Source organism: Thunnus thynnus, chromosome 6 (assembly GCF_963924715.1).
Source record: "Thunnus thynnus chromosome 6, fThuThy2.1, whole genome shotgun sequence".
NCBI lineage: Eukaryota > Metazoa > Chordata > Actinopteri > Scombriformes > Scombridae > Thunnus > Thunnus thynnus.
In genome coordinates, this window is record NC_089522.1 from 16,060,271 (window position 1) to 16,202,540 (window position 142,270).

The 142,270-nt window shown below is 41.5% G+C and overlaps 4 protein-coding genes across 9 annotated transcripts; 3 read left to right on the top strand and 1 right to left on the bottom strand.

The window, feature by feature from the left end:
• Positions 1-2,370: 2,370 nt before the first annotated feature.
• Positions 2,371-19,622, top strand: atf7a (activating transcription factor 7a). Of its 2 annotated transcripts, none has more exons than XM_067592103.1 (12): positions 2,371-2,452; positions 7,791-7,862; positions 11,050-11,146; positions 11,394-11,515; positions 11,944-12,108; positions 12,354-12,502; positions 12,986-13,079; positions 13,186-13,305; positions 15,024-15,170; positions 15,460-15,648; positions 16,165-16,270; positions 16,425-19,622. In XM_067592103.1, exons 1-12 carry the CDS (start codon positions 2,378-2,380, stop codon positions 16,655-16,657), a joined length of 1,569 nt encoding a protein of 522 aa, XP_067448204.1. In that variant the 5' UTR covers positions 2,371-2,377; the 3' UTR covers positions 16,658-19,622. The 2 variants fall into 2 exon arrangements, with proteins under 2 accessions (XP_067448204.1, XP_067448205.1); XM_067592104.1 differs by having other exon boundaries at positions 11,394-11,506.
• A 2,738-nt stretch (positions 19,623-22,360) lies between these two features.
• On the top strand, positions 22,361-67,002 carry dip2ba (disco-interacting protein 2 homolog Ba). Its single transcript, XM_067592106.1, has 38 exons — positions 22,361-22,636; positions 45,749-45,820; positions 47,171-47,326; positions 47,464-47,589; positions 47,829-48,065; positions 48,167-48,295; positions 49,163-49,282; positions 49,746-49,943; positions 50,079-50,170; positions 50,250-50,360; positions 50,892-51,015; positions 51,341-51,450; positions 51,680-51,782; positions 51,872-51,936; positions 52,035-52,128; positions 52,365-52,484; positions 52,627-52,741; positions 53,454-53,593; positions 53,769-53,905; positions 54,384-54,464; positions 54,577-54,704; positions 54,912-55,026; positions 55,710-55,911; positions 56,032-56,144; positions 57,932-58,012; positions 58,203-58,326; positions 58,445-58,566; positions 59,226-59,337; positions 59,872-59,981; positions 60,116-60,246; positions 60,398-60,566; positions 61,119-61,289; positions 61,558-61,619; positions 61,763-61,820; positions 61,940-62,014; positions 62,223-62,397; positions 62,530-62,653; positions 62,784-67,002. Exons 1-38 carry the CDS (start codon positions 22,552-22,554, stop codon positions 63,034-63,036), a joined length of 4,740 nt encoding a protein of 1,579 aa, XP_067448207.1. The 5' UTR covers positions 22,361-22,551; the 3' UTR covers positions 63,037-67,002.
• Positions 67,003-68,379: 1,377 nt separating this feature from the next.
• Positions 68,380-74,540, bottom strand: LOC137185262 (transmembrane protease serine 11D). Its single transcript, XM_067593609.1, is given in 6 exon segments — positions 68,380-69,386; positions 70,528-70,563; positions 70,565-70,804; positions 71,801-71,960; positions 71,963-71,983; positions 74,477-74,540. Coding segments are annotated over 6 exon segments (786 nt in total). The 3' UTR covers positions 68,380-69,121.
• A 710-nt stretch (positions 74,541-75,250) lies between these two features.
• Positions 75,251-121,629, top strand: scn8aa (sodium channel, voltage gated, type VIII, alpha subunit a). Of its 5 annotated transcripts, none has more exons than XM_067592107.1 (27): positions 75,251-75,516; positions 79,393-79,726; positions 84,641-84,758; positions 86,282-86,372; positions 87,430-87,558; positions 88,442-88,533; positions 91,951-92,172; positions 92,451-92,514; positions 92,671-92,812; positions 94,925-95,131; positions 95,222-95,503; positions 96,846-97,127; positions 98,756-98,891; positions 99,129-99,367; positions 100,696-100,869; positions 101,080-101,436; positions 101,592-102,065; positions 102,712-102,829; positions 103,474-103,628; positions 104,187-104,360; positions 108,985-109,107; positions 114,556-114,840; positions 115,217-115,270; positions 115,408-115,545; positions 115,647-115,751; positions 115,893-116,163; positions 116,331-121,629. In XM_067592107.1, exons 2-27 carry the CDS (start codon positions 79,448-79,450, stop codon positions 117,488-117,490), a joined length of 5,871 nt encoding a protein of 1,956 aa, XP_067448208.1. In that variant the 5' UTR covers positions 75,251-75,516; positions 79,393-79,447; the 3' UTR covers positions 117,491-121,629. The 5 variants fall into 5 exon arrangements, with proteins under 5 accessions (XP_067448208.1, XP_067448209.1, XP_067448210.1 ...); XM_067592108.1 differs by lacking the exon at positions 75,251-75,516 and adding an exon at positions 75,632-76,065; XM_067592109.1 differs by lacking the exon at positions 75,251-75,516 and adding an exon at positions 75,632-76,008.
• Positions 121,630-142,270: the final 20,641 nt, after the last annotated feature.

The following is a 142,270-nucleotide window of genomic DNA, read 5'->3' on the forward strand; positions in this document are numbered from 1 at the left end:
ATGCACAACAGCAGGACCCTGAAACTGAAGCAGCTAAATGGAATTCAGGCATTATTAATTTGATTATTTATACCTGTGCTTTTCCTGCTGTGACATGTCAAAATGTGTTGTGTGAAAAAGGCCTAATACGTGTTCTCTAATACTTTATGATTGAGTCTCCCTGTTTTGATTATCAAACCAGCTGACAAGGTGCAACACATTTGATATTCAAAGCTTACATACAGCTGTAAGATTCATCATGGCAATGTCTGTGTCAGAATAATAGGAACACATACTGCTCTGTCACTGAAAACATGCTTGAATTTAAAATCCTTTAGTAATAGCACATTATATCCTGGATCAAAACATATATACAAAAGCATGAATGTTAATTTAGTGAAGAAAAGGCTCCATTATTACATTTAACTGTGTGAAATGTCCCTCTGGTTAGTGATTAGGATTGAATACAGCTGCGATCTCTTAGTGTAATTAAAGTCTTACTGGATTCATTAGACTGAAGCACAGTCATTACAATGAGAGGGCTGGAGGGGCTCAAATATGAGAAACAGCATCATAAGTTTTCAGTTAGGACTGTTACTCAGACCTCTATCCAAACAATGTCAAATTCTGGAGCAAAAATGTAGTGTGGGCCCCTAATGAAGTTTTGATACAAGAGCTGACATAATACAACGGGAATTTTATATTTATTTTAATACTGAGAAAAATATCTAATCTTCCAGAGAAGAACTAAGGCAAAACATTAAGACTGCCAAGAAATCGCAGATTGCATCTGTCAGTCCGTCTCTTGACAGGAAGACAAAAGTTAACTTTAGCACATTCAGTTCTCAAATTATCCATCGGGGGTCTCTCTAGCCTTGTCTCTGAATCATTGGCTCGTAAAACAGCCTCCAAATGAGATGTTCAATATAATTTGTATATTCAAGGAAGATTGTAATGTAACAGTTTCTGTATATTACATCAGCAGGCCTTATCTTTAATAGTTTATGCATTTTTAAACATATACTGAATTTCCATAATCTCATCAGTGGTGGAAGTACTCAGATCATCTAGTTAGGATAAAAATACTAATACAACAATGTAAAATTAGTAATTTACAAGTAAAAATCCTGCATTTAAAATCCTACTTAAGTAAGAATACAGATGCATTATCACAAAAATGTATTTTATGTCTCAAGTGTAAAAGTACCTGGTTCTGTGGACGAATTCCCCAATGACTGCTATAATATTATATATTACAGTATTCATTTTTTAATACTGGTACATCAATGCAAAAGATGATTAATTTTGAAAATAAGGAAAATGTTCTGCTACAAAATTTGTCATTTTTTAAAAAAACTTTTCTGTTATCTCTAATATTGGAAAGTTTTACTCATTTATTTTGGGTGTTGAACAGTTATTCAAATAATACCACCTGCTAGGTTTAGAGAGGAAATCTCTCTTTGAAGAGAGAAGTGCTAACAACTCATGCAGTGACATCTGAAACTTGACAAGGGGCCCCAAATAGATATTGCTTTTTTGTAAGAGGTCTCAAGTCAAAAAAAGTTGGGAACCAGCCATTTAATCTTCAATATTGCATTGTATGTTTTTATGTAAAATGTTAATCTGAAAAGTAAAAAGTAACTGTCAAATAAATGTGTATGATAAAAAGTACAATAGTTCTACTGAAATGTGATGGAGTAGGAGTCAAAAAGTACAAAAAGCCATTCTACTTGAAGGCCATTACCGCTATTCCATAATTGAATAAAGCATATAATTTGGTATTTTGTATTTTTATGGTATGTGTTATGTCCATTGGAGTCACTTTAGTTTTGCCGTCATACACTCATGTACTTTTATGTGTGTATGGATCCCTTGTTTTTTAGTACTGAAGTTCTTGTATTGCCCACATGTTGTAGATAATATGGTCCAAAAATAGGAATATATAGTGTGCGTGTATATATATATATATATATAATTTGTATGTAAGTATGACTGAGCCAGTGGTTTGTAAATTTAAAGAAAATTGTCAAAACCAACCGTTTTTATCATTCTGTATCACTTAAATTCTTACTAAGAATGACTAAAAAGCTGTTTACATAATAATTGCTTCCTCCATAGTGATTAGATATAACGTTAGATATGGTTAAAAACTTCTGAAGTGAATGAGAAAGGAGTCTTTTTGACAGGTCTACCACACTTCAAATGACCTTTTTTTCATCCAGTTTCTAGGCTGAGAGGGGAAATATTTTCTTGTATGTGCCTGTATGTCCAAAAAATATGAATCACCACAGGAAACTTGTTAAAAATGGGTCCCAAAACCAGCCAAGCATTTGCCCTCAACGTCCGGGTACATATTTAAACCAACGTCTGGCTACGAGAGTTGACGTGAACTCTCGCGATGACTCGACGTCGAGGGGAGTGTCAAATTCCAAGAGAGAGGAGAGGAGAGGGAGCCAGAGAGAGGGGCGCAAGGGTAAGTTTGTAAACACTTTATTACCCTTTAAAGTCACCATAGATATGTCCTCTACATTAAACTACGACAAAGTAGCGTCCAGCGCGACAGTTTTCATTGTTTGTTACGATTAAAACTGCACGTCTGTGTAATTGTCAAACTGTTGTGGCAGTTACAACGTTTCATTCGGATTCACTGTCTCGCTTTGAACTCAAGTGTAAGTCTGCTAACCAGTCAACTGCTAGCTCCTCTCTTGCTTTTGTGAATTTTTGACTGTCTGTAATGCCTTTAAAATATACCAGTTCAACTTCAACTCGGACTTCATTAAATTAACGTTAATGTTTGTTTGTTGTCATCGCGGAAACTGGTTGTAGCGCTGTTATTACTCATTTTGAATGTGCGTTCGGCCTGTTGTTAACGCTAGCCACACAGAGCTAGCCATTAGTTTTATCGTGGACACAAACGTTAATTTCGGGGTTTTAACCAATAAGATTCTGTTCTCCGATGTTATTGACAGCGTCCAAAGCTTCGCATGCGTTAGATGTTGTTGACTGACGTGCTTATAGCCAATTGCTGAAAAGAATAGGCGGTCTTGTTACGGGAAAAGGCAGGGCTTTAAGTGCGCCCGTACGTAGCCAGAAGGTAATGGAGGCTAAAAAAGACAAACTTTTCAAGCCAGTCAGCGTTGTCTGGAAGAGGGAACTAAAATGTGCAGGACTGTGGGATTTCAGGTTTATTATTAACCTCTCCTTCATGCCCGAAACTCCACAAAAAAATAACCGCCCGTCTGTTTTTTTGGCGGTAGACTTTGCTATGAAGTACTTTGTTGATCCCCGTGGGGAAATTGATCCTCCGCATTTGACCCATCCTGTACACACACACACACACACACACACACACACAAGGAGATGGACTATGGTGTCTATCTGGGTTTGCAAGAAGAGCCTAAAAAGAACTCAAATCTCAAGTAATAATGATATCCATAGTATTGCAATCTGAGCTGTTAAACGCCCCAGGATCCACATCCCCATGCATGTCAACACCTTCATTGGGAATGTAGGTCATGTTTTTGGCAGAGTTGTACCAACTTCCATCACATAGAGAAGTGTTAACACCAGAAAATACTGCAGCCCGTTTTTGTACAATCAAACATCTCGACCCTCTCTCAGTAGTGACGTATGTGTATGTTTTGAAATTATGTGCACCATAAACGTTCTTTGATACAACTTAAACATCATCACATTAACACATCTGGTGTTTAAATCTAATATTTCAAAATTATATGTTGAGCATGCATGCTTTTATGGATACAATTTTGCCTGAGGCTGAGATGTCAGTGATACAAAATGCTCTATTTATGCTTAATGCTATAGGGCATAAATTATTTACCAACTTTGTTTCAGTACCAGAGGCTGGGCAGGCTCTAATTTTGATGAGAGAAAAAAACATCAAGTGACATGATCTTTTTATTTTGACTTTGTAGTTACTGAACTAAAACCTTACGGCCAGTGCTGATAAAAGTTCCTGAATCAAATCGTCACAGTGTTTCTGATTTAATTTTAGATAAATGCCCGGGGTCCATCCTGCATTGTCCTGCACTGTGTGCTAGCTCGGCATGGATTTAGCTTTTAGACCTTGTTAGTTATGCAGACATGGATATAGGATTTCATTTGTTCCATTTACCAAATCTCGGGTTCACTTTGCTTACATAAATACATATTGGCTGTTGCACACACCCAGTTACAGCCTGGATCTCCTGTCTCTAAAGCGCATAACTCACATTTACAAGACCTCACCTGTGATCTAGTAAATACCCATGACCCCTCACTTAACCAATCGCTGACTTTTTCTTTATTTCTTTTTCTTTCTTTCTTTCACTATTTCCTCATTACCTCCCCCTCCTTTACTTTTTTTCTTTTTGTGGGGTCTCCCCTACCCTCTGGCAATTCAAGCCTCGGATTCCAGCGTCATGGCTGCAGCGTGAGCTATTAATACAGTTTGTTTAGTCAGTTTCCTAGCAAGCTGCATCAAACACTGGATGGCTGTGGCTGATTATAGCTGGGACTCGTTCCCCTACACCTGCTGAGTCGGAGAAATCCAAGTTAACGGTGGGACTTTGGCAGCAGCTCAATGAGGGGGACAGGATTTAGGGAACTTTGAGTGCTTCCAACATGTCACCTTGGATGAAAGGAGGCAAAAATAGGTGGACTTTGTATCCAAACCTGTGATGAATATTAGCGATGTGTCTCAGGACTAATGTAACTAGCAGATTGATTTATTGTCTCACACAGAGTTGAGGCTGCATGAAGCAGAGCGTTTTACAGGACGCCGTAAAACTCACACTGTCGATTCATTAATTATGCTCAGGGTTTATTCTCAATGAGACACATATGACAAAGTAATAAACATTCTGTACAGGCATGTGAATCTAGCAGAGGATTTCAGATAGGACTGCAGTTTTAGAAGATACCCTTCCAGATAGATTGTCTTACCACAAAGCCACGCAATAGATGCCAAAGAAAGGACCACAGAACGTGGTTAAGATATTGGTTGGTGCAGCTATGAAAACAAATGGTATTTTTCCACCCCTGTCATCTGGAATTTATGGTGGACTTCCCACAAAATCAAATCCCCACATTTCATGTCGGTGCCAGCCAGCCAAGTTAATGTCTAGCATGTCTTTAGTAAGATGTAAACTCTTGAAATCTGTTCCCCACTCCTCACGCCAGATGTGTCCATTTCCCCACACAGTCCACACCCTCGGTATAACGAGCTAGTCGGAGTATCTCGTTTGCAGACACATCTCTGCACAAATAGACTCACTGGATTGGAAGCACTTTGTGAGGGCCCTGGCACTGACCTGTTGCTTTTCTCCAGAGCACGGGAGGTCTGCTAGAAATCAGACTGCTCTGCTTCATCGGTCCTTTTGATCTGTGCAGACAGGGACGACGCTTTTGCTTGCAAACAGGACGCAGGCCCCTTTCCTCATAAAGACATGGAGCTGAGAGACACAACGGTTAGGCCTGTTGCAGGCCCAGCGTCATGGGAGAGCGTCATATTCCAGCGCAAGGCTTCAGTAATCATGTGTTGGCTCAGAGGCAGCTGTCCTCGGCAGAGGGAGAGATGGAGGGAGGAAGGAGGAAAATATACTGACTTCACATTGGGAAAGCTTTCAGACATTTATGCCTCGCCAACATAATGAATAATCTGTCCCACTCAATAATGTTAGGCTACATGCTCCAGCCATGTAGTAGGTACAATAGAGGTTAATGTGGTCAGTAACACAGTAATATTACAATATTAAATATTTTTAACTAATGTTGCCTTCCAGTTTGTGGGAAAGCCATAGATATTATGTTGGATTAATCCATCAGCCGCTTTTTGAAATGAACATGATAAAACAAGCATTACAAACAAGTCAAAACAACACAGAAGTAAAGAAGGTTGTCATGTCAAATTATCGTAGCCAAAGTAAAATTTTAGGAAGTGGATCGCTAAGACATCAAAGGCAAACATTTTGAAAGGCTACTACTAAACCATTAAGGCCAGACTCCATCCCTCCTCATGTATTTTAGCTGAACCTTATTGAGTCTTGCAGTTGTAGTTGCTTTTGTTTATTGAACGGTACATACTTGTATACATAGCAAGGGCCTTTGATGCATGTTAGTAGTTTCTGTACTGTACTGTCAGTGGGACAGCATTGTGTAATTGCTGCCAAACGTCACTTAGCGCCAGCCGAGAGTGCTAAAACATTTATGTCCCCCGTCTCTCGTCCATTGCCATCGCCACCCCTCCAAATCCCTAATTTAAATTTAATGACCAAGTTATTTTTTTCTAAACTTCCCAGTTTGTCTTAACGTGGAGTGTTGCCCAGCTGTGCAGAGCAGTGCAGGGTGGGGTGTTTGGTGGAGTTGGGGATAGGGTTGGGGTGGGAGGGCAGCCGTCCTCTGTGGAGACAGCTGACAGAATCAGTAAGCCTCCCACAGCTTTAGCTTATGTCACTGTAGCTTCAGGCACAACAGGAGGAGAAACCAAACAGAAGCATGTGCATGTTTAACTCTTGACAATAGCATGTACTCAGGAAGAGAGGGATCTCGTATTTAGTTTGTAGTTTGGAGGAAAGCCTTGGAAGCGTTTCCAGTGCATACAAATGCCCAACAATGTCCCTCTATTTTTACAGTAACACCAAATATTTATGCTATGTTAATAGCACTTTAATAAGATTCCTTTTATGTTATTACAGCATAGAGCTGGACGATAAACTCAGTTTTTTTGATTCCTGAAATTATGAATATTCTGCTGACCTAAATTTAGTTGCAGTTGCAGTTTTTTAGTGAAGAGATTGTGTGAAGTCCATAACTTTAACTGAGAATGGATACAACAACAACCAACCAGTTAGCCCAAATTCCACTGAAAATCTCTACTATCTGAAATTGGTGATACTGTAATTACTGGGGTCAAGTATATCAGAAGTGTGACAACATGAAAAAAGGAATCGAATTATATACTGATGTATTACTCCATTATAAAAATAATATTTTTGGGTAACTGTGACAATTTATTGTGGCATTGATTTTAGATCTTATTGTCCAGCTCTAACATATCAGTAGCATTTTCATGTAATTCTCCTCAGCAAGCAGCCAGCAAACACTTACAGATACTTACTGCCATTAAAATGTCATGATATATGAAATTAAAAGTATCACAACATTGTTGGTATTCACGTATTGAGTAAAAAACTAGTATTTCAGTATTTCCCACTTCCAATCAGCGGTGTCTATTGGATTTCTCCACCAGTCACGTGTGTCTTCACACTGAAAAAGCAAGCAAGCAAGTTAGCTGGAATTAACTAGCACTAAAAGTGTGCTGTGGAGTCACTCAGAGCGTTGATGGAGATTACAAAAACAGAGATTGCGCACAGTGAAACAGTTGGAACAGAACGGGGGAGCGACTGAATGTGGGGTACATGAAGGGAAAAGGTTGGGAGGTGCTGGAGAGGTGAGCAGAGGGAGTGGTAAAGACAGAAGGAGGGATTGGAAGTGAGGGAAAATCAGACAGAAGGAGAGAGAGAGAGGGAGATATCTTTGTGTAAACGGTAGCTGTTGTCCTCTCTGGAAACGGCTCCTCATTGGCCAACCAGGAGCCCCCCTGTGTGAAGGAAGTATCACCAGGGAAACTTCGTCTCGCTGCCTCTGTGCGTGTTTTCCTCCTTGCCAGGGTTATTTTTAAATAGCATTCAGCTTCCTGCTCAGACTAGAGACTACAAGCCACAGCATCCCTGTTGTGTTGTTTTCAGGATTCGCCAGCTGACAAATCCAGAAAAACTGCAGCAATGTTCTCCTCTTCTCCTCTCCCACAGTTACATTGCATGCTTTTTGCAAAAATGGGGGACGACCGACCTTTTGTGTGCAATGCTCCTGGCTGTGGACAGGTAAGTCCCCTCCTTCCTTGTCCTGGGTTTCAAGTGTGTGCATGTGTGTGGTGTGGAGTAGTTTTACCCTTGTGTAAGTAGTGTACAACAGTCAACTGTAACTACTTATGAATGAATGTGTTTTCCTTCTAAAAGAAAATGGAGTATAGCTTCATATATACAATGAGCAAACTTGTTAATCCTTAAAAAGACTCGGGGCTGACAGCACATGTCTTCTCATTGCCAGCATAAGCGAACTTGCTGTGATTTATGCAGCTCTCTCAATGATCATCACACTAACAGCATTTTCGCTAACATGCTGTCTCCTGAGACAATGCTGTCTCCTTTAGCAATGACTCACTGGAAGCTCCAGTGAGTAATCAGAGCACAGTTATTGTTTCAACCTGTCACTGTTGACTTCTAGCGCCTGCAGACACAGGTTTGAGCCACAGCAGTGACTCAGCTGAGTGCCAATAGTGTGCTCACATGCCAGTAACGTGGTGCATTGTCGGGGCTTGGCCTGATATCACAGCAAATTATGAGAAGTGCGTTCTTGAACTCACGATTATTCAACACAGGAAACATCATGTACGAGGCTGCTTTCAGTTGGGTGTGATATCCCAGAGCTAGTGTTGGATTATGTCTCCTGGGGTCTGGAGGGAGAACATGTTTATGTGGTTAAGGAACATTTGTGATTCATAAGCCCACTTCCATCCTCTGATCAGGAGTGATCTGTTGTACACGGGGGTTTGCGGTTTGAACAGCAGGCATGAAAAGCAGCTAAACGTGTGTGTGTCAGATAAATAAATGATGATTGGTTGTTTTTTTGTTTTCTTCTCAGAACATTATGGACACCAGGGGACCCCTTTCCCTGATAGAAAACAAAAAACATTTAACCTCCCCTTTGACATGTTTCTGTGATATATGTACTCTGCATATTTCATTTGTACACATCATTATTAATTTAGTTGACAGCTAAAGCAACAAAATCACATGAAAGCTTCTTAAGGCAAAGTTGACGGTTGATGACAGTGTTGGGTCTACAGCTGTGGCAATCTGACCAGCTTTGTTTGATTGTTAAACTGTTGTATAAACAGGTCTGAGATCATAGTGGGGTGTGATGGGGCTAGTTGTTTGGATGTAGGTTTGTGATATAACAACACAATCTGAGTTATCTGCACATTATTAAGATTGGCTAAAACCTTACTTTGAGGAATATGGACATGTTTTTCTTGTTTAATTTGACAAAAGAATCCCAGACGTCCCAAATGTTAAGGCAAGCGTTCATTATTATTATTTTTTACACTTGGTAACGGCAAAACAAGCTTAAAACACAACATTGACATTAGCAATGTTAGCAAACACTCACCTGTTTACACAGCCAGCAGACACGAAGCAACATTAGCATTAATTTGGATTTGTGCTGAGCAGGTAGTGAACTTGTTGGTTTAGCAGAGATTTTTTTTTTTGCTGAAAACAGCTACCTGCAGCTGGAGATTGGGATCAGGTTGATGAGAGAGGTGAGACAGTAGAGCTGTGGGGCCATAAAATCCAAAACAATGAGTTGAAAGATGCTAAAACACTCCACGGAGCTGTGGGGAACTGCGGAGTTAAGAGATAATTCACTGAAGGTTTGTCACTACGAGCGAGCCCTTTCACATTACACACAGTCATTTGATCCATTGGAAATGTAAAAATATCAGCCGGTGCAGCTTTAAATGTTGCGTAAACACAAGCAGCTGAACGAGGAATTTCCTTAGATTAAATACAGTCAGAAATTTTAAATATTTTTATTTGAACGAGGAACTATCTGATCAAAGAATAAGCAAATTAAACTGCAGAAGTAACCGGGCATTTGACTTTCAAACTTTTGGCCCTCGATAGTTTGTGCTATGGACACATTTAAGTTTGTACCATAAAAGTATTGAGATTCAATTCCCAGTCTTACATATAAAGCCAGCTTGTAACATCATACAAATTGTTATGTTCTGCTGGCCAGAACATCCTTTATGTTAGTTTGCTTTATGTCCAAATGCCGTTTTACTGCTGCCCTTTACAAGCAACAGTTGTCTACCAGGAAAGTCTGAATCATGCCCATAATAGAACGAGGATGATTGACTCCTGGCTTTGCTCAGGGTTTTCCTTTTACCGAGTTAACAACAACAACAGCAGCAGCACCCCATTATACGATGCCTAGTATTTACTGTGTGGGGAGGGGTAATCCTAGCTGCTAGTATCTCATACAGGGAGATTAGTGGGAGATAGTTTCCTCCGCAAGACCCAGCCGCCTTGTTCAGAGGAAAGAGACAAATGAGACATGTAGTTGTATTGGTGATGTTGCCTGGTACGGCTAAAAATAAGCTCCCTGACACTTGACTGTGTTTCCACTTCACTCTCTCACGACTGAACTCGCAACTGCAACGCGGCACCCTAAAATAGGCTCCAGCGAATGGTGAATAGGCTGGTGCCACAGCCAAGATTATTCCTCCTACGTCTCTGACTGATTCACCTCGCCACTTCTCCAAAGACGAAGTGCTGTGTGTCGGAGGATGGCTGTTGGTGCTGTCTTCTAAAGGTCTGATTTGCCAGACCTCCCGTAGCTTCTATTGTGGATATGTGATAGGAAGTAAAAGAACGTAGGCTTTTTACTGAGACACAGTTTCCAACATCCACATGTTTTAAATGGCAACTTGTTCTCTCCTGTAAAAACACCTTACAGTTGCATCTGTTTTATCAACTTATTTGCTTTCTGTATTTTTCCATGCCAGTAGTTTTTACACTTCTTCAATTTATTTAGGCTACATTTATAATTTCTCATTTCTCATTCCCTTTATATTTGTGCTGTAAAAATCACTTCAGGTCTCATCCATAGTAGCTTCATAATCTCTACATAATTCTAGTTGTGTAAAGACATATGAGCTCTTGCCCTGCAGCTGTAATAGGCCCATACAGGGCTTTTAAGACACGAGGAATTGTACACCACAGATACAGTTTTCTTGTGGTTTGTCACATAATGGTACAGCAAAGGCTGCATGTGTTGAGCCATATCTCCAAAAGATTATCAGTCTCTGATTATTGCAACATGATATCTGGGTTAAGGTACTACAAGCTATTTCTTCAGGTCACCAGGACAAGTAGACAATTTACCTCTAGGCAAATTCATATATAATGTACTTATCTTTCCTCTTTTCTTGTTCACTTGTTCCAGAGGTTTACAAATGAGGACCACTTGGCCGTACACAAACACAAGCATGAGATGACACTGAAATTTGGACCAGCCAGGACTGATTCTGTCATTATTGCAGGTACCGTTTGTCTAAGAGGCAAATGTCCAGCTTTACTTTACCTCTTTTATTAAATATCCTCTCCCAGTGTTATGATGGAGACTGTTTAGCATACCTCAGCGTCAGAACGCTCCCACACTATTAGTACTCATGAAAAGCAGCTCCAAACACACATTTATGACATGGGTTTCTATATTCAATGCTAAGTGTGAACAGAGCGTGAAAGCGTTACTTTGAATAGTTATCTGTGTTCGTTCCCTTTTGCCAGACCAGACACCTACTCCCACCCGCTTCCTAAAGAACTGCGAGGAGGTTGGTCTGTTCAACGAGCTGGCCAGCTCCTTCGAACAAGACGATGATGACAAGAGAGCAAAGAACTCTGTAAGACAGGTTCGGGGTTGTTGATTTTGTCAGTGTTTTTATCTGTGGGTTTGTGTATCTGCATGAACTACTATGTACAGAAACCAAGGGAATTTTTTGCAGCCTCCCATGAAGTAAAAATTACCTTTTTTACTTCCTTCTTTCTTGCCTTAAGTGTTGATGTAGTCAGAAATTACTCCTTGCAGAAACTCCGGCTTTGTGCATGCCGTCTGTCATTAGAGAAACTATTGCAACAGTTTAAGATGGTTTTATTGAAATGGTTTAGTGTGTTTTATTGTGCTAGAAATAGAGTTTCATGATAAATACTTGCATGATAAATACTCACTTCCTTTTTTTTTGTACTGCAGTCAATGACAATGTTATCTTTGATACCTTAAGTAGTATGACTGTGAAACTTACTCTTTTTATCTCTCTCTCACTGCTTCTGTCCTTTTCAGCTCCCTGCTCCCAACTCTGTGGCTTTAGACATGAGCCTGCAGACGCCATCAGATGTGAAGGTGAAAAAGGAGGCACCTGTGGAGGTGGACTCCTCACCACCAGACAGCCCTGACTCCTTCTCTGATCAGTCAGACAGCTACATAGAGCCTCTGGTGAAAGCAAAGGTAGGAGAGAAACGGGAGGAAGTGTGTGGGGGGGTTTACATTAGTGAATAGAGAAAAGGGTGGGACCTTAAATGGTGTAGAAATGATATGGCTTATGATACGTGTCATCATGACTTTTACGGTATTACATAAAAGCATTTAGGGGAAGTAAATCATATCTTTTTTTGCCTCAAAGATGTTTTGTCTTCATTTTGAATCATTTTAATCTGTGTTTTACTTAACTTACCACACCGTTTATCTCCTAGGACACACCACCCAGGAGTTCGGCCCCCACGCCGACTATTGTGCGTCCAGGTTCCCTCCCACTACACTTGGGATTTGATGCCCTTCAGCCCACGATGCCGTCACCCACCTCTGTCATCACACAGGCACCGCCTTCCAATCGTACTCTGGGGTGAGTTAAGTTCAGGCAACATCCCTCTACTGACTTCTGCCGACCTTTTCATCTTGACTGACCTCTTACATTTCCCCTTGAGTAACTTTAAAGCTGTCAAGAGTTTGAAAAAACACATTTTCGTCACTCACAGTATATATTCTGTATCTGCTGGCTCTAAGTTTTTTGTGGCTGCACAAATTTAAATATGCTAGATGTTTTGTGCATCTTTTAAACATTTCACTGTCATTCAACTGACATATTTTCTATCTATAAAAACCTTGTGTTCTTGATTTAGATTTGATATAGATTCCTATCGATTTAAGCAGTTTTTGTCTGCTCAGCTTGGATTAGTAATGATGGATGTAATAATGGACTTTGTGGGTTGAAGTGGATAATGTTTTCCTAGATGGTGATAGGTGCTTTGTTACGGAAACCCAGTCTAAAGTTGTCATTTATACAAACATGAATGAACCTCCTGTTCCTTTGTGTCTGCCTGTCTAGTTCGCCAACCAGCCACTACCCCATGATGGTGCTTCCCTCTGGCCAGGCGGTGCCTGTGCTCCCTGGTCCCGTACAGATGCCCTCTGTCATTAATGTAAGGCATACCAACAGTCTAAATATGTTGTATTTGACTTTTATAGCTGCAAAGTTGATTTAAGCTGTTAGTAAATGCATATTTGTGTATCTCATCTGTTCTCCAGCTGGCCCGACCCATGTGCATGGTACCCAACATTCCTGGGATCCCTGGTCCTCCTCTGGGAGGCAGCAGCAGCGGCTCTAACTCCCCTTCTGGCTACAGCATCCACTCAGAGGCCAAGATGGTCAGCACTAGATTAGCTCGCTATTTTTATCTCTTTATCTGTTCTTTTTGTTTCCATCTTCACCCTCCAGCCTTCTTCTGCACTGGCTTAGTTTGTTCATCATATGACTTTTTACTGCAGTTACTTGATGTTGTTTATTTAACCCTTTCAACACAACTACACAAACTTAACTGAATTTTTGATACTGCAATGCACAGAGCTCTACGTAAGGATTCTACCTTTCAACTGCATTTCCAATGAAACCGAGTACGTGTAGTAATTGTTTTTAGTAGTACAACATACACTAAGTGTCCACTTTAGTGCGTCAATTTAAACAAACAGCTTGCTAGTTGAGTAAGAAGTAGAAGATCATTGTCAGCAAAGGCTTGGAGTGTTTTGCTGGTTTGGGAATGTTTTCTGGGCACAGGCATAAACATGGCTCTCTAAGTACTAAAAGGTCATCATCAGAATGCTGTTGGCTACTTAAATGTGCTTTTTACCAGTTCTGTGCCTTTAGGGCCACAATCCCCCAAAGCAACATCATCTGAAAATCGTTCCAGGAACACGTAATTCTTTTTAACATCATCTGCAAAGCCTCCAGAGCTCAACCCACTACATAAGGGTTAAGAGAGAACAGGATGTCAGGCACATTATTGCACTGCTGACAACAAGCTAGAACTGTGTGACACAGCATGAGCAAAGGTCTCTGCAACACCTTTTTAAATTGATACCTTAGAAGAATTTGTGTGGGATTAGATTTGTTCGATAATAATTGAACAAAATCTCCCAAGAATCAAACAAAATAAATTAAATTGAAAATTAAAAAAAAAAAGAACCACAAAGGCAAAACTTACTAAGAAACTATACAAGACATTTGATTATAATATCTTCCACTTTTCTTTCATTGATCGGAATTTCCCCTTTGCTGTCACTTGTTTCAGTTTCACTGCTGAATTTTTCAGTTTCATACCACTTGTTGCTCGTCCAGACCACTGACCTGTCACATAATTTGAAACAGAGAGACCTTCTAAAAGTTACCTGCCAATGGGGATGCAGCCCTGTAACACAAGAGCTTTGTGTCAGACCTGAAAAATTCAGCAGTGAAAGAAAAGTAGAGAATATTATAATCAAATGTCTTGAATAGTTTTATTGTCAATTCTGCCTTTGAGGTCATTTTTTGGTTTCAAATTATTTTTATTCACTTCCAATTTATGTTTTTGTTTGATTCTTGGTTCAATTATTATGAAACAAATCTAATCCAATAAATTTAAGCTTTTCCTGAGGCAAAGTGTAGTACAACCTGGTAATGATTTCAATTCATCGTGAAAACTTCAGAGACCAAGAAGCAAACATGTTGTCAAACACAGTTATTGCACGTAAAATATGTCTGTCTGCAGAAGAACACCACAGCACAAACATTTGTCACTAGAAATGAATCTACTTTCATCACATAACACATCTGCTGCATAAGTGTGATTAACAACTTACTTCAGGCCAAGTTATTTTTGCTGACACTGTAAATGAGTTGATGTCAACATAAGCCGACTTGTTAGTACAGTGTCTAGAAGTCTTCCTGTGATGTTTAAATGATAGGAAATACATAAAAAATGAAGTGCTGTTCCTGTTGAGTCTACAGCTTCTTTAATGCTTAAACCACACTGGTTATACTGTTGGTTTGGCTGTGTATTCTAATCCCTGTGCTTGTTATTGATACTGATCATTTGATTATTCTCCTGTAGCGTCTGAAGGCTGCGCTGTCCCAGCAGAGCCCAGGACAAAGCATGGGTGTCATGGCCATGGGCAGCAGCCCCATGGTACCTCAGAAGGCAGAGCAGAGCCAGCTGCTTGTCCAACATCCAGATGCTCCATCACCTGCACAACCTCAGGTACGCTGTGTTGTTTATATGCAGAGACATGACAGTAACATGACTATCAAGTCTGAGAAAAACTGAGAAATTGTAACTGAACTTAGCTCTGTTTTTAAGGACATGTGTCCTGTTTTCGTTACAGAAAATTGGGGCTGTACATCTTGTAGTGAGATGACTAGGATGTGCTCTGACTAAAATAATGAAACTATGACTCAAACTTCCCTTTTCTTTCTCATCTTTCTTCCGCTCCCCTCCCTTGTCTGTCTGTCTGTTTCCTTTTTACCCTTTGCCCTGGCTCTCCCACTAGGTATCTCCAGCACAGCCTACAGGTGGGCGTCGGCGGCGAACAGCAGACGATGACCCAGATGAGCGAAGGCAGCGCTTCCTCGAGAGGAATCGGGCCGCGGCGTCACGCTGCAGACAGAAACGCAAACTTTGGGTCAACTCCCTAGAGAAGAAGGCTGAGGAGCTCAGCACCATGAACGTCTCACTGTCGGTGAGTGGGCTTGAAATTGGTGGGCAGGGATGAAATGTGGCCTGTGGTGGCCCAAGTTAGTGTGTGCATAGTCACATGGACTGCGCTCAGCTGACAAGCTTCCAACTAGTAGTGGAAGTTTGAGAGGTATATTCCGCGTGGGCAAAATCAGATTAAGGGATGTTTTACACTTTTACTAATGTGTGAGGTTACAAGACGTGTAACCTTGGAACCTATTACAACTTTTTTCACATCTTTATTGTGTTATTTGGTGGTTTCAGGTCATTTTTACGCTGTTTGCCCAGTTCTCCACTGCTGGAATTACTGTAGTTAAAACCAGACTGTTTACCCCTGTAGAGCATTTCTTAGCTGAAAAACATTAAAATTCCAGTGAGGGGAAAAAGTTTAGAAGGTCTCTCTGTTTCGAATTATGTGACCCAGCATTAGTTGTGATTTTTCTTTTGCGGTAAACTGCATGATATGAATTTTCTATGAATTGTTAAAAGTATTGATCGGCCTGATTTTCCCTCCCGTCAGAATGAAGTGTCTCTGTTGAGGAATGAGGTGGCTCATTTGAAGCAGCTGCTGCTGGCCCATAAGGACTGTCCCGTGACCACCCTACAGAAGAAGAATGCCTACTTAGGTGAGCCTTTCAGAATTATGCCATGTTACTCACTACATTTGAATTGCTAAACAACAAAGATAATGTCTGTAGTTTTTCAGCAAAGCATGGAGTATATTCATGGTTGCCAGTTTAAGTATAAATCTGTACTTGTGTCATCTTTTTTTCCACGTAGTTGCAGAAGAGAGCATGAAAGACACCTCCGAGCCTACAGGTTCCCCTGCCCCGGTGATCCAGCACAGCTCTTTGGCGCACAGCCCCTCCACAGGGCAAAACGGCCTGAGCTCAAGGGCAGCAGCTGAGGCCATGGCTATGTCTGTGCTGGCAGGAATGGGCCAGCAGCAGAGGGCTGAGAGTGGATCCTCTCACATTATCATGGCTGCACAGTCTCAATCTGCTGCCAGATGATGAGCGATGCCACCACGGCTCAGACTTGGCTCACACTCGTCACCCAGGGGTAAAGAAGAGCAGCGAATCCCCCCACCCCCACCCCCACCGCCCCTCCACCCTGTTCCACTTCCCCAATCTAGAAGTCCAGATTTGTTATCTTCTCCTTCCCTCTTCCCTATGCTCCTCTGCTCTCTCTGACCCCCCCGGTGGAGCCATCATGCTGTGGCCTGGAGCTCAGCAGCAGCCTTCTGGGAATGGACTGAGACTTTTGAGAGAGCTTCCTGTTCACTTTGCCATAGACTACAGGGGCTGGACTCCAACCTCCCCACCCTCGTTGCCCCCCCCCCCCCACCCCCTCCACCCCGTGCCTCCCCACTCATCTCTCCTCACCCTCAGTCAAAATGACTCTTCACTGGACTGTAGGGCTGCGTCGCTCTGAGTGTACTGCCGTAACGAACTTCCCACGTGGACATGTAACACACACACACACACACGCACAGTTTCAAAGATACAGGTGTTGCATAAACATTCACGATCAAATCAGATACCAAACAACACACAGGGCTTTACACTGTTTTCAGCAGGGAATAGTGCCTTGTGCTCCTTCGACTTTTTAGCCATGCACACGCCCACACACGTCATCACAGCATACGTCCCTATACATACTTGGCTCCAAAGATGCAGTAGTTGTCTAGACTTCAGTGACTCAGATCTCAAATATTCACTCAAACCTTTTGTAAGCGGTTCCACCTTAAGGTGATCTCAACATGGACCCAAAACCCCTTACCTCATTTACACCCCTTTAAGATAAAATTTATAAACTGTGTGTGATTGGCTCTGTGTGTATGTATTTATGTACATCAGAACATAGCAGATTGCCTACTCCTGATCTGATACGTTAATAGCTAGATTGTTAGCATGTGACTTTTTTCTATTAGGGTGTTATGTCCTTGATACAGTATGTGCAGCTATATTTTTTTTTTAGTTAATTGGCACATCCTCCCAGATTAGTACACAGAACCAAAATATGTTAGATTGTCCAAGACAGTATAGCATCCTAAAATCTGTTTGTTTGAGCAATAATTTTTTCTGATCTGAAGGGAATTCAACTTCTCTGCTCCTTCTCATGTTTCCTCAAAAACACAGCAAAAGTTTTTTTTGCTGTTTATTGGTTTTCTAAGTGGATACCTTTTTCCATTTTGTATGAAACTATTCTAGTGACTGTGTTTCTCTGTGTGGGCTCTGGACTTACTGTAACTGTTAATTTCACACTTCTCAGGATGGTTGCACATCCTTGCTGCTCGTTGGAAGTGCGATGAATCCCTTATGCTCTTTACCAAACCTAAACTAAGCCATAATAACAACAACAACAACAATGACAACAACAAAAAAAAAAAACAGATCTCTGAATGTCCAAAGTCCACCTGGTACTTGTCCTCGGGCAGGAAGTAAATAGCCTGACTGTTATCTTGTGGTTCAGAGGTCACAGTGACACAATCTACAGTATTATCACTGCTTATTACTTGCACTTACGTACAGTTTCACACACAATGTCTGATGATTATGCCTTAATATCACGTTGGTGCCTCCGACATCCCCACTTAAATATACACAGATTTGCTCATGAAAAACAATATATCCTCTGAAAAATGTGTTTGCCTTGATTTGTTCATTTAATCAAAATGAAAAGTTAACCAACAAGGAACAAAAGATTTAATAACTTGTCGACTAAAAGGCATTTTAAATTCATGGTTAATTTAACCATCAGTCTGTCTTCAGTGACATAAAATGAATGAATCCTTGTCTGTCATCTGGTGGAGAGACACAGCAAAGACATCTTCACTGATAAAAGCCTTGAGGGAGGAAAAAGTTCAGACTTCTTGTGACGGTTTCTAAAAGGCTCCAGTTCTTCAGAAATCCCGCCAAGATATTTTATCATTATATTATTTACATAAACACCTAAACAAGCAGTTTGCTTTTCTTGTTTTTCCTTCATATATTTCTGTCCCTCTTTTGGCTGGTATGGTCATATATTTGCAAGATGTGATATTGTAAAAACAAGATATCTGTCCATTATCATAAGGGCATGTCTTTATGCACTAAAATATTGCAAGTTTATTGTTGCTTTGTATTTTTTGTTCATTTCAAGTTTTTGCGGTTCTCATGTCCTCTCGGCCTTTTTCGGAGATATTAAATCCTTTTTTAAAAAAAAAAAAACATTATTTTTTTCTTATCTGTACTGTATACATGAATGGGAATTTGCTCAGCAACTTTAATACCTTTCACCTCTGACTGAACCTCTTGTCCTCAATGGCGACCCCGGCATTTTGTTGTACTTTGAAGCTGGCGCTATATTTGTCTGGCAGTCCCTTATAGACGATTGTTCATATGGAATGAAAATTCAAACTATATTTAGCTTTCATGTAATTCATGTCATTGGCACCTTTTCTGTCATTTGTTTTCTTTTGTTGTGTGCTATTTTCAGCACTATACAACTTTTGTCATAACGCTTCTGATTGTACTGATGAATATAGAAACTAATTTCTTTAACAAGTGGATTTATTTTTTGTTTGTTTTCTCTACAGAAAAAAAATATGATCAGTCCTTTTACAAAAAAAGAGATTTTGTCCCCTTTGTCATATCTTCTAAGATGAATTTGGCCACGTCTTTCGACTTTCCCTGTCTAACTTATTTTTATAATTGGTCAAATAACAATCGTCATAACAGAGTTGGCATATTAATATTACTTAGAATTGTTGTGGTAAAAGCAATTTAATGAAAAATGCAACAATGTGAAAGTTGCACATAGTATATGAATGGTTTTTCACACTCCCATTGTTGGACTGATGATTTCAAAAATTGTCCTTGTATTGTACATATCTGTACTATATGAATATATTTACTTTTCCATGCATGTCCAAGTGGAATACTATGAACACTTACAGTGCTGCAGTTTTAATTAAAGAAACTACATCTTAATGAACTTTACCGTTTTTTGCGTGTTTTCAGCTTTGATACAAACAGATGTTTTCTCTTCATGGACTATGAAGTTCACATAAGTGGAGATTGAAGTTAAAAAAAGAGCTTGTTAAAAATGTGGTTTGATAAAACTTTCAATCAAATTTCCTGAAATCAAATATGATTGAATGTGTGTAAAGATGTCTTATAATACTGTATATCCTCTGTGTTCATATACTGTATGTGCCCTCCTCACTGCAGCTCCACTGATAAGATTGTATTGTTATTAATTACTTTGTAGAAAGTACTCTGGTTCCAGTTCTAGCTGTTTTATGTACTTTAAAAGTACATCCTAAACTTTTTTTTAATGTTGCTTAAAGTGTGGCCGTAGCTACCATTGAGCACACTGAAGAAAAAGGAAAATTTGAAACAGCACTGAGGCCTTAATGTAGGGAAATGTACTTTACTGAGCAGTAAACTTCATAAAAAAGTAACAACCAAAGTAATTATAGAATTTAAATACCTTCTGTTCACACTTTCTGCCGGGGTGAGGGGTGTGTTTGGGTGGTTTAGACTCATGACCTCAGTATTTCTAAAATCCTGGCTGCAGCCCTACTTTGAAGTTGATGTTTTCTGCACAGCACTCAAGTACTTTCAGAAAGGCAAAAATGACACAGTAGCCTACAATTATACTGTTATGTGGAGTTTGCTTTGAATCTCCTTCTCCTTGAAAGACAGTGTCAGTCTTTTCTTATAAGGAAAACATGCTCATAATGTTTTAGAAGTGGCCCTTAATTGCAGAGGGAGTGGTTGTCGGGGTATATTTATTTTATAATGGTGAAAGTCAGGATGCCACATTTGCTCTTTGAAGGTGACCGTTAGGAACTAAGTCAGAGAAGCTGCACATTACCAGTTTTCAGCACAAGTAGTTTTACATGAACTTGTGTTTAATTTAAATCAAGTACTTCAGTTAAAGTAGCATCAGGGCCCGATTAATTCACTATTGTCACTATAGGGCAACAATGAGCCTTTATTGCTGTAACACCCCATTCATCCGAGACTGTGCATCCTAAACTGTACGTAGCAGCATGTTGCATCAGTTACAGGTTATGTAACAGTTCGCTTGAGCCAAAACGATTAGTCAATTAAACGATTTGTTGACAGAAAATTATCCTGTAACTATTTTGATAATTGATTGATCCTTTAGGTCCTAAACAGAAATGCCAAACATTTACTGGTTGCAGCTTCTCAAATGTGGGGATTTGCTGGTTTTCTCCGTTTTATATCAATGTCAACCAAATTGTAGGGATTTTTTGGACAAAATAAGACATTTGAAGACAGCACCTTGGTCATTGTAGACTTGTGATGGGCATTTTTTACAACTTTCTGACATTCTATTGACCAAATGAGTAATCGATTATTCTAGGAAATAACTGGCAGATTAATTGATCTTATATTTTGCTCACAACTCCAGAAAACAACTAGTAAGCTCATTCCTATTACTGGAATATCACCATGTCCCTGTTTAAAAGCGTTTCAATTTGTTTGTAGTCTCTTAAGTGAACTCAAAATTATTTGGATGTGTGCAGTTAAACAAATTCCTAATAGAGAAGAGAAAAGAAGAAAAAACAAAGTCCTGATACACAAATCTGTTTTCAGTTTGTGGACTTTTTCTCTAATCTTTGATGTGAGAAGTTTAGAGGGAAAAATCAGTATTTGGTGGAGCTGTTAACAATTCATAGACATCTGAAATGTGACCCTGACTACACACTGCTTTATGTAAGACGTCAAAAGCCACAAAGGTTGGAAACCACTGGATTCATCTTTAACATTGTGTTGTATTTTAAAAGCTTGTATTATCGATGGTATCAAATCTTCATCTGAAAAGTAACTAAAGCTGTCAAATAAATGTAGTGGAGTAGAAAATGGAGTAGAAAATACAATATGAAATCTAGTGGAGTGGAAGTATAAAGTAGCATCAAATACTCAAATACTCAAGTAAAGTACATGACTGATATATTATTATATGACATTAGATTAAGCAGCATGTTACTGTTGTAGCTGCTGGAGGTGGAACTACTTTGAACTACTTAATAGAACCACTTTGAGGGGCCTTGAGTAAATGTAGTCTCCACCTCTAGTTTTAAGTAAGATATTCTGACTTTCTGTGGCTATTATCTACAAAATAAGGCTTTAGGTGAAAGTGAAATCCTTATTAATACTCTCAGTGTGTCACATAATGAAATTGAACTTTTTCTTAACTGGGATCCTCTGGAAGTCTAATGTGTGTTTGTGTTTTCCTGAAAAAATGACATGATGAAATGAAAGTACATCACCTTGGTACAGTGGTTCTCAAACTTTTTCATATCAAGGAGCCCTAAACTGACACAATTTAGACCACTGACCCCCATTTGATAAGATTTTTGCTTTTAGATGTTTTATTACAGAAAGTGTATGAAACCCATGACCAAAACAGTCATACATTCTGTCATTGTGTTACTTATGGATGAAATTATAGTGAAAATAAATTATTCCCCTTTTTGCTGTGGACCTCCTGGACCCCCTCCAGGACCCCACTTTGAGAACCTGGTAATAACATAGTGTACCTGTTTAGTACTACCCTGCAGTAATAGTGAGGAAGAGATGTGTTTTTGCGTGTGAAACGCCAGGGGGAGCAACAGTTTATGGTTTCAGCGTGTTTTCTCGGGATGCGGTGAATTAACCGTACAGGCGAGGTAACTGCGGTCACGTGACCACACGGTTCGCCGTTGGTGAGTTTTTTTTCTCCCTCATTATGGCGGAGGGGCCAGCCGTGCGGATGGACCGTCTCTCCCACTCTGATGCTTGTTTTGTGTCTTGAGGGAGGGCGTCTTGTTTTTATTTTTTTTCTACACTCTCCCACGACGGCCCGGTGTTTTTTCAGCTAGACTGCGCTCGTGTTTATCGGCGGAGTCATGGCAGACCGCGGCGTGGATTTGTCCGCCCTGCCAAAAGAGGTTAGAGACCAGTTGGCGGAGTTGGATCTGGAGCTGTCTGAAGGTAAAGGAGGGGAGAAGGGAAGAGGGGGGTGATGCTACAGCAGATTTTCAAGCTAGCTTTGTGTAGGCTAATCGATTACACCAGTAGTTTTCCTCCTTTTTCTACCCTCCGCTTGTAATGAATTGAATGTGGGTACACGCCACTTAGCTTATATCGTGCTAACACAGGATGCGAGCAGACGAGCTAGCAGTGCATGACAAGCAGCAAGAGAAAGGCTTTCATCCATCTCCCCCCGTGTTGCCTTTATTATCTATCTCACAGCAGACAGTGGCTCATTTTAAAGAAAAACCTCGATGTAAAGACATGTTTCTGGGCGTCTGAATGTCAGAGCCATGGCTGTGTGTGACAGACAGGGATGGCCAGAGGCAAGGTCCATCTGGCTATCAGGGCTTGACCCCTTTTTTCCTGTCATCTTGCTTATACTTATTCACATGGTGGGAATTCAGATTCATCTGTGACCACATGGCCTTCCAGTTGGACACCATTCAAGCATTTTACATGGTGTCTGTACTCTGGTTTCAGTTGGAAAAAATAAGGTTTTATTGTATTGAAACTGAGTCATGGTGACAAGTGTTGACGTTAATGTCAAAGGGCCTACAGTCATCATCTGCTCTCATGTCATATGAAGATACAGTCTGTTGTGAATGTCTGTTACTGATTACCAAAGTGTGACTAGTGGCGTTCATTTGAGAGACCAGCAAGATGTGAACAGAGCCTCTTACACCTGTGTAAACCTGTTATTACTGGGAATTATAGGTTTACCTGCCTACCTGCCCCGCTCTCCTTGTATTACAATACACTCAGTCTAGTGATGGACAAATTGTGTGTGAGATCTGTGTCAGACTTGTGCATTTAGCCAATGTGGATGCTCGTAGACATGGATGATGGACTTGTCTATTTATTGTACTTTACACATGTGTGAAGCATTCATTCATCCATCCGACACATAGTACAAATCAACCCCATCCCCCAAGCAGCTGTCCTGCTCTACACCCACTGACACACACTGTCACATCCCTGACAGTATCCCCCCCTTCCCCTGCTTCATGGCACCTGGGCCATATTCCTCCAGCTGAGGAGACTGAAGCCAATTGTCCCGGCGTAGTGACCGGTCTGTGTCGATCTAACTATACTGACTGACATTTGGTTATTTTAGGTGCTGTGATAGTATTGATAGGGATTTTTTGCAAGAGTCTTAGTACAAATGCTGTTAAAGCCTCTCACTCATGCCTGTAATAATGTCTTAAAAAGGAATATGGGACTATAAAAGACCTTGACTCTATGGTTGTGTATTTGACGATTATATGACATACTCCGATGAAATATACAAATATATGTTTACAAGCTTATTACTGTTAGCTGTAAGTATATTGGAGTGAAACCGCTGATGCCTTTTACGGCTCATATCTGCCAATATGGAAAGTAAACTGATATGTTATTTGTGCATCTGCAGGTATTTTAAGAGCTCACTAACCTCTACAGTTAAAGTGTTATTCTGGTGGTAAACCAGTGTTTAGTATGTTTGTCTGGTCTATTAAAGAGTTATACTGGTGGAGCTGAAGGTTTTAGCCAATTAATTACATCGGGTGTACTTTGACATCACAGGCCGACCATCTATATCGTGAGTTATTTAACGGGTGGCTGATATGACGATATATGTATTGTCAGGGATAGACGGAGGTCTAACTGTGATTTTGCCACACTGTTCATACTGTGGAAACAATCTCGTTACCAAGGTGTATTGTGGGCAATGTTACACATCAATGATTAGGACTGTTTTATGGCTGAATTTCATTCTTACATGATTTTGCATCAATATGTTGAAGTACTTTGATATGTCACATATGTAATTTGACATCCATTTACGATTTATTGATTGATTGTAGAGGGACTGTATTACATCACAATCTGTATTGATATATTGTGATATAAAATTACATATATAGTCAGCGATACTGGATATCACCCATCTTAGGCCTTTTCATTATGAAGTGCACTTTTTACATTCCCATCAGACATTTATTTTGCTTCACATCAGAAGTCAAAACTTGCTGTAATTAATACAGTTGACTGGTTGTCAGACAACATTATGAGTGTGGTGCTTTTTTGATTGCAGCTTTCAAGTATTGAGTGTGATAGAAAAATGTCTTAATCAGCCATAAGAGCAAAATATTTGGATGTTTGCACTATTTTAGGTTCATGCGCATCAAAGCCAGCTAGTCCCTGTATGACTGCATGCGGCATGTCACTACCTTGTAGGCTATTTTTCTTGAGTCCATACCAGCCCTCCTCTGAAGCAAGTGGAAATGCCTGTTCCTGCGTTGCTCGGATAAGAACACAGGCCTGCCAAATGGCCTCTTAAAAAACAACCCAGTTCTGCTAGCCCCCTGTGACCATGGGGACACAATGAGGACCATTCAGCTGGTCTGAGCCGCCGTGGCCAGGAGCTCTGCTGCCATTTAGGCCATTCAGCTGAACTCGGTCTTTGTGTGCACGTTGGAATGAGCTGCCTCCATAGGAAGAGAAGGGAGGGGCTGGTGATTGGTCATACTTGAGAAGATGACGTGTAGTGTGTACTACTGCTGGGAGTGGTTGACCCCCTCTCAACCTGCCATCTCTCAGCTGGGCCAGGGGTAAAAGGTCACATCCGGTTCTCCACTGTAACTAGCCTACCTGGTAAACATTCCTCACCATCCGTCAAGCAAGTTATACAGAGGCATAATGTTGCTGACACAAGCAAAATTTTTGTTTTTTGTCTGTGAAATAGTAGCTGCTGGTCCAGGCTAAGGAAAACACAACATGAGATGATTACCATTTCCTCTTACTCAAAAGTTTCTAAACACTTTTTCATGTGTTTTCATGCTTGTTTGCACAGTATGTTGATACATTCTTACAGCCTATTTGCATCTCTGATCATTGTGTGGCCATCATGAGAGCCCAGATTATTGCCAGTTACTTCCTTTCTAGGCCAGTCATCCAGTTAACCAGCCAGCTAGCATTCAGATGCAACAGAAGCAGGCTGGGCTCATTTGTATATTAAGAGACTGCCCTCAGCAGAGCATGACAGCACTAATATGGACCCAGTCTGTATCAGCCGTCCATCCTCCTCCTGACCCTAGCCATCAGTGACAGCGTGCAGGACAAAGCCTGATGTATCCTTGAGGACATATCTCTTCTGTCTCTGTATTATTTATGAATGAGATAAGCAGTGAGCTGTTGCTTTTGTTAGTAGTCAGACAAAGCGCTTATTTTGAGACGGATTACAGACGTGTGATACACTTCCTCAAGCTCACATGGTGAAGAGCTGTGCTTTTAAGGTGGAGGTCTGCAAAAAAGAGGAATAAGGGCCGCTCACAGTGATTGTAAGACAGAAATCTCTACCAAACTTCAAATGATTTCACAGCTTTCAACTCTTGCAGGTCTGATACTACACGCTTTAACAGCTTTACCAAATGTTAGTGTACTTCTCCTGCATGAGTAATATGGTCAAAATTAATGTTGCTACAATAATCACAGCATTATATAATCATCATGCATCTTCTTAAAGATGATTTATATGGTATTTTTTGCTTTTGACGGTCTAGAGAGACAGGAAACAAGGGGAGGGATAGAGAGGGTAGTGACATGCAGCAAATGTCCCAAGCCAAATCGAACCGGGAACACGACAATTACAGAGTACTTGACTATTTCCCGTCACACTATTTACAGAAAGGTTCAAAATGACAAGTCAAAAAGCCAAACTCATGTTTATCCTGTTGAGTCAAATGGTTTTCGAGTGTTTTTCTAAAACCCAAATGCTATAATTTTCTCAAAAAATGTATGGTTTTAGATCTCATGCTGTGACACTTTTGGTAAAATTAAAATTATTATTCATTCAGACAAGATAACCACAATACCCAAAATGTGGGGTGATCTACTTGCAATTTGGAACCTTCCTCTTCAATTTCTTACCACATTTGGGTGAGCTTTAAGCAATCTAAAGTGTTAACATATCAAGCCATTTTTTTCTGTTTGGATATTTTGGTAGTATACGCTACATTAGTGTAGCTCAGAATACAGAGACCACAAATCATCTTCCTCATAGCTTCAGGGCCAAGGCCTTAGGCCCAAGCAGATGGTTGGGTACTTTTGGCACAGGTCTTTTTTAATGTGTGTTTGTGTGTATACAGTATGTTTGAACATGCAAATGTGTGTATGTGACATAATACTGTCTCTGTGAACGGTTAATGATGGCTGCGGTCCCTTTCCCTCCTCTAGGCTGAATTATTCACATGCTCCCATTAAATACCATGACACCCTCACAGAGAGGTGTGTGTGGGTGTGTGTGTGGTTGGTGTGCGTGACTTCGAGATGCCCTACAGGTAAAAGTTTAGGCATGTATAGAAGACTGACAACCTGACTTTGTTGACTCAGTGCTAGGAGATATATTGACATCCCACTCATCAGCCCTCAAGACCTGCACATGTCTTCTACAGCAGAAGAAGCTCAACTCGTTGAGCGAGCTCACATGTGATGTCAGGTACTGTAGCACTGCACAATTAGGCTGAAATCAACAATATTAGTAAGAATATTTTTCCCCAATATATATCAATCTGTTTTAAAGTTTTGTTGGAATCAATAAAATAGACAACAGGATTTTGTGAAATGATATCACAATATGATCATTATTAACCAACCGAAACCTGATATGTAATCATTGAATTATTGCCAAGCCCCTATATGAGGACTTTGGTTTTACTAGGGTGTGGAAATCTGATATGACACATGGAAACCATGAAATAGTGGAATATTTTAGTGAGTAGAGTGACCACAATAAAGGACAGTGGTTGATGTGCCTGTGCTAACAAGCATCCTCTCTTCTGAAGTACCCTTAAGCAGGACTCCGCCACTGAAATGTGCTATTCTGTGTCTGACTCTGTGTTCTGATCTTCATGTGGAGGAAAGCAAGTTAATGGAAAACTTCCCCACAGTCTAGGAATAAAATTTCACATTACATTAAACATTAACGTTCACCCACTAATGTGATATGAAGCCTACTTATGTATGTCAAGTTAAACTAACAGCGTTTAAACATATGACATGTTTACAGACAAGGCAAGCCTGTATCCTGTCTCGTAGACCCATGACTCACTGTAATTAGGTGTGTCCTCTTCTCCAGGGCACATCCATCCACCACAAAGTAAAAGAACCTGTTTCAGGCTCCTGTCTCACTGTGCTGTTTACTGAGTTGATAGGTGTGATGCAAACTGTGACTCATCATAAGGGAAGAGTGAATGGGGATTTTATGATATCAGATCCTTTCTCGCAGACTGCACAACACCCACCCGCCTCCATTCACCGCTTGACCAACCTGTAATCTCAACCGAGCTGAAAGCAACAGTGATGCGCCTCTCTGACGTTGCATTGTGCAACCTCCCCACTCAGTGTTTTTGTGGCCTGCAGTCATTTAGTCAGGGGCCCAGGCTGTGACACACCAGACAATGTTGACTGATGTGCGCTCTGATTTACACCTCACAGGCTAAATGATGAATCGGTGGCAACAGAGAAATCAAATGGTGTTTTTTTTTTTTTTGGTGTTGTCAGATTGTGGGAGCTGATGCAGAGCCCCTCCAATCTATCGCTAGACTATATCCACCGCCCGGCAGGCCATGTGACTGTGCTAATGCTGAAGAATGCTCTTGTGAATATAAATAGACCTGGCTGGCAAGACAAATTCGCTTTCATGCCTGAGGAGGAGAAAACAAGCATCTCTTTGACACAAAAGCACCACCATTATTGCAGTGGAGGCCACACTCTTAAAGAGCCAAGGAGTCACTCCTAATTGTGTGTTTCTTTCTCGCTGAGGCTAATGTTTCTGGTTAGAAGACAGCAGCCAGTGGTGTACACATCCACAACCAGCAAACCAACTGTCTGGTTGGCTGCTACATGTGGGTCACTGTTATGCCAGTGGGTTGTGTGTGAAATACCGCGGCCTGTTGCGAACTGACCTTCTCAGGCCAATCAGCCTGCTGACTGACTCATGAAGAAAGTTGCTGTAGGTGTGCTAATTGTTAAAGCATCATATCAGTGGTTTTGGATTTTATTTTTATTTTGTTTTTACCACGTTACCTACAAATTGTTTATACTTAACATTATTGTTCATCATTTACCAAATGATGAGTCATTTCCTACCTGCTTTGAAAATCAACATAGGGACTTCTCACCGTAAATATTTGGTCAAATTTATGTGTTGTGTTATTATTGTTTGGTAATGCAAGTGCAAACAGGGAATGTTTAAAAACCTCACTTGTTGATAAGTCCAACTATTTGTGAGAAATGTTAGTTACGCACTGTAACTCCAGATTCTGTGAGTGTAGGCGCTGCCCCCTAAGGCTATGGCTAGTGGGTTTATCTCTTGTGCGCCCACGCAGTGCTGAGAAATTTTAGTCCACACCCACCTGCGGGATGGGCCCTCTCACTGTCTCACCTTGAGTATAAAAAATATCGAGACTGGACAATTGGCTCCCAAAAAAGCTTTTTCTTCAGCTCTTCATGGAACCAGTGGGGCCCAGAAATTAGAGGTCTACGCCTGTACTCATAGAATCTGGAGTTACGATACGTAACTAACGTTCTATGTCATATAGGCTTCGCCCTCTAAGGCTATCGCTAGTGAGATAAGGGCGAAGCAGGATATAGTCCATGCCACACTCGGTCCATCCGGTACCACAAGCACAGACTCACGCCTACTTCAAAGAGAAACGAAACAAGTAGCGCTACATGCCCAGCCATTGCACCATGGGTAATGGTTCATCACAGAGCCCCAAAGAGCCCCGAACGCACAGTATGAGGGGATGAGGGCTGGCGAGGAGCAGAGGAAGGGAAAAAGACAGCTCTCCATGCGCCAACAAGCAAGAGGAAGAGCGCACAACCGAATCCCCCGATATCAATCACTCTGATAGAACACTCAGTACAGAGTGAGTCATAGAAAAGTGGGAGACATCCCACATATAAAAACAAATGAAAGAACGGGGAAGACCAAGAAACCGCAGTTTAAATGTCTTCCACTGTCATTCCTCTGTGCAAATTCATCTGGTGGTGCGCGCTCTGATGTGCTCTGGGGGATCCATCCCAGAGGACAGATATGCCTGTGAAACAGCCATGCACAGCCAGTGCGAAAGGCGCAGTGCAGACAGACGAAGCCCCTGAGATTGCTCTCTGTAGTGTACAAACAGACACTGAACGGTGCAAGGCGGCTGTGCGTGCAACGTAGCAGGCCAGAGCGTGCACCGGGCAGAGGAGATGAGACATGACTTCCTCCTCAGACTTGTGATGAGGAGGGAAGAAACCCTCCAAGGTTATCCCCTCCATCTTAAAGAGCTAGTAATGTTCTTAGGCGTAAAAGCCGTGTTGGGCGCAAGATAGCTGAGCTGCCATCTCCCTGGATCCTGAGAAATGACGAAGCCACAGAGAGAGCAGATGTCAGAGCCAAAAGCGGGGCCGTTTTGGCTGACAAGAACTTAACTGAAACCTGATCCAAAGGTTCAAAGGGGGCTTTAACCAGCGCCCCTAAAACCAACACTAAATCCCACTGAGGGGCTAGAGAGCATGACACAGGCTGGTGTTCTGTACACCTCTCAGGAAGCGTTTCATCAGAGGGTGGCTGAACACAGATCTTTCGCTGAAATCCTTGTGACAGGATGAAATAGTAGCAGCATAAGTTTTAACCGTGCTGAAGGCCAAATTCCTGTCCACTAATAGTTAGAGGAAGGAAAGCAAGTAAGGCAGGGAACACGCAGTGGGGTCCAACACTGGAAAGCTTTCCATTTGGCGGTGTTAGACACCCTGGTACAACATCCACAGAGAGGCCCAGCCTCTCTAAGCGTTCGCATTCAGCGGCCAGACCCACAAACGCTGGCCTATCATCAGGTAATTCCTGATCACTACCTATGCCTGGGAGAGAACATCCCCACAGCCACTGCAGGCATGGAGACCATGGTGCACCTGTGCGCTCCAAGGCTAACAGGATTGCTGGCAGCCACTTTTCCTGCACTCGCTCCAGGGGCGGAGGGATCATTGGGACTGGTGGGAAGGCATATAGGGCCATGGTTGATAAGCAACCTTGTCCACTCACAGTGGAAGATTGTCCTGCGTGCTCAAGGAGAACCAGAGATCGCACTGCATGTTTCCGCGTGCGGCAAACAGATCCACCTCTGCTCTACTGAACCTCCTCCAAAACGGGGAGGCCAGTTCGGGATGGAGACACCAGTCCCCTTGACGAGGGTCCCCTCTCGACATAATGTCCGCTCCTCTGTTCATTTCGCCAGGAATATACACTGCCTTGATGGAGAGTAAGTGTGTGTACGCCCAGCACATCAGCCATCTTGCTAGGTTCAGAAGCTGCGCTGAACGCACTCCTCCCTGACCATTTATGTAGGCTGCTGCTTTGTTGTCTGCGGATCAGCATGTGCTGATTCTGCAGCAGTGGGGCAAAATTACTTTGTGAACTGCTGAATGTAGCCTTTGCTGATCAGCCTGCTCATCCAGCCGTCCATTGAACATACGCATCGCCACTCTGAGTAATGCTCTGAAAGTGGGCGTACATGTATTTGCTGTGCTGTGGTTGCCATGGAAACAAGCCAGTCCAGAGCTGCAGTTGCATAAGTCGGAGGGTTCTCCGGTGCAACCCATAGGGGGCTCGGCTCGAAAGGGCTGAGTGGAAGCCCCATGAGGCTGCGTTACATATGGGCTCACAGCCCCCCCTCTGCCCCCTCATAATGTATGGGGACAGCAATGTCATGAAGTTGCAGTTTAGGGGGAGAGGGCCCATGAACGTGACATTCAGGTGTGCTCACGCTCCCATTCACCGAAGGATGAAGAGAGACGCTGGATGCAGAGAACTGTGCGCGCCCTGTCAGCACGAGGTGTAGTGACGGCGCTCGTAGGCTTATTATCACACATTTTGTCAGAAAACTTGTATGTGGGGAAAAACTGAGTGTGTGACAGAGTAGGTGTACTGTTTTTGCGACGCGGGTCTGTGCTACCTGTTAACCGACAGGTTAAGGGCCACCGGCTCACACAGTGTGGAGGATGTGTTTAACAGCTACTGCTGAGTCAGAAGAGTCAGGGGTAGACTTTTTTCCAGAGATATCACTCTTTAGGGGATGATGTTTTGTTTTATTTCAAAACAAGTGCCAACATTTTCATGAACATCATCAGTACAACACACAATCCCCTCCAACCCATCATTGCCTCCTGCGCTGCTTCCTTAGAGGCTGTTGGGGAGGAACCACCAGGTGCAGGCCACGCGGCTGTTCTTGAATCCCCTCCGAGGTGCCAGCTGTGCAGCTGAGAAAGCTGGCTGAGGTGGCTGTGGAGGGAGAGGGGGAGAAGGGAGGCAAGACGTAGCCCCAGTGGTTGCTATGGGGTGTCTCTGCTGTCAGTGTTGGTCATGGCTGTCCCAGCATTGACCGGAAGAGTGCAGGGGGCATGCACCATGTCGTCTGATGTTTTCTGCCTCCTCTGGCGCTGACTTCATGGCGTCCACCATAGAATGGAAACATAGCCCAAACAGCTCGTCGGGTTGATGGGCGCCTCAAGGAGGTCCCTCCTTGATGCCTTGGGGATGGGGGACTGCTGAAGCCAGAGGTTCCTTTTGTATCATTGTCTGCCAAGCGGCAGTCCATGCCTGGTAGACGGTGATGGAAGCACAGAGAGTGGAGATAATGCTGGCAGCCTTGCTGATCTCCAACACCTGGTCCAGAGGCAGCGCAGTTGGCTTAGCGGCCAGCTTCATAATCGAGAAAGCCAGCAGGGAGATGTTGTTGGCCGATGCCTGGCAGGCACATTGGTGAGTGTGGTCTGACAGGCAGGCAGTTAACTGGTCCTTGGAGGATGATGGCTGGACAACACCATCCCACACCACAATAAGCTGTGAAATTCGGCTCCAGAGAGGCAACAGGAGGGAAGCAGTGATCCGTGAAACCCTCCACCTTGGTGATGGGGATGTAGGTGGAGACAGGTGCTTTCAGGCTTCTTGGCTCCGCTGCCACACCATCCTGGTACTTCCTCATGGGAGGAAAATGAGGCCACATGGGATCTTGTCTGGCCGTCTGGACCACTCATCTCATCCAGGGGAGCAGCTTCCTGCGCTGGCAGTACAATGAGATTTAGGCGTCTTCCTAATGATCTCTGGGGGCTCCTGGAGGAGACCACCTATCACTGGCAGGGAGGTTGAAGCGGAGGAAGGGTCTCCAGGGTCCCCTGGGTGTGTAACGAGTGAGCTGCCACCGAGCTCCGGCTCCTCCGCCGGGAGGAGGGAAACTAGGGGCGATCCACACGATCTGTGGATGGGGGAAGCTGAGTCATCCGACTCCGGTTCGTCAAGTGGGTGTTGACTAAAATCTGTCAGTGTTGCGTGAGTGCGTGAAGGATAAACCCACTAGTGATAGCCTTAGAAGGCGAAGCCTATATGAAATAGAACATAGAAGATTTGTGCAACAGCTGTTGTGACACAAGAAACTACCACAGTGTTTTCACTGTGTCCATGTTTACCTAATGTTTGGTTTCCAGAGTAGATTTTTTGATAACATTGCCTGTTTACGCAATGATTTTTGGCACCAGTCTTTTCAGTATCACATGTCAAAGCATCCTTGAACACATCATGCAGGAATAGTTGTGAAATCAGTCATATTTTGTATTTGTTGGTCTGTAGTCATGCCATGGCTTGATGAACAAACTAGCAAACAACCGTCCTTGAGGTTAGATGACTTGTTAGCTTGTTAGCTTGTGAGCGATTGCGTTCTGAACAGTTTAAAAACTGATCTGTAAATGTTGATCAGTCACTATATGTTAGGTCCATTTTCACAATGACCTAAACACCCCTTTAGCTCGGAGGCTAAAGGGGTATTTCTGATATTCTGATCTTTAAAGACATTTTTTCTGTCTTTCAGGAATAAAATAATATTACCAATAAATTTGAAAATTGCTTCCATGTGATTGTAACTACCGTTGGACATTAACTCTTTGACCATAAACCTGCTGTCTGTTCCTTCTCTCATTGTCTGTCTCTCACTCTGGCTCTTCAGATGATCAGCCACAGCTGATCATTACAGCCTTTGAAGAGGGTGTGGAGAACACGGGGTATTTTCTAAGCAGCTGGTCAGTTTCTATATATGAAAGTGCAGGCCTGTGTCACAGGAAGGGCTGATGGGAAACCAGAGCTCAGGGGTAAAACAGTCATGCTGTATCTGTACAATAAAAGTTTCCAAAAAGGTCAAACACTTTCTCTGTCAGTGCTTATTGGGTTGTTGTTGTTTTTTTTTCTCGTGCCTTGTGAGTGAATAGTTCTCTTCCTAATTCTTATGTGGAGCCAAAGGGTTATCGAAAATTCCCAGTGAGTAAAAGTCCTCAGGAAACCCCCTCAACAGGCTGATGTATATCTCCCCTCTTGGCCCCTCAGAACACATTGTGCTAGAGCTTGGCGTGTAGTCGTGGACCCCTTTAATTCAACTCCCCAGAGAAAGAGGTAACACAAAGGCCATGAAAACACATTGAATAGGGTGTGGCTTCAACCTTTTCATCCCTAACTGTCAATAGCACTGGCTTCTGGGCTGATGCAAGTCCACATTGCATTGAGTGGAAACATTATTTTAATATTTTGAACTTGGTAGAATCACAGCCACAGCTCTGGCCCAGCTGGCCTTAGTCATTTCCTGGAGATGAGCTAAAACTGGTTGTTTGCTTCGAAGCCTGAGCTGTGTTGTTATGATCAGTGTTGGGCAGGATTTGGTAACGTTAATGTTGAATGAATAGAGGCGATTTTTTTGGGGGTTTTTTTTTGAGGGTTTGTGGAGTTAGTGCCACATGCCACTGCGGGTAGTGACAGTATATCAATGCACAGTATTTCTCACACTCCTCTATCAGTGGGAGGCCCTCTTTCTATTGTAGGTTTGTGTCGTGTTGCGTGCTCCCACAGACGGTGACGAGACATGATGACTTGTCTGGATGTCATCAAAATCATTTGGCTGTGGCTGTAGGAGCCATAGGAGTTAGTTAGAGAGCTTTTAACTAACTAATGTTAACAAAACTTTCACTTAAGACTCATATGTGCACGCTAGTTGGCATATATATTTTGAGACACAACTAAATTTAAGGGTTATATCTCCCACATAGTTCTTTCAATGTTGATGTAAACCCTACTCTAAGTAAAGCTGAGACTTGGCACTTTTAATGTAGTAGCAGAGAGCCTGAAGAACAAAAAACGTGTAACTGTCCAAGTACTTACTGTATGTGTTGAAAGTTGAAATTCTGATGGGCATTTACCAGATCCTTTTCTAAAACCTAAATGTCCACACTAATATGCCAAAACAACAGAAAAACATTGAAATATATATTGAGTTCTGCACAGGCATTTACCAAACAAATCACATTCATCTGTATTTTTGAAAAGATGTTTTTGGTGTCCTAACTGTGGTTTTCAAATATGTCTGCATCGGCACCGATACAGTTTGTCAAGTCACTCCACTTTCACCTTATCCAGTTAGTGCCTATCTTGCTGTCAGTAGCTTGTTTCTAACATACCCTCTCTACCACTCCCTTGTGACCTCATACCCTCAGTTCCGCATGAAGTGAAACATTTTCGCTGATGTAAAGGTTTGTGTATTTTAGAACTTGACAAGTGGCTATATGGCCCATTTTTCATCGCACTATATTGCTCTCTCGCACATTCCTCTAGTGTTGCACCTTGTTGAACATCCCCACAGTTTCAGAGCCGTCACAGTCAGAGCAGCGATAGACTCCCGTCTCGATGACAGGCTGTTTAATGAGTGTGAGCAGTGGGAGGTGGGAGGTCAGGACCGTGAGCTGTCCAGAGAGTGTAACGTAGGCAATAAGGTCTGTGTGGTTTCAGTGTCAGCTGTAGATTCAACACCCCGGGATGTGAGTGTTTCTCAAAGACCACTCATGGCTTGTTATGAGCTCATAATATTGATTTAATGAGTCAGCTGCCTGGTTAACATTCCTCCTTCTACATTAATGTCCTCTTTTAACCCATCATCCATGAGCAATTAAGCCCCATCAAGGAGCAACATTTCTGCATATGATGGAGCATATTGCTAATTTAAGCTTGGGTAATGTACGAAGCTCAGTGAACCTCAGGTCATGTTTATGACCCTTTTATCTCAACACTACAACGCGGTGGCCACAGTGAAACCCGATATCCCTCGCTCACTTTCATTGCTCAATACACTCTGGTTACCCAGCAATGCTGAAACACTGGTCTGTCATGCAGTTCACCGACCAGGATGCCTCTGTCTAAATAAGTCTCGTCTCTGTTTTTCTTTTCTTTACAGTGTGCTGAATTAAGTCAGAGTCAACCTACTGACCTCGTTTCATTCCCATCATAGTTCAAATAGATGAGCTAGAAGAGAAAGTGACAAAATAACTCACAGTGGTGTACTTATACCATGGAATAGGCCTTTTTCACAGTAGACATTTTGACTTTGATAGTAGGAAAAGTAAATGTGTTTGTAAGAACATTAATGATGTATCTGTACTATTGAAGCGTCCCTGCAAGTCAAGACAGTGAGAGCACAATACCGAGACCCTGAAACTGATGCAGCTAAATGGAGTTCAGCCATCATTAATTTTATTATTTACGCCTGTGCTTTTATAAAAGTCCGACAGACAGAATAGCATATATTGTAGTGTACATATCTAGTTTGTTACACAAGATCTTATTGACTACTGCTGCCCAAATTTTCATGTTTGTCGCTTAGATTTCTGTATTCATGGCAAGATATCAGCCTGTAGATGTACAAAAGATATGTTTGGTAATATCAAATCACCTAAATTGGCATTTTGTCAACACCTATCAGACCTTTTTCACCATAGACACTTTGACTAGTCATAGCAGGAAAAGCACAGGTGTAACTAATAACCTTAAACATGCCCCAGTTCCATTATGTTTCTCAGTGTGCTATTTCAATAAGTCAGCATGCACATTACCAGTAACACCTACATACATTGAAGGCAGCCATCATTATTATTATTATTATTATGGTTAATTACACCTGATTATTTTCCTGGTCCTGTGAAAAAAGGCCTATTAATACAAAAATCAAATTGATGCCATATATTAGACATAATTCTGATATCAGAATTCTGCTTCAATATCAGCTCCAATTTGATAACATTTTAAGCAATTATTGTTAAGTAGCCCTACATGACATAATCCCTACTGTGGAGGATACAGTAAGTGGCAGCGTAGCCAGCTAATCTAACCAGAAATCAGTCTGGGATTTGGCCTCTCACCTCAGGAGGCCTCTCTCATCTGTGCGTACCTAATGCCACAAACACATGACTCGTTAACTAATGGCCCATTGTGCTTACAGTGTGCTATAGAGAGAAGACCAAAGAATAAACTACATTAACCTTTACTGGTTACTAACAAGCAACATACTTGTTCCTGCTTTACGTCAGTTGTCTGACTCAGCAGTGAACCGTCTAGAATTGTTCACCAGGTCTTATCACTTTGATGAAGTAATGCAGCTTTATCCCGAGATTGAACATGTCTGTTATTTCCAGGGAAATACCATGACCTAAAGTAGTGTGGGAAAGTAGCATAGATGAGAAGGAAGACTCAAATCTTTTGATATGGCCTTATACAGACAAATGTAGTTTTCTGTGTGTTGCTGACATTTTGGAGAATGTAATTCTGTATTCAGTGTGGTTTTCTCATTGAGCCATAAAATTAGCTTTCAATACTGTAACTGACTTCAGTGTAGTCACACTGTCATACTGCTGGCTCAAGAGTGCCGTCTCTGCCAATGTAGAATGTACAATGTAATACAAGTAAGGGACGAGGAAAGGCAATACTTCCTCTGCACTCGAAACAGAATGTTAATACTTTAAAAGCTTGAAAAGAACATTAGTTTTATTTCTTTGGCAAAAATAACTTTCAGGATGCTGACTGTTGAGTCTGATTGTGCCTCAGCTCCAAGAATGGATTGTTACTTGCGCTTCACAGTGGACACAATCTTAATTTTTGATCTTAGTGCGGCTAACACAATTGAACTGAAGTGTTTTTGTCCCGAACAGGAAAGTCTGATTTGATGAAACGATTAGGCGGCTGACTCAGGCAGGGTTGAATTGGAAAAATAACCAGCATGTTTATGTGTGTGTGTGGGTTTGTTTGTTCATATGTATGCACGTGTTTCTTGGGTGTGATAATGTGGGTGTTTGTAAGGTTTTACAGCTTAAGGAATGTGTGATTACCTCACATACTGATACTGATAACGCAGTGACTTTGATCCGTACGTATTTGTGCATTGTGAGCTGCTGCATGTTTGTTTTTGCGTCTGTTGTGTTCTTTATCCTTCTGTCCAGTTTCCTGTAACCTGCTACCTTGCTGCCCGTCCTACCAGCATCACTTTCGTGGTTTCACTTTCAGTTTTCAGTTCTACCCACACCTGCTGTTACATCCTCTGCACTGCTCGCTCCCTTTGAATATCTACAGTCATTACCTACTGTGTATCGGAAAACACAGGTGTTATGCATCTGTGATTGTAAGATTGAAGACCACAAAAGGGAACTTTTCATTTGCACTGATCTGCACTGACATGCACATCTGTTGGCGTCTTGTTTTCTATTCAACTCTTTCTATTGAGTTTTCTCAAGAGAATGCCACAGAATTGTAAAAGGAGCAGTAATATGATCTGTCGCACCAACCAGGAGAAGAAAATGGCTGCTCAGCAAAAAAATAAACAAAATTCTAATTTGCCAAATAATGGTGGTGATATGAAAGATGTGATGCGTATCATGTAATTATATCCTATCGCTGGGGGATGTTGGAAAAATATTATAACACAAAAACCAAAAGACATTCCTCTGATATAAGGATATGTCACAGTATCTCTTAAAAAAAACCTCATTTCAACTATATAATGCTTTGTCCTCCTAATCATAATTTGAAAAGGCAGTTAATTGTCGAGACCTGCTGGTTTTAACCTTGAAGCAACCAAAGACGAACCAAATCTCTGTTTTGGAATTGAGATTCTTTCAAGAGAAATTACTCTCCCTCAACCTCTTTCTCAGCCGTTTGGGAGATTTCTGCAGCCATCCAGAGATCACTTCATCCTCCCCGTCTGCCTGAAAACCCCCATATGGACCAGCGGGGTCCCAGAGGAATTTTAGGCCTACTTATGGAGTGGAAAACATTGGTCCTGGAGGTGGGAGGCCTACGTGCAAATGTTTAAATCAGTCTCAGACATGAACAAAATACTCCCTGAGTGAAACCTCATTGTTGCTAATATTTGATAGCTTTGATTCAGCTGCTGATACACTGAGAAAAGCACTTGAGGACTTACAGTAGATCTGAGGAAACGAAAACAGTTCTTGTACAGAAGCTGAAGTGTTAATGCTCACTCAGTTTTCCTGCAATTGTCGAGTGTCTCCCTTTTTGTTTTTATTTGACTAAAAAAAAGTTCAGTAAGGTAAATTACATCCATAAATGTTTTACAAGTGCTAGACACAAAAAGAAGCCCAGACAAAATAAGACAAAATACAAGCAGAATGCTTTTGTTTTTACAAATGTGAATCCTGTTAAATACTGATCTCGATGACAGTGAATGGTTTAAACAAGACTACATCAGCTAGTCATGTCAGCTGATCTGATGAACTGCACTGGGTTGAACCAGGAGCCATTTGGCATCGTAGCACATCATAGTAAACTGGATCAATATTGAAATATATCAATAAATTAAGTCTCTACTGGATTACTGTGTTGTAAAATGGCAACAATTAATGGAATTTACCTTCAGTGAGTTCTGTGACATTTTGTGATTTACACATAGCTTAGGGGTATTTTTGTAAATATTAAGTTGTTACTAGGAATTATGTTGTAATTTATCTCCGCGGTGCAATCACTTTCTGATCTGTGCAGCTCTTTTGCAATTCACTGCTGGTTCTAATATCTCCTCATTGTCTCAACATTTTGATATCGTGATAACGGCATAGCACAGATTCACTGTAAACAGTAAACTTAACGCTATATTCAGTGAGTGATAATGGTGGTGGTGTGATATGCTGCCCTCTATTTGCTTGGATCAGGTGGCCAATTCTTACACATTATACCTTTTTAAATGTGAATATTTTCTGGTTTCTTTAGTCCTCTATGATTGTAAACTGAATAACTTTGGTTTGCGGAGTGTTGATCAGGACAAAAGACGTTTTAGGTTGCATCTTGGGCTTGGTGATTGCGATTGTCATTTTTCCCAATTCTCTGACATTTTATAGACTAGAATAGTTTTTGAAATATTTTAGTCTGGACCAACGTGGTCCACTGGCAGACTAACATCCCTAGAGCTGTTCTGCTAGCATGGTTAAAAAAAGATAAAGACCATTCTTGGGTAAAATGTTGAGTTCACAATATTTAAAGTAAATATCAAAAGAAATCACACGTGGGAATGCAAAAGCAGGGTATGGGAATTTTTTTCTTGTCCAACTGCTTTGCTTTTAGAGCTTGAACTATGGAAACAGTTTCTGAAATCTTCTTCAACTGATGACTAAGTGCCATTAGATGGCCTTGGTGTCAGACCAGTCATTTGCATTTCCTGCCAAATGCTATTTACCCATGTTCTCGGCACAGTCTGCGTGTTGTTTTTGTGTTTTCTGCTCTGAGTCTCTATAAATAAGATCCTGTGGGTGACCTTATTTCCTCTGTCAGCCTCTGTGTTCATGTGTGTATTTAGGTGTAAATATGCGTTCTGCAACTGTCCGTTAAGTATTTTTGTTTGTGGTTGTGCCGTGTGTTTCCTTGCTGTCATGTCCTCACCAAGACCCTACAGGAGAATAGCACTCTTTTGTTGATATGCGTTTCCTGTCAGATTGAGTTGTAACAGCGTTGTATGTTAGCATCACGTTTGCCACAGACAATAAACCAGTGATAAACAAAGACAACTTTGTGTGGATTGAACCAGTATCACTGGCTAGAAGCACAACCATGACCTCACAGGTCCTACGCAGCGGGGTTGAAAGCTGGCCTCAGTTCAGACATTTTTTATCATCTATCTTTTTAACAAGTCCACACCAATGTCCAGACGGAGAGATGTAATCTGTTAGGTTAGATGTAATCTCAGATTACAGATTAGGATAGAGCCACAAACGCGAATGCTGGATGATTCTGTCAATATGAAAGGGTGTTTTTATTTACCACTATCTGTGTAATCTGGGTAGTTAACCTCAGTAAAGTGTGTTTGTTTAGCTGACAGTCATATGTTTCTGAGTAACCTGTGACATGTAGGTGCGTGTGTTAGCAGAGAGAGGAAGTGATACTGTGAGGCAAGAAGAAGATGTGGGTGCTTAAAAAAAAACAGTCATGTCACTTCCTCCTAGAGCTGGATGTCACCAGGCTAATCTGTCCACAGTAATTACAGAGCGCTCTCTGTTTGGGGTGGGGGGATGTACAAAATGTGGATGTGTTTTTAACAACAACATTTAACAACACAAACCACATTTGATGAGATGACATCAGTGTTGTAACCACATCTTTAACAGGAAAGTGAAAGACTGACTCACTGACGTTCGTTACTTTAACATGGAAATGGGGGAAACTTGTTCATACATGATCTTAGAGTCATTGAAGTAAGCTGTGAGTGCTGGAAGGTTAATCAGCTGATTCCTAAAGTCATTCAGTACTCCCCCCCCCCCCCACCACACACACACACACACACACACACACACACACACACACACACACACACACACACACACACAGCACAAATCTTGTACCTCTGCACTTTAATGTACTTTACTGACTTTAATCTGATTGTTCCTGTGTGTTTGTGTGTGTGTGTGTGTGTGTGTGTGTGTGTGTGTGTGTGTGTGTGTGTGTGCAGGCAGGTTTGTGGATGGCGGAGTGTTAACTGTCCAGTCCAGACTCTCTCCTGTCTGCTAGCTTCAACTATTAGCTCATCCTTCTGTCTTAGAAGAGGAAACATTAACCCAGCTGTGACCTGTGTTGCCTCCTTGTTTTCAGTGTTTTATGTGATTTCCCGGCGTTGCCGGTGGGTTTTTCATTGAAGAAAATGTTCTCTGGACACGAGACAAATGGAATATTGTGTCATTAAAAAGTGCTTCACCAAGCCTCTCAGGCAGCAGAGCATTTTTCTTAAATTAAGAACAGTTTTTCCAGAGCCAACTAATATCAGTTAAGAAAAAGGAAAGTCACAGTATAAAGGTTGGCAGCAGGTGTTACTCTGATTTTAAAGAATAGCCTTTTGGAGTTTTATGTAAATGTCTGAGACTTGTACCTGAGTGCTGTTTGCTGATAGTGGCAGCTGGAATTAAACTGCTCTTTCAGATTATGAACACAAACTTTCAAAAATCCTTTCAAGTCCACCTCTAATTCCAATATTAATTTCACCCATTGCTGAATGGCCCGGAGGCCTGCGTAAGGTTTTATGTGCTTCTGATGAGGATTTGTCTCAGTTCATTGGTGTTTGATTGTGTATTCCTCCCCACACCCAGTGTGCTCTTATGACCATAACCTCAGCCTTTCCTTCCCAACCCTCTCTGACTATGTGCCGTTCTCATACCACTTGTTACTCATTATTTAATCACCATTGATGTGGTATTAGTGTTCCTTTTTAGGTTTGTTTGAGAAGGCCAAATATTCACTGCATTGTTAACAGCAACCCGAGAAAAGTGTGTCAGCTACGGTCAGCCAGTCAGATGAATCAACGTCACAACAGCACACTAGACTCCTTCCTGATGACCAAGCCACTAATACCATTATAGATCCACCACTGTGTTTAACACTTGGCACCAAACAGAGTAAGCTGAAGGCATCAGTTGACTTTTTCCATCTCGAAACATTTTTAGAAGTCGGAAAAAGGATGTAATGTGACTCTTAGAGCAAAGGTTTGGATTTTCTTTGAAATTATCTACAAGCTTAAATCACTACATAGCGTGAATAGCTCTTCAGCTGTAATTGTACAGTTTAAGCAGCATTTGGCTGGAGACTTGAGAAATCTGGAATTATATAATTTGATGGCTTCAACCATCATAGTGAACGGATGCACAGCACATAGATAAATCACTAATGAGCTGCACAAACACAAAAGGCTCAAATGTGCTGGATCAGGCCAGCGCAGATTAAACACTGAAGTGGCCAGTAATGCCTGATTGCGTGACTTCTACTGTAAAACCTCTTTATGTAGGAATACGCTTCAGCTCGCTGTAATTATTGATGTAAGTGCTGTGTGCGTGTGTGTGTGTGTGTGTGTGTGTTTACCTCCCTGTGACCCTGGGCCATCAGCTGTGGACGGATCAGCCCTCTGCCTGACTTGTCATGAGGTCAGAGGTCAGCAGCAGCAGTTTAAAGGAAAAGCCACAGGGTCACTTTCTTCTTGTCTCAAATGAGCCCTGAAACAGACGTCCTGTTTACACAACCAACTTGATGAAGACAGACTTTAAAAAGCCTGGATGACAGGAGGAAGGATTATGATGATTGCTTACAGTAATCAGATGACCTTTATCACTGAATTCATGTGCCTAAGAGACACTTTTACACAAGCACACTTTACTGAACACCCTGCCTCTTCCACATTATACCGAGCAGGTCCCTCATATGCCTGGACAACAAAACACACACACACACAGTCCCGGTCTGACACACTGACACACATCTCACAGTGAAGGCCTGTAATGCCACAGCTTCAGGCACAGTCAGCATTCATTCCTCTGTGTACTGTAGCACCCCTTAACCTGCACCAGCTGTGTACACACACACACACACACACACACACACACACACACACACACACAGATAAAATTTGCTTCCTGCACCCTCAGGGGAGTTTTTGGCCAATGAGCTAGCTCTCCTGGCCAGTTGGCCCTCTCTGTTAGTGTGGCGCTCTCCAATCAGCACATTCCTCTTTCTCTAGACAGACACAGGGAGACGATTTTGGCAGCGCACTAACAGGGTGGGGTAACGCTCATATCCTGTCCCCTGACCTCAGATTACACACACACACATACTCACTGTACTGTTTCGCTCACACTCAAAACACCACATTCTTGCACTCAAAACACACAGCTTTTCCTCTGTTTTGAAGCAGCTGTCACAGTCACTCGTTCAACCCAGAGCCCTCAGTGTCTCTCTGCCCGCTGCTGACCACAGAGCCAGTGTGGTCGTGCCAGTCCGGGCCTGTTGTTGTTCCCCACACCAGTACAGACTCTCCTCTGTCCGTGTTAATGACCGCCCTCCCTCCATCTTTCCATCCCCTCCCTTCCTCCCCTCCCGGCACCACTTGGGCACCAGGACTGGGCTCGACAGAACCCTGTCTCCAACAACAATGACGCTCCAGTCCACTACAATTTGCTGCTGATTGCATGTCTGTGTCTGTCTGACTGTGATTCCTCTACATAAACAAGCCAGTGGCATGCCTTAAGAGGAGGCAAAAAAAAAAGGAAAAGAGACTCTAACGTGCAGATTCTCAGGCCAGTGTGTGCACCCAGGCATGAACTCGCTGCTGAATGAAAGCCATCCCCCCTTTGAGCTTTTTTTACACACAGAATGACAAAACACTCACCACTCAATCACAGACTCCCTCTCTCTGAAACTGTCTCTGACTTTCTCCGCGCCCCCTCCACACCCTCCCTCTTCTCCCGTTTCTCATGATTTCACTGTGTTGTGAAACCTCAAGAGTTTTCCGCATTGAAAGTTTTCATAAATAAATCTGCAAAACTTAAATCCTGTTTACACTCTCAATGTTGTGGGGAATCTCTTTTCAGATTCTGTTGTTTTTTTTTCCCAGGCACACACCAGTGGTTAGTGACCAGAGTGTGAGAAAGTTTAAGGACACAACACACACTGTCTGAGTCACACATGGGAGTCCCCACCCAGTGCCGGCTTATCCAGCCCACCTCCACTTCAGTCTCTGCTGTTGAACTTCGGTTCCCTCTTCTCTCTCTCTCCCTCTCTCTCTCTCTCTTTCTCTTCTTATTTCCATTGTTTCTTTCCATTGTTGTTTCATACACACAGACAATGTTCCTTCTCACTTCCCCCAGTGACTCTCACCATGTGTTTACCCCCCCCCCCCCCCCCCCCCCCCCCTCCTCACCTTCACACAACCCACTCCCACCCCTCTTACTCAAACTTCTACCTTCTCTTCCCTTTTATCTCCTTTTTTCTCCCCCTCTCAGTATGTCAGACCAGGGTCTCCTTGTTGTCACCGGTGAGTGCGGAGGAGGTGTCAGGGGATTGAGGCTAAGCAGTCCTTTGGCACATTGCACTTGACATAGAAACCAGTGTTATCGCTGGACACTGACGAAGAGGAATAACAGGCATTGCAGCGGTGGGATTGTTTGTGTGTACAAGGGGAGGGTCTTTGTCTGTCAGTTAACAGGATAGAGGTGTGTCTTGCACGCATGTTTGCTGCACAAGCAGACTGTGTGTTTTGGGGGTCCTAGTTAAGTGGACTTTGCCTCGCCTCTGTTGTCCTCCAATAAACTGTGGTAGCGGCGGGAGTCCTGCCAGTCCAAGGCCGACTGAGGAAGGGGTGGTGCTGGGTGTACAGTGGGAAAAGGGGAGGAGGAGGAGGAGGAGGAGGAGGAGGAGGAGGAAGAGATAAATCTTTGAGTCCCATGTGAAACTGGCTCACATGGCTTCTCTTTTTTTGGTCTGCTTACTATCCCCACTGTTCTTGATAGCCCTCAGTTTCGCCATTGTTCTCTGTCCGCTACGGTTTATCTGCCAGTGTCGTAATCATATTTGGGTTTCGTAGCCTGGAGGAGGTTTTTGTGCACTCATCATGTTTGTTCACCGGGGCTAATGTAAGGCCAAACAATGGTGTTATCTCCTTACTTACTTGTAAATGGGCTGAGCCGTCAACATGTGGAGTTCAGTAGATTTGGTCTAAAGAGGATTATTATTATTATGACTCAACCCCTGAAAATGTATTAGCTAAAGCAGAGGCTGTGCATCAGTGTGTGTGTGTGTGTGTGTGTGTGTGTGTTGTGTGTGTTGTGTGTACTTTATCTGGTTTACATGTGTGTTTGTGTGTGCACTCATCTGGTGTTTGTGTGGTAATTATGACTAACATAACAGTGTGGTGTCGCTGTCCTCTCTCCTAGGTGACATCACGCAGAAGGGCTTTGAGAAGAAGAGAGCCAAGCTGCTGGCCTCCTACATCCCCCATTTGCCAAGTAAGACCAGTTCTTCTTCTGCTCTTTGTTTTTCCTCATTTCACTTCTTACCCCTCCTTTCTTTGTTTCCTGCACAATTTTCTTTTCCACTGTCAACATTCTTCCTGCTGGTCACCCTGAGATGTGGAAACATAACTGTAATTGCATCAGAAGAGCTCAGGATCATGACTGTCAGTACATCTCAGCTGTTGGCTCTTCTGCTGAGAACTACATTAAAAAAAAGTGGCTATATAAGTGTGGTTTTATGTGTCAAACTTTATAAAAAAGTAACTTCAGTGAATGTCCAGCCTGACTGTAATAAGGGAATGTCTGACTTTCTGAGGCCCTCTAGTGGCAAAAACGGGACTTTCACAAATTGCGTCTAACAACTTCTGCAATACCAGCACCACTGTAGAAAATCCCCAGAATAACAAAACCCACTCAATTGTCAGTTGTGAACATAATTAGCTAAAACCAGTGTCGGTTTGCACGTGTTCACAAAGGCAGGGAAGTACCAGAGTTTCACTGTACTACTATGACCCAGTGTCCTCATTGGTAAGCTGATCCGTTCCCTTTTTTGTCAGTCAGCTGCCTCACATCAGGGTGTGGTGTTTCCTCAGGAAAAATTGCACCACATTAGCATAGGAATGAAAAAATCCTTTCAGATGTGTCACTGTTGGCCAATTTAGAAAGTGGTCTTCTTTCTTTCGTTTTTCCGTGAAGTTACATGAATAAGATCAGCCTTTAACCTGCTTCGGCTTGAGCTACCTCTCGATACGTGTTTTGTTAGGTGATATCACACACGAGGAACTGAGAAGGATTGCAAAAATCTCAATCTAACATGAAAAATTCCCATATTTAATGTCTGCCGGTTCTGTTTTCTGTTATGGGCAGCTTGCCCTAGAATATCAAAGCAGGTATTGGGAAGCTTTGAAGCTCAAAAGGTCACCTCCTGCTCCTGCACTTGTCCCCTCAGGCCTCCTTATCCCTCTGAACCATCATCTCCACAGGGACTCTGTTGCCCAGGCCCTCCAGGAGGACAAGGCAGTTGACTAAAAATATATTTGCTTGAATCTAGCCTAGTTTCATGCACTCTGTTAATAGTATAGGTTGTATCAGTCAAGTACACGCCCTTGTTTCACTTCATGTTCAGAGGCTCTGTAGTGAGGCTAAATTTAGAGAGCTTCTGCGAGTATTATATAATATTTATGCCTCTATGTTTCCGTAATGGCATTATGTAAAGCAAAGTGTGCTCTGTTTGTCTGTGACTTTTCAAAAGATCATGTTTGTTTTTACATATATATATATATATATATATGTTGGCTTACACATGTTTTTACTGACCTGTACATACCTGTTTCTACTCGGTAGATGTGGGTCTATCTCTGCCAGATGTGCAGCTTTCCCCGGGCCACAGCTCCGACCCCAGTCCGAGTCCTGAGGCCCCGGGCCCCTCCACATCTTCAGCCTCCAGACACCACCGCACACACCGCAGTGGAGGGGCCAGAGATGAGCGCTATAGATCAGGTATACAACATACTTAACATAAAAAAAAACCCATTCATAAAACATACTGAATAAATACTGTCCAGCACCGACTTTCAACTCTCTCTTTCTGTCTACCTCACTTGTCTCACTCTTATTTATTCTGACCCATTATGTAGACATCCACACAGAGGCCGTGCAGGCAGCACTGGCCAAACACAAAGAAGAGAAGATGGCACTGCCCATGCCAACCAAGAGACGCTCAGCCTTTGTCCAGTCTCCCATAGATACCTGCACACCTCCAGGTAAACTTAATTTCTCACGCTCAGTGGGCAGCAGGGTGGTGTAATGGTTATAGGATCTGCTTTGCAATCGGAAACCTGGCTTTAGTGTCCACATTACATTAAGTGTCCTGGAGCAAGACACTCTGGTGCTGCTCTCTAGGGAGGACAAGGTGCTAAATAGAGTTAAATAAAATCTAAATGAAGACTTGAATTATGATCAGAAGACAATGCTCCATCTGTTTTTTTTGTCTTAACTCCAGACACATCTTCTGCATCAGAGGATGAAGGCTCACTGCGCAGAAAGGCAGCTCTCAGCGCAGTGCTAGCCCAGAGCCTGCAGAGCCCCGATTACTGGATCAACCGTTCCGTCCAAAGCTCCTCCACGTCCTCATCCGCTTCCTCCACCCTCTCCCATGGAGAGCCCAAGACGCAGCCACAGCCCCAGCTCCAGCCTGCTGTTTCCCTGTTGGCCGATGTACTGGCCCACACACGCATAGGTAAACTTAACTGATGAATGGCACCAATGAATGCCTACATCCCAGTCATGGTTGGTTGTTGTTCTCCATTATGATGCTCACTCTCCCCTCTCCTCCTCCAGAAAACAGTGTCCCCCCAGATGTGACATCCTCCACTTCCCAGGAGAGAGGGTCCAGGGTGGACCTGCCTCCGGCGGTCAGGGGCATGAGCCGTGGACAGAGCCGCTCCAGCATGCTGGATACCGCTGACGGTACACTCACACTCACACTCACATTCACACTCACACTCACATTCACACAAAGCAGGATAAATGTCTGTTGGTGGTAAAGATGTATCAGGGTGTAAGTTTCTACTGATGTGGAAAGAAAACAAAGTAATTCCTTTTCTATCCTGTAATGTGTGGAACTTGGTTACTGTCATCTGGTTCTGGCTTCAGATCAAGAGCTTAAACCATTTGCATGTTCTAGTCATGGCAGTTGAGTTGAGTGACACGTTTCTTTTTTGCATTGACCGTGTGGTTTACAGCATTTCAGTGATGCCTGGAGATTGCTCAAATCAATAAAAATCTACCCATGTTCATCTGAAATCACCTCAAACATCTTCCTCATTTCACTGTGTGGTGAATGCTGCTAATGACATTGACAATGATATTTTGTGTTCTTTCTTTTGGGTCCATTAATCCGTCCCTGTCTTGCCTTTCATTTAAAAAAGGAAAAAGAAAAGGTAATATAAATCGAAAATCTGGGGAAAGGGGAGGGATGCTGAAGAGGCCCGTATCAGCTTGCTTTCCAGCCTGGTGTCTGTCAAATCTGTCTTCATGTTTGTCTGGTGTCGTAGGTTTAGACGTAGAGAAATCCTCCTACAGTATGTTTCATTTTCCTTAAGGTCGTCCAATCTGTGTCTCTTCAAGTACCAATTTCCCTTTCGAATCCTTCCTGCTGCTGATTCTGATCCTGACTGCGTGCTAGTGCGTAGGGTTCTGCCTGTGAGAGAGTGTGTGATAAAGTAGAGATTTGTGTTAGCCTAGAAGTGCATGTGTGGGTGTCTGGGTGTGGTTTTTGGGGTTGTTTGTTTGCACATGTTTGTGACTGTGGCTGTTTTTTTGGTGTTTGTCCAGGCGTGCCTGTCAACAGCAGGGTGTCCACTAAGATCCAGCAGCTGTTGAACACACTCAAACGACCCAAAAGACCGCCACTCAGCGAATTCTTCCTGGATGACTCTGAGGAAATTGTAGAAGGTGCATACACATTCATACTCTGTTTTTTCACCATCCCACATAGTCTGTTTAACAATGCATCACCCCATGTTCACAATTTTTAAATGGGCTGCTTCACTTCAACTGACTTTGGGTCATACTTTTTGCAGCTATGACGTCCCTTCTTGTAATGTTGCTATTTATGTGGAATTAATGGAAGCTTACCAGGAAAAACGTCTACCATTTTTCCAGAGAGAGTCATTATTTTAAACCACACTGGTCAGGAATTAATCTAGCATGGAAATCCTCTTGGTTGTTGAATGGCTGATGACATGCTTATTCATTGTCCACACAAGTTTCTATGGTGACTCAGTTGTGTAAGAAATGACCCAAATTCTTGTGACGCATCATCGGAGTTGCCCACAGTGTTATTGTAAGGTTACACCCTTACCAGAGCCTTTTCTAATCACATCTCCGTCTCATCTGCACCTCTGTTGTTATCCAGTTCCCCAGCCGGACCCCAACACCCCGAAGCCTGAAGGACGTCAAATCATCCCAGTGAAGGGCGAGCCCCTTGGTGTTGTCAGTAACTGGCCTCCTGCCCTGCAGGCTGCCCTGGCCCGCTGGGGGGCCACGCAGGCCAAGAGCCCTGCCCTCACTGCTCTGGATATCACTGGCAAACCCCTGTACACACTCACATATGGTGAGCAGCACCTCATGCAAATGTTAATATAGACAATAAGCAAGTCAAGGTTTAGTTCTACAACATTAATACATGATAAATTACCAGTAATAAACAAGATATTCTAAAATCATCGTTGACTTTTCTTCCACACAGGCAAACTATGGAGTCGCAGTCTGAAGCTGGCCTATACGCTGCTGAATAAACTGGGCACCAAGACAGAACCTGTACTACAGCCTGGAGATCGAGTAAGAGTCTGTCAGTCACCACTGAGTATGTGAAACATAAAGGAACATGACAAGGAAAATAAGTTTTTCTGTCTCTTAGGTGGCGCTGGTGTACCCAAACAGTGACCCCGGCATGTTCTGGGTGGCTTTCTATGGCTGCCTGTTGGCCGAGGTCATCCCTGTGCCCATTGAAGTACCGCTGTCACGACAGGTAAAAAGATGTTAGTCTAGTCAAGTGATTCTTCTGCGGTGAGAAAGACAAGACCAGATGTTAATCTCTCTAGTCAAATCAAGTATGATGGAAACTAATATAGTTCAATCAGGTTCGCAGTTGTGTGCCAAATGCACATAGTGTCACTCAACACACTGGCTGTTTTATTTTATTTTTTAATTTAAGCTTTATTGAAATAGGAAGTCTCTTGAGATACATTATTTCTTTTACAAGGGAGACTTGGCCAGAATGGCAGCGTACAATAGGTGTCACATTACAGAGCGTTACATAAAAGCAACAATTTACAACAATCGCATCCAACACAACAGAACAGAACAGAACAGAACAGTGCCTCAGTTGTCTTGCATTTTAATAAACTTAATGTCATGTATGTGCTTCTAATCATCACTGTGTGCTGGGTATATATAATGGCTCATTGCTCAAATATCCATGTAAAAAAGTATATGGATATATAATATGAGCAACATATTGACAGAGTGAGAGTCTCTTGACCCTTGTCTCTCTCCATAGGATGCAGGCAGCCAGCAGATTGGCTTCCTACTGGGGAGTTGTGGTGTTAGTCTGGCGCTGACTAGTGAGGTGTGTCTCAAAGGACTGCCCAAGACACCAAACGGAGAGATCATCCAGTTCAAAGGTCAGTCAGCTCAAATGTACCGCTAGCAGTGCTGCTGGCTCAGCTGTGTTTCTGTCTCCCGTGGGTCCATTAGATCCTCACTCATTAAAGGGAGTGTACAGTGTGATGTTTGTGTGTGTGTGTGTGTGTGTGTGTGTGTGTGTCACTCTGCTTTTAAAACTATTGGCTGTTCACCTTTGGCCTTGACACCAGGAGGTTGCAAAGTGAACCTTGTCAACTGAGTGCGGCTCATAATTAGTGTCCCTAAATGCACTTTGTTTTTCCTTTGAGTCAGCTAAAATATGTCTCTATGCTCCTTTTGTGGTGTCGTGTTGACGTCCACTAGGATGGCCAAGGATGAAATGGGTAGTGACAGACACCAAGTACCTGACCAAACCATCCAAAGACTGGCAGCCTCACATCCCCACTGCCAACACAGACACTGCCTACATAGAGGTACTCTTCACAACATCAAGTGCCAGTTTTAACATTCCTAATTTAGTCATCAGATGCATTTTATTTGATTTTACTGCTCGTAAAATAATTATAGAAGGGTGTGGCTCTTATTTATGTTACACTTCTATTTATGAATCCTCTGAAATCCTCATCTACCTTTTTTCTATTTGATCTATTCTATGATGCCTTGTTTTTATGCATTTTTTATGTTGTGTGCGTCCTAATAAAGTACAAAGCGAGTAAGGAGGGGACGGTGATGGGAGTCGCTGTGTCCAAGATCTCCATGCTGACCCACTGTCAAGCTCTGACCCAGGCCTGTAACTACTGTGAAGGTCAGAGCTCTGTGCTTTATGTAACTTATATCTCTCATGCTTGCGCCTCTCTTTCCTTCGCTAATGTGTTTTTGTGTTTTTTGACTCAGGGGAGACTCTGGTCAACGTGTTGGACTGCAAGAAGGATATGGGCATGTGGCACGGCGTCTTAACGGTGAGATTGGACGCAACAGTTTGTTCTGTGTATCCAGACTTTCTTAATGTTTAGAGCACCTTGAGATTTACAATGTGTGTTTTTTTTTCTTCTTACAGAGTGTTATGAACAGAATCCACACGATCACAGTACCGTATGCTGTCATGAAAGCCTGTCCCATGTCCTGGGTGCAGAGGGTCCACATTCACAAAGGTATGGTTTGATATTTCATTGCTGTTTAAGAGTCTAATGTCTGTCTATAGTTGCTTATTTTCTTTCTATTTTAAGTGATAGAACAGAGATATAAAACTGAGACTCTACATGTCAGACAATAGTAACACAATGGTATTATAAGATGGTTTTATCTCAAATGCTAAAAGCAGTCACATATTGGATGAAACCATTTGTATAGTGCATAATATATAACTTGTCCCTTTGCCCTCTTATAGCTCGTGTGGCCTTGGTGAAGTGCCGTGACCTTCACTGGGCTATGATGGCCCACAAGGATCAGAGGGACACCAACCTGTCCTCCATACGAATGCTCATAGTGGCTGATGGAGCAAACCCATGTGAGTCACTTCTCCTGCATAAACAAGGTCCCTCTGTAACGAGAAACTACTGTGTAAAGTCATTTTAATGTATAGAGTTGTGCACTTTGTCTACTACTTCTTCTCTGTTTTGATCATGTTTTCATGCGTTGCTTGTTATCAGGGTCTGTGTCGTCATGTGATGCCTTCCTGAATGTGTTCCAGTCTCATGGTCTGAAGCCTGAGGTCATCTGTCCGTGTGCAACCTCTCCTGAGGTGCTGACTGTGGCCATACGCAGGTACCACATCTGCGGATTTGGATGACCTTGATGAAGGCCACAAGCCGAAACGTGTCGGTCAAAAACAATCAAGTTGTTCTTTACACTACAAGTGTTGCTAGAGTTGTGATCTCTTTAGACCACATCTGCGTAGTCACATGCTCTGCGAAGATACAAGGGGATTCAAAACTAGTGCAGTTTTCACTCAAACAACAGTAGTAGCTTGTTGCACATAATACTCATCATTAAGTTGCTCAAATTCAGTGGGTCTTACAGTTAGGGCTGGGATTTTTATTTTAATTTGTCTGTTTTGTTTTAATTAACATAAACGACTGTTATTTAACTGACTACCAGATTCATCTGGCAGGAAATGAGTGCAAGAGAGATAAACACTTGACTTGTGGTTTTGACACCAACTTGCATGCCTTTTGCACCTACAAACATCCACTGTATTACTACTGTTGTCACCTAAACATTCACCTCCCTTCTTCACATCATGCTCTAAAATAATTTCACTACTTTTAGGATAAAGCAACTCAAAACTAAAGCATATTTTTTCATTCCTGTTCAAGATAAAAACACTTATAAATTTAAAAAAAACAACTGCACTTTGAGACTGAGACTTGATTTGTTTATCAGTAGACCTCAACAGTGTGTCACCTCTCTGTCGCCTTTCTGTCTGGCCTGTCATTACTCTCACACTGTCACTTCTCTTTTTATGCACTCTCTGCAGGCCTGGTGCACGAGGAGCTCCTCTGCCAGCCAGGGCCATCCTGTCCATGGGCGGGCTGAGCCACGGGGTGATCAGAGTGAACACAGAGGACAAAAATTCTGCTCTCACTGTTCAGGATGTGGGCCACATCATGCCTGGAGGTAAGCCAGTGCAGTTTGCTTTAATCGGCACTGCAGAGGTGCAGCAGATGCCACATTTTACTGTCCATTCTTACTGTATCGTAGTTTATTTACCTCTTCATCTTTCTGTCAACATCAGAATACAAGTTCTTAAACATACTTGATGTTAATGTTGTGACCTGTTTGTGTGTTTCAGCTCTGATGTGCATTGTGAAGCCAGACGGGCCTCCTCAGCTGTGCAAGACAGATGAAATAGGAGAGATAGTGATCAACTCTCGAGCTGGAGGCACTATGTACTACGGCCTGCCTGGTGTCACCAAAAACACATTTGAGGTCTGTCAGAGTTGGAAACCCATGTTTAAGAACTACAAACATGACTCATCCCACATTTTTTTCTTCCAAAAATAGTGGAGCATAGTAGAAAAAACATGAAACATTCAGTCACTGTTAAATACATGGTTTAGTATGAGCCAAGAAACATAGTTAAAAACTTGAACATCTTGGTGACTTGTGCAAGTGTTTTCTGCATCTGGGATCGGCTCTGTAGACCTGGTGCAACATACATCATGCAATAGTTGCATCGTATTTATTCTTTCATTTACTTATAAGAAGCCTCACAAGACTCAAGTCCCCATATCTTCCCAATTCTTATATTTGTTCACTACAATTTTCTCTGTCTTGGACTTAAATGTAATGTTTTTGTACAATACGCCAACTTTGACTATGCTTTTAACTGCAGCATCTCTCAACTCTTTTCAAAATTCTACTATTCTCTGGATGTCCGATGTTTGGTCTCTCTGCTTTCCTACAGGTGATCCCTGTGAACCAGGCTGGAGCACCTATAGGAGAAATTCCCTTCACTCGCACTGGTCTGCTTGGATTTGTAGGACCAGTAAGGCGCACATACATAAAAATAAAGAGTTTGCTCATCAAAACTTCTCTGACAAATTACAGCGGCCGAGACTTCTGTTTCTCATGCTGAGTTAAATCTGTTTCCTCTACAGGGCAGCCTGGTGTTTGTTGTGGGGAAGATTGAAGGGCTGCTGATGGTGAGCGGGCGACGCCACAACGCAGACGACCTGGTGGCCACTGCGCTCGCAGTGGAGCCTGTCAAAACAGTTTACAGGGGGAGGTGAGGCACTGCCTGCTCGCTGTTTGTCAGCCTGCTTGATTCACTGTTGTGTGTGTATGTGTGTGTGTGTGCGTGTACAATTTCAGTCCATATTAGGGTGCATGAGTGTACAGATTACACTGAAGCAATACATGCACCCATATAAATAGTGATAATATTTTGATATTTTAAGTAAGAGCAATAACTTCTGTATCTATATCTGTGCAGGATCGCTGTGTTCTCAGTGACAGTGTTTTATGATGAGAGGATAGTGATCGTGGCAGAGCAGAGACCTGACGCCAGTGAGGAGGACAGCTTCCAGTGGATGAGTCGAGTACTGCAGGTAGGGCACATATCTAATGTCTAGGGGATTGGTATTAATGGTCCGGTTCTTTCTTGATACTCTTATCAGTTCTTTTTCATCACTAAAGTTTTTTGATTATGATTTTAAAAAAAGAATAAATTAGTACAGGATTAGAATTGATTTATACTTAAAATATAACTAAATATTGAAACAAATCTGAAATGTCAATAAAAAAAATTAATAAAAATAAAATAACAAAATAATTTCTGACATCAAAATACTGAGTGAAGTTTAAAAACCAGATTTTACACTCTGCTAATCTCACTCCTTGGTTTCTTCAAGTACCAATAAAAGAAGTGAATAGAGTTCAGTTTAGAACCGGTTCCAAATCAGAACCGAGTTTCAGGGGGCATCCATGTTAATGTCACAACCAAATCCAAAATTTTGTGAAGATTCAATAAGTTTTTTTCTTTTTTATGATGGTATTTAGTTGTTGTCACTGTTATTATGCCACAGATTCTCCCCTTTATGTCTTTAATTGTGTTTGAAAAAGTTGTTTGTATTTCAAAATCATGATGGATAAAATAAAAGCTTTAATAACTTGATTATAATTAGAGAAAGAGAGACACTCAACAGCCTTTCCTCATGAGGAGACATTATGATATGCTGTGTTCATGTAGCATTCATGAAACTATATGACATGATGGATATCTTCTGCACAGGCCATTGACAGTATCCACCAGGTTGGCCTGTACTGCCTCGCGCTCGTCCCAGCCAACACCCTCCCAAAGACGCCTCTCGGAGGCATCCACATCTGTGAAACCAAGCAGAACTTTCTGGAGGGAAACCTGCACCCCTGCAACATCCTCATGTGCCCACACACCTGCGTTACCAACATGCCCAAACCACGCCAGAAACAGCCAGGTAGGTTGCCTTTTATAGTTGTCGTTGATTTTGCTTGTTTTTGGGTTTGTACTGTTGGTTTTATTGAACATGTAAATATGTCACTGTATAAATGACTCTGATTGTCTCTTATTTGTTCAGTGGATGTTGGTCCAGCTTCTATGCTGGTCGGCAACTTGGTGGCAGGGAAACGGATCGCTCAGGCCACAGGCAGAGAGCTGGGCGTGGTGGAGGACCAGGATCTGATCCGAAAGGTACCGTCTGACACACAGACCACAAACCACACTTTCATTACACTGACTCTATGAATAGATGTGGCATCTCTCCGCACAGTGTTAGGAAAATGTCTTTTCTGCAGTTTAATTTGTATCACTGTGTTTAATTTGTATTACCGTGAAAAGTTATATTTGAAGAATCTATGACTCTGACATTAACATCTAGACTAACAAACTTTATGCTGTTGCTATTCCGAGTTATTGTACATAACACATAAATCTATTCAAATGAAACTGATGTATGTATTACACTGGAAATGCTCTGAATGTGTTCTCATGTTTACTCAGTTAAATGTGACTGTGTAACTGTGAAGGGAAAATGGATGCTGATGTCTTTTCCTAAAATCTCTGTTGTTGTTCTGCCTTTATTCGGGGTGGGCTTTAGCTCTGTATGTGGCCCACTATGATGGTAAGGCTCTAGTCTGGCCCCACCTGTCCTTGCTTCCGCTGCTTCTGTCAGTCAGATGTGCTTTTGCAGCCGCAATAGCCTGACGACCACCAGCAACAGCTTGTCCCGACGCACAAAGATGACTGTCCAAGGCTGGCTCCTCGGCCAGCAGGGGTCCACACACATAAACTCATATACAGTAATACACTAACAGTGAAGTTGAGTTGCCTTCTCCATTTATCAGTGTAAAACGGGAGTTGGCCAGCAGCTAACCAGCTCAATAAATTGTCATTCATCCACTCTAAGTGAATAAAAGTTTACCAAATGCGCTTTAAGGAGGTAATGCAGGCTTTGAGCAAGGATTATTATATATTATAACAGTCTTCTAGCATATGTGACCACTGGAAACCATATCATTTTATACTGTAAAAGCATTTATTAGGAACATTTTTGGTGTGCACCTCTGCCTGCTGTGTTCACTGTGATGCTCCCCCGTGTGTAGCATGGCTTTGATGAGTGGTCAGAGCAGCCAGTCTGCATGATTTGACTCCCGATTCACTGACGACCTGTCTGACTGAGAGAGCAGATGGCACAAAGCCAGCCAGTGATTTTAATATGGCTAGCGATGTGACACTGCTATATATTATGTTTGTTTGTCCAGAGAACATTATGGTGTTAACCTTATTTCTTTGTTGTTTTTTTTGTGTGCTGCCCAATGTTCACTCGGCTTCTTCCTTTTTAAAGGATTTCTTTGCTTTCACGTCCTGTCCTGTTCTGACCTGTGCGCTGGCTAGTTCCTCAGCTTATTGACACTACTGATCAAGAAGCTAATAATGCATTTAATACTGATTATGTATTTAATTGTCAAAATAGTCAGTGGATTGTTCCCTTGAAGCAATTTTATTGAAGAAATATACACCAAGCTTCTAATAGCTATTGGAAACTTCTCTTTTAAGCTTTTCAAAGGTGTCAAGACCCTTTGTTTGAAAGGCTCATAGCTTGTTAGTTTTTGACAGTGGTTCCAATTTGCCCCCTACCAGGTGCAGATGGTCCCAGCATGACCCTGCACTTGGCAGAAAAATACTCTCTGGACACTGCCATGTTCCTGTTGTGTGCTTGTCCGTCTCTGAGTGAGAGGTCAAAAGCGTCACAGAAAATGTTTGACGTACTTTTCTGTTTTATATTTAACACAAAATCAATTTGAAATGAACTGACTTGATATCTGATTGTTTTCTGGCCAGATTTTATATGTTTTTATTTGTCAGTCATTTTTAAATGGTTTATTATTTGTTAATGATGCAGCTTTGTGTAGTTTTCAGTGATTCTGTCCTTTCTTGACATTTTATGTGATGACACATTCCTCTCTGTACCTTTTCAGCACCAGTTCTTGTCTGAAGCCCTGCAATGGAGAGCCCAAACTGACCCAGACCATGTTCTATATGTGCTGCTCAATGCAAAGGTAGAGTAAACACACTCTCATCGAATCAATCTGAGAATCTGGTTCGTAGTAAGAATCAGTGCATCACATATACGTACCGACACACACAAAAAACCCATAATTGTCTTATATTTAGCCGTGATGACGGTGCTAATGGTGATCCATTTTGTTGGGTGTGAGTTCATCTGTCCTTCCTCTGTTTTTGCTGTAGGGGGTGGCAGTGTGCACAGCCACTTGTGCTCAGCTACACAAGAGAGCAGAGAAAATCACAGCTACCCTTTTGGAGAGAGGGGGCCTCAACACAGGAGACAACGTGGTGCTGCTTTATCCCCCAGGTGAAAACACAAATATACACACCCCTCGTAACTATAGCTCTGTCCTTATTTTTAAAGTGAAAAAGAACCAGAATATCGTAGCTAATGAGGTTCTTGTCTGTCTCTTATTTGTTTGCAGGTATTGACCTGATCGCTGCCTTCTATGGCTGTCTCTATGCGGGGGTCATCCCTGTGACGGTGAGGCCGCCCCATCCTCAGAACCTGGCTGCTACTCTCCCCACTGTCCGCATGATCATCGACGTAAGTGTACACCACAATATCATGAGCTAAAGTCAAGAAGTATCTGATAAATAGTGCTTCTGTTACATAGTGTTATTAAATCAAGCATTAACAGAGGATTATAAAGTGATGAATGTACATTTATTCATGTGCAACAAGTCCTACTCAGACTGTCTTTGCATTTGTTTCATCTTAGACAACTCCGTAAAGAGTCAGTGCACCTGAAGCACAAAGCAAACATGTTTTCCCATTTAACCCCAGTCATGCAAGTGGAACATGTTTTTTGTGATTTTGCTGAACCTCTTTTTTCTGCATTACATCTTAAAGCATATTTTACAGTATCTATATAAAACAATTGAGAAGTTTGTCACCAAACCTTATAAGATAAGTCATGTAGTCAAGATTACATTGACCACACTTTTTAAGCACCACTTGAGCAAATTTTAAGCATTGAAGTGCCTTTAAGCAAGTAACTGAATCTAAAACCAGATGAAGAGGTGAAGTGAGTAGTTCTGTGTTTGACCTGTCTCCCTGTAGGGGAACAAATAAAATGTAATTTTACCACAGAAATCAATAAAGCATAACAATACTTCAATGTCTTAAATGGAGGATTTTCTTGTTAAAGGTTGGTAGTTTGTGTCCTTGAATGAACTTCTCTGTACGTTTGCTTCGTGTTACAGGTGAGCAAAGCAGCCTGCATCCTCACCACTCAGCCTCTCATGAGGATCCTCAGGTCCAGGGAGGCTGCTGCCAGCGTCAACGTCAAGACATGGCCCACTATCATCGATACAGGTGGGGTTGAGATCTGTTCAAATTAGAACAGATTAGAAGCCTGACATGAACAACTGTGACTGCAGTTATTATAAGTGTGGCCTTGGTTACTATACTGCCTTTATGAAACATCTCTGGGGACAGACCGGATTTAGCACAAAAACTTGAGACCAACATGTGTACCACTTCTGACCACAAGGTGTCCTGTTTGCTCTTTGCTTTACTTTGAACACACTGGGAAAAATACTTCTTTTCTTCTCTTATTTACTGAGAGGATGATTAACCTTCTCTACTCCTAAATATGTTCAGCAAACATTCACCTGTTTTATAAAATAATAAGACAGTTCTTGAAAGTAGCACATGACCAGAGATAGCTTTTAAATGTGCAGTTAAAAGGCACATTTACATTATAGCATCCTCCCACTCTACAATAACACTGAATAATTATCAGATTGCAGCGCATTCCCGTTAGGAAACATTGATACTAACAGTAAAACAGTGAATTTATTTTGTCAAATAAAATAAATGAAAGATTCCTCTTCTCTCTCCTTACAGATGATCTCCCCAGAAAGCGGCCTCCACACATCTACAAACCCCCTACAGCTGAGATGTTGGCTTACCTGGACTTCAGTGTGTCTACCACGGGCATGTTGACCGGAGTCAAGGTAAAAAAATCATCAGAAATGCTGTAGATCATAAAGTAAATCTACATGGATGACATGAATATCATTTCTGTATGTCTTATTTGCAGCACAAAGTATTTTTAAGAGTTTATGTACATTTCCTGTTTCTTCTTCAGATGTCTCATGCTGCAGTCAGTACTCTGTGCCGCTCCATTAAGCTGCAGTGTGAACTCTACTCCTCACGCCAAATAGCCATCTGCCTGGACCCATACTGTGGCCTGGGCTTCGTCCTGTGGTGCCTCTCCAGGTATCCCAAACACACACACACACACACACACACACACACACACACACACACACACACACACACACACACACACACAAACACAGACTGAATATCATATTTCAGATAACATGCTGTGTCTGTTGTTGCTATAGCGAGTGTGTTTTTGCTCCAGTGTTTACTCAGGTCACCAGTCCATCCTTATCCCTCCACTGGAGCTGGAGAGCTCGCTGCCTCTGTGGCTGAGCACGCTCAGTCAGTACAAGATCAGAGACACATTCTGCTCCTACTCTGTCATGGAGCTCTGCACCAAGGGCCTAGGAACGCAGACAGAGATGCTGAAGGTCAGAATCACACCCAAAACAATTAAGATGACTGCTCTGTCATATCTGTTGTTACTCTAATAATAACACAGAGATAAATTAGTTGCAAACGGGAATCCTATCTGCTGCGAAGGCAACTAATAAACACCTGTTTCATCATCAATCATTTAAAATGATTGTGTTTTTAATGGTGTAATGAGAACAACATGATGAGGCTATAATCAGTCAAACGCAGCAAGTGAGCAATAAGTATCCGTTTCAAGATTTCAACAGAATGAACAATATTTTTGCACACCTGTATGTTACAGAAGAACATCATCTGACGGATACATAGCAGACTTATTAAAAGGTGTTGACGTCATGTGAAAGTTTACATCTATCTGTCAAATTTTATCTTTTTTTTAAAGTCATGAATCTGGTTCTTGTCGTTCTGTATAGCTCAATATCTCTGCTTTATATTTTGTTGCTACTTCAAAGAACTTTGGTTAAAAATGTCAACTAATGAGCGTCAAGATCAGTTTACACTTAACTTTTAAAAGTGTGAATAACCTTTTAAGCCGTGCGTGTCTCCAGGCGCGGGGTCTGAATCTGTCATGTGTGCGGAGCTGTGTGGTGATAGCAGAGGAGCGGCCTCGCCTCGCCCTCACGCAGTCCTTCTCCAAGCTCTTCAAAGATCTCGGCTTGTCGCCACGAGCCGTCAGCACTGCCTTTGGCTCCAGGGTCAACCTGGCCATCGGCCTGCAGGTCGGTTTCATACGGACACACACGAGAACTCACACTAACACAACTAATTTGTTGGTGTTGTATGCATCATTTACCTGCCTTTTTTGTAAAATTTATACTTACTGCACACATTTCTCTTTATTCTACTCTACAGAAATGTTTTTCCATGTCAACCTGAAGTATTACTGAATAATAATAACCTATTGATGGTCTAAATGAGCCAAAAAGTCTCACGTTCAGTCTGATTTCTCACATTTCATCATTTTTATTTTCCTCTCTGTGTCACCAGGGCACCGCTGGACCGGATCCTTCCACCGTTTATGTTGACATGAAGTCTCTGCGTCACGACAGGTAAGACTGGAGACGCTTTAAACAGTACAAAAACAACTCATCATGTGAAGTGGTCACACGATGCAATTAGTGGAAATAAACAAGATGGGTCCCTCAGATCGATCAGAATGATTGACAGGCCGTGTTTTGTCCGTGTCCCTCAGGGTGAGGCTGGTGGAACGAGGAGCGCCACAGAGTCTTCCACTCATGGAGTCAGGCACTGTAAGTATTGATTATTGACTCATTTGTGTAATACATGTACTGGCCGCAGACCCAGAGAGGTAATAGAAGTGGTTGTATTATCCCTCAAGCTAAACTCTCCTCTTATGTGCTCCTCTAAGATCCTGCCGGGGGTGAGGGTCATCATAGTGAACCCAGAGACCAGAGGCCCGCTGGGGGATTCCCATCTTGGAGAGGTGAGTGGGCAGAAAGGATCATGTTCCTCTTATGACTCTACGACATATTGAGTAGTTTCACCAGCACAGAGTGAAGCTGTTTGACACAAAAAAAAAGATTTTTTTTGTTTATCTCAAAAGGAAAACCTAATCGCTCAGATTTTAGACGTCCCACAAATACAAAACATACATCCAGGCCTCATTCGTTCTCCTTTTTGTCTTTGTGCAGATCTGGGTGAACAGCCCTCACAGTGCCAGTGGCTACTACACCATCTATGGGGAGGAGAGCCTGCAGGCAGACCACTTCAACACCAGACTCAGCTTTGGGGAGCCCCACACTCTGTGGGCCAGGACTGGCTACCTGGGCTTCATCAAGAGGACTGAGCTGCTGGATGCAAGTGGAGGTGAGACGACATTTCAAACAAGTCGATCACATTCAGCAACTTTACTGCATTATTGTGACTTTCAGAAGTGATTTCTTTTGAGCCCTCTCTTTGTCTAAACTATAAATAATGGAACACTTGTTTCTGCTGCAGATCGTCATGATGCTTTGTTCGTGGTCGGCTCTCTTGATGAAACGTTGGAGCTGAGGGGATTACGTTATCACCCCATCGACATCGAGACGTCTGTGTCTCGATCTCACCGCAGCATCGCAGAGAGGTGAGGTTCTTCAAATACGACTGCTCACGTGCATAATGAATCATTTCCTTTATAGACTTTAAACTCGCTGAAAGCAATCACAGCCTGTAGTTCTCACAGTAACGTACTCTTCACTCGTCTTGCCCCTCAGTGCTGTGTTTACATGGACCAACCTGCTGGTGGTGGTGGCGGAGCTGAGCGGCTCGGAGCAGGAGGCCTTGGACCTGGTGCCCCTCGTCACCAACGTGGTCCTGGAGGAGCACCACCTCATCGTCGGGGTGGTGGTCATCGTGGACCCCGGGGTGATTCCCATCAACTCCAGAGGAGAGAAGCAGAGGATGCACCTGCGAGACTCCTTCCTGGCAGACCAACTGGACCCCATCTACGTGGCCTACAACATGTGATCGCCCTTCGCCTACTGATGAAAATGCAGAAAACTGAGCCCAGCTCTGAGAACAGACGTAGAGGGAGAAGGACTTGGGGGGTGCGTACAGTAGCTTACCCCAATGTTTAAACCTCAGACACACATTCAAAACACCAAACAATATTAGGAATGCGAATACAGTACCAGTACTGTAACGAGAACGTGCTTCCCTCTCAGAAACTTCCTTGCTTCCACCTGCTCGATCGCCGCGGTCCAGGTTCACTGAGAGTTTTGCTTTGGGGGGAAATACAAGACACATCTGTCAACAGGAGGAAATTTGATCTGCAATCCTCTCTGCGCATCCCGCTTCTCCCTCATCGCTCCAATTCATGCTTTTTTTTTTTAAAGACATTTTTAAGTACATACTCTCATCAATGAAAACGAAATCCTCCCCACTCTCCATTCCTTGGTTTTTATGCTGAACCATTCATCCCACTGAGTGCTTGTTTTGTTTTTTTTGTTTTTTTTTTTACCCCCCTTGCTTCTTGATGGCAGGATGGTGCACCGGAACTGCTAAGAGGAGCTGGAACTTTCCCCCTTGCACTTTAAGTCCTCGCACCTCTGAGTCCACTTCCTGTCTCGCCTGCCTCAAGGAGACAACCCCCCCATGTGTTTGCTGCTTTCACACGAGCAAATCCACATCAGTATTAAAAAAAAAAAAAAAAAAAGTGCCACCAGCAAGTGCGGCCGACATGGGCAGTTCTGACATATTACCTTGCGACCAGGTGCACCGTGGCTTTCACCTCCCGTCACATACTGTATACGCCAGCAGACACGCTGTCACACAAAATGTCCTAAAAAAAAAATGCACTTGAATCATTTGTTGGTGTGGGAAAAGAAAGACTAGCTTCATGAACATACAAACCTGGATGAGCTCTGATGGGCAGAAAACAGATTCTTCATTTTCAGTATGAGTAGGAGTTGGTCCGTTAGATAGCTCTTATGATTGTGATCGTACTAATACAGTTTTTTTTAAAAGCACCATTTTTCAGAAGAAGAGTTGAAGCTATACCTGGTGTTTGGGTGTGTATGCTAATTGGGAGTGCAATCAATGTCTAGACGCGGACCGAGGGGTAAAAAAAAACAACCTGTAACGTGCGGAAGAGTCACACAGCAGTGTACTGGTTGGCTTGGCAGTGACTATGCTGAATATTTTGGGAGAACTTAGCCCCAGTTTGAGCCTCACATGTATTACTATTATATTCCAGTCGCAGCACGTAGCATCTGTTTCTCTGACAAATAATTACCTGTTGACCTTTGAAAAACACTGAAGGTTATTTAACAACTTTTACTGTTTGTGTGAAGGTATTTCCAGAATCTTAACGGCTTTCCTTAAAATAAATATTCCATCTGTTACCAGATAAAAATGATTTTTAACCCGTTTCTCAAGTTGCGACTCAGTTTCAGCACTTCGTTTTCCCCAGGCTGCCAACCAGGCTGGGCTTCAAAAGTCATATTTCATGACAGATAATTTATTTTTTTATTTCAAGGTCAATAAAATGATACAGTAACAGTTAAATATTTACACCTACTGGCCAGTCACACAGCCAGGATGAGAGAAGTGAAGAAATTATCCGTGGTATTATGTCTTCCCTTCCCCCAGGAATGGCTCTGCCAGTCTCAGCACCGCGCTCTCTCCCAGAGTTGACCTCTGCTCCGCGTCTCCTGCTTTCCCAGAAACGGAGCCCCGTTCAACATGTATTTTTCATAGCGTGAGAGGCACAAACTGGGGCTAGGCAGTGCTGGTGGATTCGAGTTTTGAAAATAGCAGTTGATTAAAACAAAATATCAACTCATGGTCTGCTTGTTCCAGAGCTTTTGATCATAATACATAGTCTTCATTAGCAGATGGGGTTTTCTCAGTTTTTATGGACTTTTCAAAGTCCTAAGAGTGCTCAGAACTGAGGAAAGTTTGAACATCTAGAGAGCAAATAAGGTTGTGTAACACAGCCGGGAGGTCCAGAACAAACTAGCAAGTGTCCCTGGAGATGACATTTTTTGTTGAGGGTCAGCAGAGTTTACTGGCTTAAACTGATGCGAGCTGCTAGCTTACGGTCCGTGTGACCCATCTTGAAGAAAAGAGCATCTTTCATTGAATCTTAGCATCACAGTTGATTAGGGAAATGTAGATAATTAGAAGGCAAGTCAGTGCCTTTATACAGTAAAGCACCATGGTTGCATTTCTGATTATGGACTGTTGAATTTCTAAAAGATATCCAGAATGAGGACTGAACTTTGCCTTACTGAAACCTGTGGAACTTTTTATTTTTGAATCCTCATTTCTAGCTGTGCTTTTAGTGTAAATGAAGAACTTTTCCACTGACTTTGACACATGGAATCAAGACACCAGTTTATAACTCAAAACACACATATCACGTTTTTAGAGGAGGGTTGGGGGGGGGGGGGGTTGTTCTTTTTAAGTTTGCAGTCATGCCTTTCTCATTTCATCAATATGCCATTTAAACCAATTCTTTATGAATGTTTGTAACACTGAAAAAAAAATAATAAACGAAAATTAGGAATGAACAATCAGAGTAACAGTTATAAGCAACCCGTGTTAAAAAAAAAGTCAGAATCCTCCTTTAAAAGGCAACAGGAGGTGATTAATGAGGGTAAGGATGTCGTCTGTATACTGTATTTTAGAGGTCAAATACTGTATTACTGGTGTTAATGTGTACATGGAAATGAACTTTGTTGATAAAACTTGACTGATCTTTCATACTTGACAGCATTTTTCTGCATTGTTAATTTAATGGTATCACATCGCAAAAGAGCAAAAAGTTTCCGATTATTTTGGTAGGAACAATGTGCACTTTCCCAATATCATTTTATGTGTGCGTGTCTGTGTCTGAGTGTGTGTGTGTGTGTGTGTGTGAGTGAGTGTGTGTCCAGTTTAACAGTGATATTTGGCTTTTCTGGTGCAACAAGGTTTGCCTTTTTTTTTTTTTTTTTTAATGATCCCAGAATATTGAACCATTTTTAAAAATTTCTTCTTCCTTTTTCTTTTTTTTTTTTTAATGTCGCCTCCACTGTATTTTAATTCTTTCCATCCAAAATTGGAATTTAATATATTTTATAGGGGTTTCATCAATATTTTCCTGATGTAATCTTTCTTTGAAACTGCACAACTTCTGCAAAAAGCTTGACATTCGACACATCGATAAACCACTCTCCATTCAGTGACGCACACTGACATGTATGCGAGCCAGTATCTGGGGCAAGTCTCACGAATAAGTGAACCTTCTGAGCTACTCTGTGATAATTGCTTTGTTGCTACTGTTTCACTCGGACAAGTTTTAATAAAGTTTTATAATTTCATGTTGGCCTTCAAGCCTTTTCAATAGACATTGGTGCTATTCAATAAGGGAAAGTTAACAGACTTTTGTCCTCCAATGTCATTACAAAGGTTTCTTTCTGGACGCCCTTTTTTTTGTGTGAAAATAAGTCGTTCTTTTTCCATGCCAACATTTTCAAACTTCTCACTCACTGCTCTGTTCTAAAATTGTTCATCATCACCAGTTTTCATCAGCTCTGAGATCTGATGAAAAAATCTCTCAACAAGCAACTCAACACGGACAATGCAAGCTGACACACACACGCCCGCCATTTTCATTCTGATATTTATTTCAGTTTTAACAAGTTGTCGTGTTGTGAGGAATGGCGCTCATTTTCAAACCTCCAAAGTTATTCTAAGCACAAAATGTACATGAGGTAATGAAATTAGGATCTTTCACACACAAAAAAAACAACAACAAAAAACTCAAGGGCCCACAATGTATACCTCAACGACTGTCTGTTCACTATGCATCGTCGAGCTGCAGCAAAGACATTCTGAACTAGTCAATGGTGCGATAACTTCTAACAACATGTCTTACTTGACAAAACACTGTCACAGTGTCATTGGATGTGTTTCATGTCAAATAAAAAAAAATGCTTTGTCAGAGTATCTTGTCATTTTTTTTCCCTCCTCTTTCAAACAAACATTTCTCTAGAAGCTTCAAGAATCAGCTGCTGCGTTAAAGGAAAATCGCATCTTCCCTCCACCAGGTGTCAGTCTGTCTAAATGAAACAGGCTCCTTCTATGATGTCATTAGTTCGTCAGGCTCTGTTTTCAGTCCCAACAAATATATCCATATTAAACATGACACATGCATTTCCGCTTGTACTTGTCGCTTCATAATTAAAGCAATGACGCCATTAGATATCTTATTAGCTGGTCAACAGATTCTTAAAAGCTTTAAAGGACCATACCACCAGTTCTGTTTACTACTCCCGTTAGTTTCTGTTTGATATGAAGATATTGAAACAAGCTTGTCGTTTGTAAGAGTTATTGTTCCTTGATGCAGTTTTGTTGCAGGTTGATTTGAACAGTTTGCACTGCTTTTTTCTGTAACTGTGATGTGACTGACTGACTGAAATCTAAAACTGTACAGCGTACATTTAAAAATGGTCAGAAAAAATGCAAAATGTACATAATTTGTAGTTAAGGAGCTGAAACTTGCAACAACACTGATATAGTCCAATAATATGGCACCACTTTCTTATAAGGCTCCCTTTATGAAGTGGTTCTAAGTTGTAACAAATGGCTTTATCAATGGTTAATAAATAATTTATTAATAGTTTATAGATCTGTTAAAATCCATCAATATGACCATGTGTTGGGTTGCAAGGTTGTTAGAACCCCTTCTGCTGGTTTTTATTCTTTAGTTTAGTAATAATGCAGCTATAAATGTTGGTAATCAAATGAATAACATATTATCCATCCAGTCTGCAGTTAGAATGTCAATAAGTTGTTGATAAATGGATTTTGGTCAACCTTTCCCAGAAGAGGAGGCGTCTGACGGTCTATTGGAGCGGTCGTCCGTGTTATACTGGAGGAGGACAAACACCAGCCAGAGATTTGTCAAAACATTACTAAATTATTTATTAGTCATTGTTAAAGCCATTAGTTACAACTTACAAACCTTTATGTAGGGTGCTTTATTAGAAAGTGTAATATTATGCATTATACATGTTATAAATGTAAATGTTAACTGTCCTGTGAGGAATGAAGATTATTGTTTTTGGTAATTGGTGAAAGTAAAACCTTTAACTGTGAACGCTGCAGGAATTACACACAGCTTTTAATGCTTAAGTTAGAGGTCATAAATAATTATTACAGCACCTAAATTTATTGGGTGGCAATAAAATTAAAGATGTTCTTCTTTAATAGTTGAGATAAAAAATTTAAAAAAAGACCTATTTCTGGACTACAGGACAGGCTTTTCTACTATCTACAATCTACAAATCTCAGCATTTGTACAATGTTCTTACAGCTTAAAGCTTTTCCTTATAACATTAAATATTCAAGACTAAACAAGAAACAACCAAAACTCTTTTGTGAACTTAAGTTCTTAGTTTCAGTATAATTAATTAAAACACTCAAAAAATGTGCCAATCTGCTTCATCTGCACTGTGTGACTGTGCTTCAATGAGTGTGATTGACAGTGGCGTCTCCTTGGTAACATCATTCTGATATTTGCTAAATTCTGATTGGTGCACAGAGGTTCGTGACATCACCAACTTCAAACCAGAGTGAGGAGCACAGACAGAGCAGCAGTGGTGGAAAAGTAACTAAGTACATTTAATCATGGACCATACATAAGAACAATTTAGTTGTACTTGAGTTTTTATATTTTTCACACTCTTAAAGAGGACGCTTTGCATTATGGGTACTTCTATTTTTAATAGTTAAAGTATATCTTGCTGGTGAGACTTATGTACTTATGTACATGCAGGACTTTTACTTGTATGAAGTATTTTTACACTGCTGTATTGATACTTCTACTTTTTTATCTGAATACTTTTGCCACTGTAAAACATAAATACACAAACTGCTCATGCAAAGTAACCAAAAATTTTGTAATTTTGGCTGAGAAAATGTAAGTAAGTGAATGTAAGTAATGGCTCATTGCACTGACCCAGTGTTGTTAAAGCTAAAAACAGATTGAGAAGCTGACGATGAGTTAGTGGAGCATGCCATCACTAATCCAGGTGACGACGTGTAAAAACAAAACATGCAACATTTAAACAGTCTGATGTCCAGCTGTGTTCAGTCTGTGTGCAGCTGACTTTGCCTGACTTGTCTCCAGCCAGCCTGAAAACCTGCTGGTTCGAGCGTACATTCCCAGTCTGAGAGGAAGTCTCATCGCCCCGCTCTCCAGTCCTGCACAGATCATGTTCTCGGTGATGAGGCCGTCGTACCAGCTGATCAGGTTACATGTTCTCCTGTCGATGAGCTCCACCTCCTGCAATCTGTTCATCAGCCTGCCTACAAAACACAGACCATAATAGTATCACTTTACTGATCGTAACTAATAACTTTATGAATGGTCGATGGTACATGCAGCAATACTTCTTCTATTTATATGTATATTTGTAACTGTATATTACTTGTAAATATAATATAGTTTTTCCTTTTTATCTCCTCTTTTAGTGCTATTTTTATATACTTTGTTCCATTTTATTGTCAATTGTATTGCTTTATTCTATTCTTGATATTAAAATATTTTAATATTAATATATTTTCTGTGTGTGTGGTGATGAGGGGGCTACAGCTGCATTTCATTGTGCAATCCTGTGTTTTTATAATGACAATAAACTGAACCTTGAACCTTGAAATAAAATAAAATACAAATAGTCACAAAAAAAGAGAGAAATACAAGAAATGCGGTAACTGCAGAAATAATTATAAGGTAACACAGGAAAGAAAATGTATTGATCACATCGATGCTACTGGATTACTGCTCAACAATACTTTCTTCAATACATTTTAATTTTGTCTTTGCACAAGTGACCCGTTCACATGTTTGTCTGTGTTCAGCATACGTTGTCATTGCAGCTGGTTTCTCTTCACAGATTAATTATTTTTCTTTAAATTTTAAATATTCGTAGTTACAAACTTGATGCCAGACCATGAGCAATAAAATGTTATTGAGTCATTAATAAATGATTTTTAGACCAGATGCTCTGCAGCCTTCTTACAGGAGAAGGATCCATTTTAATTTATTTATTACCGATATAACAACTTATTACTGGTCTGCAAAATGTCAATAAATTATTAATCAACTATTGATAGAGACTTGATAAAAGGCATCTGAGTGAAGCATGAAATGTTTTTTTTTTTTTTATGCCATTTTTGCAGACTGTAGAGCAACAAACGTCCCAGACCAGACTCAAACTGGGCCAGACTCATAGTCGGAGTCTTGACCAGGTCTTCCTTGAAAAAGACATTTTTAATTTCATGGACTTCAGGGTTAAGTAAAGGTGAATGTGTCATATTGTTAAGTGGTACCTTCCCCCTCCACAGTGAGTCTGAGTCAGGGATTCAGTGTCTTGCTTAAGCACTCTTCAATATGAAAGGGGATGATGATGATGACCTTTCATGTTGACCTTTCATAATCCTGCAGAATCAGTGAATTTTTACACCAACCTTCTGTAGTAGGTGCTTCTCCATCCTGTGATGAAACTGACTGAAGTTGAGCATGAACTTGTGTGTCACGTTATGAGGAGTGCAGACGGGCTGGACGTGGTCAGTGAAGTTGAAAGGAGAGCTGAGGAGCACAAGTGTCACGTCGTTGTCAGACATGACATCACTGTAGTTCTCTTGCATTTTGACCAGACGGATGGAGCGGCTCTGTGCGTTTTCTCCCAGAGCAGATAACATGCCGAGTCCTGCCACCACACGGAAATGAGTTCTGCTGATTCTTCTGGACACAAAACAGAAATAATGTGACTATTAAATGACTTTGACTCGCTGCTGTTTTGTTTCTTGTCCACTATCACCCACCAACCCCCCCCCCTCCCCCTTTCTTTATAATCACAAGCCTGTGAAGTGGTATCCTTTATTGTACAATATGATGTACATATCGTGTAAGTAGTGTGATATGAGAGCTAAAACAACTGATAATTCACAGTCTTTCACAAATATACACACTCATACATTGAGAAGAGAAAATGACAAACATGAAGACTTGTGGAAAAAGGAAAAGTAAATAAATCACTGCAGCAAACTGATACAATGTTGGGTCATAAATGCTGAATCACAGCAGCATTTCTCAGTCAAAAGTCATGATTGGATTCATTGACCCCTGTGTGTTTTTATCTCTGGGGGCCCCAAAACTGTGACTGCACAGTTTGTTACAGTTATTGTGGAATTTCTAGAAAATCTTGTATCTATTTATCATTAAATTTTACAAAAAGTTTGTTCTCTTCACAACCTATAAAACCTCCACGTGTGAAACACCAGTACTGACCTTGGATCAGGACTAAAATAACCCTATTAGACACCCGCTCGTATCGACCACACAAACAACCACAGCTTTCTCTTTTCTTAAAGATGCATCCAAGCTTGTCAGTATTTAATATACATGGTCATGATTTTCAATCCTACTTCTCTTCACATTTTGAATAATTTAAAGTTTTCTTTAAACCAATGCAAATACAGTTTGGTTATAGATGATTTAACCTCTTTTGAGCTCCGTTAATTGTTTCTTTTTTCTCTGTAAATTCACATATCAACATGTTTAATAGCTGAACCTAATACACCTTAAATCAGTTTTTATATGTTACCTCAGGATTAAATTCTTTTTCCACCAGGTGTTTACGTTATTTTGTCTTGTGCACGCCAGGGAGGGGGTCATATATGACATGTGACTTGCAGGTGTGGGTCAGTCACATCAGTTGGGTGTGTAAGTTATACTCACTTGTATTTGTGGAAGCAGTGTGTGGCTGCGAGCACCCAGAGGCTGTTGAGAATCGTCCCACCACTGTGATGCCTGGACAGGAGCTGGATGCTGACCTGCCAGGGCCACGCGCCCTCAGGAGCCTCCTGACCCCCCACTATCTGAGATGCACCGAGGGGCCGACCAGGGGCCGCTGCCCACAACCTCACAAACACAATCAGATAGTTTTAATGTAAATGACATCCAAACAGTAGCTGAGGAGAGTGTGTATAATGTGTGTGACCTTGCTATGTTAGATATTTAATGTGATTAATGTATCGCTAAGAATACTCTGAGATAATGAGTCAATTACTAAAATAGTCAATCAACAGAAAATAATTTTTCAAATTTGATCTACTGATCGTTTAAATCATTTACTTCTGGTACTACTGTAGGTGTCTTTTTGTTATTGTTACTGAGCATGTTTTTATTGTGTATGTACAGATTTGTACCCACACTGCAAACCCATTTATCTCTGGGATATGATGTTTCCCTGCTTTTCTCTGTTTTACATCACTGTAAATTGATTATCTCTGGATCTCAGACTCCTGGTCGGACAAAACAAGTCATCTGAAGACGACTCTGAACAAAAGACTGAAAACAATAATAGGGCGGCAACACTGCTCTAATATATATATAAAATGAGGTGGATTTTCTGTTTGTTAAAGCAACACTATGCAATGTTTGCTGATCAGTAGGCATTGTAGCCATAAGTAAAACACAGAGCCAAAGTAAAAAAGTAAGAAACACTCATTCAGAACTTTAATAACAAGGCAAATTAGAAAAAGTGGGTGAATACAGCAGAAACCAAATAATGATGATGAAGTACTGGCGCAGCCAGACTGGGAAATGTTCATGGGAGCTGTATTTTTCTGAATTATAACTGATTAATCTTTTAATGAACCCCAGGGACATGTTTCACCGTTTCAGAAAGGCAGATGAAAGAAATGCTCAGTGAAAGATTGCATTGAGTCACAGAAGCTAATGTAACAGCAACTAGCCAGGAAATTACATCAGGTCTTTGGCTCTTTGGGATGACAAGAAGAAATAAACAAAAACAAGTCTCCCATTTCAGTACAGTGTGTTTACTTGTACTAAAACCATTCAAATGTTTATCAGTTATGCCAAAACGGAACGTAACACTAACACAAGTAGAGTCATAAAGTCAGAAAACTGACTCTAATGTCAGTTACACAACAATATCTACTGTTTGCTAACATTAGCCACTAGAAGCTCCTGGTCATCAGACCGAATGTGGCTACAGAAGCAAAACTCCTGAGCGTGTTATTTGTTAATTCATGTTTTTCATTAGTCGGGTGAATTGGCACTACAGCAATATATTTTGATATGAAGCCAATACAAGGTGTTTTCTACTCATATCAGAAAAGAGAATGAGAATCTTGAATGGCAAATATAAAAGTGTTCCTTTTGCCAAACAGTCTCTGATTATATGCCTTTCCTAATGTGGGACAGTTCAGGCTGAAATCTGGGACACTCAATGGGAGGCTGAAAGGTCTAAATCACCTTAATTCATGCAATAAAAACTTCTCTGGTCAGTAACACTCAAGGTCAAAGTGCATGTCCATGTTTGGTCATTTCAGTAATTACAATGTTTTTGTAGTTACAGATAGTATAGTAATGTATTATAGTAAATATTATGTATTAATATTAGTATTAATAAAATTTGCAATCTGCCTAAAAATAAGTTAAGCATTAAAAGACTAAGACCCCTGAATAACTTTTGATTTTCACCTTATATGTTCCTGCAACCGACCAGCACCTAACTGAAAATACTGGCTGTGCATGGGGAGTACTGTCCTTTTATACCCCTGAATAAGTATTGATATTGCACATTTAATACACTGAAATGCATATTTCACCACTTTAACATATATGACTGTCCCACATTAGTAAAACCAGCTGTCCCACATTAGTAACACATTTTCTACAATGGAACAATGAATTGACTGAAATGAAAAAATATAAAGCATGTTTTCACCATATTGTAGCATATTTTGAGGCATGAATAAGTCATAAACTCGCTTCATTCATGACAGATTTAAATCCTTAACATTAAATTACTCAAAATCCTTTATCACTGACCTTTAACTGGACTTCACAGCAACTACTACCTGTAGGAAGATTGCATTGCTCCAGTCTATGTGTGTATGTGAAGTCATGTGATTTCAATTACATGACACTCCAGGTTTAATTAGACAGCAGTCCTAATCATTAACATTTGGTAGAAAAAGAGAAAGATGCATTTGAGTTTAGTGTCCCACAATACACTAATTTGAAGACTGAGTTATTTCTTCTTTCAAAAGTTACATAGCGACACTTTAATACTATTTAAGTAGAAGAAGAGTACCTTTCTTAAAACAATTTGAGAAAAGGTTGGCTATTTTAAAGACTTCTGTAAGTAAAAGTTTGTTATTTCTATGTATATGGCCAATGTGACATCTTGACTGTATCTATTTGCATACAACCAATCTCAGTGAGATTGTATGAAGAGGTCCAGTCCTCCTGTTAACTACAACACATAACTTATTACATAACTTATTATATTTCATCAAAAAGGGAAAAAAATGAATCAATTTACTCAAAAATACATAAAAAGTTGCATGTTCTTAGTTCCTTCCCACCCTGTTGTTGACTCACTGTCCTGCGGTGAAGTCTGAGCGGTCCAACACAGAGCAAACAGCACCAGAGCTTTAGAGTCCATTTAGTTTCTGACCGCAAACAAAAACAACCTCAGTCCCTTCCGATCAATGACGTCATGTGCACGTTTAAGCCCGTTTGCGTCAACAGTGAAATAAAAAACGGCATTTAACTCATGATTAATGATACCACGTCAAAGAGTCACACTCCACAAACACACAGATACATATTTGCACATTAATTTGCGCCATTAAAGAGCAGAGTGCAGGAGGAAGAGCAGCAGGCTATAAATGAAAATACTTCACAATGACCTTAATAAGAGATATTTCAAAAAAAAAAAAAAAAAGCTGTAAAAAAACTACATAAAGTATTAATATACTGTACGTGACATTAATTGGAGTTACACGGCCCCAGGAAGAGTAGCTGTTGCCTCGGTAACAACTAATTGGGATCTAAATAAACAATTAACAATGTGACATATATTGTTTTTAAATGAATGTAAAAAAGGAAAAGTTTTGCTGAAAACTACATGTTGAGTAAAAGCTATTAATCTTGCATACATTTGGCATTTTTGTAGTCTTTAAAACCTGAATCTATAAATGTTTCGTCTTTATGTACATCAGACGTTCAGTGGCCTTTCTGGAAGCTGCCAGTAAATTCCTGCACTATAAACTCACCACACTGAACACACAGTGAGCCAATGCGTTTTGTCGGATAAACCTTGTGCATGTTTTTTTTTTCTCTCTTTCTCTCTCTCTCTCTCCCTGTGCACAATCACACCCGTGCTCATCTCTGATCACCACACACACTGGAGGGGGGGTTCAGAGGCTGGAGGCCTAAATGACCTTTACGATTTTACGAAAACGCACTTGCCGACACTCCCTTACATTCTGCTGAGAGTCATCAATTATGCAGGGAAACTGCTCGCACTGAGGGGGAAGATAGCAGCAACAATATGGCGACAACCGCAGTTTCTCCCCAATCTTTTCCACATCTGCAGTCCTGCACCGGCTTTCTGGATTCATTGTAACGCTTACAAAGTGAGTACCCTTCATTGTTAATCGCTGGAGAAAAGAGAGCATATGTTAGGAGGTGAAGGTAGATTTTCTCTCTGTCGGTATCCTTGCGTAAATGTCGCAGAGCCGCACACTGCCCCGCATCTTTTTTTTTTTTTGGAGGGGGGGGGATTGAAGAGGGTGTCTGCGTTTGCTGAGCGTCTATCTGCTGGACCAGGAGCAGCAGAGGAAAACATATATTTATCAATCAATTGATCTCGGATCGTGAGGTATTTATCGGATTAACTGTTTCGTCGAGCATCCAAAAGGCATTGATTAGACTTTTTGCGAGAGAAAATGCTTCGCACAGGCTTCAGGTAGGGCGCCGTCTGACCGCTCCAGCCTCCAAAAAAAGGAGCTAAAAATGTAAAGATTATTTTCAATTCGCGGTCACCATTTTTGGCTTTTTATATCCTCCGGACTACAGGATGATGCGTTTCATACACCATAAGGCTTCGAGAAAGGGGCTGATGCTATGTGAGTAGCCTGGTCCTCCTTCCATCATCAATAGCCGAGAAATTCACATTCCTCCAGGTGATTTTTTTTTTTTTTTTTTTTTTTGGTGTGGCAGCATCCAAACTGTTCTCTTATCGTGTTATTGTTGTCACTTTCATCTCATGTTGCTGTTTGTATGTTGTTTTAAAGCTGCTGTCTAGCTTCATACTATCTTGTGCATAGATAGAGCCCTTATTGATTTGGCAGTCGACATGGCTTCACGGGTGTGGTGCAGATCCTTCAAGGCAACGCGCAAAAACGCACGGAATATCTCGAAGAAAAAAATCAATCGTTTGAGGGTTTTTTGCTGAATAACATAGAGGGACTTTTATTCATTTTGACACATCGACATCACACTTGTGACTCTGACAAAAAAAAACAAACAAAAATACACGGTTGCGTTTACCACAGCGTGACATTTTTAACATACAAACCACCCACTGCAGCAATGTTGCTTTAGCCAATTTGGTCGTAGCCACATCTCTGCGCAGTATAACCTCCAGCTTCTTTCTGTGAGGCTGAGCAGGACTTTTCTATTCAATGAAATATATTAGAGAAACGCACATAATGGCGTCTCCAGGCCCTCCTTTCTTAATTAACGGCTTTAGTAAACAAGTCTCTATTTCTCGCTGCGTCTGAATTTAGGGGGGGATGGTTGAGAAAATGCCTTAAATATGCCCGTTTTCTTTGTGAAAATGATTGCATTACAAAGCTTGGATGCAAGCAATGTGCAGCCCAGCAGGCAGAGACACAACAAGACGAGTGTTGTCATCATGACTTGATAACATTGAGAATTGAAGGATAAACTGCAGGCCTACAGGCGTCGAGAAGGGAGCTCAACAAGGAGGCCTGGCACACAGCAAAAAAACGGTTTTCCAGGCAGATCGGTTATGATTTTTTTTTCCATCTATGAACCTGCATGCAAGCATTCGTGCATATGTGTGTGTTTGTGTGTGTGTGTGTGTGTGTGTGTGTGTGTGTGTGTGTGTGCGTGCGTGCGCGCTCGTGTGGTGCTGAAGCGGACAGCGCCAGCAGAGCAGCAGAAGGCTCAGTGACTGTGAGGTTCCGGGGTCCATTTTAAAACAGACGTCTTGGCTCACAGGATGCATGTTTTCATGTGTTTCTCCTTTTCCCCATCCTCATATCACGACAGATAGAGTGTGTGTTTGCTGTGTGATATCAGCTTTACACGTCGAGCATTTTTAATTAGATCGTGTTATGCAAGAGAGGGGAGCAGGGAAGTGACAGGCCTTGTGATTCAGATATGGCTGATTCTTCTTGTTTGGGCTACATCTACCTTTCTCTTCATCATAATATGAAGCTCTGCATCCATGAATGGGAAGGAAGTGTCATAATGCTGAAAATCTGCCAAAGAAATGAAGTAATTACAGTCATTTTCTATCTTTCAAACAGTGAAGGTCTGAGTTCAGGTGTGGCTGTGTTTCCTCTGAACCTGTGTCCTCTCAGCTGCCTCGTCTTTCCTTCAGCTCTGCCTCACATTAGTACATTGACCCTGAAATGTCCTGCAGCTTGAACAGTTGTCATGTAACCATCATACCCTTTTACATCTAAGTGTGTTGGCAAAAGGCTCCACTGAGTCATGCAGCCATTAAGAGCAGCATTTCCACAGCAGTTCAAAAAATTATAAGGAGTAAAATCCTTAAAAAGGGGGTCAGTTGTCTTGGCTGTCAGGGGTTTAATGCAGGACCCAGAACTTACTGCCAACACTGGGGTACAATAAGAAATCACACTTTATGTTGAGGTTGCCTGAACAGTAAGAACAGCCATAATTGACAGAAAATGTCTCTCAGATGTGTAAATGACATTAATTTTACTTATTATTCTATAAAATCTTGAGATTAAAGGCAACAGAACATTTATAAAAGAAGTAAATATCTCTTCAAGCAATTTCACATAATAAGTGATACATTTACATAGAAATATAATAGCTGAAATAATTAATTATTGTTATGGTAATAATTGTTTAAGTAATATAAACATATACATGAAGTATGTGATGTCATGAACTATGAATCATGCATCACCAGATATTTCTTCCTTTTCCGATTTTGATGATAAAATCATCACAAGTTTTGTCACAAAAACACTTTGACGTATGTGTATTTGGTGAAATTTCTGATGAGGAAATACAAAATCTGTTCATCTTTGAAGCCTTTAGGTCCTCCAGCCGTCATTTCAGTCTAATCTTAAACAGCAGACTCTTTAATTATGTTAGCCAGAGACTGAAGGAGTTTTATTAGTTGATAAATTAATTAGTCCGATTCACAGAGTGACTGTTTTTATATTTTCTGTATCATTGTTTTGTTCTTGCTCTGGTGGCGTTAAAGGATCACTGAACAAAATTCTACTCATTTTATCTCCTTAACTGACACAAATGTAAAGGGAGAGACTGTAGAAAAGCTCTCAGCCTTAAAGGGATATTTCACTTTACTATAATTAATGCAGCTTTTAGTTTTTGCCTTTGAAGTTCATGAACATTCAGTTGATAAGATGTGATTTACTGTGTAGTTTATTGACTTGATACCTGTATATATAAGATAAAAGGTGTCACACAGGAAAAATTGTATTTTTTATATCTATAACTGTTGATAAAGAGTGAGCCAAACATTATGAATTCTTTCTCATCAACAGCAAGTGTTGGAGACAACTGAAATATAAACGTTCCTGCTTCTCATTGGCTGGTGAACGCCTTTTCTCCCTGACTGTGGTTGGACAAATGTAGTGTAGATAAAACCATCATGGTGTTTCCTGTTTCTGCTACAGTCAGGGTGTCTCCTGGTTGTAGTTTTCTGCTCTCGGGCTGTTATGTATCGACAGTTCTTTATCAAACAGTGGTAGTGTTTTATTTTTTACATTCATTTGGATCAAGGAAAACCGTCAATTTGGAAAATGTGACTATTGTAAATAAATAATGTGGCAAGGATGCAACATTTAAGCAGCCATTTTTGTAGGACACCATGTTACTTGTGGTAATTTTTCTACTCTGGAACTGGTGGAATCAAATATTTTACATTTGTAGCGGTTGTACCACATTTTCTCTACCTTAAACTCATATTTCTGTTTTCATGGCTCCATATCGAAACTTACAAATGTGTGTTTGTGTGCAGACATGCATGCATCTGGGTGTTTTTGATTTGCCCTTAAACATTCTGTCACTTGTTTCAAACCTCGTCCGACTATCAAAAAAGATTTTAGGATTATCGCTGAAAAGTCAATGTCAAGATGATTAAAAAAAGAAAAAAAGAGATGATGTTCTCATGCTCAACATATCAGATGTGAACCATTTAGAAGACAAGTATATTTTATTAGTAGAGATGACCTTTCTTCTCTCTGTCCCTTCTGCAGAACTACTACTGTGGATGGTACAAACCTAAAGACCAAGTAGTTGCAGGATGAAAACATGGCTGCACCCCTTATTGCACCGCCAGGACCTGATAGCTTCAAGAAGTTTACTGTGGAATCTTTGGGGGGCCTTGAGCTGCGCATCAAAGAGGAGAAGAACAAGAAGCCACCCAAGCAGGACAGCAGCTACCGTGATGACGATGACGAGAACAAACCCAAGCCCAACAGCGACCTGGAGGCTGGGAAGAGTCTGCCCTACATATACGGGGACCCCCCTTCTGGAATGGTGGCGGTACCACTGGAGGACCTGGACCCATACTACCTGAATACTCAGAAAGTGAGTTTACAAAGATCTGAAATACACACACACACACACACACACACACACACACACACACTTACATACACACATACAGGCTTAATGATGTTATCAACTCACATTCACTACAGCTGTTCAAACCAAAGGATGTTTCAGATCAGGGCTGGGTATCAATACTTTTCAGTTCTGACCAAATTGTGTCCGTCGTATCAAAACAGCATAGAAAGCTGGCATCACATTTCTTGTCAAATATGATGCCAGCTTGCATATGGAAACCATTTAAGTACTTTGGCTTCTTTTGTTCAGTGAAAAAAATGTTTTGGAGAGAAATATTATATTATTTTTCAAAGAGCATCACACTTAAACTTTATAATCTTATTGGCACAAGTATCAAAATATTTCAAACGATACTCAGCCCTATTAATGGATGGTATTTGTCCCTCTACCTCAGGTGTCCAAAATCTCAAATCATAACAGTATATTGTCCCAAACAGCTCTTATAATGTAATCTGCAAGTCAGAATCGCATCACATTGTGTCTCAGTTCTTGTACGTGTCCTGCTTTCATCTTGAAAAGTCAGTAGATGTGTGGTTTTTGAGATGTGGAAGTCTTTGTGACATTAATCATACTTACAGATTGTGTGGCTGTTTGACTGGTACCTATCACATTATTTAGAATTTCATATTCTCGAGCTGCTTTTGAATCAGTGGTAAAAAGTAATTCTGGTGATTTTTTTTCTCCCTCATTGATCAGCAAACATGTCACCTTTGATGCTTAGACCAGTAGACAGGTGTTCTGCTGTATCAGTGAAGCTCAAACATCCATATTAATATTTTACATAATGGTTAGTAGATGATGTCATGTTGAGTCATACATCATGACTGGAATTTACGCAGAAAAGAAAACTTCCTGACAAAGCAGAGACGTTTTGAGATAGTTAGTTTACAGTTATTTTAATTTCATGATTAGGTTGCAGAATGTAATTATGTTTTCCTCCTCGAAGACCTTTGGGGAGTGTGAGAGTTGAGCACTCGAGCTGTTGAGTGGGCCGTTGCTGTATCTCTGATATGCTCACAGGGCTTTGGGGAAAAGGTCAGAAGCAGTAACTGTTGAAAGGCTGTTGTTCCACATGACAGACTTTCCTAATTGTTCAAAAATTAATCTGTGGCAGGAGAGAAAAGCAGCAACAGCAGCAGGCTGGGAGGATTCTGGTTCTCCTAAAGGAGACACGTGTCTCTCTGGGGTTCCTGTCATGTCTGACGCTCAGTGTGAGGACAGCCGGGTGACCTTGAGAGTCTCTCTAAATCCCCTTGATGTGTACCTATCAACAAAAACTGTAAAAGGAGACAGTATTCATTTCACATGCCTCTCGTTGGACCGAGAATAAAATATGAATAAAAATGATATGACAGAAAAGTCATTACTTCCAGGTATTGATAGAGGCTGAAATGAAAGCTCAGGAAAGTTAAAAAAACTTCTGTGAAATTTGCAGCCATTTTGAGCTATTTATGAACCGTAGTACTGAGTGTTTAACAGTGTAAACCTGTTCTATACTTTAAAAAGAAGCAAGAATACTTAATCATAAAATGGCTGTCCTTCCCCTGAGCATTAATCGAGATGCAAAGTGTACTGAGGTCAGTTTAATGCTGGTGTTTTTATAAACAAGGCTGAGCAGCGTGGCTCAAATCTTCTGCCATGGTAACATCCTTTGTTGTCTATTTTTAACAAAGAATTATGTAACAAAATTGGCATTTTTGTTCAAAATGGTCTCTGCCAATCACATATTCTTTCAAATACTGCTGCACTTTTGACAACACTGTTAACCAGTCTACACAGTATACCTTAAAGTATAGTAAAATCTATTAAATAATGTTTAGTCTTTCTTATTAGCGGACTGGATTTGTCCAGATTTTGGGTGCGTGTGCATTTAGGTGCACAGTATCTGTGCCTGTGTTCCTCTCTCTCCGTCTGTCTCTGTCTCATACCTCCCTGTCTTTACAGTGAACGCTGACTGTTATATAACGCACCAGTCCAGTGCACAAGTAGGAGACACGATTCAGATGACACGTGGCAAACATGTCCAGTGATACGTGGGACTGTTGATAAGTTCACTCACTAACACTTTGCTCACTGGTCTGTGTTTCCAGACACATCGACGCATTACTGTCACAGGTGCATGTGAGTCTCACAAGCTTCTTTGTGCCTCTTGTGTTTATCTCTCTGCGCCTGCCTCTGCCAGTAGCCCTGTCAGCTCTCGACTTCAGGCAAATCTAATTATGGCCCTCCATCTAGTCTCGTTCTAATGCCAAAGGGAGCCGACGCTGCTTTGGTTCTGGCAGCCTTAGCTGTCGTGACGTCAGATCAGGTGGTGACCTTGGTGGAAGAACGTTGCTCTGTATGTCTTTGTCACTGAGAGGGGCAGCAGGTCGGTTCTGGATACGTCACGGGGAGGGAGGGGGAGAAATGATCGTAAACGAACACCGTTCATCTTCTTTGTCACAAATCTTCGGTTGTGGCTCTTTTAGATTGTGTCATAGCTGACACAGAGGGCTGACAGCCTGGCTGGGTGATGACGCAGCATCCAGCTCACCCCGCCCAGTCGGTGGCCGGAGCAGGGCTGTGCCACGCCGAGCTGAGCCAGGCCAGGTCTAGCTGGGTGTCAAAGTAGAAGGCCGGGGACACAGATCATTTTCAAGGAGAAGGCAGAGAGTGATAGAGAGAGAGAGGGAGGGAGGGAGAGATGATATGAGGACAGGGATGAAATGGACGACATGTGCAAGGATGCATGAGCACACTTGCTCTCCTTCCAGCTCAGCTCACTGAAATGTGTTTTACTGGGGAAGGTGCAAAAATCAAGTCTTTTTTCACAGAAACACCACAGAGCCTGATACCTTCCCCTATCATCCCTTTTAAAATTGTTGAAGAATTCATTCACAGTGTGTGCAAGTCTGTCCTCCTTTGCACAGGGAAAAGATAAATATTTATAATCATATTTTCTCAAAAGACAGATAGCACAGATACAACATGATGTAATCTGAATTTAATCTTGAGAATATGAAATGAAATATAGACTACAGTGGAAGGAACATGTCTTGTGACTCCAGATCATCTGCACATTCAGAGAAAATCTTTTTTCTCCCAGCTTTTCCTTTAACAACTTAGATATATTTTTTAGACCATGAAATGTCATTAAAAGGGAAAAGGCATGACAATGAATACCTGAGCAGGTTAGCACCTAGCATAGCAGCTGAGCTCCTACGCCATTAGTGTATGAATGTGTGTGTGTGTGCAGCTTTCAGGCTAGAGGTGCCATAAAACGCAGTCCATTTACCATTAACCACAAGGGTTTATAGAAGGGGGCTCGTTGAATGGCTACTGCGGCCCTCCTGGATGCAGATGCTGCAGCCCTGCCTGATGGCTGGAGCTTCTGTGTGGAAGCCGCGCTCCCTCTCTCTCTCTCTCTCTTCGTCTCCCGCCCATCCCCCTCCCCTCCTCTTCTTCGTCTTCTGCCCAGCTCCCTCGCTCTGGCTCCCTCCGCCCTGCTTCTCCTCAGCCTGCTGCTGCTACAGTTGCTGCCTGCCTGCCTGCTTCACTCACTCTCCATCTCCCCCGTTTTCTGCCTTTCCTCTGCCCTGCTCTTCTCTTTGCTCAGTGCTGGATTATGAAATTTTCAGTAGCTTTGCAGCAGTTTAGTCATGCGTTAGAGAAAAAGACCCTACATACATGGCAGTCGTGTGTGTGTGTGTGTGTGACAGTGTCTCATTTTTGAGCTTTGTGCATGCTGGTTGGTGTGCACGTGTCAGTTAATGTGTTTGTTTGCGTGTGTCGGTCATGCTTGTGCACACAGCGTATGGCAACTGGGACATTTCCAAGTGTGTCATTATAGCCGACCATAGTGCTGAGTGGGGATGTTTACAGTATATATGATAGTATTAACACTCAGGGGGGAGGCTGCTGCTCTGACCTGTAATAGTAAGTAGAGAGTAAGATTATCTAATCATGTTTAACCGCTCTGGCTTCATCTGAGTCTGTGGATTTCAGCAAATTAATGTCAGGGGGTCATGTGACAGAACTGTGTCTCGTCCTGCGGGCAGAGATGCTCTTCGTTTCGGTTCCATGTTCCTTCCTGAGATGTTTATGTTTCTTGTTAACATCAACATCATACACACGCACCTCATTTCTGTAGGATGCACACAGATTACATTACATTACATTAACACAAGCTTTTTACTGTACTTCTCCCATCCCATCCTTCCTCCTCCTCCTCCTCCTCCTCCTCCTCCTCCTCTTCTCCCTCCTGACTCCACTGTCTCCAGCCTTCAGCACTGAGTCGGTGGCTCTGCAGGGCTTAATGTAGTGAGGGATGCCTTGTTAAAAGCACAAGGGCCCATATCACTTGTTCAAATGCACAGAGTCTCATTAAAGTTTCATGCAAATCGCCATGTTTTATTTAAACAATTATGAGGTTATCCACAGAAAGAGGCTTGCCAGCTTCTCTCAGTTTTGCTCGTTTCCTTCTCTCAAAACCACCAAAGCCATGATGGGCAGAACGGCACGAGTGATGGCAGCTGAACATGTGCACAAGACACACACATACACATACACACACACACTGGGCGTTTCCAGTGGATAAAGGAAAACACAGTTATTAGTCGTGATGCACTGAAGGAATGGGACAACATACCGACATTAGAAACATCCTTTTATGTGACAGAAGAAGAAAGACTCACTACTTGATGAGCAAATGCACATATGATCTTTTGCATACTATATATATTATACTGTAAACACATTAGTTTTGTATCATATTCAATTGCTTTTAGTAAATGTTTCTCATGACAAGCATTTGCTGTGAAACAATAAGTGTATTTTTGTATGATTGCTAACTGATTCAACTGTCGCTCTCTCTCTCTCCTTTTCTTCTCTCCACAGACATTTATAGTGCTAAATAAAGGGAAGACAATCTTCCGTTTTAGTGCCACACCTGCCTTGTACTTCATAAGTCCTTTTAATCCGGTTAGGCGAGTAGCTATTAAAATTTTGATACATTCATATCCTTTGAAATGGTGTCTTAACTGCAGAGACAAAAGGGTTTCCTGTTCATGTGTATTATTCATGATGATATGTCCTGTCTTTCTGCTCGTACTGCTGTTGATGCTACCTATGACTGCTTGTACAGGACAGGATACATGTTATAGTCAGAGCCTTAAGATGGCAACTAATAGCATGTCAGATAATTGAAAAATTATGTCTTCCATACGCCGCTAATATGGCAGAGCATACTGGAAGCCATTTTATCACTGTAAGGAGAGGCTAGCACAAATGATGAGTCATCCTTAACAGTAAACCAGGCTAGACTTCCTCAGTAAGCTCATTATGGTTTAAAACTGTGCCATCAATCTCAGAACCCCGACCGAACAGCTGAAGGTTGTACCTCTCTTTGTTCAGAGAAATGTCAAACAAAGACTCAGGAGGTGGAAGAAAATCAGAATTAGACTCCCAGTTGCAGCTGGTCAAAGCAATATTTCCATAAAGTAGGTCAAATCTGTCCATTGATTATCTGCGTGGTGAAAATGTGAAAATGAATCTGTTTACAGTGCAGCCAAACAAACTCATGTTGAAGATAGATGTAGGTTGAATTCGGGGCGGGAATGGTGGACTCTGCCACTTAACATGAAAACTACTATATAGAAAGGTAATTACAAAATGGTAATACACTGAATGGCCATTGCCGAAAAAATATTCAACCATAAATTGTATAAAAATGTGTTTGACTCATGAAAATGTTAAGGATTTAATTTAATTTTTAATTTTTAGAATAAATACATCATTAAAATGTTTGACCCAGTGGGATGAATGTTAGCAACTCTGAACCCTTTTGAATTCTTCAGGAAATCACATATTTGTATCAACATGATATAAATATACAAATATCAACATGATAACAATCATTATGATTAATTTTGTTTATGTTTCCCACAGCTGTTAGCAGCTAACTTGAGGTTTGACTTGTGTTTGTTGACAGAAACAGCAATAGTGACAGTAAGGAAAGCTAAAACTATACTAAACCCTTGTTTTTTTTCCATTCTTTTATTATTATTACTGTCTGTTGTCCCTATGCTTACCTAGTTATCTCCTAATCTGAGCCACAAGCCACAACTATTACTGACCTCTGGCTGCCTTTAAAGGCAATAAAAAAATACTTTCCTTTAACCGTAGACCTCTCTGCACTGAAGCCTTGCAGCTTTAAAAAGTACTACAGTTTTGGTCATGCTGGTATTGAGGGCAAGCTGTTGTATTTACACTAAATATATTTATGATTTAAATATTTCATGGGTAAAGTAATGGCCTTTGTGGTAGTGGGCACACACAAGCACCTTCTGTTAAGTGCTATGAGTAGATTTTTTTATGACATTAACCCTTCACGTGTTGATGGCTATTAAGGCTGAATGGAGTCATTACATGTGTACTGTGCACTGGATACTGCAGATTGTTGTGTTTTACATTTTCAGTGAGGTTTGGTGACATTTGTGATTGCCTCTATAATCCGTATTTTCCTTAACCTGCTCCTCACTCTTTTCAGCATGATCATTATGTGTACTATTTTGACCAACTGTATATTCATGACCTTTAGTGATCCTCCTGAGTGGTCAAAACAAGTAGAGTAAGTACACATTTAATATGTTCACTCAGTAGTATAAATGCATGCTAACTGCTGTTACACCAATACATTCGAGTCACAAAGCTAAGCATCCAATGTTATGAAAAACAATTATGATTTTTGAAAATTTTAGAAAAATATATGTGATCTTTGAAAAAACCAGTGGGTCCTTTAACAAAACTTTTTTTAACCCATTTCTCAAGTGTCCCAATCCACGTAGCTGGAAATGACATATTACCTGCTCTTTATATATGAAATGAAATATGAAATATTGGAAAGAAACGTCAATATATACAAGAATGATTTTTAAAATTTTGGTCATATCCAGCTACCACCTTTGCTTGGATTTATACAAAGAGGCACAACTTTAGAAACCGGTTAAAACTCTTTTTTATCATGAAAGAGACTAAATATTTTTTCTCCAGATGGTTTAGAGTCTTTATGGATTCTGGAAATACCTTCATAAACCATAAGTAAGTTTTGTTAAACCTTATAGGTTTATTGCTATGCTAGCAGTCAGTCAGTTAACTGCCTCTCCGCTATAGTCCAGACTGAAATATCTCAACAACAATGAGATGGATTGCCATTAAATTTTGTACTAACATTCATGGTTCCCAGAGGATGAATTGTATTAACTTTTCATTTAACTTGATCATCAGGTCCAAATTATAATTTGTCCAATACTTCAGTTTATGACCAAATACCTGCAAAACTAATGATATTCCCATCAGCCTCAAGTGTACTTTGTTTAGTGCAAAGTAGCAAAAACCTGATTAACATTACCTGTTAAACGTCAGCATGTTGTACAGCCTCACGGAGCCGCTAGTGTGGCTTTAGACACTTAGTCTTGATTAAGGATCTCGTTGTATATATTTTTCAGAGAATGGATGCTGTGCTCTGTGACTCAATGTAATACATAAGTTACAGTTTCTGAAACTTCTTTAAATACAATATATGACTTCATCATTTCAAATGTATCTTGTGCTCTACACTCAGCTTTGTATGATCGAGCTTTGATCCATCATAGTGAACTGAATCTGTCACCACTTTTGTCTTTCAGGTACACGTTCACAGGAATTTATACATTTGAGTCTCTTGTAAAAATCACCGCACGAGGATTCTGTATAGACGGGTTTACATTCCTTAGAGATCCATGGAACTGGCTGGATTTCATGGTCATTTCGATGGCGTAAGTATTTTTCTTGTGACTCTGACTGTCAGTGGATGATGAAATGAAATCGTGTGCACAAATATTGCCATTGTTTTGTGAAGAGGGGTGGGTGAAGAAAGTTAGCTTTCAGTGCTACCGAAGATTGTTCATCTCTCTTTCTTTCTTCCTTTCTTTCTTTCTCTCTGATAACCCATCGTCTGTGTTTCCTCCATTGATCTGAGACTTCTCTGGCATTTCTCTTTGGGAATTGAAGGTTTCCATCCGACACTCTGCGGCCTCCCTGACAACACCCACACCTCAGACCCATTCATTCGATTTATCCTCCTTTTGTCATCTTAACTCTCCTTTTCATTCACCTTTTCTCTCTCAATCGGCTGGAGTCCGCAACATCCAGTTTAAGGCCCAGTATCTCCCCGTCGACTATATGTCACCCAGTAGTGTATGCCACATAGTTAACTGCCTCCATATGAGCAAAACATACCCAAAAAATGATACTTAATTATCTGTAGAGCAGTCACATGGCCCATCTGTGTGTAGATTTATCTCTTCACCTCATATCTGCATGTAAATAACGAGCTTTTGTAACTGTGGTTTGATCCTGCAGGTATATAACAGAGTTTGTAAACCTAGGCAATGTCTCAGCTCTGCGCACGTTCAGGGTGTTGAGGGCATTGAAAACTATTTCTGTAATTCCAGGTAAGACAGGATGGGGCGGGGGACGGTGGGGCGGGGTTGGTGTTAGGTGTGTGTGTCTTTCTTTCCTTTTACCTTCCACCCTTCTCCTCAGTGGACAGGCTCTGTGAGTGGCGTCGTTTCCTCCTGGTTCGGTGGTGTTGTGCTCTTGGCGTGTGTGGTTTTTGTCATCGTGTTTGTTCTGTGTGTGATCCTTCCCCTATTTCAGATATATAACAGAGTTTGTGGACCTGGGCAATGTATCTGCGCTGAGAACATTCAGAGTTCTCCGAGCATTGAAAACTATCTCTGTCATTCCAGGTGAGACTCAGTTTAAACACTAAGGCTGATCCTCTCACCCTTTCCTTTCTACTCACTATTATTATGATTACGATTATGATTTAAGCAACAACAAAAGAATTGGAAATAACCATTTTTTGATTTATTTTTCCTCCAAAATTATCAAAAATGGTACTAATACATTTTTGATAGGCTTTGCAGTCTCCTCTAGGGCCCTCCAAAGAGTCTGCACTCTCTTCTGCCCCAGTAGCACTCTCATTATGAGGCTTGTTTCCAAGGCAGCTGTGTTTCTCTTTAGAAATAGCTTTAACCCACTCCTTTCACTAGCTTTCAGAGTAAGTAAATGCCCTTTTCTTTAGCAAAGAAAATTCTTGATAGAATATTCTCATCTTAAGCACAAAAATCAGGTGATTATTCATGGTATTCATTAGATAGGAATAGATTATAGCTCCTCAAATTTGCCAGCAATCCTTCTAGTTTATTACAAAAATGAATGTGCAAGTGAAATTAAAAGATTTTATTTCACATTTATAACTAGAGATTGAATTGGGAAGAGATGATTCCATGTTTTTGGGATCGAAAACAAACCCTGTAGATGTTGATGTTCTTATGGCATAGCTCTTAGAGACATCCCACAGAATACTCCTATTATTTATGTATGAAGACTGCCAAGCCTAGTTTGTGAACATATCTCTTACGCTGCATGATGCTTTTCAGTCACTTGCTTTTACAATATTAGCCTACTAAGAGCTTGGCTGACAAATGGCATTGAAAGTTTGATTTGCCCTCTTTTGTTTTTTAGTTTGATTATTGATTTTGTTTTTGTTTTTTTTAATGACCTACTTGAATGATATATCACACAGAAAAAGAAACAATGTGCTCACATTGTAGAGGTTGGGGATGCAGATGGGAGGGTTGAACGACCTATTGACCTTTCTAAGTGACACTGACCGTGCATCTATCTATCTATTGATAGAGGATGCTGAACAGATGTTGTGCTCACTGTGGATGGCTTTTTTTTTAAACAACACATTTATTGGGAAGTCTGAAAAAGGAAATCCTTGTAAAGCGAAAACAAAAAGGGATTGTATTTTCATTTAAACTGTAAAGGAATTGGTTCGACATTTTAGGAGAGTTAGATGAGAAGATCCAGAACACTCTTAAAGAAAATGGCTGGCGATTTTCTATATTTTTCTTATTGTCAACAAGTCTCGTGCAGAGCCTAACCAGCAATGAACTCATTCTACTCACAAGTAATGTGCATGTATTCAAAGTCTGATATATCTTATTCCTCTGTATTGTAGACCTCTGTTGTTGTCCAAAGAGTAATAACAGGGATCACAAACGAGGTTCCGTTTAAAGCGCTTTGCTAGCTTGTTGTGCTTCATATCACATCCTCTTGACTTTGAACTACATTGTACATTGTAAATTTCTGATATCTAGCACAAGCTAGCGAAGCACTGTAAACAGAACCGTGTTCCCGTGTATGCACAGTGGCGTCTGCCTTACACAGAACTACTCTCTGGAGACTGAAAACATGATCGCTGTTATTAGTCTTTGGAGCTGTTTGTAAACAAACTACTGTTCCCAAAACTCTTTGTGTGCGAAGCAACCCAGTGCAGCAGTGTGGCTCATCGGTGTGTTTTTAATAGTTTTTGGACAACAATGGAGGTCTACGGCACAGAGGAATATAATATATCAGGCTTTGGATACTCACGCAGTACTTGTAAGTAGGATGAGTTCATTGCCGGTTTGGCCCTGCACGTGAGGTTTGTTAACGATAAGAAAAATACAGAAAATCACCAGCCATATCCTTTATGTCTATCCAGTAAATATGAAGCGATCGAGAGCAGCTGGTTAGCTTAGCTTAGCACTAAGACTGGAAACAGCTAAGCTGGGTCTTTCTAATGTTTACAAAATTCATCTACTTCCCTTTCGATAAAGCTAGGTTAGTCATTTCCCCCAGTCTCCAGTCTTTGCACTAAGCTAAACTAAGCTAAGCTAACCAGCTGCTGACTGAAGCTTTAATGGACAGACATGAGGACGGGTTCTCATTTAACACTCAGCCAAAAAGCAAATTAGTGTGTTTCCCAAAATATCGAACTATTCCTTTAACAATAATTGATCAAGGCTTATAACACTGGAGTGGGGAAATTTGTTATCTTTTATAGTGTAGTTTTAGTCCAGCTACAGTATTTATAGTGGAGGGCATGATTTCAGAAGAATATATGAGGGTATTTAATATAATACCCAATATAACATATGTGTTAATTTAACTTAATCTTCTCATTTACTTCTAGATAAGAAAAGTTTTGAATTGAATAAGAAAAGCTCTTTATTTATCTTAATGCTGCCAAACTAATGGAGCTTTTACTAAGCCTAAAGTTAGATAATATTTTATGAGAAGATAGGTACAGCTGGTAAAGTCCACTGTACCTGTAGAGGCCAAACTGAGAAGGGGGTGTGGGTCATCCTGCTTCCATGTTTGAGCTCCTCGTGGACCCATGTGAACGCTGCCAGAGGATTCCTGTCTGGAAGGTAAACCGGTTTTATCTTTAGTGAAACTGTGGACGAGACAGACTGCAGGGTCAAGGTATGGGGAGTCAGTGCTTTCCTAATGACACCTTATACAAGACAGTTCAAGAAAGTGCCCACGCTGGCACTGGCATTGAATTGCTCCTGTTCAGCCTTGGAGTTTAAATGACCTGCATGTGGTTTCCAGCCCCCCTGCCTGTGCCTCTGTCCTTCTCATGGCCCCTCGTTGTGCTGCTGTGCTCTCTTCCTTATGGATTTCCTCTCACTTTTCTACAGCCTTCTCCCTCTTTCTCACTTCATCCATTATTGGCAATGAAATGCAAATTTCCTCATTTGAAAAACCAAAAGATTTGATTTCTTTTACAATATTTTCTGTCTTGATGAATATAAAAAGAGTGGGAAGGCTCTTAAATATTTCCTGTTTGTTTTGTTTCTAGAGATGTTATGTATGTAATCTGTCAGTTTTGTCCAAAATGTATTACTACCTACATCAAAATTTTTAAAATCTGCTACAAGTTTAAGTTTTATCCATATAAATGACCCCCTTTGTTTGGATATTCTCCAGCACAGGAAGTCATTTAATAGAAAACATTAATATTTATATATTATCACATTAATAATTCACTAATTTATTGAAGATATATTTCTTTTAATACTTTTGTTAGGTTTTATATGAAAGTATGCTCTTTCCACCCTGATCTTTTTTACCTAAATCCAGTCAAAACTGGATATTTCCCAGTGATAGATCCGTAGAACCTAGAGTTGGTTTAGTGTATTAGCAATATTATCTACCACAGATCATTTCTAGTAGAAGTAGACACTCCAAAGATTCATACTTGGGGCATCAGCAGCTCCTGCATCAGCTGCGTGGTTTGTGTTCATGTATGCGTGGCTGCCCTCCAGGCCTGAAGACCATTGTGGGTGCCCTGATCCAGTCTGTGAAGAAGCTTTCAGATGTGATGATCCTGACCGTCTTCTGCCTGAGCGTCTTTGCCCTCATCGGTCTCCAGCTCTTCATGGGCAACCTGCGCCACAAGTGTGTGATCTGGCCAATCAACACCACCGAGAGCTACCTGGCCAACGGCAGCAAGGGCTTTGACTGGGACGAGTACATCATGAACGACAGTAAGTAGACTCATGGCTTTGCTGAACGGTGAGCTGGCAGCGATCTAGGAGTATGAGTCAGCGCATATGCTGGAACGAAAAAACAATACATCATTTTGGCACGGGATAGACAAAATGAATTGGTTTGAAATGAACTGCGCTGAATTGAAAATGCATGAGCAAACTGAAGTCAGAAATTAGTCTGAATGGATTTACAGACTTTTGCAAAGTAAACAACTGTAGCTGCGACAGAATGTGAGCGAAATGACTCATCGTGGCTGTTTGTTCTTTTTCTTCAGCCAATTTCTATTTCCTGCCTGGCCAGGCGGATGCTCTTCTCTGTGGGAACAGCTCAGACTCTGGGTGAGTTGACTTCTCTGTCCTCCTCTTAATACTGATCCTACCAAGACCTGCTGTAGTGCTTCTGTCTGCCTAAAGTCAGATTTGATTTGAAGTAAATAGTGCTGAGTCATTTTCGGGCCGGGCGCCCCGTTGTCTCTCTCTCTCTCCACCCCTCAGCCGCTGCCCGGAGGGTTACACATGCATGAAAGCTGGGAGGAATCCAAACTACGGCTACACCAGCTTTGACAGCTTCGGCTGGGCCTTCCTGGCTCTCTTCCGACTCATGACACAGGACTTCTGGGAGAACCTCTACATGCTGGTAAAGCTGATGTTTTACCAGTTTCTGATTGTTTCATAGGAGGCCTATACAGCACATATAGGTAGAACTGCATAGTAGTCAATAAATGGATTCGTAGATCAATAGAAAATTAACCAAAGTAAGTGATTTATTAAGCAAAAATGCCAAACATTCACTTGTTCTAGCTTCAGAAATGTGAGGATTTGCTGTTTTTATCTGTTTTCTATCATTGTCACTTTAATTTCTTTGGATTTTGAACCGCTAATCAGACAAAGATGCCACCTCGGACTCTTCAAAATTTGAATGAGCAGTTTTTTTTAGATGAAATGATTAAGTGATTATCAAAAAGACCCCCAGATAGCTTAATTGATAATGAAATCATTAGCTGCAGGCCTACTGCACAGAGAAAGGTAGTGTAAATATAAAAATGGTGTATTATATAATTTCTATCTAATATTTTTAATCTTCCATCAGTCTACACTGACTGTAGGCTGAGGCAGAAAATCAATAAAATTAGACCAGAAAAAACCTGCAGAAAATACAAATTAATTAATAAAAATAATCAGTTACACTAGAAATGGCCAGTGCTCAGTGAGCAATCTGTTTGTTGTGATCTCCTCCACATCTTAGGTGTGTCATATATACAGTCTATGTGTAAAAGGCAGCTCCACCTCTGTGACAGAAAATGGTGACTAGTTTTAGCACACCTCCATGTTTCTGGCCTGTTCCCTCTTTGACTCGCCTCATCTGCATACTGTGGCCAGACTTCTAACATCCTGTCCGTCTGTCAGCCTGCACAATACCTCTCTGAAATGGTGGAGACACTCCCGCTGCCTTCACATACGGAGGCCGAGTGGAAGGAAGGAAGTATGAAATATTAACAGCTCAGGATTACAGTATGGCCAATGAGGGAGATGAGACCTGATGGGAGCATCCCAGCTCATACTTCTATTTTTGCTCAAAGAGAGCTTTGAAATTCAGCTCCCAGTGACAGACTCTCGCTGCTATTTTGTACTGTATCTTTAGAGTAATGATTATGCAGCTGTGTTTAGGTCTTTTTCAGATGTTCAGAGATTAAATTGATAAAATAGAGCAGAGTTCACATGATCCTACTGTTCATACCCCATCACCAGTACTGCCACTGATGGGTTTGTACCTGCCCACTGCCTGTTTTTATACGCATACGATTTGGTGATGTGTGGGGCTAAAAGTAATTGATTTGGACTCTTAATCAGTTTGAGCTTCTCTTGTTGGGAATGTTGTGTTATATACACTTCCCAACACTACATTTCAACTACATTCCTTATTGATTTGTGAGGGAATTTCACTTCTTTATCCCAGGAAGTCTTTTTTGCCCAAGACAATAATTTGCCTTTTGACAAGGGAAGCAAAGGAGGCTGATGAGTTAGAACATTTGAATTCAAATCTAAGGTGTCTCTGCTACACTTCAATGTCTCTGTGAATGAAACCAAAATAAGAAATATGTCGATTTATCAAAAAACTGCAATATATCTGCATCAAAATGACGTTTCTCAAGACTTTTCCAGAATGTTCTCAGTTGTTCTGCTGTGCCTCTGCAGCTCAGTTTCCTCATCTCCACTGGGGATAGCTCACCAATCCATAGAAATTGTTTAGCTGTGCACTGGCTGGTGCATACTGTGTATGGAAAAAGTAGGTCAAAATGCATATCTAGTGGCTCTCCCTGATGAATAACACAACCTTGGGTTCATGCTGAGGACCTTAATGAGCACAGAGTGTAAGCTTTTTCCTGTACAAGCCAAAAATAGATTGTGTATCAATTCATCTTTGTGTGAGATGATAGTAAAGCTAATTTCATTAGTGCTCAAACCAGAAACAAGCATTCAACTGTAGGTGTGACAGCTGTGTTTGAGTTCCCTCCTTGAACGTACTGTCCACAGGAGTTGATTTTTGCATCCAGAAATGTCAGATCTGCCCTTCCTCTTCTCCCCACTAACAGCTGACTTTGTTTATTTCTGATGAGTCATTGTGAGAGAAGAGCAGTGATGTCAACACTGAGCTCGGGGGTTTGAGGTCATGTTTCAGATGTTTTGAGTGTCTCCTCTGTTCCCTCCCTCCCCATCTGTCTCTCTCCCCACCTTGACTTCTTATTAGACCCTGAGGGCGGCAGGGAAGACCTACATGATCTTTTTCGTGTTGGTGATCTTTGTGGGTTCATTCTACTTGGTGAATCTGATCCTGGCTGTGGTGGCCATGGCCTATGAGGAGCAGAATCAGGCCACCATGGAGGAGGCCGCACAGAAGGAGGAGGAATTTAAGGCCATGCTGGAGCAGCTCAAGAAACAGCAGGAAGACGCTCAGGTGAGTCCTCTACATGATGGAGGCAGAAATAATTCCTGAGTCATGTTATGTCATTGTTCTGACTTTATTTATGTGTTTGTCTCTTGATAGACCGCTGCTATGGCAACCTCTGCGGGCACAGTGTCAGAGGACGCGGTAGAGGACGATGGAGGAGGGCGCCTGTCATGCAGTTCCTCTGAGATGTCGAAGCTAAGCTCTAAGAGTGCCAAAGAGCGGCGCAACCGTAAGAAGAAGTGGCGGCAGAAAGAGCAGGAGAAGGAGAAAGGAGACAGCGAGAAGTTTGTCAAGTCAGAGTCGGATGACGGCAGCAAGAGGAGCCGCTTCCGTTTCCCTGATAACCGGTTGGGTCGAAAGTCTTCCATTATGAACCAGGTAAGGAGGAAAGGATAGTGTAGTCCAGGCATAATTAAACATTTCTCTACAATATTCACAGACCCTTTTCATGGAAGACATTTTGACATGTCACAGTAGGAGACATGTCAGCTGTAAATAATACAATTAAAGATGGCTGAATTCAGTTTAGCTGCTTCAGTTTCAGTTTCAATGTGTTTTTAATATTTATTAATTAGTTTTTTTCTTAATTCAGAGGCCAGTTTGCAAAAAATTACAAAAAAAACAACAAACAAATGTATTTTCTTACTTAGTCTTTGGCATCTGGCCTTCCAGTTATATGTGTCAAGAAATTAAGATATCCACCTCTGAAACTGCTGCCTGGGTTGGTGGCATAAATCTCAAAAACTCGAAACAAAAGTGAAACTATCTCCAAGGCTAGACTGGAAGTAAATTGGAAAATATGGGTTTTTTTGGTAATTTCGGTGACCCTTTAAGCTTTATGAGGGTCATTGATAATTATTTGTGTCAAAAACAAAAAGAGGAAAAACAAGACCATCACAACTGAGCCACAGGATTAGAATAGAGATGCTTTTTATTGCTATGAATAGAATATAGATGTCAGTGAATAATGTGGCTGCAAGAAAAGGTGTTCTTTTCTATTTTCTTTGACTGTTAGAGGAGGAAAATTTCACATTGATAGTGCTGCTACAGTGTGGTGTTGCACGAGCTCACGTACAGAAGAGCATTTAGTGGCCAGATATATAGAAGCACATGTCCAGGTCCTGAATTATTTATAGTGATTACATGAATGTTTCAGAGGGAGCAACCCTGCAGCTTTGTTTAGGCCTCACTTGAGCTCCACTGGCTCTTATATTGTGTTTTATAGGTAGGATTTGCCAAAGAAGATAACAAAGCACACTGGTCTTATGTAACACTAAAACACAATTGTTTTTAACTTTACATTTCACTATTTAGCAGAAGATTGTTGTCAAATCAAATCAAATGATCATTACTAGAAGCAACCCAGATTGATGTTGTCATGAGTGATGCTCCTCTCCATGTTACCTGTATCTCTGTCCTGTATGTGTGACCTTGACAGTGATTGATATCACTGACCTAATTATGTATTTCCCTCTTGTTTATTAACTACATGATTTCTGCAGCAGAATATGCCTCCTCAGGGAGAAGTGTCCTGGTCGCATTAAATTTCTCACACCCCACAGATGTTGCCTTTCATCCTGACCTCTGGAACTGATGACAAACAGCGTAAAAATGATGGTGCAATCAATTGTAATTCAGAAACGCCCCTGGGCTACATCAGTCACACAAATGTCTCCTCTCCTCTTCTGTCCTCGTTCTTCTACTACCTCCTCTCCTCCAGTCTCTCCTCAGTATACCCGGCTCGCCTTTCCTGTCCCGCCACAACAGCAAGAGCAGCATCTTCAGTTTCAAGGGCCGCAGTAAGGACGTGGGCTCGGAGAACGAATTCGCAGATGACGAACACAGCACGGTGGAGGAGTGCGAGGAGCGTCGGGGCTCCCTGTTCAGCCCGTACCGGAGGAACAGCTACAGTGGTTTCCACGGGAAGAGGAACAGCACGGTGGATTGCAACGGCGTGGTGTCGCTCATCGGCCCTGGGCCTGGTGGACGCCTTCTGCCTGAGGTGAAAATAGATAAGGCAGCTACTGACGACAGTGTAAGGAAGTCAATGAGTAGACGTATCTAGGCATGGCCCCCCTCTCGTCCGTTCTTTTCTTTCTGACTCTCTATCTTCTACTCTGTCATCTTTGCAAGTCCGTATGTATCACTTGGCTAAGCGCTCGCGCCTCCCCTCCCCCAGCCCCTGCAGTGTATGCTGCCCTCCGACAGTAGGCAAAGGATGGAGAAAAATAAATTTCATAGTGACTATACTATAGCCAAGCCTGTATTTTGATAGGTTAGTGAAACTGGGTCTATCAGTGACTTCCAGGCAATTTTGTTGTTTGATTCATTATGATGAATGTCAATGTTTTGAATATGTTCATATCAAATTATTTATTCATACATGCACTATACTCACACCATTATACAGGCACTAATCAAACAGACATGATTCTATTATTCTTCTGCTTCCCCATTGGCCCATTAGATTTTGGCATATAGATCAAAGCCCGATTAAGATTTAATACACAACTTCATGTGCGGGATGTCATCAAGTTCCTGTTTAACACGCTCACACACAGTAATAAAACACCATTTTTGTTAACTGCTTTACAAACAGCATATAATGATGAGTTAACATGCTCCAGTGTGTTGATGTGTTCCTCCTCCAGGCATCCAGGTCCTCTGCTAGCCTGTGTGGGTAGATCTACAATAGGAGGCGAAGGAAACAGAGGGGACCAGCACTGTAGAGCCACAGACATTTTTATCTGCTTCCCTAATACACAGATCATAATCCCAAAGCAGATACACACGTAACACACACCATCCTATCAGGCCTTAATAATGTAATTTAAGAAACTAAGGAGGGCTGCTGTCCTTGTCTGTCTTTACCTTTCTCTGTTTTCCAAACTCTCCCTGGTCAACAGTAGTGAATTAGTTGTGTCTCATTCTAGTTAGCATGGTAGATTTAAACCCTAAATTAGAACAAGCATGACATAGACAAGTAGAACAATGGCTATGGTGTCTGTAATTTCCTCTCCTTCTCTTTGACTTGGAGCATGCTCGTGCATGACAATGGATGGATCTGAACTACCTGCCTCCATATGATCTTTTTACAATGCTCTTGACTTGATGGTTGCAATATAAGTTGTATGGTTTCAAAGTAGGAAGATATTGTAGCATCAATTTGCAAGTGACATAAAATGGCCAGATTTGGGAGACATTTTGTAAAATAGCTGTAACCTAATGATTATATTGCAATGGCAGCAAAGCCTCCATTATTGCATGACAGGACTGAAAATGCATTCATGCAGAAGCAGTTCTTGCACAGTATCTCACAATCCATTTATTATTTAATCGGGATGAGCTAATTACATTCAAACACAATTAGGTCAAGTAGCCCTAGACCACTGCTCCCACTTTGGCTGAGACCTGCATGCATTTACAGCATACACACATCTTCCTTGAAACCAGCATTGAGATAGAAAAGAATGAAAAATGCCCTGACCCCACCCCCCCAAAAATCTGACCCACAACTACTTTTTCCTGCCAATGCTGATGTGCACTTCCCTCCGCCGGCCACCGGTGGTGATGTGGGATGGTGTTCATGTCCTCTCCATGGGTGCTTGATTCTTCCTCTCCTCCTGACAGCCAACTACTGAGGTTGAGGTGAAGAAGAAGCTGTCGGGCTCCCTGATGGTGTCTGTGGACCAGCTCAATACCTCCTTTGGGCGGAAAGAGCGGGCCAACAGTGTCATGAGCGTCATTACCAACACACTAGTGGAGGGTACTGCCACTTTAACCCAGCTATTTAACCTGCTCTCTCATTATTCTTTAACTAGGGCTGCTCTCATTGGTTGATTAGTTTGACATGAATTTCCTGCTTATCTGCTTTGCATATCCAACAGTACCAGATACATACAATGCATACAATTTATTTCTATCATTTGATACCATTGCATGCAGTATGCTCAAGCACGCAAGTATGTTTGGTTTTGATGTGTGATCCGCGCTATGTCTTCAGAACTGGAGGAGTCTCAGCGCAAGTGTCCGCCATGCTGGTATAAGTTTGCTAACACATTCCTGATCTGGGAGTGCTCCCCCAAGTGGGTGAAGATTAAGGAGATTGTGAACCTGATAGTCATGGACCCCTTCGTGGACTTAGCCATCACCATCTGTATCGTCCTCAACACCCTCTTCATGGCCATGGAGCACTACCCCATGACCAACGACTTTGAGGACATGCTGTCTGTAGGCAATCTGGTGAGTGGCAATCGTTTTTGTTGTTTTATTTTTTATCTGATTCACCTGTAAAGAATCTCCTCTGCTTCTCCTCAGTTCTTAGAGAAGTGTTATTTTTGGGACCATAATTGGCAGCTCTTTCATTGCCGATTCAGAGTTGAAAGGAAAAAAAAAAACTCTCAATCCCCCCACACCCTTCGCTGCTGCTTCCCTGTATCCATGCGTTTCTCATTTCTTCACATACACACACACACATATGTTCTCTGCCTTCTATCTCTGCTCCTTCTTCTCTCCTCTGGTTGAGTGGAGCTGCTGTTTGCTTCAATGGGACCAGGCTGCCTCTCTGCTGGTTGGCTGACTGGTTGGTGGGAGGCCTGCATTAATATTTCATGGAGCCTGATCGATGAGCTGCTCTAAAATGGTGCCTGAATCATGGCTCGGATAACTCAACCTGGTCATTTTCACTATTAGCATTTTCAAGGAAACTGAGTAAATCTGAGCACATTTGTGTATCTGCACTGGAGCTATGAGTGTTGTGTTACTTTCCGAGAGTCATTAACATACTGCACTGCATGTTGTGTCAGTGATTTAGTAGCAAATAAGTCTAACTATTTCACTTATGAACCACTTACCATGTTTGTGTGTGTATACATAAATATGGAAAGATTTTAGTTTAAAGAAGCGTACAAAAGACCAAACCTCATTCACTCATACATTGAAGATTTCAGTCCTTTTCCTTCAAGAGCACCAGTGTTTGTTTGTTGACTGCATCAAAATCTACCCACTGAGCACACCACTATGTTTTTGAACTTAAGGTATTAATTTACAATTGAAACAGCACAGAAATGTGTCATTTACCATTTCTCTCCCAGAATAATTTACCAGAAAAGGCCAATGGGTGGTACAGGTGGAAATTTCTAGGTCACCTTGATGCAATATGAGTCATCGTACACCCACACATACACCCACCCACCCACACACACACACACACACACACACACACACACACACACACGCACACGCACACGTACCTACATTGTGCATTTATTCATTATGTGGGCTCTATGATTAAGGAGACATCAGAAGTGCCATTTCATCCTTACTGACTATAGAGCAGCTGGCACACATACAAACACACATTAACTAGATGTGCTGCCTCTTTAAATAATTGGATTTATCCTTCTGGTGAAACACATTAATATGCACTATTACTTTAGGGCTCATTTATACTGTGATTGATTTTTCTCAGATAATGGAGTAGATATCGCAAATGTAATGATTCACTGCCCATCATGCTTTTGTTGAACCAAAATTTGTTGTTCAAATCTGTCCTTGTTCCTACCTGCCAGGTGTTCACGGGGATCTTTGCAGGGGAGATGCTTTTCAAACTGGTGGCTATGGATCCCTACTACTACTTTCAGGAGGCCTGGAACTGTTTCGATGGTTTCATTGTGACGCTGAGTTTAGTGGAGCTGGCTCTAGCTGACGTCGAGGGCCTGTCTGTGCTGCGGTCATTCCGATTGGTAAATGCTAATTGTAGCTCCTCCCTCAGCCAAACCAAATTGAGATAGCATGTGGAGTTAGCATCTTAGCTTGTGGGGTATACATATTTTGTTGCATATTTTGTGTGTTTATACTATTTTACCTCACTGAAGTGAAGCAGCAAGTTAGTGAAGCTAAAATGTTATGACTAAATCATATCCCTCCTACTCTTTCCACCCACCTCACTCCAGCTGAGAGTGTTTAAGCTGGCCAAGTCATGGCCTACCCTCAACATGCTGATCAAGATCATCGGTAACTCAGTGGGAGCCTTGGGGAACTTGACTCTGGTGCTGGCCATCATCGTCTTCATCTTTGCTGTGGTGGGCATGCAGCTGTTTGGCAAGAGCTACAAAGACTGCGTGTGTAAGATCGCTGCTGACTGTGAGCTGCCCCGCTGGCACATGAACGACTTCTTCCATTCCTTCCTGATCGTCTTCCGGGTGCTATGCGGTGAGTGGATTGAGACCATGTGGGACTGCATGGAGGTGGCGGGCCAGGGCATGTGCCTCATCGTCTTCATGATGGTCATGGTCATCGGTAACCTGGTGGTGAGTGTCCACACTGGCAGGGTTTTTCAGAGATTGTCACTGTTTGTTCAGCAAATTGTTGGCTCTCTGAGCCCAAAATAAAGATCAAATAAGATCAGAGAATGTAAAATTACCATTTTACATCGAGTTGCTGATTTATTTTTCTGTGTCCAAAGGTGTTGAACCTGTTTCTTGCCTTGCTGCTGAGCTCATTCAGTGCTGACAACTTGGCTGCGACAGATGACGACGGTGAGCCCAACAACCTACAGATTTCTGTCATGCGTATAAAGAAAGGCGTTGCGTGGATAAAAGTGAAGATGCGGATACTTGTGGCCAGTCTGCTGAAGAAACCACCGATGGAGGATGAGCAGAAGCCTTTGGATGACATGTATGACAAGAAGCTGAACTGCATTGCTAACCACACCGGGGTGGACATCAACCGTGACCTGGACTATGCCAAGAATGGTAACGGCACCACCAGCGGTATTGGCAGCAGTGTGGGCAAGTATATGATTGATGAGGACCACATGTCGTTCATTCACAACCCAAACCTGACCGTCTGCGTGCCAATAGCTGTGGGAGAGTCTGACTTTGAGAACCTCAACACGGAAGACTTCAGCAGCGAGTCGGACAATGAGAACAGCAAAGAGGTCAGTGAGAGCGAGATACATATTATTCACAAATGACAAAAAAACAGACTGGAAACTGCAGAATGCACAACAAAACTACATTTTCAAAGCACTTAGAAAATTATTTCTTTTACTTTTAGAATATCAGAATATCAAAAACAACATTTGTTGTTTTTGTGGTGCAATTTCCTCTCTCAAGACTGTAAAACTATGGGTCTGGCTGGCCACTCTGCGCTGCCAAGACACTAATTTAACTCCATTACACAACAGAGTTATCTAGAGTGGCTGGAAAAGGCAGGCAATGTAATAAAATGATATCTGGTGACTTATATCTTTATACGAAATGCATTTAGAGGCTTTCAGAGAAGATAATCTGCCATTTGATATTCCATTTCAGTGTTCATGTGGATGTTATGTGATGTTCATGATTGATAAGGTCTCTATCTCTGTATGGCCATCTCAAAACAGCTGTGATCAACTCAAGGTTTTTCCTTTTAAGCACTACCCCAACACAATTTGGAAATAATGCAACTTTTACATTTCCGGACAGATCCAAGAAGACTTTACGAGTTCAGCTTTTAACTTAGTTAGTGATTCCTTGCAATGGAAACTGAAATATTTCTGTTTGTTTGCATGTGTGTGTGCTCATACACATATATCTATGCAGCTGGATGAAACCAGTTCATCAGAGGGCAGCACCATCGACATCAAGCCAGATGTGGAGGAGGTGGTGGTGGTGGAACCGGTGGAGGAATACATGGAGCCAGAGCCGTGTTGGACAGATGGTGAGACCACTGCTCCCATTGCACCCATTACCTCCACTCCACAGCACAGAGACTCCCCTGGGCTCAGTGGAAATGATAGGGCGGCAGGGTGAAGAATAGCTTCATTATGAAGGGTCACTCACCCATGGAGACTATTTATCAGTCTGTCTGTCTGTCTATGATACTTAAACTGATACACTGATGAATAAATACGTATAACTTTAGAGATAGCTATTTATATATAAACCGTCAAAGTCATAGAAATTGTGAATATTTGTAACTTAACACTTAAAGGGAGTGTTTGTTTTATATGTCAGACAAACTTGCACCGAAATTCAACTCATTTTCCTTGGGGAACAGGGAAATTTGTTTTTAAGCTTGATGTCTGCTCAAACTGAGTATGAATACATATTTTTAAGAATGCAGTTTCAAACTATAAGGTGTGTTTCTTCATTTTAGTGATGTTGCTACTTGATCTTAGAAACATTCAGGATTTGAGATAAACTAGGTTAAGCTAGCTATTCGTTCCACATCCAAAACAACATTCAGACTTCAAACTGCATGCAGTAGTATAACAAAATTTATAAAAAACACAGGACTGAAGCCTGTCATTAATATCTTATTTTACTATATCAAATGCCGTCTCTCCTCCTGTGTGTCCTCAGCTTGTGTGGCCAAGTACAAGTGCTGTGACGTTGACATCACTATGGGCTGGGGGAAGAGCTGGTGGTTCCTGAGAAAAACCTGCTACCTGATTGTGGAGCACAACTGGTTTGAAACCCTCATCATCTTCATGATCCTCCTCAGTAGCGGTGCCCTGGTGAGAAGGACTGCTTTTAGCATTTGCATTCTCTGCACACACAGACTCACCATCTGCTTGACCTGAGAAAATCAAAATTGGGTAAAGACTGAATAACTCATGACTCATTAAATATAAAGGTGCTCTACAGATACCAGTGTGTGTCTGTGGCAGTGAAGAGGTGATATAAGTCGATCAGTGGTGCAGTCTGTTTGGTTGCACAGTCCCAGAGCTTGGGGAGGGGCCAGGGGCGCCGGTGATTAATGGACTGAACCATTTATCAAACAGGGGATCTATTTCTGGGGACGGAGAGGGGGGGAGGGGGATTGTTCTCAAGCATGTCAAATGCTACTAAAATAAGAGCAAAAACTGCTGCACATCCACATTAGCTGTACAGTTATTTGAAATATTTCACGTACATCAGTTTTTTTGTGTCCTGTAAATCACTGTTAGCGATCAGCTATGAGCGAGCTGTAGTGCTGTGTACAATTTCATTAGCGGAATCGTAAATCCTCGGGTGTAATATTTCTCTTCGCTGGGTTCGCCTTAGCTGACGTATGTTTTCCTGTTTCTCCACAGGCCTTTGAGGATGTGTACATCGAGCAAAGGAAGACGGTTCGGATCATTTTGGAGTATGCTGACAGGGTTTTCACCTACATCTTCATCCTGGAGATGTTGCTGAAATGGGTCGCCTATGGTTTTGTCAAGTACTTCACGAATGCCTGGTGTTGGCTGGACTTCTTCATTGTGGATGTAAGTCCGGCTCTTGTTTACTTGATCCTGTTTACTAGATTAGAGCAGAGGAGCATTTACATAGTCCTCAACCACACCCTGGTCCAACAGCAACACATTGGTAGAAAGATGCATACAGTTTATTCAACAGCAAAGCTAATGCTAATTTCTGCTGTTTTGACTGTAACTACAAAGTAGTAATTTGTCTTTTTCTACAGTAGATTATTAGGAACTGAATTATATGTTCTACGTATATCATATTGATACAGAATCTGATGTTTCTAGATTTCTATTTAAGTGTTGCCCCTATTGTTGTCAGTTGGGTGTGGTTAGGTTTGAAAGATCAGGTTAAAATTGAAAATCTGCTTTATGGCATGCAAAAGGTGAGAGGGCATGTTGTTTACAAGAAGAAAGCAAATCTACTTTGTTTACTCATGTTATAAGGACAGTGTTTTACAAGACTATGCTATCAGTCTGTCCATATCAAGTGCACACATGCCTAAGTCACCTTTTACAAATCCATCAAGCAACAATCCCTGTTTTTTACTTGGTTTTTATCACTCTGAGATGCTTGAATATGTAGAATAATTCACTGCTTGTGAATGAAAACAATATTTCTGGTGCAGATTTCTGCCAATTTTGATGTTTTCAGTCAGAATTATAAGAAATTGTTTCAATTGAAAACATAGCTGTTTAAGCATGGATGCCAAGACAAATTAGAACCAACCAATCAATAACCAAGCTTATTGATTGCAGCCATATTCAAGTCATGCTCAGAGTAATGAGACGTGTCAAAGATGTGTCTCTGTAAAGCTGTCTTTGCCTGCGTCTCTGACCTGTAAGATGTTTGATATGTGCCTCTGTCCTCTCTCTCTGTGTACTTCTCTGCTCCTTGTGTCAGTCAAGTTTGAAAGAGCAGAACGGGGAACATTCTTCACTCTATTCTTTGGCAGTCACACATATAAGCACCATTTAATCTTATTGTGTCAATCTTTAAGACGACTTAACTTTAGATTGTGAGGTTGTGTAGTTTCAATGAGAGATTCCAGTGTGGGGAAGAAATGAGGGGATAATTTCCACTGACAGAGGATTTAAGCATTCATATTTTACATAGATGATGAATCTGGGAGTAATCTGCACTGAATGGAAGACTTTTCAATGAGCAAGCGATTGGATAGAATAAGAATTTCCCTGACTTCTGACTTTCTTCTTGAACTAACTACCTCTCCGCAGTGTTCAACACCTCAGCCAATACCCGTGAATGGACTCCTATCAATGGCCAGAAGTTGCCATGTTGATTCATTTTAAGCTCCTGTAACCAAGACCCCCTGCAGCAAACATACACTTAAACATCCCATAGTTACATGTTCACTTGATTCTTAAAATCTTGCATTCTACATTCATGCATTTATACATTTTACAGTTTGTACAGCTTAAATTACGCACAAGTATGTAAAGACTTACTTAAGGAACACTACACAGCAATTTTTACTTCATACTTTCGACGCTGACATTCAGCACACATAGAACTTGTAGCACTTACTGTATATTCAGACCACACTGTACTGATCCAGGTTTTTGCCATTGGAGACTCCCTCCCTGTAGGTGTGTTGTCAAGCCAAACACTTGGGACAGTGCAGGGGTGCAACGGTTCCCAAGTTGTGAACATGTTACAAAGAGTGACATCCCTCCTACCCTCTTTCCCCGTCCTCCTTTCATTCCCTCTTGAAAGTGTAACCTCAGGAATGTGGTGATATTGTGCTGAGATGTAATGATGGTGGGTGACAGGCGGCCGGCGGTAAGTTTGGTCTTCACTAGCGCTCCCCCTCCAAAAAAAAAACAAAAAACAAAAAAAAAACTTGTGCTTGATGAGTCTGGGTTGTGTTGTGGCCTGACTGTGCCTCTGCCGTCCTGTGTTGTGGGGTGAAACCATTGCCACGGACTCAGAAAGGGGGGGCACCATCATTAGACCGGCCTGTATTTTTCTCTGAGTGTGCCTGACTCTGTGTGATTGTGTTCCTCCTCATTTCCCTTGTGTTACTGTATCTTTCTGTTATCCATTTGATTTGTGTCTTCCTGATTTTCATTATGAGAATGTTTTTGTATTGTATTATGTTTTGGCTAAAGAATGGTAGGGGGCAAAAAAAACGTAATGTTAGAGATTTAAGCGTTAATGTTAAATGAGTTAAGAAATAAACTTTGCAGCATCGTCATCTGAGATGCAAAGTAAAATATAGTAAAGAATAAAATGGAGGAATAAAAATCCATATTTATCTTAAACTTGCTGTTTAATGAATGAAAAAATAGATAGGGTAGTGGTAGATAATGCTACTGAAGTGTGTGAGCGTGAGGCTGATAGGTGTCATACTCCACTCATCTTTCTTTTTTACTCAGATTATTATCATTGTTTTGTTGTGTTTTTCCCTTTGGTTTTAGTTTGTTTTATTTCTGTTTGGTTTGTGCCGTCGTCATCATGGGATCACAGCCCCAGATGTCATTGGCCTTGCCTTGCAGAGCTCTGTGAGAAGGACGTTGAGGCACTGAGGCCACTACCACACAGCTGGCCCAGCGGGGGGGCCAGAGGCCAGGCACCCCAAAGGGGGGCGCTCCAAGGGGTCAGGCTGAAGGTGACAATTACCCCAAACACTGTAGTGTAGATCAAGGCAAAATCTTTATTTTACTGTCTCGCTGCCAGAGCACACAGCTGCTAATATATTGTAGAGGCAGGGTTATTGATTTACAGTAGATAGGGGCTTAGTGCCAAAGAGTAAGTACTTGGAAAAATCACAACAGAATCTAAATAAAGGCCCTCCCCAGGACATCCTGGACCTGATGTTTGAACATTGTCCAACATTTACAGTAGAAGAAGAATCCACGCTGACACCTTTTCTGCTGTTCTTTCCGTAGTTTTGATGGATTCCACTTTGGAGAGTTGCTCTCTTGTAGTCTATGTTGATAAAGGCACCAGTCAAAATGAAGATTTTGCCTGTTACAATCCTCCCTCCGTGACTTTGGTAAGCTTTGGATGTTGTGTACTTCTTGCGGTGAGTTTGACCGGTTGGTGTCGGTGGCTGGTTGGAGGTGCTTTCACATGTGTTCACTGTTGATATTTTCCTTATTTGTAAGGAACTGGTACTCCCCCTGTTTCAGTCCTTCCAGCATCCACCCAGAAAATTGCAGTTATTGGAGAAAAAGACTTCTTGATGATAATGAATTAGAATTCCTGTGTCCATGTACTAATTATATACTTTCCATTCAACTGAATTTTAAGTATAAGACTGTAAGCCTAATTCTTATATAGCTGCCCACTCCTGCATTTTGCATCTTGAAATGCTGCATTCAGCCAGAGAATCCTTCTTTACAAAGCTCCCCTGTGCAGCAGACAGCCTGTAATGGTCGTCAGCGCACTTGAGGTGACTTCATCAAAGCTACTCACCACCCCTCAAGGAGCATTAGTGCAGCTTATTGACCACATTCCCCATCGTCCATTTCCTCCTTTGTTAATGATGCCATACTGTATGTGTTCAGCTTAGATCAGCTATATGGCCCAGGGCTATAGGGGATTCACAGTTACCAAACCATAATCCAGGCCGCTTTACCTAAATTTACATTGATTTATTACAGTGCTGTGAATGGCTGCCTATACAGTTTTATACATGACAATCCTACATTATTGAAGGATTTAGTGAGTGTTTTCTAACCAATAATAACACACTATAAAGCATTCTTTGGCTGCAGCAATACCTCGGTGGCTGCCGTTGGACGTGAGCAGGGCTGCACCAGTTTCTTTGAGGTTGTGTGCTGTTATTGTTAACTGTTGTTAACTGTGTGTAACTCGACTGTACTCTGTGTATTTCTGTCCTTTCAGTGCCATCCAGTGCTAATAACTATATCCTCTGCCCTTTATCTCCATCCCTGTTTCTTGTGCGTGGTTCATGTGACTGTGGCTCTCCTATTTGACTCTAAATACTGTGTGACAACTTGATTTGATGTCTGAGAAAGAAAATTGCAAAATGACACACTTGTACATGTTTACTTGTATTCTTTCTCTTAGGTTCCGTTAGTTTGTCTGTCTTAAATTATATGGGATTTTATGCCTCAGCCCGAGAGCGACATGGAGAGACAATGTTAGAGGGGCAAGGGTAAGGCTCTCAAGTCTGTTGGGTTTTTATCAGATTCTACAGGGTAACCTCTCTCCTTCCCTCCCTCCCCAACTCCTCTTCCTCTGCTCTCCCAGTCCCTTCGCTTGTATCTTTACTAAATCATGTAGCACTCTTTTCTGCCTAATTACCCTCTATTTGAGTCTTATGTCTCTATCTCCTCTCTTTCTCTCTCAACCACAAATTTCTTTGCAGGTACAAAGGACTTTTCACATCTCGTCAACTGCCCCAAAATAACAGACAAACAACCCCTTTGGCCTACTGCAACTAAAAATACTACGCACATAAAACCTATACTAAACATTGACCTTCTCTCTCAGTGTATATACATGTATAAATGCAATATTATACATGTATATACATGCATAGATTTATGTGTGTATGTCAAGCAACTCTCCGCCTATGCCAGGGCCGTCTCTCTTCCTTAGTGAATATTCTCACTTCTAACAGTTTGGAACCTCTTTTGCTTCTCTGTTTTTGTGTAGGTGTCTATAGTCAGCCTTGTAGCTAATGCGCTGGGCTACTCCGATCTAGGGCCCATTAAATCACTCAGGACACTAAGGGCCTTGAGACCCCTCAGAGCCTTGTCACGTTTTGAAGGGATGAGGGTAAGATCCAAAGCTAAGCAGCTGATCCTTCCGCATGCCCATTCAACAGTTTAAAGCATGCTAGAACTGATCTAAAAACAAACTAAGAAAACAAAAAACTCCAAAATATTGGGGGATTTTTTTTAAACCAGGAAATGAAAGCCAAGAAGTCACCTTTCCATGCGCAATCCTGTACCATGCCTTTGTTAGAGCGAAAGAACAAGTCATGATGCAGCTGGGAGACTGAGTAAAGTAATAGTAAAGTTGTATTGCCAGCAGAACAACATGCATTTCAATTGAATTTCCTTAAAAAAAACAACAAAATTATACAAATTGATTTGTTTCATAATAAAAAATGACCCAAGAAAATTTTTTTTTACAAAGCTGCCTCATCACATAAGTAACAATCTAGAAATTCTGATTCCTTCATCTTACTTTGTTTCTTCTTAATTGGCCAAAGTGAATGTCAAATTGGTCAAAGCTAACCAAACTTACATGCCATCTCATAGAGCATTCAAATCAATAATTAGCTTTTCATTTGGCCTGATTCTCAACCACTGCTTTCAATTGAGAACCCCCCCTTCCCTCCCCTTCCCCTCCACATGCCCCCCCCCCTCCCACCCCCTGCTCCCATAACCTCCCCCCTCCTCCAGCTCACACCATCCCTCAATGCATCTGGCATCGAGAACAACCAGCAGGAACCAGGGAGCCGCAGGACGCCAAAACCTCTGCCCAACCAGTCACACCAAAACTCTGCATAATGTACAGGACGGCTGCCAAACAACCACTCGGAGGAATCTGTTGCATTTGTAATAGAAGATTCAGTGGTTTACAGAGCATTAAGTGCTCGTTGCGACAGTACCTCTGGTTGCTTCAGCCGTCTCTTCCTAGAATACACAGATCTGATTGGTCGTCTCTGTGACTGGTGGTAGTGATAGGTTGCACCTGGTTGTTGTCACTCGTAGTCCCTCCTGTCTCTTTGTTTCTCTCTTGATCTCATTCTCTCACCTCTCACTATTCTCGGACTGTCTTCTAGTTTGCGCTTCTCCTCTTCACCTCAGCCCCTCCCCACCTCCTCCTCAGCCCCACATGTGCAGCACTGTGCAGCACCCACCCCCACCCTTACCTCTCCTCCTCCTCCTCCTCCTCTTCCTCCACACCCCTTTATCCCTTCACTACTCACTCCACCTCGACCCGGTTTCGGCTGGGTCGTACCGCTGGAGGGTCACCACACTCTCTCCTGCTTGTCCAGGATCTTTCTGCATCAGGGACTGAGACAGAAACCACACACTCACAGTGTTGTGGCTTTGGGAGGAAAGTATTTGTTAAGCTTCTGCCGGTGTCAGCACTTGGGGTCGAGCCATCTGACCGACTGATCTGCTAATAGTCCATTCTGGTGGCAGGTTTTAATTTAAATTTCCGTCAACAATGTCCATATTGAATACCTTTAATCATTTTTAATGCCTTTCTTTTGGAGTGCAGGCAGAAGCTTAGCAAATATGCTAGGCTGCCATTTCACATAAGGCATTACTGCTGTCATGTCATGGCACCACATAGCGCATACAGCAGGCCCTGGCTTCCTGTTGCCTTCCACTCCCACAGGAAGTGAAACTGGGAGGCAACAACGGGCCCAGTTAAACTCTGACTTTGAGTTCTGGGTCTGGTTGGGTGGAGGCCCATTAGGTTGACTAGCACAAAAGCGTTCGGACAACACTCTCAACCCTAGACAGACAATGTGTTGCCCTTCTTTAGTACGTCCCAAAAATGACAGACCAGCAAGAGAAGAAGGCCTGTGCAATTATTATCTAGTGGGTGGACTGATTGTAAATGAATTGTGAAGCCTCATTCATACCAGATATCCAGCGACTAAAATGTGATGGCGTTGCACATGAGCAGACATCTTTTTAGGCCCTGGATAGGCTTTATGGATGTTGTCGTGAATGTTTTAATTAAATTTTATAGGTTTAATTGTTAATTTTGGGATGGGAAATAGACCTGTCAATAAGATAATGTCATTTTTGGGGTTGGAAATCATGGCACATTTGCTTAAATAGCGTATCAATGCCAATACCAGTGCCCCTATGAATGACCTCATTCACTGGGTGTATGTGGTAAGAGAAGTGAGGGTGGCCCAGTAATGCAAAAGGGAAATAAACTGAGGAATTTGATCCTGCTGTATTAGTTTTTTACTATAATGTTTATGTTCATCAATTGAGTTACAATTTTGTTTGAACTGAAAAATTTGAGGTCAAAGCAATAAATAAATGAATAGGGAAGTACATGAATGGAGAGATGACACCGTATGAAAGAGATTCTGGAGAGTTAGAATGTTGAGAACTTTTACGTCTCCGCTGGTTGAGTGTCACGGCACGATGCGTCGCAGAGGCCAACTCAACTCAACGCCGAGCAAGTAGTTCAGCTTCAATTGAACACATTGCACTGCTTAACATGCAATGGTTACGGGCTGTTCTGACTTTGTACTTTGCTCTGTCTTTCTCTTGATGCTGCTTTGTAATCTCGGTCCGATCTTTTTTGAGCAATGCATTGTACAGGAATGACACCATCACTAGCCATCTTTTACCCCAGTTTCAGTAAAAACCCCTTTTCCTGATGAACCTGCTGAAGTTTAAGTTACACCCAAAGATTTTAAAATGACAATGACCTGCTAGGGGTTAGTCATCATGGGGCCTTTGGGTATAACCTCTGAACCCCAATTGTTTTAGTCGCCTGTCCTCATTATGAACAGGCTGACACATACTCCAGACCAATGTTGTTTTAGCTTACGAGTGCTGGTCACTCAGCTCAGCCACATTGTGCTGTAGATATTTGTAAGACTCCCTTACTACCCATGTAAATACCAGAATGGCTCGTCAGACGCACAAGCAAAGCTTCTGCCATTATCTCTTTAGCCGCTATCTCTCTATCCACACATTTCTCTATCTATTTATTTATTGATTTGAGCGGTTCTTGAGATTGCACAATGCCATGTAACACGCATGTACTATAACTGCCGATGCACATTATGCATTTTTGAAAGCCATTTTCCCTCTTTCTGAGAATGCTTTCCACACAGCATGGCCTAATTCTTTTTTTAAACACTGAAAAGCGGTTTAATTGTACCTCAGAATGAGCTAAGAGTCATTCTCTCAGCGAGTGCAATGACAACACTGTGGGGGGAAAGACTTTAAATTATGATTTGTGTGTTTTTTAGGCCTATAATTATATTTGAAATTATATCGCCCCACAGCCATTTTCTTTAAGTGCTTTAAATATGACACAATATTTTAGTGTGCTCCCCGTGCATCACATGAGAAATTTATGATTCCACGTTCAACACGAGTCAGCCTGTGAAGGTCGTGTACGCGCTGAGAGAATCCTGCTCTAGAGCTCCTCCCTGTCTGTCTGTAATGAGGAGGGAATATGGCTCCACACTCCAACGAGTCTGCCAAAGACATGCATGCTCAGCTGTCTGCCTGAGAGCTGCTGGTCGGCCTGCCTAACACTGGTAGTGAGCGGTTCACTATGTGCTGAGCTTATTACTGGCTATGATGAACCCATGGGAAATCAGATTGGATTGCTAGAAAGGTTTAGATTTTGGGGTGGTGGTGGGAATTTAATTGATTATTTTGCTGCTATAATGCTATATTGTTTGAGTTGTGCTAGTTATGGAAAGGCTTAATAAAATTATTAAGAATTAAGAATATTGACTGTCTAAGGTTGGGGTGGTAAGAGTGGACACTTCATAGTGGTATGGCAAACACTTTTTATTTAAGCTTCATGAAGTAAACATGTAGAAACATACACACAGGTGCAGAGTCCAAATAATATTAACTGTATTTTTCACAACACTCTCAAATGCTTCCGTTATTATTTCATGTTTATTATACTATTTTGGATTTATTTTTATTTAATATATATGCATAAATGTGAAATAATAACAGGGACATTTAACATTTTCGTGAGTCTTAGGAGAGATAAAGCAAGACAAAACAACCATTAGGAAGCGGTATGTATGTGTGTGTGTGTGTGTGTGTGTGTGTGTGCTAATGCCTTATAGAAAAAATATTAGGACAATAATTTACAGTACATGAACTCGTAATGTTTATTTTCTCATACGATTTTCTATCTGCTTAAATTAGGGTCATATGTATTTTAGCTGATATGAATGCATATCTGAATGTGTAAAAACGTTTTGATCAAATGAATTCTAATGTTCAAATGTGTAAAAAATATCTGAACAAATAGATTTAATTTTTGAATCCGTAAAGAGATCTGTAGCTGTGCATAACGTTTGTGAACAGATGAAGAGGAACACAAATAATTTCCAATGTGTGAGTGCATAAAGATTAGCACAAAAGTTTGCAGTTACACGTCTATCTGTTTGTGAGTGAAAAAGGTTCACACAGAACTCAATTGTATGTGTGAATCCCAAGTTTACAGCTATGAATCAAACCTACAAGTACAAATCAAACCTAAAAGTACAAATACTTTTGTCCCACATTTGACACTTCCTCCTGAATAGCCAATGGTGATGCTCTGAAATGCTGGGGGCGTGTCCACTGAAGGCCCTGAGAGCAGGCCCCAACTGAACAAGCAACTGACAAGCAACATAAGATGATGTTTAAAAAATAAAGTAAAGTTAGGAGCCACTGTTTAATTCAGCACCCATTTTGTAGGTAAATGTGGACTTATTTCAGTAAAAATGTAACTTGAATGACTAGTTAACAAGCGATCCATCACCAATCATTGCAATGTTAAATGGAAATCAAATGTTTTTACACATTCACACATTTGAATGTATTCATACAAAATGTTTTCACACATTCAGATATGGTGAAGCCTACACAGCTACAATACATACATATGACCCTAATTTAAGCCCATAAACATACACTGTATGACATACTAAACTATAAAACATATAGTAGGAGTCTGTGTTATGTGAAAGTAACTGTAATTATTATATCATAAAAATTCATAAACATCTTATGTTTTATATAAAATGTTTGAACATTTTACATTTTAACATGTGATTCTTATAGATTTTCTATATGGATATTCGCCTTGGTACACGTGTGCATGTGTGTGTGTGTGTGTGTGTGTGCGCGCGCGCGCTTGTGTATCCCTTAAGCAGTTCTAGCCGCATGCTTCAGCAGATCAAAGAGCATCTCTGAGTCACATCAGTGCTGCTCTAATTAAAACGGGACTGATACAGCTCTCCTTCCCATTAATTCCCCACACTTCAGTATGCGCATCACAGTGGTGGGCAGTGCTTATTTTCAGCTACATGAAATCATAATAGGATTGAACTGCTGCTCTTAACGCCTGTAACAAAGGATTGAATAGCTTTTTTAAGGACTAAGTGTAACGCCATAACAGTATGTAGTGTCTTGTCGGAGGGGTTGAATGAACTGCGTTTGTTTCCTGGTTCTCACACTGTCATATCCTGTCTTCCCTGGTCTGGTCTAGGTGGTAGTCAACGCCTTGGTGGGTGCCATCCCTTCCATTATGAATGTGTTGCTGGTTTGCCTCATCTTTTGGCTGATTTTCAGTATCATGGGGGTCAACTTGTTTGCGGGCAAGTACTACTACTGTTTCAATGAGACATCAGAGGAATACTTTCCCGTCGACGTGGTCAACAACAAGACCCAGTGTGAGGCCCTCATGCATCAAAACTTTACCGAGGTCAGGTGGAAGAACGTCAAGATCAACTTTGACAATGTGGGCGCCGGCTACCTGGCTTTACTGCAAGTGGTGAGAGTGTCGCTCCTCCTCTCCTCTCTGACTCCATTTCTTGTTTCACGCTAACCTGGTTGCTTTTCTCATTTTCCTGTGCACTTTTCTGTTTTTTTCCCGTCTGTGCTTCACCTGAGGATCTGTTGTTACTTCATTTGCTTTCACAGTGCTCTGAGGCTGTCTATTGTGCATATTCATTGTGTATATATTCAGTGTTATGCCCTTTTTCTTCATGTACTAGTTTTTTTTTCATGCACAAGCTGTACCACAGGACATGCATCAGTTTCGGTTTGAGTTTGAGTATTCTTAGAGGATTTTTTCTATTTTGATTTATAATTTTCTTGGTATTATTTGTTTCTACAAATGTATTTAATCATGTCTCTCCTATTGAAAGGCCACATTCAAAGGCTGGATGGACATTATGTATGCAGCTGTGGATTCCAGAGAGGTATATTCATAACTTCATCAATAAATATTGTAATGCTCATTTATCTCACTGTGTGCCAGACCATGAACAAGCAGCTCTTACTTAAGTTGTGTCTATAATAATACAACACTACCCTCCACACTGTTTCTCTCACCAAGGTGGAAGACCAGCCCGACTATGAAGTCAACATCTACATGTACATCTACTTTGTTGTTTTCATCATATTTGGCTCCTTCTTCACCCTCAACCTCTTCATTGGTGTGATCATTGATAACTTCAACCAGCAGAAGAAAAAGATAAGACGCTTTCTGTCTCTTAGTTCCCTTTTTTGCTTAAGGAGTTTCTATTTTAAATGGTTAAAATATGATTATAACCAAATTTTTTTTCATCCCTTTACTTTGGAGGTCAAGATATCTTCATGACAGAGGAACAGAAGAAGTACTACAATGCCATGAAAAAACTGGGGTCCAAAAAGCCGCAAAAACCTATTCCTCGACCACAGGTATGTTTTCTTTTTGGATTACTGCTTTTGACCAATCAGATTAGTAGGCAGCAGTAAAAAACAAAAAAAAATTTCATTTTGGGCCATTCAACATATGACGCTTTCAGCTGAAATCCATCTTTGTATCCTCTCTCTTTGTAGAACAAGATCCAGGGAATGGTGTTCGACTTTGTAACACAGCAAGTCTTCGACATCTCCATCATGATTCTCATCTGCCTCAACATGGTCACCATGATGGTGGAAACAGACGATCAGTCGGATGAAACAGAGCACGTCCTCTACTGGGTCAACTTCATCTTTATTGTAGTCTTCACCATGGAGTTCTTGCTGAAGCTTTTTGCCCTTCGTCACTATTACTTCACCAATGGCTGGAATATCTTCGACGTTGTGGTGGTCATCCTGTCAATTGTTGGTGAGTGAGATAGCAGTGATGGAGTGACTTGAGAATTTCACCTCTAGAAGTTCAGGGTCAATGTCATCCTGGTACAGTTCACCAAACGAGACACTTGTCATATAAGTGATTAGTGATTGTAGTTTGATCACTGACTGTATTCTTCGTTTCTTTTTCCTTTCTCTCAGGTATGTTCCTGGCTGACCTTATTGAGAAGTACTTTGTATCGCCAACCCTGTTTAGGGTGATCAGGTTGGCTCGTATTGGCCGTATCCTCCGTCTGATCAAAGGAGCTAAGGGCATCCGGACTTTACTCTTTGCTCTGATGATGTCACTGCCAGCCCTCTTCAACATTGGCCTCCTGCTCTTCCTGGTCATGTTCATCTTCTCCATCTTCGGCATGTCTAATTTTGGCTATGTAAAACACGGAGCAGGCATTGACGACCTGTACAACTTTGAGACCTTTGGTAACAGCATGATCATCCTGTTCATGATCACCACGTCGGCTGGCTGGGACGGCTTGCTGCTGCCAATCCTCAACTACCCACCAGACTGTAATCCCAACTTCGAAAACCCAGGCACCTCCGTGAAGGGCGACTGCGGTAACCCCTCGGTGGGAATCTTCTTTTTTGTCATGTATATCATCATTTCTTTCCTGATTGTGGTCAACATGTACATTGCCATCATTCTGGAGAACTTCAGTGTGGCCACAGAGGAAAGTGCTGATCCACTTAGTGAGGACGACTTTGAGACCTTCTACGAGATCTGGGAGAAGTTTGACCCTACTGCCTCTCAGTTCATCACTTTTGCCAAGCTGTCTGACTTTGCCGACGCTTTGGAGCACCCACTTCGTGTGCCAAAGCCCAACACTATAGAACTAATTGCCATGGACATGCCCATGGTGAGCGGCGATCGCATTCACTGCCTGGACATCCTGTTTGCCTTCACAAAGCGTGTGCTGGGTGACAGTGGTGAGTTGGACATGCTGAGGCAGCAGATGGAGGAGCGTTTTGTGGCGGCCAACCCCTCTAAGGTGTCGTATGAACCCATCACCACCACCCTCCGCCGCAAACAGGAAGATGTCTCCGCCAGAACTATCCAGAACGCCTACCGTGCTCACCTCATCAGGCGTGGCATCATCTTCAAGCGTCACACTTTCACTAACAATAAGCTTGAGAACGGAGGGACCAACCAAGAGAAGAAGGAGAGCACACCATCCACTGCCTCTCTCCCCTCTTATGACAGCGTGACCAAACCTGACAAGGAGAAGCAGGACGAAAACAAAGAGGAGTGGGCCAGGAAAGAGAAGGACAAAAACCAAAAAGATGAGTGGGAATCCAAGTGTTAGGGTTCAGTGACTCTCAAAATCCAATAAAACACAGCGAGATGAGACTCTGAGCTCAAACCCAACAAATGTAGAAAAAGTGATCATTTGCAAGTAAAAAAAAAAAACAACAAAAACATACAAAAAAATGTTTACAGACTCAAATAATACTGAGGCAATGTGGTTTCTTATGTCATCAAAGACAGCTGAACCAAACACAATCAGTTTACCATGGAACTTTGCTGCATAGTGACGAAGTTCATAGAAATGAGGAACAAATATGAACAAATAAGAAACAGTGACTCACAGTGTGCTGGTCAATGACACACATTTCTTTGGGGACCAACTGCCAAGGCACAGAAATCTCTGCTAAATGATTGGAGAATTGCAAAATCCCTGCCACCACCTAGTGTGGACCCCCGCGGCAAAGCTTCAATGCTACGGGACTGGATCATACAGATCCCACTAGAACTGTATTAGCAGTCTACATGAGGGTCTGTGACACTACGTTTACCATCTTTATCAAGAAGAAAACAATAATCAACCAAGCAAGTTTAGCTAGGAAGGAAACACTAGCGAGGGAGGGGGAAACCCAGAACCGTAGACAAAGATTTTTTTGTTTGTTTGTGCTGAGTATACTTGCATCTTTACATTATTTGAGCAGCAAAAAAGATAACATTTAGCCCATGTCACTAGTCTTTTCATTTCCTCTTTGTTATACTGACATTGAAAAAGACATTTTCTACATGGGCTTTCACACTGACCGGGTAGGGGTCATTAGTCATTGTTTTGACTTGGGCTGAAGGAGACTTGCTCAGACCGAGTTCCAGATAAATAATAATTATTGTGCTCGTTCAATGCATAGAAATGACTTGCATGAAGGCATGTTTTGATCAGGAATCATGCATGAGTAATCATAGTCCACAAGACACTAATTCTCAGACCACTGCAGTGGCTTGACTTTAAGTTTGAGGCTGTCCACTGGGGAAATAACAATAACTTCAACTGGAAAATGAAGATTTTGGATAATATATAGAATACTGGGGAATGATATTCATATGATCCTGCCCTTCACTAGTTTTGCTTTTCAACTGACAGATCTTTTAATCCAACCCTTCATCAAAATTTCAGGTGAATGGAGGATGTAAGCACTCAGAGGCAAAGTCTAAGTTGTATCATCTAACGACACAAACTATAAAAGGTTTTTTTTTGCTGCTCTGAATGTTAATAGTATAGAAAGAGTGTTGAGTGTATGAGTAACAGGAAGCAGAATAACCTCATGTTGAGGATGCACAGATTTGGATGGCCATGTCTGTAGTCCTGAACTGAATCTGGGGCTTACATCTCTTTGTTTACTTACATCAGTGATACAGCAATGAGAGCAGGTGATGATTCACGCCAAGGAATCCATATCTGGCACCAGTAAGGATCTGGTGTGCTCAAGTGTCAAAAGGTATCCCCTCTACTGCTGTATGAAGGGACAGAAATATGTTTTTTTGATTTTTTTTTTGGTTAGTGGAAGAGCTGAAAACCATGTTTAGGTAGATACATTAGACCGTACATTTAGTGATTCATTTCAATACAGTTCCTCTTTTGTACTCTGTCAGATCCACATCAGAATTTCCCAGAGTGATGTCTTAGGTAGTGCTTTTTGGACAATTTTGAGTTGCCAGCTTTAGAAAAAAAGCCTTGAAGTCCTTCTCTGATGTCCTTGTGATGCAATCATTCTCAGAAAAGGCTTTGATCAGTGAGAGTGACACTGACCACCTCAAACAGCAGAGTTAGCAGAGAATTATCACAAGGACATGCCTTGTCGTGCCTAGCATGTATGAAAGGTGGATTGCCATGAAGGGCTTGGGGTTTTGGACTGTAGAATCAAATGGATTTGGTGTGATATTTCAGGGAGGTGGATGAGTGATAAATAACATATGTGGACCAATAAATAGGTAAAGCCCCTCCCTTCAGGGTTTTAGACTGACTGCCATGAGAACAAGAGAGAAACAGAAGAGCAGAAGAAGAGAATAGTGCTTTGGTCTGAGTCGGAGTGCTGAAAGTCCCATGTTTGTCAGTGTATCATTGTGCTTTTGTGGGACCTCTTAAACACTGTGTGGTGTTGGACCCAGGCTCGCACCATCTTTTCACATACTTGCAGGCTTTCAATTGCTATCACCCGCTTCAAAATAATTAGGCAGAGATCGAGGTAGAAACACTAACACTTTTTGAGATAAAACATCAGCAGGCCTCACATTTACGCAGCTATGTTGTATAATAAGCTTTGTGGGTGTTTTTCATGAAAAACCTGAGGCTTTGTCAAGTGGTAGACAAGACACAACTGCCTCCCTAGATGTTCCTGCCATTTCTTTTCTACACAGGAGTGATGGTCCTATTTATAAGTGGATGGCTGGACATATATCTGGCATCCATCATCACACCACTAATGCCATTTGGTGTGTTTAACACTGCCTGTACCAGAACCCCCTGTCTGTAACAATAAGTGAGGTCTGTTTACAATATGAGGTCTCGAATCAGTTTGGCTGCTGCACACTGAAACCAAATACATTCCCAACGAGAACCACAGGAGGAGCGAGTAACGTCATCCAATTTACCCATGTTCATCTTGGATGTAATGTTTTAGAATGATACATTCACACTTGAAAGAAAAAAAAAAACAAAAACAAAAAAAAAGACAAAAGAGAAAATACAAAAACATATATATGTACAGTGCAGGCTATGATGTAAATGGCACAATCGCTGAAAAAGAACGAACTTTTTGAGAGAAACTATAAATATTGTATTATATTATTTTATTTTATCGGCATGCTTTGTTGTGTTTTTTTGTAAATATGAAATTTTAAAAATGTTACTACTAATAATCAAAAAATGAATAATAACAATAATATAGAATGGCTTCCAGCTATGCCCTTTGTCACATTTGTTACCTTTTGGATTTTTTGAGACACTTTTCACTTTGTTGACGGAAATTGAATGAAATATAGATATTATATAATACAAAAGATATATACATGTATACATATATGTCTATATGTATATACATAAAACAGAAGAACACTGTTTGTCACATTTGATTTATGTGCAACACGTTCAGTGGATGTCTAAAACTGGTTGTTTCCAGCACCCTTCTATGTTGGGGAATAGCTCATTTGCGATGTTACTGGAGCTGCTTGCCATGGATTGTAGCCTGATCATGATGAAAGGATAATGTTACCAGCACATTTCTCACTTACTGTCATATCTCTCACCTTCACTGAATATACAGGACACACGCCCACAGTCACAGACACATACACACACACAGAGGTGACTCTCCTCACTGCCCACCATCTTTACCAGTGATCTCTTTCCCAGAGGACGTCAGCTGGTGTGACTGACTGCCTCGTACACCCTGTGACGGTACCTACCCCAGGGGCTTTTTCCCATACACCCACACATCAGTGCCATTACAGCTCAACATGCATACGATCATGTACTTGCTTCTCATCCTCACATTTCTTTTGTTGAATGGTTTGTTTCTAGTGTTCCACTCAATGGCATGTGCCTTTTTTCTGCTTTTTCTGCAAATTTGGATGTCGATGCCACACTGAAAAAAAAAAAAAGAAAAAGAAAAAAAAAAAATCATGTTTCCAAACTGTGGAGGGTGGTAGGGGTTTGGGGGTGAGCACAACATTAATCAGGGATGTCGATTCAGAAATACTGCCAGAGGATCATCCAGACACCCCACTTCATCTTAATATTCAACAGTGTGTGATGTTAACAGAAAAACAGCTAACTCAAAAATGTCCTGTTCTTAGTGCTATGTGTGTCACCCACTTGGCTTGTGAAAAAGCAGCTTGCCTTCTATATTTCTGTTTTATTTCTTCTATATTTCTGTTTCCATCTGAAATTTATTTTTGTATCAATATTTGATTATAGGACTCATTCTTTTTTAGCATGGTTTATTATGGGCGTTTTTTCTTTTTGCTGAAAAATTAAAAAGTGCTTTTTAAACTGTTGTTATCATTTGACACCGTGATAAAAGAGGATATACAGTACAATATGATGGTGTGTTGCACAACCACTTGGACTCTTGGTAAGAATATATGAAAGATTGTCTTCATTTGAGCACGAACCTTTTTATTACCAATAAAGCAGCCTTCCAGTTACAACTTGTGTCTTGTTTTTTAATGAAATGTTGAATTCTGCTCTTTTAAAAGAGATTTAGTGTAGACAAAAACATTGTCTTCTACTCTCCTTCAGGCTTATTTCAGATCCATTGTGTCCACTTTAAGTAGTGGTCACCATTTTGTGCTGAGTATTTGACTTTTGTGGTGCTGTATGTGGATGCAAGTGGATTACAAAACATTCTGTGAAATGGAGCTGAGTGGTGCTGTGGTAACAGGGTCGTGAAAGGCAGCCTTTCAAATGTAATGGACTTATTGAATTTGTTAAGAGCCCTGTGTTAACATCCCCCTCACAGGCAGAAGATGGACTATAGCCCCATTATTATGCAGTCCATCTGTACTGTAATGCTCTTGTTTGTGGTCCACCATAAAGTAAATAGCCCAGAGGTATAATATTACAGTCACCCCCACAACTTCATGTGAACAGGGCTGGGATAGCCACTCTCACACTGGTTTCCAGAAAGAGGGAGGAGGGTAAGAAGTCCCTTTTGGAGAGTAGGTGGATTTGTATGTAAATGATGTGGAGCTGTCCTCAGACAGTGTAGACTCTGAATAGATGGCAAATTCTCCATGGAGTACCTCCCTCCCCTTTCTCTCCTCCCTTCCCTTTTTTGTCACATTTTTTTTAATCTCCCTGGCTCCTTTCTCTCCCTCAAGTCACATGGAGTCTTTTCAACTCTCAGCATCTCCTTACTCCCCCGCCTTTCCACCGTCTCCCAGGAATTTTGTATGATATTTTTCAAATCTATGCGTGTCTCTCTGTTATCTATCATCTACACATGTAGGCAATGGCAACCTGCTCCTGATTATTGACTATCGACCCCCTCTCTCTCCTCTTCCTGGCTTCGCTGCCATGCTGCTCCAGGATGGTTGTGTGATAGTGCAGTGAGGTGGAGAGGAGAGAAAGAGAGAGAGATAGAGAGAGAGAGGGAGTCAGGAAGGGAGGGGGGAGGTAAGGAAAAGAGAAGGGGAAGGGAGGTGGTGGAGCACTGCAGTGCAGATAAATTAATGCAGCAGTCGAGGCTGAGTCAGCAGCACACTCCCAGTTTGGCCCAGTGCCTCCATCGGCTTGTGCCCATGCACGGCTGCCTAGGAGACCGGCTCCCCCGCTCAGAAATCACACCAAAATAAGGACATTTCATCCTAAAATTAGGCTCGTTAACGACATCTGAGAGCGGTGAAGCGCCGGAGGCGGCCGCGGTGCTGTGCGCTATAGGGAGCTGTCCTTGGTGCTGCTGGTGGTCGTACCGGGAGGACGAGAATCCCCTGCCCAGCTCTGAGGCGCCTTAGGTGGGGCTGGACCGGCAGATGACAGCGCTGGTTGGCGTGGAGCTAAACTCAGCCATAAAAATGCGTTTAGTGTGCGGAGGAGCTCGACCTAATTCATAGACAGCCACACCTACACACCCCCGCGCCCCCCTCCTCCACCTCCTCTTCCTCCCCCTCCATCGCTTTCCTCTCATTCCACCCCCCTTCCTCTGGAGTGTGCTGCCACATAGCATGTGTTTTCTCTGTGGGTAGACCTGAGCGGGGCTAAATATAACGACTAAACGTGTCACAGTATTTTCTTTGCCATGAGGTGAAGCTTTGGATTTTTATATACATGTTGGTGACAATAGAAATTATTATAATGTTATATATACAGTATCAAAAGTTTGGACACACTTTCTCATTCAAGTAAATGGGAAGTTGTGTCCAAACTTTTGTTATATGTATATATATATATTTACAAGGGCTGCAATGCAATGCTTGGTTTATAATGCTCATATGTGTCCAACTCTTATTTCTTCCCTTCCTGTTGTTGCTGCAGTTCTGCTGTTAAATGTCAGGCAGTAAGTGGGAATAGCCAGCAGTAAAAGGGGGGTTTCCTACTATCTGATCCCATTTCAACCCTTGACTGAGATCAGAGGGTTGTGTTTGTGCTCTGCTGGTGTTTCCTCTCTTTCTCCTCTCCTCCCTCCTCCTCCCCTGGTCTTGCTTTCTCCCCAGAGAGTCAGACTGAGGAGGGAGGATGGAGCCAAAAGAGGGAGCTCTCCATCATGGCTGTGGCCAGAACCCAAGAGCCCCCACCACAGCTGCACCCTCACATAACTCACATTTCTCAATGAGAAACAAGGCAGAAACACAGAACGAACCCCCCTCCAGTCCATTCCCAACACATATACATAAAAACGTACACCACCATCACCAGTTATAGCCTACTGTTTCTCTCCACCTACCTAAAATCCACCAGCCCCTCCTTTTCCCACTAAATGTTAACTCTATTACTGGCTATATTTTCTGCCTGCCACATTGCATAACCTTATTGTGCAACAATGTAAATTTGTGTCAACAAAGTGCAGCTATATACAGTCTCCTCTGCAAAAGGAAACAAAACAGATTCCTTCACACCCACACACTGCCTTTTTTTTTTTTTTTTTTTTTTTAAAGATTTCCCAAATCAGCCTGAGATGTTTGGCTGCCTGATTTGTCATATTTGCTGAACAACAGCACCCACCTCTGGTCAGCCCTGTGTATGTATGAAATGTCACAAAATACTGCATCATCTGTTCCTTTGGATAGCACTGACAGAACCACCATCACTCTAAAATATCAATACAAAAACATTGCTGCTTTTTAAAATTTATTCTAAAATCTGAAATAATTTGAAAATACATTTTGGTGTGCACCACAACATCAAAGGTATAAAGGTGAATCCCAGAAAAAGACCCAAAATTGATTGTTTCAAATATATTTATATATTTTTCATCTTGCATCTTAGTTTATTCATACTGCAGAGAAAATCAAAGTAAAAATAAAGCATTCCAGTGTACTTATAAGGTGTAGGTATCTGAACATGACGATGAAAATGAAAAAAAAGACATTTGAAAAGAAGAAATCTTGTAGAGGGACTTAAGCTCTGAAATAAATAACTCTGACATTTCAAAATAACAAGTGACATGAATTCAGAAGTTGAACATCTTGATTATTTTTCTTCACTTTGTTGCTTATTATGGAAACAGCAAAGTGCAAAATGTACCTTTTATTTGAGAATACCTCGGAATAAATATATCGACCGATATTTCTGATGTTGGTGCCGAGGATTTGTCTTCTTTTATGTTGCTGGATGATGTAAAGCAGTAACAAGCACACATGTTCCCTGGGCTGTCTTAAACCTCTGCTGCAATCTGGAGCAGGTCTTCATGACACCTGCAATTAAAATATAAAGGGTTGAAGTCAAACAAAACAAAGATACGTCCCATCTAAAATACTCACACAACCTGTGAATTGTTTTCACTTTGACCCATTAAATTACTTAAAATTTCTCCAACAACAATTTGTTGAGCCACTCTGCATGTTGGTAATAGTGTAAAAAATGAACTAAAATGAAAACGTCAATTGTAGTTATCAACTGTTTGACAGAATTGCTCTTATATTCCTCTCCTCCCTGCATGCAACCTGCGATATTCAGTAAAACACATGCTGTAACATCTCTATTGCCCTCTTACAGTCCTATCATACCATCACCAAAGAAGCTATGAATGTTGCTTTTCAGCTCACCCTTCTCGCTTGGTGCTGGCCAGCCACTCCACAAAATCTTTAGCCTTAATTTTATCAAGATAGCGGGTGAAATCGCTGGTGAATGTCCCATCTGAATGTCTTTTCAGGTTTCGGATGTTTTGTCCCCTTTCCATCTGATATGAAGGCCATCTGAGACAAGCAGTGTTGATGAGTGAGTTTTTAATTTACAGTAAGTTTCAGCGCTTTACATCACAAATTTACAGCAGATACTAAATTAAATTTGTAAAGAGACAAATGGACAAATTTGTTGAAGCTGTAATTGTTTCTCAAATATTGATATGATTTCACATTATACCTCTTTTTTTGCTTAATCATATAAAATTTAAAAGTACTGTAAAACATCCAAACATGCAAGTGTCCAATAAGCAGAAAGAGACTTTATAGATACCTTGCTGGTCTACCGGTTTTATCCACAACCATCTCTTTACTGCTTGAACAGAGAAACAGGACTAGCATAGACCACATGAGCAGGCTCATCCTCAGATCACCTGGTCACAATATAACCAAGAGCACAAACAAAGTGTTAAATTAGATAAGAAAACATTGCATCTTTTAAGATCGGTTCAGGTCTAACAAACAAACAAACAAACAAACTCACCTTAGGGAACTTTGAATCGTGTCCACTGAAGCACATGCAGGGTAGTATTGATGAAGCCACGGAGAAACACCTTGAAACAACACCTTGAAGATACACTGGGACTGGACTAAACTGTAAGTACTGATTATTTCTGTCACTTTATAAAGACAGCAGGTGTCCCATTGTGACACCTCCCACAGCTGATGACCCTCTACCTCATTACGGTGGTCTGGATCATAGCTGATCTGAACTAGAATGGCGTGTGCTCCCCACGCAGGTCAATGGTCAGAGCCCTCTCTCACTTATTCAGACAGTAGCAGGTGTGAAGAAATGTTGTTGTGGTGTGTAACGTCATGAACATGACTATTAAACTGCATTGTTCACTCCTTTAATGTTTGAAATCAAGGCCCTTGAGCGTATTCAGCTGCAGCGTACAATCCTCCAGGACTCCAGACTAATATTTGGATGAAAATTTGAGAATCATATGTTAGATATTTCGCTGTGTCTTATCAAAATAGTGATAACTTCTAATTAAAGCATAAAAACAGATAATGATGAACACCTATTTTAAACAGATTTTTAATACTTAATTCATCTTCTTACTGTATTATAAACTATAGTCTATAGTTGCTGTATTGATGAAATGCAATATATGGCTTTTTTAAGATTTTGCAGTGAATTAATGATCTGCTGTTCTGTTGCTAATGATCACACACACAGCCACACAAATGTCTTTGAGCTTGATGTAGGAAACTCAGCTCAGCTTTACCTGTGACTGAAACCAGCAGAGACCTCCATCTTCTTCCCATCAGCACCATTTGTCATGTGGTTTACATTAAGCCTTTTCTTTTTGTTCAATATAGACAAATAGGGATATTTCAAATTACATTTTCAAACATTACATTTGAACAATTACAAATTAAAACTACAATTTAAAATAAAAGGTGGGTTTGCAATATTTGACCCAGTTAGAAACATAAACAGCAAATGAAGTAGGCCAACTTAATATAAACTGAACTAAACTTTTTAACTAAAAGGAAAATCAGACAGTCAGAGCAGCAAAGTCTCAAATAATGAAGCCATGTATAATTTGTCCACACATTTTCTGGCATGTAGAGCTGCAACGATTAGTCGAGTAATCAATTAGTCAATCGACAGAAAAATTATTCACCGACACTTGTGATAGTTGATTGATTGTTTTGAGTCATATTTTAAGAAAAAATGAGGGCGACATGACTTTTATGGACAGGTCAGGATGTTCAGCAGAGTACAGAATGACATGATATCCTCCCTCCAGCCTACAAGAGCTTCACTCAACCCTAATTTACCATGAACTCATGTAAGTACAGACTATTTGCAGCCAGCTCTTTGTCTTTCACTCAGTGCTCGACTTCTTATGCGTCACAAGTTTAAATTCAAAAGACAAAATCAGTCACCAGGTTTTTGTTGCACTCTTATGTAAAGGACAAGCTGTAGTTCAGATTTTGGTTAATCAGTTAAAGATTTTGTCTACAAAATGTCAAAAGTTAGTAAAACAGGCCCATTTAATTTCCCAAAGCCTGTGACATATTCAGACTGCTTGTTTTATCTGACCAACAGTCTAAAAACCAAAGACATTCAGTTTACTATACATGACAAAGAAACATATCAAATCTTCACATTTGAGAAGGTGGAACAAGAAAATGTTTGCCATCTTTTGCTTGAAAACAAAAAAGATTAACAAAGTATCAAAATAGTCAAAATAGCTGCATAGAGGTTAAGACTGCAAGAATATACTGAAGAGTCAAATGTGAAGTCACAGAGACTTGAAATGGTTGACTGACCACTTGTATCGTTTCAGTAAAGTTATGCCGGTTTTGATGTTTGATGCAAATTAGCTTTCTGGCTTGTGTGGCTTCTCTGTTCAAAGCTAAGCAGGGTTGTTAAAGTGACAGTGTTAGCAGTTGTTCGTGTCCTGTCTAACCCCCTCAGTCATTGTTGTCTGGTGAAGATCTCCTGCAACTAAACAGCACCAGGAGATGAAATTGGTCACATATTATACAAATAGTCTAGGTGAAGATAATCACCTTTCTCTTTTACAATGGACATAGTTTCATGGATATTTTAAATCCCTAAAGAGTACTTTAATGTTTGCCAGGTTCTGTATGTATTGTACTTCCAGGCATTGGCCACTAGGTGTCAGTCTTGACTAGTGCACTGCAACCAGGTCGCCTGTGCTCTCATGTTGAGGAGTCTGTCACTGTAACCTCCAATGTAGATTTTCTTCTACCTTTTCTGGACTTTTGTTTTTAGGTATCAAGTTCTTTTTTTCTGACAACCTGACAACTCTCTTGACAAAAGACTTGTCAGGTTATAATTTATCCTCAAAGTGGGTGCAAAAATACTGACTAGTTTTTCAACATTTAATTTACTTTTATCAAAATGAAATTTCTGGCAATCTTGTAAGCTTCTCAAGCAACACAATGTGTTTTTGAAACCTTAAGCATGAGAAATTCTGCTTTAGTATCTGCAGCCTCAGGTTCACAGACTTGCTTAGTACAGACCGTGATTGAGATTTGAACTTTATACTATATATTATATATTTATATATATTTGAACTACATAATGAGCTAAAGGCATTGATGGAACGAGACAATATTTGATCAGCATGGTGTGCTGCAGATGGTCTAGTAGACTGTGCGGATGGTCCATTACAGTAGTATAGTATACATAAGGAATGTGCTTGATCCCTTGAGAAATAGACACAGATACACAAACCTACCTCACGACTTATACTCTCCTCTGGTAAAAGCCCCAGGGGAGGAGGGGTATAAATGTTTGAGTCTATATTCGATATATTATTGCCAACAGAAGAAGGGGAGTTGAGTGCAGGGATCGTATAGCTGAGGGTCAAGCTTACAGGGGCTGCAATGCTGTTCTCTCTGTTGCTATTTGATAACTTGGTGCTGATTGATACATTAGTATTGCATTTATCCGCTCCTACTCCTACATACAGGGGCTCTCCTTTACAACGCATCACCTATAAGCAAAGTAAGTAGGAGATTTGTGGTGCAGCATCAGTTTCTCAATGAGTTTAGTGGTATTTTGTGCTCATTTTCAGGAAAAAAAATCCTTGCTGCATCCCTGTTTCATAAGGTTTTCATGGACATGAAATAGAAACAGAAAGAAAGAGGAGCCCACAAGTCTTTTCTCAATTAAAGTTGTCGCATTTCTCTTTGTTTTTCCAGTTCCAAAAGCTACACCTCATTGAAAAGTAGAAGAATGTGCCTCAGATGTAGGAGGATGTTAGATAAGGCGTAAGATTAGTTTACATTGAAGAGAAACTCCCACGCAGTGCTCTTATATGGATCGTGCCTCACTTGGGGTTTGAGGGCAACGTCTGTGAATCACAGTGGACGCTACACATTAGACAATTTATCTGCAACAACAAATACCTTCTCTGGCGAGGCATAGCAGGTCTTTGAAACGCCACAGGAGACAAAACAATAAGGCTATCACCTATAAACATCACGACTGAGGGCAGTGGTTGAGCCTGAGATTTTTTCCTTCAATTTATTTTGGCTGTTAATGATAGGCTATCAGATTCCTATCTCCCTTTCCTGCTCTCTCCCCTCTTCTGCTCCCTGCTGTAGCCTGGAGGACTGTTTTGGCGAGCATCTGGAGGCAGGCTGTTGAATAGGCTCCATTCTTGCAGGGTCCTGTGCTCCAGCGAGCGCACTCAGGGCATGGATGCTCGGCCACAGTCCACAGAGGAGAGCAGAGCCGGGTAGTGGGGGGCGGGGAGGAGGGAGAAAGGAAAGGAAAGCCTGCAAGAACACAGCAGCTTATGTTAGTTGTAAATTTTCTCTCAGTGCATTATCTGCTTACATGCACTTCATTCACATAAAATTTTGTTCTTGCTGCATCTCTTTCTCCTTTTTTTCCTCCATCAAAGAAGGGCCTGGTGATCCTGTTCCATCTTAGACCAGCAGAGGAGGAGTTTGATGACTAAACTTATAATCTTATAGCAGCATCTTAACAAACCTCTGCGGCATGGACTCAGGCCTTCTCTCTGCAGTGGGAATAGGTGGAGGGGGTGGTGTGGTGGTAAGCTTTGCATAAATGTGGTTGTGGAGCAGCTGATGAAGTCTATTTTCAGCAGGTTTCGGAGGAAGCATGTGGACAACTGTGGTCTCGTGCCTCAGCCACCAAGTGATCTTCATTTCCTTGGGGTAAAGAGAGAAACAAGAGAGACACGTTTCAGAACAGTTTGAAATGCGCATGTTTATAATGTTCACAGTGAATTTAAAAGAGGATTAATTTATGCATTCAATCTTTATCATTCGAAGATTTGAAAACATCTGCCTGTCATGACAAGAGCAGGAAGAGATTTAGCCAAAGTAATTCATTATATGTCATTCATCCTCATGCATCAGCACATCAAAAATATTGCAGTAATCTTTTCTGTCTGTTTAAGGCAGTCAATCGTAGGCAAAATCCTCCTCACAGTAATCTGTGATGACAAAATTTGACTGATTTAGCTCGTCCGGATTTGCTTTGAAGACTTTCGCACTTCCTTCCCTATTGATTGTGTGGCTGTGAATCTGGGACTTCTTCTGTCTGCCCTTGCTGTTTGCTGGTTCAGATGTTGGATCAATGTGTTTGTGTCTGTGTAGGGAAGCTCTGGCTCAGGCCAGAGCTCATCTGTAGAAGGTAATGGGATTGTAAGTGTCTGGCAGAGAGGAGGAGTAATGAAATGAGGGGTCAGGGCTGTCAGAGCGCAAGATTATAACTGACAGTCACACACATCGGAGGGTACACACCATCTAGTGTGCCGTGTGTGTATTATTTTTCACACGTGTGGGCATGTGTGCATATGATTACATGTGTTTATGCTCATGAAGCTGTTCACAGACTCGCTGCTCCTGCTGACAGTCAGACAGGATCACATGAGTTAATGTTTGCTAACTGTCATTAGCATGTAGCTCTGCTGTGGTGATAGACTGAAACCTCAGGATGACAACATAACTGCAGCATGTTACAGCAGGGAAGGCGTGACCAGCTCCTGCATTTCCAACTCTGCTGATAGTTCTTATCTCAGGAGGCAGAGAAATAGGGTAATGCTGTCCCTGCAGCTGTCAAAACAGCCATTCTCTGTCTTTTTAGTTGATGCATGTTCCTATGAGATAGAGCTTAGCTAAGCTCTAAGAAAGAGGTTATGGATTGTCATAGTACAGTTTGTACTGGACTCTTGTAGGAGGTGGTGACAGTTTGGGTTATCTAAACTAAACTAAACAAAACAAAAAAAACATTTCATCTTGTTGTTATTATATCATTTTCCTGCCAAATCCTTACAAATACTCCCCTGACTATTGTGAATCACCCTCCTTCTGTCCATGCTTTGAAATCATCATATCAGTGCATAAGCCCTATATGTACCCCACTGTGATTTGATTTGGAGAGCAGAAATGGCAGATTAGTCTTAAATCTGCCCAAGTAGATTATCCACTCATCTCTAAAGCTCATGCATTGAGGGTTCCTCATAATTGCCGCTTGCGGTTGAGAGGGCAGGAGTGCCCAGCTTACCCACGGTCAGGAGAACAGGACCGATCTGCTTCCACAATGCCATCCGTGTCTGCTTATTAAAAGTGCGGTTGACCCCAGCATTTCCCCCGTGCACCTCTTCCCATTGTGTTCTGTCTGATTGATGTTGACTGGGGTCACCTAAGCTCATGCAGGGGATCACGGCACAGTGCGCAGGGGGCTAAATGTTTACATGCATTCATTTGATTTTACCCAGGGGTCTGTTGGCCCAATCTGGGGTCGCCCCATGGACGCAGACTAGGCCATATGTCATGCTTTTCTCCACCACTGGACTGAAGGTCAGACCCACCAGGTTATGGAGGCTAGTTAGGAAGAATAAACACTCTTTGTGGGCTGCTCCTTACTTTGTTCTGTGACGCTGAGCTTTCAGCTGTGACACCAGACATGACTCTTAACATGAGTGGGTTGAGGAACATGTATGACACTAATGTTGCTTCTCTTTTGAGATTAACCTGACAGACATGACAGAAAAACAGGTCAGTATATTGTCTTCAGGGCCTCAGTCATGCATTCATCTGGAGCCAAATGTGACAGTGAAGAACGGAAATGAACAAATGGTAAATAGTTGAGCTCGAAAAAGAGAATACAAAGAGCTCCAGGGATAAAAAGTTTCCAACACAACAGAACAACAGGACTGACACAAACAGATCTGTTTGCAGCATTGAGAGGTTAAAAGGCCAGTAGATGATCTTTCTACAAGAAAAAACACTGTAACTTTAACACTTAAATAATAAACACCTGAAAAAATGTGTTGAAAAATAATTATTGAAGAAAGTAATTCTCTTACTGTGCTGCTGTGAAAGTATGCTGGCTGTCGGTGTTTAAGAAAATGCATACACAAGATTTTTTTTGTTTGCTTGTGTTTTTTCTATATGCTTGTGTTTTCTTATCCTCCATATCCTCCAAAGTACGAGTGTGGCATCATGACGTAACCATACATCATCATCCTTCTCCATTTCAGCAATATTCTGAAATGAACATCTGTGATCAATATTTCCTTATAAAACAACAAAACTTTATCAAAGACTGTCTTGTGGATGAAAAGATGTTTAAATCAAAGTGAATTTGAATAGTACACATACATACATACAGTATAGTAGTGACATTATAAGTATAGCTATGTGCTATTAATTCTTGCCTTTCTAAAAGTAGTTGAGCACATTGCTAAAATTATTGATTTTAGAATGGAGTGATGTAATGTACAAGTATGAAACATTATAAGTAAATAAAAAGTACAGACATGGTCACAATATAAACCCTGGCATGATAAATAATTTTATAGTCACCTATCAGATGCACTCAAATTAATGTTCAGTATTCATAAACAGAGAAGAAATAAAAATACATTAATTAATCACTTTCATATCATTAGCTTGAGCCACCAAACTCTTTAAAACAAACTACATCATAAATCAACAACCTTCAAATCATTATACATTCCAAAGAGTACTTTTAATCAGTTCATTACTTACTTGCCACCAGTGAGAGGAGTCATACTAAGGTATGACTGGTAGTATAGTTCTAGTTATTGGATACTGTAGTTCTGCTTTTAAATTGAGATTTGGGGTATCTTGTCGACTTGGAGGTTTAAGCCATTTTAGCGTCTCCTGTTCCATCCGGGGACCTTTTTTACATCCTGAAGTGTACCGGCAGTCCGCAACTTTATTGAAAAGTTTACAAACTTTTGTGTTAAGTGTCACAGCTCTTGTCAATCAGATTTATTTACCTTTTTAACATCATCCCTCTTCTCTCTCCCCTCTCTACTATTACTATCATCATATTACGGCAAAAAGGCCCCAAATAAAAATAAATAAATAAATAAATAAAAAAAATAATAAATAAAAAAACTGAAAAGCTGTGTAATATCACTGTTAGAAGGCAGTGTGTAGAATAATTTTCCTATACGTGGAAGTTGCATTTGTATTGTCTGTGATGACCCGGAAGGGTAGTATAGTTGGCGGTTTTGTGCTGATGCAGTGTTAGGTTTGGGGTCAGGGTGGCAGGGCTCCGGACAGTAGAGCACAGAGTTACCAGGAGCTGCGTCTCAGCACTGTTATAATTCACCAAATGATTTAACAGCCAGCCATTGATCCACCTGGTAAACATTCATTGCTTTCAAACAGATTTTCCACTCTGTTTAGAGATCTCTCTCTCTCTCTGTGTCACTCTCTTGTGCTTATGCATTGGAATGCGAGTGTGTGTGTGGTGTGTGCGTTTGAAATGAATGTTAACAGGCGGGCGGGGGTGGGGTAACTGATTGGAGACTGAGTGAGAGAGTGTTGGTCGAATGTGGTTCAGACTGAGAGAAGAATAGGACAGAGAACAGACAGTGTGGTAGTAAGGCATAGAAATAAAGGATTGTCTGCTATTTCTCTCACCCATTAACCAGACAGGGCCATTGTTGCGCTCACTTCCCACTGGCACACTGTTGCTGTGACTGACAGCCCGACAAGCCGCCTCTCTAGGTCTGCCACATGGTGGGCTGCTGAATAGGGAATGCAAAACGTCACTGCTTTGTAAAAACAGCTTACCTCAACTCTTTATGTTGCGAATGGCTTTCACCTGCGCTTCACTTAACACTTTAGTAATTGCTTTTGCTTCACAGCCCTCAGGGTAAAATAAAATGTGAGTGCTGTTTTTTGAACCCATTCAGATGATTACAAATGCAATTGATCTTATCGTTATTGATTTTTAAGTTGGTGAATGTCAGATTTCATGTAGTGCTCTTGGTGACTTGTGTAGTACCAGTGGATTTCTTTTTTGTGCATGCATACAGCTACTCTGTCTCTTGTAATGAGAATATGTTCATACACTCTAATGCACATGTCTCGGCAAGTGCAGATCCATAAATGATGGGCCAGTGGGAACAGCACTATGCATTAAGGATAACTTCTGGCACCCCACTAAGAGCCCCTCCTGAGAATCGTAGCCCCATCCCCACCTTGAGAGCCTCCGTATGCACCCACTGCGCGCGGCCAGGATGGCGGCGGGGGAACGCAAGGCGAGGCGTGTTGAACGACTCTCACAGGCGGAGGCCGTCTCATGGAATTCCAGAGCCGAAGCAGGAGGCAGAGAGGAGGCTGCTGGGGAAACAATGGCCAGGGACATCTGTCATGCGTGGCTGCACTCCCCTTCCCTTACAATGGGTCCGGGGGACCAGCCAGTGGTGGCTTTCTTTTCTCTCCCCTCCTTTCCGGGGACACTTCTGGCCCTTACAATGGGCCTTTTGTCCCCTCCCCGCTTTTTGCCAACGTTTAACCCTTCGAGCCTGCTCCTTTTTCTGCCTCCTCTTTCTGTCTCCACTACAAAACATAGTTGAAACCACGACTATTCATTCACCTCCCTGTGCTTCTGTTTTTCATTATGACTTTTGGCTCTGTCTCTGGCTGTGCTCTGTGCTCTTTGCATGAGTGTGTGGAGACTGTTTTTATGTGCTGTGTGTGCGTGTGTGTGTTTGTGTGAGCAAGTGAGAAATGGACAGAGGATGGAAACGATTCCTGCACACCTGGTCCTGCATACAGGAACAAAATAAAAGCCTCACAGTTCAGCGTCAGCGCTCTCCTAGCACCTCCACAGATCTGATTTCATTACATGTGAGTCCAATGGCTTTGGCACAACATGGCAGTAGCCTCTGGCACCTGAGACCATCCTGGTTCAATATGTTCCTTAACGTCAGTGGTGTCCTCTTCCCATCAGCCTCATTGTGTGTCAGCCAGGTAGCCATGTTTCCAGGAAGCCAGGCCACTAAGAGGTTGTCATCACACACTTACTGCCCATTGATGCGACACAAATCACTTCCCCTGTGTGATACCTGGGAGAGTGTTGCACAGTCTGTGCACTTGAATGACAGGAGTTTACAGACTGTGAGTTCTGCTCAGTACCATTGATTCTCAAACCCATGATGATGTTAGAGCCACAGCTCTGAACTGACTCGGATGTAATTATACTTGGATCCTTGGAGCTGTCCATTTCTTAGTGTTTTCAACACTCATCAGCCTGATGTAAATTGCAAATTGATTTTTTCCCCAGCCTCTCATTCTTAAGGACTTAAGGGGTTCAAGCTGGTCTTCAATTGATTGGTCAGATTGCAATTTATTATTGCTGTCAGCAACAAGACTTTTCAAGGGGAAACTTAGAAGTCCACTGAACTCATCACCTCTGTTGTGTCAACTTGACAAAGCAGAAAACAGCTATGTAGGAACACAGTATTTCAAGATGATATTCGCAAATTCCCCTATGGCATAATTTGGGCTGACTAAACATGTGTGTTGCCCTGCTTTGGGTATGACCAGTCTTGTAAAGTTGCCAAGTTAGGTGCATAGTGTGTGGGAGAACAGATTCCACAACATCTATCACAGATCTAATTTACAGCCCCCAGCGCTTTGGATTCCACTCCCATGCCTCACCCAGCACCATAATGGACTGACTGGCAAGCTGGATTGCTGTGTTCTGTCCTGCCAGCTAATTGCTGCCAGCTGCTGGGGGTCGGGGAACAAAAGGCTGTTTGAAAAGGTGATCTGTTGATTGGAGGAGCTGTCCACCCTCCTTTAATGGGATGTGCATCACATGAGATGTGGCATCTGTGTACAGCACTGCCTCATTCTCGCACACATGTCCCCGGGGCCCAGCACACTGTAACAACACCAGCCCATCTGTGTTCTGTAACTGGACTCAAAGAGTTGAATAGGATAGAGTGTGCCTGAATGTGGTGCAGGTCATTTAATGTGGTTGGAGAGAGGAGCTGGAAGGTGTGTTTTTAAATTTTATTAGTGTCATGATTCCTTCCTTGACATTTTTGCAGTCATTTTATCACATACGTAGATCATATTCATATTCACAACACCCGATGAAAGCAGCTACATGCATTTGGAACCATCTTATCTGGGTTCCCAATCTTTTTGCTGGTGCACATACCTTTTTAACTAGCTCTAAGAGGAGGTAGAGGGGTTTTAGGAAGCAAATGTTTCATGTGCGTGGCTGAGTCAGAGCATGTGTTGATATGGAAGCTTGTCTTGTTGGAGATAACATTCTTGTCTTTTCCCTGTCAGCATAAATATTTAAGTAAACCTGTCAGTGGTGCTCTTTCCCTCCCGGTGCTCTCTTGGAGGAAGGAGAAAACAAGAGAAAGAAAGAACTCGAGAAGAGATAAAGAGAGAAAGATAAAGGCCCCTGAATGATGGCTGTCTGTCAGCAGGGCTGTACTCCGTGGCTACAACCAGGACCACTCACATGCAGACAGGTCCTGTGTGTGTGTCTAACACCTCTCAGAGCTGTCTGTGTGATCGAGCAGCCCTCTAGGCGTCCTGTTATGACAGCTCTCTCTCCGCCTTGAGAGACCTCATCTGGGGCGTGTTCTGACAGGGCGGCTGCTTGGAATAGCTCTGATGAGAGGCAAGCGCAGACCTCTATCATTCTGCTGCCGCTCCCTGTCACTCTTGCTTTCTTTCTTTGTTTCTGTGTATGCAGGCTTTTCTGCTGTTGGTTTGTCTTTGTGTAATTGTGATTTCATCTGGGAAAATTGCTGTATTTTAGCAATGAAACTAAACAGATACACAGTAATTATGTTTACATGCACACAAAATATATGAATATATACCATCTCTGCATTTATTATAGTGCAGTAAATAGTACAGTTAAATATAAATGATCAAAAATCTGTTGATGCAAATCATGGTAGATGATCTTCAGTAAAGTTATGTGATTTGCTTTTAGATGTACTAGTGTTTTAGAGGATAGGATTAGGATGATTTGCTTAAAGTTTAAACAGAAAATTCACCATAACATGCAGGATTATGTCTGTAACATTTCAGAAACTAGTGTAATGCAAAGGGCTTTATATATTTTTAATATGATTCCCATGGACATCAATATCTTTTACACACACTCCCTATGGTATGCAATATGATATAAATCACTGAAACAGGTAGCAGTGGAGTGCTTACGCATTCTCACTGTTTGCTTTGTTGAAGCACGCCTGTAAAGATGACATAGAGCAGGTTAGATCTGTACAAAAAAGATGATATTGTTTAATCCCATATATGATATTGTTTCCCTACTTTCTACTCCTACCATTAGCCTGAAAATGGAGTCTGTTAGTGCGACAACTGACAAGTCACAACAGTGTGTACAGTTTTTGTACAAAAGTGTGGCTGTTTTATAAGAATTGTTGTTGAACAGGATGGCCTCTTTCCTTAGATGTGAATATCAGCCCTTCCATGAGACTGTAATTGCTCAGCAATAAAAATAATACAGAAGATGGCATGAACCACACATAAAGTCATACATCTGCAGGACTAGTACTGATTGACATTGTGAGGGTTAGATAAGGAGATCAGAGCAGTAAAAATGTCCTTGACAGAGCTCTGGCCTGGCCATAGTTAACAGATCAACCAGCACCATCTGTGACAACCCCAGAAGCAATTATCCTCTATCACATCCTCGCTGACCATCTATATTAAAACCTGCTCACAACACCTGAGATTAACCCACACTCGCACCTCTCCTGCCATAATATTGCCTGTCTGCCAGCCCTCGCTCTTCTGCTGCATGGCTGAGGCAATTGTGTGGGGGCTGGTTCAGGGTCAGCCTGCACCTTGTTGTAGGTATTCAGCCATGTGGCTGCTGCCAATGGCCTGGTCTACAATCATAGCTATGGCTGTCATAAAATGTCCTTTAGCTGAAAATGACTATAAGCCATTCTATTACAGATCGAGGCAGAGAGAGGAAGGGGGGTTTGGCTGTAAAAGCGGCATCATGGACTTGTCCCTCAAACGGCACCTGAAGGTCAGTGGCCGGCCACAGTGCTCCAGCTGTCTTCTAACCCTCTCTGAGAAACACCTGCCAATTGTCTTTGTTTTGCTTCCTCCTTTATTTTTGATTAATCCTCTTGTTTACGTGTTACACAATGTCAAACTATTGCATTGAGCTCAAATGCCCCACTTAATTCAACCTAGATCTGTACTGCTCTCCATCTACTTTGCACTATGAGGGAGTTTCCTTAGCTATATCTATTTTACAGGTGCTGTAGTGTTTGCAGTTTATTATCCTGATGCCAGTTGTGAAGTTGTGCAATTTTACAGCAAACTAAAATAGGTAAATAACTGGACTGAACTCCCAGGTCTGCTATGTCCCTGCTCATTGCTTAGCAGGTGTTGCACACCAGTCTATCCTTCTCTAGTTCTACATCCTACTATTGTTATGGTCCTTTGAGGTCTTGATGACCCAATTATGTTGGTCTTGTTGAATCTTCATTTGTGAAGCCCTCTTGAGGTTTGTGGAGGTTGTTTGGGCAGATGGTAAAGATGCCACCCAGGGGCACCCTATTGGAGGTGTTCAAGGCATGACTATTTGATAGGAGGCCCAGGACATACTGGGAAGACTACATCATTCAGTTGGCTCAGGAGCACACTGACGCCTTTTAGGAAGTGCTGCAGGACACCACAAAGGAAAATGATGTCTGAGCTGCTCTGTGTACCTCTCAGATAATCATCTAGAACATTGGTTCTCAAAGCATTCAATCAGCAAAGTAAGTGTATATCAGTCCTTTATTAGATTGTAAGAGTGGAAAATAGCAGAACTGTGATATTTAAGGTTAAGGACTGAGATCCACTGATCTTTGGGTGGACAAAGCAAGAGCAATACATTTGAGATGTTTTGCCTTATGAGAGTTGTACCACACAGTAGCACTAGAAATAAACTGATATATCATTACTTTATCTTTGGAACTGTTCGAATATGTGTTTTCACATCATCCAGCTGTGAAAGAAGACTTACAGACTTACAACTAAATCATACACAGAGATTTTTGTTCCTTTCCAAGCACAACAAAACACTTACTGTCGGATAGAAAGATCAGTGTTTGCATGGCCGCTCTCTGTGTGTGCTTTCAGCCTAGAAAATGAACAGACCTTCAAATTGCAGAGGGCCACATTGATGGCGTGCACACTTGTGATGATGTCAAAGCGAAAGGTAGTGAAATGGCACTGACAAAGAGCAGAGCTGCTGTGTCTCAATGAGAATCAGAGGTGAAGAATGAATGTGCAACATGTAAGACGTGTTTGGTAGCTTATCCCAAGGAATGTAACTCTTTAAAACATGTTACTTGTGCAAACTTGTTTTTTCAGTTTTACACTCTCACACACACAGATGGAAGAAAGCATCTTCATAAAATCCAATTGTACACCCAACAAAAACTATACCCAACTTGCAATCTGGCATCTGCGAAATGCACTGGCACTCAAAAAATCTGACCTGTCATCATCATATGGTAAAGAAGAGGCAAGAAACAAGAACTGTTTTATTTTTTTTCGTCACGTACTCAGATACTTGAAACAATATTCATTGACTTCTATTTGCTGGATGATCCAGAAAAAAAAGGAAGCCTTCTGATTAAGTGGGCATGAGATCCAAGTGGGTGGGCCCATGTCCACCTAGGCCCGCCCACGACTATGCACCTGCTCTGAGTGATAGCTCTGCTAACAGTAACTGCGGTCATTCTTTAACATACTCCTGGAATCAGTTACAGTGTCTAGAAACGCATAATCGGATTTACCTAAAGGAGGCTGTGGGAAGCCTCGGCCATCGCCTGAACGTGACCTCCTGGACTCTCCTGAGAAGTCACCCAATGCAAATGAAGCCCTGCTTTCGAGTATCAAGCTAATGGTGAACAAAATGTGCACTGATATTGTTAATAAGCATGACTCCATCATTGCAGAGACTGTCAAGAAGGAGATTACAGTAGCTACTGAACCCTTTGAGAGCAAAGTGGGATCACTCATTGAGACTGTTGCAGACCTTGAACGCTCAGCTAACAGCCATAGCAGCCAACTCATGGCTCACGCCTTTGTACAGTATCTCTCAATCTTCCTCTCTGTCTGCATCTAAGAAACACACTCTTTACCTTTTGGGGCAGCTGGATTCACAAGATCACGATATCATGAGATTACATGAGAATCCATCTTGTCAGGCTTCAAGTTATGTGCTTATGTTCGGACCAATCAGCATCTCATGAGGATTCTTGCGTGATCTTGCCAATCCAGCTGCCTCGCAAGGTAAGACGGTGATAGACAGATGGTTCATGCAATCACCTGCCAAGTATTTTTTTTAAAGCGCCTGCCCTTTTCCAAACAGTTTCCAAGGACGACTTCTCAGATGGTTCTGCGAAACAAACCATCTGGCATGTCAGGTTAACACACTATAGCCTTTGTAACCCTGTTGGCAAGACAACTGATAGCGCTTAACTGGAAGGCCAAAAATCCTCCCTCTCAGTTTCAGAGTAATTACTTCCTTAAATTGGACAAAAATTAGACTCACTCTAAAGGGCTCATCCAGTAAGTTCCTGAAAGTGTAGCTCCCTTTTACGTCAAAAGGGTTAACTTTCCACGTAACAAAGGTTAGAGGATATAGCCTACCGGTAGAACCTGCTCCTTCCCTCCATACATAATATGAGATCCAGCCTCTGCATAATCCTGCATGCACAGTGTGCTACTGACTGACAACACTGACTCTCTGTAATTATTATTATTAGAATTTTTTAACTTATTTATTTCTTTATTTTCCTTTCTTTTTCCCCTTGTCTTTTGTTTTTGTTTCCCCTGTCCCTTCTTGATGTAATATTTTATATAATTATTATTATCAATATGTTACTGCTAGTACTGTTATTTTATTTCAAATTGGCTCATGACAGCATACTGATTGTGACAACAATCTTTTTGCTGTATTCTGTGTAAAACTGAATAAAGTGGGGAAAAAAAGAATCAGAGATGAATAGGGAGATGGAATTGAGTCCCGGCTCATGCACATGGCGTGATTGTATAAAATGTTTTTCGCTCGCTGCTGGACAATGCTCAAGGCTGCCCTCCCTTTGTGCACTGGCCTTGTGTTGGTAGCTGCAGCCTGTGAAAGGTACATCCAGCCGAGCCTGCTAAATAATACAGATGTGGATGGAAAGGGAGTCAACATACACCTTTCATAAACAGAACATGCTATCCGGCATTGCTTCATTGTGACAAGCAGGCCCACAACATTCAACTGACAACAGTCTTGAAGCTCAGCCTGAATGACTTAAATATGGAGGACAGGACTTAAAAGCTCCCTGTCTCTCAGTGCATGCTCTCCTCTTTGCAGGGGCTATTAAGCTATCAAGGATGTGGCCTGTGAAGAAATGAAACATTGTCCAGAGCTGGAGAATTCCTTCGAGCTGGGGGAGGATAGAGAGAGAGTGTGGTGGTCTGTGTGTGTGTGTGGGGGGGTGGGGGTTAGAGGAGGTTTGGAGGTGGAGGAGAGGGGAAACGATGATGATGGACAGACATGGGGGAGCCCCCCCAGTATCAAAGCAACAGGAATGTAGAGCGGGCTGGTAGGACCTGGAACGCTCTTCTAACCCTCTGATCTGATGTGATGTGTGAAGTGGAGGGGTGAGTCAGAGCTTAGCACTGCACACAGCACCCGAGATACAGAGAAGGGCCACAGACCTACAGCTAGTTAACGGACTTGAACCAGCACTACACAATAAGAAAGACAAAAAAATGTCATTTTCATGGAGGCAGTCATCAATTTTATGTTACGTGAACGTGTTTTGTTATATGAGCATTTGTTGTACTTTGATGAATGTGCTGTTTTTTATGTTTTTGCAAAAATGCACAATTCGCCTCAGAGCGTCAATAAATCTTTTAACCTTGTGATACCAACTGCAAAAGCCAAATCCCATAACTATTTAGCCAGAAAAAACATCCATTGGTCAATAATATTTTCTATTTAACCTGGTGTGATGATCTATGGGCACTAGCTGGTGTTTGGTGGTTAATATGTATGGAAGAATCAGAGCTCGGCTGCTTAATTGACTGGGGCAACTCTCAAACGGTGCTCAGGGTCATGCGCTGGCTAGAGACTCTGTGCCTCCACACC

Coding starts and splice junctions, on each gene's coding strand:
- atf7a (XM_067592103.1), top strand. CDS start 2,378: ATGACTCGACGTCGAGGGGAGTGTCAAATTCCAAGAGAGAGGAGAGGA. Junction 12,503..12,985: donor CCTTCCAATCGTACTCTGGG/GTGAGTTAAGTT, acceptor CTGCCTGTCTAG/TTCGCCAACCAGCCACTACC. Junction 16,271..16,424: donor GAAGAAGAATGCCTACTTAG/GTGAGCCTTTCA, acceptor TTTTCCACGTAG/TTGCAGAAGAGAGCATGAAA.
- dip2ba (XM_067592106.1), top strand. CDS start 22,552: ATGGCAGACCGCGGCGTGGATTTGTCCGCCCTGCCAAAAGAGGTTAGA. Junction 51,937..52,034: donor TGTGGCACGGCGTCTTAACG/GTGAGATTGGAC, acceptor TTCTTCTTACAG/AGTGTTATGAACAGAATCCA. Junction 58,013..58,202: donor ATGTGCTGCTCAATGCAAAG/GTAGAGTAAACA, acceptor TTTTTGCTGTAG/GGGGTGGCAGTGTGCACAGC.
- scn8aa (XM_067592107.1), top strand. CDS start 79,448: ATGGCTGCACCCCTTATTGCACCGCCAGGACCTGATAGCTTCAAGAAG. Junction 88,534..91,950: donor AACTATCTCTGTCATTCCAG/GTGAGACTCAGT, acceptor GCTGCCCTCCAG/GCCTGAAGACCATTGTGGGT. Junction 95,132..95,221: donor AACAGCAGGAAGACGCTCAG/GTGAGTCCTCTA, acceptor GTCTCTTGATAG/ACCGCTGCTATGGCAACCTC.